This window comes from Salvelinus namaycush, chromosome 31, assembly GCF_016432855.1.
Source record: "Salvelinus namaycush isolate Seneca chromosome 31, SaNama_1.0, whole genome shotgun sequence".
NCBI lineage: Eukaryota > Metazoa > Chordata > Actinopteri > Salmoniformes > Salmonidae > Salvelinus > Salvelinus namaycush.
The window spans coordinates 17210071-17351898 of record NC_052337.1 but is presented as its reverse complement, the minus strand read 5'-3'; the positions used below and the strand labels follow the sequence as shown (position 1 = coordinate 17351898).

The following is a 141828-nucleotide window of genomic DNA, read 5'->3' as shown; positions in this document are numbered from 1 at the left end:
CAGGCGCAATTTAGATTCTGGCCACTAGATGGCAGCAGTGTATGTGCAATGTTTTAGGCTGATCCAATGAACCATTGCATTTCTGTTATAATTTTTGTATCAAGACTGCCCAAATGTGCCTAATTGGTTTATGAATAACTTTCTAAATTCATAACTGTGCACTCCTCAAACAATAGCATGGTATTATTTCACTGTAATATCTACTGTAAATTGGACAGTGCAGTTAGATTAAAAATAATTTAAGCTTTCTGCCAATATCACATATGTCTATGTCCTAGGAAATCTTCTTGTTACTTACAACCTCATGCTAATCGCATTAGCCTACGTTAGCTCAACTGTACCGCGGGGGACCCACCGATCCTGTTAAAGAGGGAGGCTCGCTCGGCTGGTGCTAGCACATGCGCAGATCAAATACACTGCTGGAACGCCGATTAAGGTGTTTATATGTTCTAATAATTAGAAAGATTGCTCAGAAAACCATGTGTTTAATGGATGTATGCTTACTTTGATGTTGCCCGTACACCGATTAAAATGAGCAGAGTTAAGTGGTTACATGACTATTGTATAATCTGCCTACTGCCATAATCAGTTTAATATCAAATTATTAGTGTGCATGTGGTTCTGATGAAAATCTATGTGTAGCTAGATACTTTGTTGACCAGTCAGTATAACTGCAGTATACTGCGTCCAAAAGAACACCGTTTTTGTTACTGCAGTAATTTTGCAGTGTACTGCAATTAGAATGCAGTTCAACTGCAGTTATTCTGCAGTTACTGTGTACAAAATACTATAGTCGACTGCAGTTACTGCACTTTTACTGTAGTTTCAAAACTGCAATTTTTGTAAGGGATTGGCTAGTTCAACAGAGATTTGGGGACACTGGAACGTCACTGAAAGCTTGTCATGCTTGCCTAATCTTATTATGCAGTCAGAGAAACGTCTAGAAAGTGTTCATAATCTGTTTACCTGTTCTCTACAACTGTTGTCAGAGTTTTAGAATTAAGAATTAACAAAGTACCTATTTTGTTTGTAACGTGATTTAAAAAAAAAATGCATCGTTGTACTGAACTCCAGGAAATCGGTAATCACATTTTAAAGTTATTTTTACTTATACCTACTCGTACAAATGCGCATGCGCTCCAGACAATCCACACAAGGTCACTGGCACGTGTGCATGCTGTCATCAAGACCTAATCACGTTACAACAGCCTTTGGAAGAAGACTCTTTATATAAACGACGACAAGTTTACCCTGGCAGAAACAGCTTGAAGTGGTAAAGAACATCTGCATCAAAAATGGCAAGAGGAAGTCGCAGTGCCAGTCGTTCTTCGGCACCAGCCAGGTAATGTGTTTTCAACGATTATGCAACCGAGTCAGATGACGGTTTAATTACAAAGTTACAGCCTCGTTTGCGTAGCATTTTACTGGTTATTGTAGTATATACCTATTGTAATTGGATGACACACAACTGTTTTAGAAATACAGCCTAAATCTACTGCCAAATCACTTTTACACTTCTCCTAATAGCAGAGGTCCTGTCATTTTTCAGTTCTTGACCCCAAGGGCACTGGGTAGGTCAACATTTCCTAGTGAAGTTTGCACAAGCCAAATACCAAGTTATGCCATTCAACTTCAATAAATGTTTCTTATTGTCATTCAGAAGATGTTTTGCCTGTATTCATCCTAGATTATGGTAATCTATTTGGGTTTATATGATTAGAGCTCAGCTGCTTACTAATGTATCAGGTGATGTGCAGGGATGCCTGATGCAACAAAATAACAATTGTAATCAGTGCAAGTGATGTCAGAGCGATGATGTTGCATCAGTCTGACCCCCCTCCCCCTATAGTTATGTAGCTGTTCTGTTTTTAGAGGCCATGTTGGCTTCATTGTGTTTTTAAAAAATATTTCCAGCTCAGCTCCGACCTATCATCCCCCGGCCCCAGTCGCTCCAGCCCCGTCAGCCCTGGCTGTTCCTGCCGCACCCCAAGGACCCGGCCTAATGGCCCAGATGGCCACCACCGCGGCCGGGGTGGCAGTGGGCTCTGCCATGGGCCATGTCATGGGCAGTGCCATCACCGGCGCCTTCAGTGGTGGCAGCCCTGAGACAGCCAGACCCGCCGCCAGCACATACCAGGTGAGCAGGTCAGGGGGCTGTTGAGAAACTGTGAACGGAAATAGGCAGTGTTACAATACTCCTAAATGTCTTTCTATTCTTCAGAAACATTGACAGGGGATAGAACTAGATTAGTTTTCACCGTAGGCTATTGCTTTCACCAAAGCAATGGACTAGAAGGAAGTTTTGGTCTATTCAGGTTGGGACATTGTACTGGTGAGGTCTTCCCAAATTCTTACCTACATTCAATTTGTTTGACAAAAAGGTATGTTGTCTGGAAAGAACAACAGCCAAAAATAAGATGTACCGTTTCTGTCTGTTCTGACAGTACTACATTTGGTGTGGCCGTTGGACAGCAGAGGATGTCTCTAAGAGGCATTACTGACTTTGGCAACCATGGTGATGATAAGCTACTGCCCTAAGTGATTTGACCCTTCAGCTTTCAAATTGTATTTTAAAATTTAACCTAACAGCGTTGTTGGACATTCAGTATTGTGTGGTTGAAGAACTGAAAGAACTCTCTTAAGTGTGCAAAAAACAGATGGAGGGATCTTGGGTATTTAAAAATGTGACGTCGCAGTTTGATATGTTGCAGTTTGGTTTCTTGATAGCATTTCTGAAAATAGAACTAGACCTGTCCTAGAAAGCTGAAGAAAGGAGTTTGGGCTAAGTGAGCTCATGCTAGCTACATTTACATTTCAGTAATTTAGCAGACGCTCTTATCCAGACTGACTTACAGGAGCAATTGGGGTTAAGTGCCTTGCTCAAGGGCACAGACAGATTCACCTATTTGGTTCTGGGATTCGAAGCAGCAACCTTTCAGTTACTGGCCTAATGCTCTTAGCTTCCTGGCTGCCTTCCGCCCAAGAAGAGTCACATTAGACTCCTTGATGTCAGACATTGAGTCTAGACGAAAACAGAGCGTCATCTGGCGCTGACAGTGTTACAATATCTATGCCTACTAGTTGCAAACAATGAAGGATCTATTGTTTAAAGGAAGCATGGGATGTCTTGAAAAGTGACATGACTCCAAAAAGTGGTTGTTGTATTGATTCTATGTTATAGTTTATGAATTTGACTGTGCTAAGTATTAAATCATGTCAACCTGCCCTTGCGGTTTTGGATGCTGAATATCATGTAGGACTAGCCATAGCAAAGGAAGGCTCTAGATACACAAGCAACATTTTTAAGCTAGCTTGTCAATACTGTCCTATGAAATCTATGCAGAATCAGTTTAAAGGTGAACTATGCAGAAATTATTTTACATGAATATAGCTTATATAGCTTATATGAATATAGCTTGGAACCAGTCACTCTTCAGTAAACAAGCACTTTTATAGCTTCAACAGTGTTTAATATGTTAATTCTTCGATCAAACAATTGCACTTCTTCTATATCTGTCACACCCTGGCCTCTGTTATATTGATTTTCTTTATTAGTTTAGTTAGGTCAGGGTGTGACATGGGGGATGTTTGTGTGTTTTTTCTAGTTTAGGGTGTGTGTATTGTTTAGGGGGTTTTGTAGTAGGTATGGGGTAGTGTTCAGTGTAGGTGTTTAGGAAAGTCTATGGTTGCCTGATTTGGTTCTCAATCAGAGACAGCTGTTTATTGTTGTCTCTGATTGGGAGCCATATTTAAGGCAGCCATAGGCTTTAGGTGTTTGTGGGTAATTGTCTATGTCTAACGTTAGTAGCTGTGTGTGCACTTTCGTTTGTAGCTTCACGTTCGTGGTTTATTGTTTTTTTGTATTAGTTTGTATAGTGTTCGTTTTGTCTTCATCTCCAATAAAAGAAGATGTATTCATATCACTCTGCGTTTTGGTCCGATCCATGCTCCTCCTCAGACGAGGAGGAGAACGAACGTGACAGAATTACCCACCAACAAAGGATCAAGCAGCGGTGTAACGGGAGAAAGCAACAGGACCCACCTACACAGGATTTCTGGACATGGGAGGAGATACTGGACGGTAAAGGGCCATGGGCTCAACATGGAGAATATCGCCGCCCTCGTGAAGAGCTGGAGGCAGCTAAAGCCGAGAGGCGGCGGTATGAGGAGGCAGCACGGAAACAGGAGAAGGATCTGGGCTACACTACGTGGGAAGAGATCGACAGATGGGCGATCGACCCTAAGAGAGTGCCGGAGCCCGCCTGGGATTCTCTGGCGCAGTGCGAGGAGGGATACCGGCGAATGGAGGCAGCACGGCGAAACGGTAGGAAGCCCAAGAGACATCCCAAAAAAATTCTTGGGGAGGGGCATTTGGAACAGTCGGCGAAATTGAGGGGTGAGTCTGAGATTGTCGAGGATTTATTGGACAGATTGGAGGAGAGTGAACGAAGGGGAGATTATGAGACATTCGAGGAGTTGTTGACGAAATTGGAGGAGAGTGAAGAGAGAGAGCTGTTGATTTGGCAGAGTATGCATGGCATTCTCCCTGAGGAGCGTGTTAGCTGTCCGATGCCACCTGTGTCAGTTCCTCGTACTCAGCCTGAAACTCGTGTTAAAGTTCCGGAAGATTTGATGCCGGCTATACACACCAGGTCTCCAGTACATCTTTACAACCCGGTGTGTCCTGTTACTGCTCCCCGCACTAGCCTTGAGGTGCGTGTCTCCAGTCCGGTACCACCAGTTCCGGCACCACGCACCAAGCCTCATGTGCGTCTCCAGAGCCCTGTACGCACTGATCCTTCTCCTCGCACTCGCCCTGAGGTGCGTGCCCTCAGCCCGGTACCACCAGTCCCGGTACCACGCACCAGTCCTATAGTGCGCCTCGAGAACTCAGTGTGCCCTGTTCCTGCTCCCCGCACTAGCCTGAAGGTGCGTGTCCTTAGCCCGGTACCTCCAGTTCCGGTACCACGCATCAGGCCTACAGTGCGTCTCAGCCGGCCAGAGTCTGCCGTCTGTCCAGCGGCGCCTGAACTGCCCGTCTGCCCAACGGCACCTGAACTGCCCGTCTGCCCAACGGCGCCTGAACTGCTCGTCTGCCCAACGGCGCCTGAACTGCCCGTCTGCCCAACGCCGTCTGAACTGTCCGTCTGCCAAGCGCCGCATGAACTGCCCGTCTGTACTGAGCCTTCAAAGCCGCCCGTCTGTACTGAGCCTGCAAAGCCGCCCGTCTGCCATGAGCCTTCAGAACCGTCCGCCAGACAGGAGCCGCTAGAGCTTTCCGCCAGACAGGATCGGCCAGAGCCTTCCGCCAGACAGGATCGGCCAGAGCCTTCCGCCAGACAGGATCGGCCAGAGCCTTCCGCCAGACAGGATCGGCCAGAGCCTTCCGCCAGACAGGATCGGCCAGAGCCTTCCGCCAGACAGGATCGGCCAGAGCCTTCCGCCAGACAGGATCGGCCAGAGCCGTCAGCGAGCCAGGATCGGCCAGAGCCGTCAGCCAGCCATGACCGGCCAGAGCCGTCAGCCAGCCATGACCGGCCAGAGCCGTCAGCCAGCCATGACCGGCCAGAGCCGTCAGCCAGCCATGACCGGCCAGAGCCGTCAGCCAGCCATGACCGGCCAGAGCCGTCAGCCAGCCATGACCGGCCAGAGCCGTCAGCCAGCCATGACCGGCCAGAGCCGTCAGCCAGCCATGACCGGCCAGAGCCGCCAGCCAGCCATGACCGGCCAGAGCCGCCAGCCAGCCATGACCGGCCAGAGCCGCCAGCCAGCCATGACCGGCCAGAGCCGCCAGCCAGCCAGGATGAGCCAGCAGTCAGCCAGGATCCGCCAGAGCCAGCAGTCAGCCAGGATCCGCCTGAGCTGCCCTCCAGTCATGAGCTGCCCTCCAGTCATGAGCTGCCCTCCAGTCATGAGCTGCCCTCCAGTCATGAGCTGCCCTCCAGTCATGAGCTGCCCTCCAGTCATGAGCTGCCCCTCAGTCATGAGCTGCCCCTCAGTCCGGAGCTGCCCCTCAGTCCGGAGCTGCCCCTCAGTCCGGAGCTGCCCCTCAGTCCGGAGCTGCCCCTCAGTCCGGAGCTGCCCCTCAGTCCGGAGCTGCCCCTCAGTCCGGAGCTGCCCCTCAGTCAGGCATTAAAATTCATCAGAGAATCCACACAGGAGAGAAACCTTATCTGTGGTCGATGTGGGAAGAGATTCACCTCATCATCTGTAAAACTTAAAATACATCAAAGACATCACACAAGAGAGAAACCATATGGCTGTGCTCAATGTGGAAAGAGTTTTGTTACATCTAGCCATCTGACTGCACACCAGAGAACACACACAGGAGTGCCCCTCAGTCCGGAGCTGCCCCTCAGTCCGGAGCTGCCCCTCAGTCCGGAGCTGCCCCTCAGTCCGGAGCTGCCCCTCAGTCCGGAGCTGCCCCTCAGTCCGGAGCTGCCCCTCAGTCCGGAGCTGCCCCTCCGTCCAGTGGCGCCCTCTGGGATGGTATTCAGTCCGGGACTCGCCGTTCCAAAGGCGCCACCAAAGCTGTTAGTGACTATGGTGGAGGGGGGTCCACGTCCCGCACCCGAGCCGCCACCATAGGAAGGCCCACCCGGACCCTCCCCTTCTGTGTCAGGTTTTGCGGCCGGAGTCCGCACCTTTGAGGGGGGGTACTGTCACACCCTGGCCTCTGTTATATTGATTTTCTTTATTAGTTTAGTTAGGTCAGGGTGTGACATGGGGGATGTTTGTGTGTTTTTTCTAGTTTAGGGTGTGTGTATTGTTTAGGGGGTTTTGTAGTAGGTATGGGGTAGTGTTCAGTGTAGGTGTTTAGGAAAGTCTATGGTTGCCTGATTTGGTTCTCAATCAGAGACAGCTGTTTATTGTTGTCTCTGATTGGGAGCCATATTTAAGGCAGCCATAGGCTTTAGGTGTTTGTGGGTAATTGTCTATGTCTAACGTTAGTAGCTGTGTGTGCACTTTCGTTTGTAGCTTCACGTTCGTGGTTTATTGTTTTTTGTATTAGTTTGTATAGTGTTCGTTTTGTCTTCATCTCCAATAAAAGAAGATGTATTCATATCACTCTGCGTTTTGGTCCGATCCATGCTCCTCCTCAGACGAGGAGGAGAACGAACGTGACAATATCATAGATATAAAGAGCAGGTGGATATCTTGCGTAATGTACATGAGATGGCATGGAGATTTAGATAATGTCTGTCACACTGTAGTCAAATCAGTGCTTGTTAATGGTAATGCAGATGTCTACAGTTGCTTTGACAGGTGACTTATTAAGTGTGTGTCCGTGCCATTACAGGAGGCCCCTCGACCTGCCTCATCCCAGCCGGGCCCATGCATGTTTGAGGTGCGACAGTTCCTGGACTGCGCCACCACTCAGGCTGACCTCAGCTTGTGTGAGGGCTTCAACGAGGCGCTCAAACAGTGCAAGGGCTCACACGGTAAGGCTCTCCTTAATGATTGGTAGCTAGGAATTATGAACACCCAATTGTATCACAGAACACTTGGTTAAACCAATGACTTAGAATAAATAGAACATGCAAGTCTACTCAATTTCTGCTCAAAGGAGTGATCTACAATTCTGTGGTATAACCATAAGATACAGTATTTGACAGATCTAGAAGATCAGAAGTTAAGACTTGTCTTTGCGTATTTTCAACACAAGACATTAGAGGTCGACCGATTAATCGGAATGGCCGATTAATTAGGGCCGATTTCAAGTTTTCATAACAATCGGAAATCGGTATTTGGCCGATTTTTTTTTTTAATTTCTCCCTTTTTCTTTTTACACCTTTATTTATCCTTTATTTAACTAGGCAAGTCAGTTAAGAACACATTCTTATTTTCAATGACGGCCTAGGAACGGTGGGTTAACTGCCTTGTTCAGGGGCAGAATGACAGATTTTTACCTTGTCAGCTCGGGGATTCGATCTTGCAACCTTACAGTTAACTAGTCCAACGCTCTAACCACCTGATTGCATTGCACTCCACGAGGAGACTGCCTGTTATGCGAATGCAGTAAGAAACCAAGGTAAGTTGCTAGCTAGCATTAAACTTATCTTATAAAAAAACAATCAATCAATCATAATCACTAGTTAACTACACATGGTTGATGATATTACTAGTTTATCTAGCGTGTCCTACGTTGCATATAATCGATGCGGTCCATATTCGCGAAAAAGGACTGTCGTTGCTCCAATGTGTACCTAACCATAAACATCAATGCCTTTCTTCAAATCAATACACAAGTATATATTTTTAAACCTGCATATTTAGTTAATATTGCCTGCTAACATGACTCGTTGCGAACTGTGAAGACTATTTCTTCCTAACAAAGCCAGCCAACTTCGCCAAACGGGGGATGATTTAACAAAAGCGCATTTGCAAAAAAAGCACAATCGTTGCACGACTGTACCTAACCATAAACATCAATGCATTTCTTAAAATCAATACACAGAAGTATATATTTTTAAACCTGCATATTTAGCTAAAAGAAATCCAGGTTAGCAGGCAATATTAACCAGGTGAAATTGTGTCACTTTTCTTGCGTTCATTGCACGCAGAGTCAGTGTATATGCAACAGTTTGGGCCGCCTAATTTGCCAGAATTTTACGTAATTATGACATAACATTGAAGGTTGTGCAATGTAACAGGAATATTTAGACTTAGGGATGCCACCCGTTAGATAAAATACGGAACGGTTCCGTATTTCACTGAAAGAATAAACGTCTTGTTTTCGAGATGATCGTTTCCGGATTCGACCATATTAATGACCTAAGGCTCGTATTTCTGTGTGTTATTATGTTATAATTAAGTCTATGATTTGATAGAGCAGTCTGACTGAGCGGTGGTAGGCACCAGCAGACTCGTAAGCAATCATTCAAACAGCACTTTCGTGCGTTTTGCCAGCAGCTCTTCACTGTGCTTCAAGCATTGAGCTGTTTATGACTTCAAGCCTATCAACTCCCTAGATTAGGCTGGTGTAACCGATGTGAAATGGCTAGCTAGTTAGCGGGGTGCTCGCTAATAGCGTTTCAAACGTCACTCGCTCTGAGACTTGGAGTGGTTGTTCCCCTTGCTCTGCATGGGTAACGCTGCTTCGAGGGTGGCTGTCGATGTGTTCCTGGTTCGAGCCCAGGTAGTGGCGAGGAGAGGGATGGAAGCTATACTGTTACACTGGCAATACTAAAGTGCCTATAAGAACATCCAATAGTCAAAGGTATATGAAATACAAATTGTATAGAGAGAAATAGTCCTATAATTCCTATAACAACTACAACCTAAAACTTCTTACCTGGGAATATTGAAGACTCATGTTAAAAGGAACCACCAGTGTTCATATGTTCTCATGTTCTGAGCAAGGAACTTAAACGTTAGCTTTTTTACATGGCACATATTGCACTTTTACTTTCTTCTCCAACACTTTGTTTTTGCATTATTTAAACCAAATTTAACATGTTTGATTATTTATTTGAGGCTAAATTGATTTTATTGATGTATTATATTAAGGTAAGTGTTCATTCAGTATTGTTGTAATTGTCATTATTACAAATTTAAAAAATTAAATAAAATCGGCCGATTAATCGGTATCGGCTTTTTTTTTGTCCTCCAATAATCGGTATCGGCGTTGAAAAATCATAATCGGTTGACCACTGCAAGACATGGATGTGCTTGCTTTGTTCAGTGTCTTGCATGTGCTTGTTTTATTTAATTTTTAAATCAACTTAGTATTTATCATTTTCTGAGCCCTAACTGTTTTGGAATATGATTTGCAGATTGTTATTTTACAAATGAATTGACCTTGTCTTTGGTTGTTTTTCCTTCAGATGTGACATCAATGGTTTGAGCGAGGATGTTGTGAGTCAAAACAAGACACCATGTTTGGATAAATACCTACTGTAGACAGATGAGCCACTCGGTCATGAAATAAACTCTATTCAACTAACTCTCCACTATTACAAGAAAGAAATTATGTTTGTTGACATGTAAGGAAATGTGTGCTGTTTGATTATTTTGGTAATGTATATGATATTGTGAAATAAAGAGCTGCTGTTTACTTTCTGCTGGAGGCCTGTTTAGTCTTTCACTTTTTTAAAGTAAGGATGGAAATTTGTCCTTTGGTCTGGAGTCCAAATTGGAGATTTTTGGTTCCAACCGCCATGTCTTTGTGAGATGCGGTGTGGATGAACGGATGATGTCCGCATGTGTATTTCCCACCGTAAAGCATGGAGGAGGAGGTGTGATGGTGCTTTGCTGGTGACAGTCTGTGAGTTAATTAGAATTCAAGGCACACTTAACCATCATGTCTACCACAGCATTCTGCAGCGATAAACCTTACCATCTACCATACTATCATTTGTTTTTCAACAGGACAATGACCAAACACACCTCCAGGCTGTGTAGTGGATATTTTACTACGAAGGAGAGTGATAGAGTGCTGCATCAGACGACCTGGCCTCCACAATCCCCCGACCTCAACCAAATTGAGATGGTTTGGGATGAGTTGGACCGCAGAGTGAAGGAAAAGCAGCCAACAAGTGCTCAGCATATGTGGGAACTCCTTCAAGACTGTTGGAAAAGTATTCCAGGTGAAGCTGGTTGAGAGAATGCTAAGAGTGTGCAAAGCTGTCATCAAGGCAAAGGGTGGCTATTTGAAGAATCTCAAATATATATTTTGATTTTCTAAACACTTTTTTGGTTACTACATGATTACTACATGATGTGTTATTTCATAGCTTTGATGTCTTCACTATTATTCTACAATGTAGAAAATAGTACAAATAAAGAAAAACCCTTGAATAGGTAGGTAGGTGTTCTAAAACTTTTGACCTGTACTGTATGTGTTATGGCTTTTAACCTCAGCTCTGAATCCACGATATGGCAAATCTAATAGAACTCAAAGGGTTTTCTTTAATGGAAGATTCTCAAATGTCAAACATGTAACGTGTGGTGTACCGCAGGGCAGCTCTCTAGGCCCTCTACTCTTTTCTATTTTTACCAATGACCTGCCTTAAACAAAGCATGCGTGTTCATGTATGCTGATGATTCAACCATATATGCATCAGCAACCACAGCTAATGAAGTCACTGAACCCTTAATAAAAAGTTGAAGTCTGTTTTGGAATGGGTGGCCAGTAATAAACTGGTTCTGAACGTCTCTAAAACTAAGAACATTGTATTTGGTACAAATCATTCCCTAAATTCTAGACCTCAGCTTAATCTGGTAATGAATGGTGTGGCTGTTGAACAAGTTGAGGAGACTAAATTACCTTAGATTGTAAACTGAAATGGTCAAAACATATAGATTCAATGATTGAAAAGATGGGGAGAGGTCTGTCCGTAATAAAGAGATGTCCTGCTTTTTTGACACCACACTTCAAAAAGCATGTTCTGCAGTTTCTAGTTTTGTCTAATCTTGATTATTGTCCAGTCCGGTGGTCCAGTGCTGCAAGGAAAGACCTAGTTAAGCTACAGCTGGCCGAGAACAGAGCGGCACGTCTTGCTCTTCATTCAGAGGGCTGATATAAATCAAATCAAATTTTATTGGTCACATACACATGGTTAGCAGATGTTATTTGCGAGTAGCAAAATGCTTATGGTTCTAGATCCGACAGTGCAGCAGTATCTAACAGGTAATAGCTAACAATTCCACAACAAAATCTAATATCTAACAAATTCCACAACAAAACCTAATACACACAATCTAGTAAAGGAATGGGATGAGAATATATAAGTATAAAATATGGATGAGCAGTTACAGAGCGGCTAAGATGCAATAGATAGTAAAGAATAGATAGTGAAGGATACAGTATACAGTATATACATATGAGATGAGTAATGCGAGATATGTAAACATTCTTAAAGTGGCATTATTAAAGTGACTAGTGTTCCATTTATTAAAGTGGCAGATGATATCAAGTCTATAGGTAGGCAGCCGCCTCTCTGTGCTAGTGGTGGCTGTTTAACAATCTGATGGCCATGAGATGGAAGCTGTTTTTCAATCTCTCTGTCCCAGCTTTGATGCACCTGTACTGACCTCGCCTTCTGGATGGAAGTGGGGTGAACAGGTAGTGGCTCGGGTGGTTATTGTCCTTGATTATCTTTTTTTCCTTCCTGTGACATCGGGTGTTGTAGGTGTCCTGGAGGGCAGGTAGTTTGCCCCCGGTAATGCATTGTGCAGACCGCACCACCCTCTGGAGTGCCCTGCGGTTGTGGGCAGTGCAGTTGCCGTACCAGGCGGTGATACAGCCCGACAGGATGCTCTCAATTGTGCACCTGTAAAAGTTAGTGAGGGTTTTTGGTGACAAGCCACATTTTTTCAGCCTCCTGCGGTGGACCATTTTAGTTTGTCGCTGATATATACACAGAGGAACTTTCCACCTTCTCCACTGCTGTCCCGTCAATGTGGATAGGGGGGTGCTCCCTTTGCTGTTTCCTGAAGTCCATGATCATCTATTTTGTTTTGCTGACATTAAGTGAGAGGTTATTTTCCTGACACAACACTGAGGGCCCTCACCTCCCTGTTCTCGTCATTGTTGGTAATCAAGCCTACCACTGTAGTGTCGTCTGCAAACTTGATGACTGAGTTGGAGGCGTGCATGGCCACGCAGTTGTGGGTGAACAGGGAGTACAGGAGAGGGCTGAGAACGCACCCTTGTGGGGCCCCAGTGTTGAGGATCAGCGGAGTGGAGATGTTGTTACCTACCTTCACCACCTGGGGGCGGCCCGTCAGGAAGTCCAGGACCCAGTTGCACAGGGCAGGGTCGAGACCCAGGGTGGGGTCGTGTCTCAAGCTTAATGATGAGTTTGGAGGGTACTATGGTGTTGAATGCTGAGCTGTAGTCAATGAACAACATTCTTACATAGGTATTCCTCTTGTCCAGATGGGATAGGGCAGCGTGCAGTGTGATGGCAATTGCATTGTCTGTGGACCTATTGGGGCGATAAGCAAATTAGAGTGGGTCTAGGGTGACAGGTAGGGTGGAGGTGATATGAACCTTGACTAGTCTCTCAAAGCACTTCATGATGACAGAAGTGAGTGCTACGGGGCGGTAGTCATTTAGTTCAGTTACCTTCACTTTCTTGGGAACAGGAACAATGGTGGCCATCTTGAAGCATGTGGGGACAGCACACTGGGATAGGAATTGATTGAATATGTCCGTAAACACACCAGCCAGCTGGTCTGCGCATGCTCTTGAGGATGCGTCTAGGGATGCCGTCTGGGCCGGCAGCCTTGCGAGGGTTAACACGTTTAAATGTTTTACGTCGGCCACGGAGAAGGAGAGCCCACAGTCTTTGGTAGCGGGCCGTGTCGGTGGCACTGTATTGTCCTCAAAACACGCAAAGAAGTTGTTTAATTTGTCTGGAAGCAAGACGTTGATGTCCACGACGGGGCTGGTTTTCTTTTTGTAATCCATGATTGTCTGTAGACCCTGCTACATACGTCTCATATTTGAGCCGTTGAATTGCAAATCCACTTTGTCTCTATACTGATGCTTTGCTCCACGGTTTCTGGTTAGGCAAGATTTTAATAGTCACAGTGAGTACAACATCTCCTATACACTTCCTTATAAACTCGCTCACTGAGTCAGCGTATACGTCAATGTTATTGTCTGAGGCTACCCAGAACATATCCCAGTCCATGTAATCAAAGCAATCTTGAAGCCTGGAATCCGATTGGTCAGACCAGCGTTGGATAGACCTAAGCACAGGCGCTTCCTGTTTTAGTTTCTGCCTATAGGAGGGGAGCAACAAGATGGAGTCATGGTCAGATTTGCCAAAAGGAGGGCGGGGGAGGGCCTTGTATGCATTGCGGAAGTTAGAGTAGCAGTGGTCGAGTGTGTTACTCGCTCGTGTACTGCAATCGATATGCCGATAGAATTTAGGTAGCCTTGTTCTCAGATTAGCTGTGTTAAAATCCCCAGCTACAATAAATGCAGCCTTAGGATATATGGTTTCTAGTTTGCATATAGTCCAGTGAAGTTCCTTGATGGCTGTCTTGGTATCCGCTTGCGGGGGGATATACACGGCTGTGACGATAACCGAGGAGAGTTCTCTTGGGAGATAATACGGTCAGCATTTGATTGTGAGGAATTCTAGGTCAGATGAACAAAAGGACTTGAGTTCTTGTATGTTATTACAATTACACCATGAGTTGTTAATCATGAAACGTACACCCCCGCCCTTCTTCTTACCAGAGAGATGTTTGTGCCTGTCGGCGCGATGCATTGAAAATCCTGTTGGCTGTACGGACTCTGGCAGCATGTCCCCGGCTAGCCATGTCTCCGTGAAACAGATTATGTTACAATCCCGGATATCTCTTTGGAAAGCAACTCTTGCCCTAATTTCATTGACTTTGTTAACTAGGGACTGGACATTAGCGAGTAATATACTCGGAGGCCTCACTAGAAGACCGCTCCGGCACCCTCTCCTCTGACGGCGTTGTTTTGGGTCTGCCTCTGGAATCAGTTCAAATGCCCTGGGAGGTGCAGACAAAGGATCCGCTTTGGGAAAGTAGTTTTCCTGGTCGTAGTGCTGGCTGTGCTGGTAAGTTGACATCTCTCTGATATCCAATAGTTCTTCCCGGCTGTATGTATTAACACTTAAGATTTTCTGGGCTAACAGTGTAAGAAATAATACATAAAAAAACAAAATACTGCAGTTTCCTAAGGACTTGAAGCAAAGCTGCCATCTCTATTGGCGCCATCTTGAACTCGCCATCTTGAATACTATGCATGCCAGTCTCTCTTGGCTATGAGTTGAGGTGAGACTGACTGCATCACTTCTTCTTTTCATAAGAAACAATGTGTTGAAAATTCCAAATTGTTTGCATAGTCAACTTACACACAGCTCTGACGAACACTTACCCCACCAGACATGTCTTTTCAGTCCCCAAATCCAGAACAAATTCAAGAAAGCGTACAGTATTATATTGAGCCATTATTGCATGGAAAGCCGTTCCATCTCATATTGCTCAAATAAACAGCATACCTGGTTTGGATAAAGCAACACTTCACGGCACAACCCCTCTCTCCTATTTGACCGAGATAGTTTGTGTGTTTGTATTGATATTGTAATGACCTGACTAGATCATAAAGGAACAATTGTCCAGACAGAGGATTGAGTTTACGAATTGACGGTTTATTAACCCAACTTTACACAGGCTGCTGTTTGGCCGTAGCCTACGCCAAATAAATGAAAGATACCCCACAAGCCAACCGTGACCTCTTGTGAAGGCCAGATGTAAGAGAGAGAACAATGGCTAAACCTGGTCTTAACTTCCAATGCTCCATCCCCCTGCCCAACCCCCCTCCACGCCACTCCGCCAACCACCAGGATGCCCGGCATCAAAACATTCCAGGCATTCCCGTGATTGGCAGATAGCAGGTTGATTGGCATGTCGGACCCCGCGAACACTGGTAAGTACAACACAACCCACTAATAGCCTGCCTAACACATAACACACCGCTGTCTGTGCGGGTCGCTACAATATGTAGGCTACGTGTGTTTAAAGAAAATGTATGTAGTTCTGTCCTTGAGCTGTTCTTGTCTATTAATATCGTGTATTATGTCATGTTTCATGTTTTGTGTGGACTACAGGAAGAGTAGCTGCTGCTTTGGCAACAGCTAATGGGGATCATAATAAAAAAACGAATCTTTGTGTATTTAACCTAACGTAAGGCGTAAAAGTGTATCCTTCCAGAGATCTGTATATAATGACGAGATGCTCAAGGCAGGCGACAAGTATAGGTCCCAAAATAAGCTCATAGAAACGCATTTGGCTTATTTTGGCGAGAGTGAAACCACGGGGGAAATGGCGCAATGGATTGTGGGATTGTAGTTAATTACCACGTTTCTGACCTGAACTAGTTTGAATATGTTTAATGAAAACTACAACTCCCTTCAGACATACATGAGAACACTCCATTTTTCTCCTAGAAGAACTGGTTCGGGTGTTTTCATGTTATCTAGAGCGTTAGTGACTGTATCTGTGCTGCTGGCAACAATTTAATTACGTTTTTTGCCGACCTTTACTGACACAGGTCATATTCAACGTGTGTTGCGCATCTCGTAAATTCAACAGTTATTCTGCACTCTGGCACACTCAGACGAGAGCACTCTGAAATCGGAATAGATAGTCAGAGTGAATTTACGAACGCACCCCCAGAGAAACTGCACGTTGGGCTCACAATTTTTTTTGATGTTTATTAATCGCTCAGCACTATTCTGCACAAATAATATTATATTTGAATAAAGTATTGAATAAAATCAAAGTTTATTTGTCATGTGCACAGGTAAATAGTACAATGTGTAAATAGTACAATGAAAGTATTACTTGCAGCTCTTCCTCAACTGCAGAATGAATGTAAAGTAGCAGAGTCAATCAATAGACAATAAGACAATACAAATAACATTATCACAACAGTTGGTAAAAAAAAGACAAGGTAATAAAACCTATAATAAAAGAACACAATAATTTAAAGATGCACTATGCAGAAATCGCTCCACCACTTTCTGGTTGCAAAAATTATGTTTATGTGACAAAACAAGCAAGTATAGTGTAGAGAGTAATTGTACCATATAAACAACTGTGAATATATATTTTCCATAACCATAAATATTGTGTTTTCAGCTGTTTGAAGCTGGTGTACAAAACCCAAAGTAAAAGAAGCAAAACCGAAACTTAAGCAGAGGAAGCATAGAAATAGAACACAGAACATATCTACTGCTTCTTAAACTTGCATTCAATGAGAATGACATATCTGTAACACACATTTCTATGTAAATTTGGTTGGGTCGCTACATTTTGCAGCTTTAATGTCAAAATTCATAAAGGAGAGCAAATGTCCACAACTGATTAGGATTTCATGCCATGGGTTGCTATCAAATATAACATGAATAATGCATATGAACCTGGTTGGGAACCGACAAATCACAGCTCATGAGGCGTTTCTCTACCGACCAATGCGCAGAAGAGAAGTGCAATCGCTTTCTCGAACTGTGAACACTCGCAGTAAACTGACCCCTCTAGCCACCTCATCTGACAGAACGGCCTCTTTACAAAATCATCATGCCGTTCATTGATTTGGAAAGTAACTTACCTGCTAGTAAGTTTTCTGAGGATTTCTTGAAAAAGCTAGGGTCCAAAACAGCGGCTATTCTAGGCAAACCCGAAGAGGTGAGTAGGTACCTCTGGTTCACCGCGTTACTATATTTAATAACGCTACTTGACTGAAGTTGCCTCACTGTAGCTAAAGAGCAGAGGTTACAAAATATCACCAATACAACATTCTCTATTGAGATTACAGTTCACTGTAGCTTAGCTAGGTTGTGCTCGTGTCTGTATTTATGTTGTATTTTTTTATGTAGAGAATGATGTTGGTGGTGAAACCTGGACTGCCAATGCTCATGGGTGGAACTTGCGCTCCGTGTGTCATACTGTCCGTGTCCGCCATCGGTGTCACTGACACTGCGGAGAAGAACAAGGAACACAGTGCCAATATCTTCCCTTTTCTTATTGGAGAACTTGGTCTTACTGAAGACAGGTTAGTAGCTGATTATGTGTGTAATATGCTACAAATCATTAGTTTTCATATGCAGACGATAAGGAGCTTGCTGTGGATAGAGGACAAAGTCATGTGATACCTCCTCTGATATTGAAAGTGGGAGTGTCCAACTCAACTCAGTTATGGCCAGTTCCTGTATCCTGTAGCCTCTTTAGAGCACAATTCAACATTGACTTCTCTAGCAAGTTTCTTATCTGTTATGCCATGATGTTTCTGGATTCATGGACAGTGCAGATGTTTAGGGCAAGGCTACTAATACAATAAGTTGTTGATTATAGCCTAAGGCTTGTAAGTAAGGTGCTCCACTGCCTTGCAACAGCGTCATTCAAAGGGAATATAAATGTAAAATATGTATTTACTATATACTGGATTTCATTTGATATTGCATGAATATAATATTGTATTTAGTAGATTTTAATGATATAAACATGATTTTTGTCTATGATTTGCATTACATTAATCTAATTATAGGTTAACTTGTATTCTCCAGGATCGTGATCAGGTTCTATGCACTGGAGCCCCATCAGGTTGGAAAGAAAGGTACTGTTATGAGTTACCTGTAGCAGGCACTGTGGACGACAGAGTGACTTCAAGCATCCATTCCACACCAGTTGCCATTGGAGAGGACAAACCCTGTCAGTGGATTTCCACCACTCAATTAGGACATGAGTGCCACATGTCGTCAATAAGACTTGCATTGCATTTTAGGATTATGGAATTTGTCCCTATGAAACTATGTCCTGGAACCAGGACTCATTAATTTATATTAATGTACATGTCTGCCATAGTAAACAAAACCACACATTTGACAAGCTAGATGATAAAATACCCTGATTAGAGGAAATGTAAGTCAATTGACCTGTATTCAATGTTATTACTATGTCATTTCAACTATTCAGTTCATATCACAAGAACATTGGATAATGTGGTTATAGATTTTTTTTCTGCTGTTTTGGTAGTAAGAATAATAATGACTAACATACACTACCGTCACTTAGAAATGTCCTTGTTTTTGAAAGATAAGCATGTTTTCTTTGTCCATTAAAATAACATGAAATTGATCAAAAATACAGAGTTCCTCTGTCCAGTGTCTGTGTTCTTTAAACCATATTTAATTTTTATTGGCCAGTCTGAGATAGGGCTTTTTCTTTGCAACTCTGCCTAGAAGGCCAGCATCCCGGAGTCCCCTCTTCACTGCTGACGTTGAGACTGGTGTTTTGTGGGTGCTATTTAATGAAGCTGCCAGTTGAGGACTTGTGAGGCGTCTGTTTCTCAAACTAGGCACTAATGTACTTGTCCTCTTGCTAAGTTGTGCACCGCGGCCTCCCACTCCTCTTTCTATTCTGGTTAGAGCCAGTTTGCGCTGTTCTGTGAAGGGAGTAGTACACAACGTTGTACGAGATCCTCAGTTTCTTGGCAATTTCTCGCATGGAATTGCCTTCATTTCTCAGAACAAGAATAGACTGACGAGTTTCAGAATAAAATTATTTATTTCTGGCCATTTTGAGCTTGTAATCGAATGCACAAATGCTGATGCTCCAGATACTCAACTAGTCTAGTTTTATTGCTTCTTTAATTAGCACAACAGTTTTCAGCTGTGCTAACATAATTGCAAAAGGGTTTTCTAATGATCAATTAGCCTTTTAAAATGACAAACTTGGATTAGCTAACACAACGTACCATTGTTGCTGATAATGGGCCTCTGTACGCCTATGTAGATATTCCATAAAAAAAGTTTTTTTACATTTTATTTCACCTTTATTTAACCAGGTAGGCCAGTTGAGAATAAGTTCTCATTTACAACTGCGACCTGGACAAGATAAAGCAAAGCAGTGCGACAAAAACAACAACACAGAGTTACACATAAAAAAACGTACAGTCAATAACACAAAAGACAAGAAAAAATGAAAAAAATCTATGTACAGTGTGTGCAAATGTAGGGAGGTAGGCAATAAATAGGCCCTAAAGGTGAAAATAATTACAATTTAGCATTAATAGAGTGATAGATGTGCAGATGATGATGTGCAAGTGGAGATACTGGGGTGCAAAAGAGCAAGAGGGTAAGTAATAATATGGGGATGAGGTAGTTGGGTGTACTATTTACAGATTGGCTGTGTACAGGTACAGTGATCGGTAAGCTGCTCTGACAGCTGATGCTTAAAGTTAGAGAGGGAGAAATAAGTCTCCAGGTTCAGTGATTTTTGCAATTCGTTCCAGTCATTGGCAGCAGAGAACTGGAAGGAAAGGCGGCCAAAGCAAGTGTTGGCTTTGGGGATGTGCCAGTGAAATATACCTGCTGGAGCGCATGCTACGGGTGGGTGTTGCTATGGTGACCAGTGAGCTGAGATAAGGCAGAGCTTTACCTAGCAAAGACTTATAGATGACCTGGAGCCAGTAGGTTTGGCGACGGATATGTAGTGAGGGCCAGCCAACGAGAGCATACAGATGGCACTGTGATAAACTACATCCAATTTGCTGAGTAGAGTGTTGGGGGCTATTTTTTAAATGACACGCCTAAGTCAAGGATCGGTAGGATAGTCAGTTTTACGAGGGTATGTTTGGCGGCATGAGTGAAGGAGGCTTTGTTGCGAAATAGGAAGCAGATTCTAGATTTTATTTTGGATTGGAGATGCTTAATGTGAGTCTGGAAGGAGAGTTTACAGTCTAACCAGACACCTAGGTATTTGTAGTTGTCCACATATTCTAGGTCAGAACCGTCCAGAGTAGTGATGCGGGAGGGTGCGGGCAGCAATCGGTTGAAGAGCATGCACTTCGTTTTACTAGCATTTAAAAGCAGTTGGAGGCCACGAAAGTAGTATTGTATGGCGTTGAAGCTCGTTTGGAGGTTTGTTTACACAGTGTCCAAAGAAGGACCAGATCTTCCATTTCCAGCTACAATAGTAATTTACAACATTAACAATCTCTACACTGTATTTCTGATCAATTTGATGTTATTTTAATGTGCTTTTCTTTCAAAAACAAGGACATTTCTAAGTGACTCCAAACTTTGAACGGTAGTGTAGATAATAGACTAGTATTACCAAGTACTTTCAGTATAAAGAAAGCTAAGTAAATGTCATACTGTATCACAGCTGTGAAACATCATTATATGCATTTATTGAGTGTAGAAGCAGATAAGGACATAACACATTTTATGCTGCATTGGACTAATATGCAGACAGTATTTGTGAAGGGCTTTGCTCAGTGAATTTCCATATACTGTATTCCTTTTGAATTTATTAGGCTCACAAGTATCAAGAAAATGTTGCGAAGGATTTGCTGTAAAATTAGTCATACTTGAAGTAAATATACTTATATTCTCAGTTGAGTGTCCCACATGACACCAAATTATTTGCAGAATTTAATGTCTTGTAGATATTTCTTTACACTCAACAGGAAGAGTGGAAGTGTGTTAAAATTATACAAGATGTGCTTAAAATGTGACATTGAATAGCTAGATATTTAGGAACAGTGCACTGTAAACCAAACCAATGTAAAAAAAAAAAAAAAAAAAAATGCTATCTTTCCATGCAATACAGCCCACAATAGTCCAGTATTAGGCCTAATCTTGTCAAACAGCCATGTACATGTGAAGGCAAAAAAATAAATGCATATTTCGACTGTGGGCTTGCTGTCCATACATTATACAATTTAGTATTTATTATGATCCATAATTAGCCAAGGCAGCAGCTACTCTTCCTGGGGTCCAAACAATATTGTTAGTCTTAAGTTTGCCTTGTAACAACTCCAGCTGGATCAGCTTATTAGTATACAGAATTGTCCTTTTGTTTGAAACAGCAAGGCAAATGAAGATGTTCTTGCTCATTCTTGTTTGGCTTGTGTTGAATTCAGAACAACACCCCTTTAATCTTGCTGTATGCATGACATCTTTCAGGATGTTGTCTGCTTCTCCAGGTCCTCTGACAGGGCCAGGTAGAATCTCCCCTTAGCTTTATCCTTATTCATCAGCTTGGTCAGCAGAGCCACTGAGCCTCTTCTCTCTAGCTGCTCATCGTTAAGGATGTGAAAAGACAACTAGGGATGCATTACTTTCTTAGATTGAGAATTACTGCACAGTGATTACTCCCCATATCCCCATATTAGTCAAAAGATAAGACTGTGTTACATACCTATATGTATTTATTTAACTTCTCAGCGAGACTATTCTGGTTCATCTTCTCCAGGATCTTCAGAGTGATTGTCACAGCACCGTCCAGTCTGTAGCTCTGCACCATCTTATCCACTGTGTCCATCCTGTCTCCATTCTCCAGCCAGCTCTTTGGGATGGGAGGATAGTCATTCAACACACCCTGAGTCAGGAACCACTGAAATCTCTTCAACCCGTCTGAGTCCAGATCCTCCATAATGTTAAGCAGCTGAGCCGAACTGATCACCATGGTTGATCACTACACACACTACTAAGTAGAAATACTGGTCAAACTTTGACTGAAGCACCCTCTAATAATAGTTTTTTGAATACAGAAAAACAATACAACCTTTTAGTGTTTATTGAGACAAAACATTGTACCTATTGTACCTATCCAAAATAAGCTTTTCTCAGTGCCAACGTGTCACGATTGCGACACCCAGGGTTTACTTTCACTTTTGACACCAGGAAATATCTGTATATGAGTACACTCTGGCAGGAAACAACTCGCAAACTCCTTCTTCCTTGGGTGTGTGTGTGAGAGAGAGACAGCGAGAGGCAGGTTTGACAGACTGAGGGTTCTGTAGGACTGCCCTGTTTAGTTGTGAAAATGGTCCTGTTAAAAACATGTAATTTCAGAAATGAAAATGAATATGAAGGACCAATAGACCTACAATAAGTGATTAGAATCAGGACCAGAACATGTGGATTAACATTGTGTTGACCTGTTTGCATCTGTTATAAGTAGGATTTAAACCTGAGAATATTGTGCATACAAGTTTTGCTTTGTTTACAGTATGAATGCAGTATTGAACAGTGCCTTGCACAGATTGAAGAGGAGTGGACTCTCTCCTGTACACTCTTCCACCGATCCTTGGTTAGTATTGAAATGTTCCCATAGTTCCTTCAATTCAATAATGGACACCACTGCTGAAAAATTACTATAAGAACCCATGACTAACCTCACATCATGTGGACCAGGTGATAGGCTACACATCCCATAATGTTGTGTACGAGTAGGACAAGACATGAGTGGCAACCACAGAAGGTAGAGCTGACAACAATTAGAACATTGGTTTACTTTGAGGGCCACCCTGAGTCTGATTTAATATGATGGAACTCTCCCCTACCAACCAGACCTCAACATTGACAGGGTGGCTGGGGGAAGTGGTACAAACTCTATCAGTAAAGAAAAAAACCTATAAAGAATAATACATTAAAAAAACATTGACATCTACAAGACAACGTTGATGATCTGGAATTTTTATATAAACTGAAACAATATTGGGTCTGGGAAACTGATATTGATCAGTTTTGCAGTCCTAGCTTCATCACATAACAATAGTCTGTCATTATCATGTGTGAATGTTGCTGTTTCTTTATAATCTACTGTGAAAGCCACTTGCCACAGCTGACATCCCTATGGGAAAAATAAAGTTATTATATTGTATTATTTTATTTTCTATCAGTTACACTGCATTCTAGAATTATATTCTAGAATTATATTATATTCTCGTGGCTGTACCTAAAAGTGACTTAGTTGACAACAACTGTCTTATCTAGGCTTGTAGTTCCCAACCTTTTTTGCTTACTGTACCACCAACTAAATTTTGCTCTGCCCGGAGTGCCCCTGAAGTATACCCTCGTGGGCATTTTACCAGTAAGCCTATGGTCTCATGAGTCTTCTTAAGTATCCCCTGTGGATAGGCCAAGTACCCCCGGTTGGGAACCACTGATCTAGGCTATTTTCATCCTTAATTGGACCACCTAACTACTGCCATCACCATCATGAGTGCAGCCAGGATAGTCATGGCTAGAACAAATCCAGCTTTGGTAAATTAAGGTCAAAAGGTCATGTGTTTTGCATTTTACCTAACCCTAACACTTTTTCTCACCTTAACCTAATTATCCTAACCTGCTAAGTTAATTATTCTAACCTGCTGCATAAGCCCTTCTAACCATGACCCCAGGAGAGGAGAGAGCAACTCCCAGCCAAAGCAAACTTGTGTAGGCTTGGACGGTTTCTAGGGAACCCGTTGCTATCAACAACGTGGATCATAAAACACCAAGGTCAGTTCTTTGCTCCAATCACAGATCAGCAAAGTTTTGAATCAGCCAATCACCTATCAGAATGCTAGTCTACCGGAAGAATGGTGTTTTGGAGGAAGCTTTGCCTGTTGAATGAAATGCTAGCAAGCTAAGTAAAATATATTTCACAATATACATAATCTACCATTTCGAGGAATATTGTGTTTTCACATGGTGAGTGACTTCTGATGTTAACGCTACAGTAGATACTTCAACTTATTTTTAGCTAATCAATTTGTCCACATCGCAGTCTCTGTCTTAGCAGAAACTCGGTTTAGCCAAATAGCTAGCTAGCTAACGCTACCAGGCCATTTCATGTGGTATCTACTAAATTTCATAAGCTACGTATCTATCTAGCTTGCTAGTATAATGGCTATCTAACTAACTACTTATATTTTGATTGACAGACAATCTCCTACTAAACAAGAATCACATCTGACAGTGAATCAACCCCACCTTGTTTGTTTACACTTGCCCCAATTTCCTTGATGTTTGTGATGTACCCAGGGAAACTATCCCTTATCAAGGCCTGCTTTGCACCATTTACTCTGTTTCAGACAGTGCATATGATTCTGCCTCCCTTTGAAAAAGTCTCCCTTTGACTGGGTTTGTTTGAAGGTGTGGTAGTGCTGGGCCACAATAGAAAGGTTGAGCTGATGAGGGAGTTATTTTGTGGCCTTTGCGTAGTTGACACACAGATTTTTTTACTACAGAAAAAAGCACTGAGAACCCGATCAATCTCACCACCCCTACATGTGCACGTGAATGAGACCACGCCTGTGCATGTGCATGTGAAGAAGAGTAGGAGCCCTGCCAGGACACCACAGGTTGGAAAAACCTTTTCAGGCGAACACATTTGAAAAGTTCATTAGATGTCCTAGTTTCCTATGAATACAGTTCTGATTCAGGGCCTGAGGTGCTGAATTGATACGAAAAGCATGGAGAATATGTTCTACACTGTTTCCAAGGGTCTCTGAATGTATACCCCTTTCTTTTATGCTATTTGATACTGTATGCCATGCACTACATGTAAAGGCATAGTGTCTCCCTTGAGTTTTATGCAGTCTATTTTTTAGGGTAAGACTAAGGGCGATGGAGGGAACCTGCGACCTACTGCAAAGGTCAAGACACGGGTGCCGTGGATACCGCCTGGGAAGGCCTCCATACGGGATGCCTCCTACAAATGGGAGGTCTGACATGCTATTCACTCCTTTTATCTTGTCTGTCTATTTATCTTAATTTCCACAAATACAATGTATCCATACGCCTATTAAAGCAGTATCTTATAAAATAACTAATTTCAAGACTATCCTATCAACCCTTTCAATAATATGTTATAAAATGGATCAAAAGAAGCAATGTTTCCAGAGTCTGTGGTCACTGAATCTATTCATGTCTCAGAGTCTGTGGTCACTGAATCTATTCATGTCTCAGGGGCCGACTCATCGTCTGGAGATCACAACATTACCTCAGCCCGAGATCTCCCACTCTCCGCTGCGATTTGCCGACCTCTCGTCAGAGGAGGAGGAAGTGCTGCATGGACGAATCAACCAGTACGAGAGGAAGATTGACAGCCTGATGACTGAGGTGAGCACGTTCAAAAGTGTGGTCTGTCCCTCCCGTAAAATTCTCCTTAGGACCGGATGCACAAGTTCCCCTAGTTCCCTACGTCTTGATACAACATTTATTTAATCTTGTGTGTGTGTGTGTGTGTGTGTGTGTGTGTGTGTGTGTGTGTGTGTGTGTGTGTGTGTGTGTGTGTGTGTGTGTGTGTGTGTGTGTGTGTGTGTGTGTGTGTGTGTGTATGTGTATAGGTGGAGCTACGAAGGAAGGAGCAGCTGCTGGATCGGCAGTCTGAGAAACTTAGCGCCTCCCAGCGGGTCATTGAGGAGCAGGAGGAGGAGCTGGCCGAGGTGGCCAATGAGCTGGAGGTCACGGAGAGGGAGAACTCCCGCCTGCGCCACTCCATGGAGAAGATGCTGGATGAGAGCGACTGCACCAGCAGGTATGGACCAGACAGATACACTTGAAACCATAGTTTATTTAAATTTACTTTGTTTTCGTGATGTTACAGCTTTAACTTATTTTCTTATTTTTGCCCTGTATTAAAAATGTACTGTATTTTATGGACAGTGTTAGTCAGAAAGTAGAGAGGAAAACAGATAGTGAGTGTCAGACAGAGAGGAAGATGTGATTCAATACCCTGTTGCCGGCAGGTATGAGTTGTCCAGAGTTGTTATGACTGTGATGATGAGCCATGATTCTCAGACGCCTTTAACCCATTAATAGTCCTTGTAATAAAAGAAGGTCTATTTAGTAGTTCTTTATATATAACATCTGATTTATTGTCGGGAGCCAAAAGTTAAGTTATCGAGAGCCACCAGTGAATCGCGAGCCATGCAAAATATCACTGGCCTGTTATAATGTCATACAATGAGCCCCGGTGTCCTGGCTGAAATTCCCCATCTGGCCCTCACACCATCATGGCCACCTAATCATTCACAGCTTTCAATTGGCTCATTCACCCCCCCATCCCCTGTAACTATTTCCCAGGTCATTGCTGGTGGCTCTCAAACAAGCAAAGCGTCAGTATAGAGACAAAGTGGAGTCGCAATTCAACGGCTCAAACACGAGACGTATGTGGCAGGGTCTACAGACAATCACGGATTACAAAAAAAAAAACAGCCCCGTTGCGGACATCAACGTCTTGTTTCCAGACAAATTAAAAAAACTTCTTTGTGCGCTTTGAGGACAATACAGTGCCACAGACGTGGCCTGCTACCAAAGACTGTGGGCTCTCTATCTCTCTATCGTGAAGTGCTTTGAGAGACTAGTCAAGGATCATATCACCTCCACCCTACCTGTCACCCTAGACCCACTCCAATTTGCTTATCGCCCCAATAGGTCCACAGACGATGCAATCGCCATCACACTGCACGCTGCCCTATCCCATCTGGATAAGAGGAATATCTATGTAAGAATTCTGTTCATTGACTACAGCTCAGCATTCAACAGCATAGTTCCCTCCAAACTCATCATTAAGCTTGAGACCCTGGGTTCTCGACCCTGCCCTGTGAAACTGGGTCCTGGACTTCCTGACGGGTTGCCCCCAGGTGGTGAAAGTAGGATCCTCAACACTGGGGCCCCACAAGGGTGCGTTCTCAGCCCCCTCCTGTACTCCTTGTTCACCCACAACTGCGTGGCCATGCACGCCTCCAACTCAATCATCAAATTTGCAGACGACACAACAGTAGTAGGCTTGATTACCAACAACGACGAGACAGCCTACAGGGAGGAGGTGAGGGCCCTCGGAATGTGGTGTCAGGAAAATAATCTCTAACTCAATGTCAGCAAAACAAAAGAGATGATTGCGGACTTCAGGAAACAGCAAAGGGAGCACCTCCCTATCCACATCGGTGGATGTGGACAGCAGTGGAGAAGGTGGAAAGTTTTTTAAGTTCCTCAGTGTACATATCACAGACAAACTGAAATGGTCCACCCACACTTACAGTGTGGAGAAGGAGGTGCAGCAGCGCCTCTTCAACCTCAGGAGGCTGACAAAATGTGGCTTGTCACCAAAAACCCTCACTAACTTTTACAGGTGCACAATTGAGAGCATCCTGTCGGGCTGTATCACCACCTGGTACGGCAACTGCACCGCTCACAACTGCAGGGTTCTCCAGAGGGTGGTGCGGTCTGCACAACGCATCACCGGGGGCAAGCTCCCTGCCCTCCAGGACACCTACAACACCCGATGTCACAGGAAGGAAAAAAAGATAATCAAGGACAATAACCACCCGAGCCACTACCTGTTCACCCCACTTCCATCCAGAAGGCGAGGTCAGTACAGGTGCATCAAAGCTGGGACAGAGAGATTGAAAAACAGCTTCCATCTCAAGGCCAACAGCCACCACTAGCACAGAGAGGCAGCTGCCTACTTACAGACTTGATATCATTGGCCACTTTAATAAATGGAACACTAGTCACTTTAATTATGCCACTTTAAGAATGCTTATATATCTTGCATTATTCATCTCATATGTTGTATACTGTATCCTTCACTATCTATTCTTTACTATCTATTGCATCTTAGCCGCTCTGTCGCTGTTCATCCATATATTTTATACTTATATATTCTCATCCCATTCCTTTACTTGTGTGTATTAGGTTTTGTTGTGGAATTTGTTAGATATTACCTGTTAGATACTGCTGCACTGTCGGATCTAGAAGCATAAGCATTTCGCTACACTCGCAATAACATCTGCTAACCATGTGTATGTGACCAATAAAATTAGATTTGATTTTAAATGATAATGTGTTCTCAGTCAATTTATCTGGTAAAATAAGGGTAAAATAAAATCTGTGTACAAAACATTAAGAACACTTACTCTTTCCATGACAGACTGACGAGGTGAATCCAGGTGAAAGCTATGATCCCTTATTGATGTCAAGGGGAGGAGACAGGTTAAAGAAGGATTTTTAAGCCTTGGGGCAAGACAAAAGTTTTAAGTGACTTTGAACGGGGTATGGTAGTAGGTGCCAGGCGCGGCGGTTTCTGTCAACAACTGCAGCGTTGCTGTGTTTTTTACGCTCAACAGTTTCCCGTGTGCATCAAGAATGGTACACCACCCAAAGGACATCCAGCCAACATGACACAATTGTGGGAAGCATTGGAGTCAACATAGGCCAGCATCGACACCTTGTAGAGTCCAGGCCCTGACGAATTGAGGCTGTTCTGAGGGCAAAACGGGGTGCAACTCAATATTAGGAAGGTGTTCTTAATGTTTTGTACACTTAGTGTATAATTAAGCAATAAAGCCCGTGGGGGTGTGGTAGAACCATTAGCCATATACCACAAACCCCCAAGATGCATTATTGCTATTATAAACTGGTAACCAATGTAATTAGAGCATTAAAAATAAATGTGATATACAGTCTGATATACCACGTCTGTCAGCCAATCAGCATTCAGGGCTCAAACCACCAAGTTTATAATACAACAATCTTTCCTTTCTGTGTCCCATATTCACAATCTGCCATTCCTCTGCCTCTCATACGACGTCTGCCTACACACCTGTCCAGACTAGAGAGGTCTATGGAGTCAATGCAGCTGGAGAAGGACACTCTGCTCAGGAAGTTGATGGAGGCTGAGATAGATGGGACAGAGGCTGCAATACAGGTGTCAGCCCTCAGAGAGACCGTCACTAAGATGAGGAGTGTCAGCACCAGCGTGAGTGACAACAGAGACAGGGTTAGGGGGTTGAGCACAATTTCAATTCAGGAAATGGATTGACATGCCAATTCAGACTATTTGTTATTTTCAGAGGGGATATTAGTTAACTTCCTCAGTTGACTGAATTGAAATGGAATTGACCCCAACCATGCTTAGAAACCAATATAGGTTTTCAAAATGCATATGGTAGGTGCAACCTCAGGATATAATGTAGGTGTTGAAATATGAAATTCTTTCATTTGGTTGGAAAAGAGGATGTCTGGGACTGAGTCTTCCCTCCTGGCGAGTCAGAAGGAGCTGCTGCTCCAGAAACTGGAGACGTTTGAGGCCACCAACCGCACGCTGCGCCACCTACTGAGGGAACAGCACGGACGTGAGGTACCGGTACACGCTTCAGGCCAGTAGAGGGCAGATTGGCCTGCAGTAGAGTAGAACTTACTTTTAGCTATAACATGCCTTGATTTAGGGCCACAACATGATTAGCAAAGATACTTTACTTAGCCTGAACCCTAGCCCTACTTGAACCCCTAAGTTTCAACAAATTCCGGGATGGTGAAAATGCTGACAAGATGAGGAACCAATGACTTTCAGAAGCAGGATGAGGCAGCAAGCCAATTACAACTCACAATCTTATGTTGTGGCCTGAAATAAGGCCCTCTTATAACTGCACTTTTACCTGTTGTGGTGGCTGTTTTTCTTGTTTGTTTTTTGAACAGCTGGAATCCACGAGGATGTCAGAACAGAAAGATGTACTTCTGAAGAGGCTTACAGACACAGAGGCAGAAAACTCGGTGTGTTTCTTTGAATAAGCCACTGTCTGTCAGCAAAATGTTCCTCGTATTATGAATCACCAAAATGGCCTCTTCAAAATGGTTTGTGCTCTTGGGGCAGTTGATGAATAGAAGAAGGTTCTACTGAAGTTAATGTCTGTGTCATTCGTAAAGCATACATTACACTAAAAGCATATTATAAACATGGCATGTCATCACACAGAATATTGTGGTGAAACTGCAAGAGAAAAAGAGGGAGGTGAAGCAACTGACTACGCTTCTGGACACAGAGAAGGTGAAGTACAGAGGCAGTAATGTGTCTCACACACTCGCAGCGTGTTCATCAAATATATCATTATTTGAATGATTATGATAATGTATTTTCTGTCTGTTGATGTTCCAGGAGAATGCTAAGACCACAGGCGAACTGTCTAAAGTGCTGGAGTCTACTCGGGCCCACTTGCAGAGCCAGTTACGCAGCAAAGAGGCTGACAACAACCGCCTTGCTGTGCAAATCAAGGTAGAGTGACATGTTTGTTGCGTGGATTCTGTTTAGTACGCAATTCATCTTGCTCTGGAGCAGCTTCATTTTGCTATATTTACATACTTTGCCTATGCCTTATTGTAAAAGAAAAGTGAAAAGATCAGTCCTACTACAAATAAAATTTCTTCCTGTATGTTTTTTTTCATCCTCTGCTTTTGGATTTGTCAAGAACCTGGAGCGGGCGGCCAGTCAGCAGCAGGGAGAGATGGGTCACCTGCTGGAGCAGTTGCGGGGTCTGAAACTACAGGCGGAGGCCGACAAAGAGGACCTAAAGAGGGCCACACGGGCCCAGAAACACCGGGCTGAACGCAGCGAAGATACCGCCGGGCAGCTCAGCACCCAGCTACTGGATGTGGTAGGTGAAGGGGAGGGGAAGGTGGCCTAACTGTGTCTAATCTTTATAAAAAACTGACCTTGAATCAGTGCTTAGGAACAAGATATCCCACAGAAGAATAGCTTGATGATAAGTCAACCTTTGTTAGTAATGGGCTAGAACAACAGCCAGATGTACCGTGTAGCTCTCCATGGCCCGACTTGAATAATGTTAAAATCTATTGGATGATATTGTTGACTTCACAGGAGAACCAGATGGCAGAGGCCCTATCAGCAGCAGAGAACTGGCGTGGTCGCCACTCCCAGGAAATGAAGGACAAGACTCAGCTAGAGATGGAGGTCTCAGTCCTCAACATGTGAGAGAAAGAGAGAGATGCTTCATTTGATTGACCACTTTCTCTCAGAATAAGAGGGAACACAGAATCAAGCACAATCATGAATATGTCAAATGTAAAATATAGTCAAATCAAAGTCATTGGTCGCGTACACCGTTTAGCAGATCTTATATCGAATGCAGTGAAATGCCTATGTTACTAGCTCCTAACAATGCAGTGAAATGCCTATGTTACTAGCTCCTAACAATGCAGTGAAATGCCTATGTTACTAGCTCCTAACAATGCAGTGAAATGCCTATGTTACTAGCTCCTAACAATGCAGTGGAATGTCAAAGAAGTACACAGATAATCCACAACCAAAAAACAAATCAAGAATTTCTGAACTAATTAATTAAAAACCCAAATAGAACTGTAACAGTAATCCAAATGCAATCTATACATATACAGTATACTGTATACACCAGATGAATTTACACAAGATACATAATATATACAAGAGTATGTGGACATCAGCCACACATGTTACTGACAGGTGTATAAAATCGAGCATACAGCCATTCAATCTCCATACACAAACATTGGCAGTAGAATGGCCCGTACTGAAGAGCTCAGTGACTTTCAATGTGACACCGTCATAGGATGCCACCTTTCCAACAAGTCAGTTTGTAACATTTCTGCCCTGGTAGAGCTGCCCCAGTCAACTGTAAGTGCTGTTATTGTGAATTGGAAATGTCTAGGAGCAACAACGGCTCAGCCGCGAAGTGGTAGGCCACACAAGCTCACAGAACGGGACCACCGAGTGCTGAAAATCATAGCGCTTAAAAATGGTCTGTCCTTGGTTGCACCACTCACTACCAAGTGCCAAATTGCCTCTGGAAGCAACATTGGCACAAGAACTGTTCGTCGGGAGCTTCATGAAATGGGTTTCAATGGCCGAGAAGCCGCACACAAGCCTAAGATCACCATGCCCAATGCCAAGCGTCGGCTGGAGTGGTGTAAAGCTCATTGGACTCTGGAGTAGTGGAAACGCATTCTTTGGAGTGATGAATCACGTTTCACCATCTGGCAGTCCGACGGACGAATCTAGGCGGATGCCAAGAGAACGCTACCTGCCCTAATGCATAGTGCCAACTGTAAAGTTTGGTGGAGGAGGAATAAGGGTCGGGCTGTTTTTCATGGTTCGGGCTAGGCCCCTTAGTTCCAGTGAAGGGAAATCTTAAAGCTACAGCAAATCAAATGTTATTTGTCACATGCGCCGAATACAACAGGTGTAGATCTTACAGTGAAATGCTTACTTACAAGCAGCAGTTTAAGAGTAGCAGCAGTTTAAAAGAGGGGGGGGCAATGCAAATAGTCTGGGTAGCCATTTGATTAGCTGTTCTGGAGTCTTATGACTTGGGGGTAAAAGCTGTTAAGAAGTCTTTTGGACCTAGACTTGGTGCTCCGATACCGCTTGCCGTGTGGTAGCAGAGAGAACTGTCTATGACAAGGATGACAATGCCATTGTAGATGATTCTGTGCTTCCAACTTTGTAGCAACAGTTTGGGGAAGGCCCTTTCCTGTTTCAGGGTGACAATGCCCCTGTGCACAAAGTGAGGTCCGTACAGAAATTATTTGTTGAAATCGGTGTGGAAGAACTTGACTGGCCTGTACAGAGCACAAACCTCAGCCCCATCGAACACCTTTGGGAGGAATTGGAATGTCGACTGCGAGCCAGGCCTAATCGCCCAACATCAGGGCACAACCTCACTAATGCTCTTGTGGCTGAATGGAAGCAAGTCCCTGCAGCAATGTTCCGACATCTAGTGGAAAGCCTTCCCAGAAGAGTGGAGGCTGTTATAGCAGCAAAGGGGGGACCAACTCCATATTAATGCCCATGATTTTGGAATGAGATGTTCGACGAGCAGGTGTCCACATACTTTTGGTCATGTAGTGTAGACTAAGAATGATATGTAAAGCAGTAGATATATTAGAGTGAGCTACATCAAGAATCCAGTATATAAATAAGTATGCTGTGTTTATAAACAGTAACTAAAATGTAATGTACAGTAGTAGAAATATTAGAATGAGCTATGTCAAGAATAATGTCTTTAAATACACAGTACAAACCCCCATGGTCTAACATAAAGCCCAGCTGACATTAAGCCTTCCTAATCCAACTTTTATCATCCTGCTCCACCCTGTGTGTGTGCAGCCGAATGTCAGACCTGACACAGCAGCTCCATGGGAGAGAGGACAAGGGCCGGGCCGAGAGAGAGGGGCTCCTGGACCGCCTGCACAGTCTCACCACAGAGGGCACCCACTGCAGGCTACAGAACCAGAGCCTCAAGGTCAATGACGACAATGGATTAACACCTGAAATGTTTTGCCCAGTTTCCCGGAGACAGATTCATTTTAGTCTGGAAGTTGAACTAGAAATCGCTTTGAATGGATATTTTTCATTGAGCTTTAAAGGGGAATGTAAACACTTTAGGAAGTAAAGCCAAGCAACGTTACAGTTAGCTGACGTTCTAAAGCCTAGTGTTTCCCTTCGCCTTTAATCTGTTTCTGTACCAATCCATTATGTGGTACTTTCTTCTTTTACGAGAATCCCATTTCTACCCGGTACCTAACAAATAGTATGTGTTGGTTCTGGTTTCAGTACATTACAAAGATACAAATGTAATTCATTATCCATAGATTTATCTGACCATATAATAGATTGCTTCATTGCATCATAACACCGACTTGCGGTCAGATTATTCTGGTACACACATGTACACCGTTCTGTACTGCTGGCTGACAGCCATATGTGTGTGTTTCCCTCATTCAGGCCAGGTTATCTGCTGTGGAAGAGAAGCTGGCTCTGTCCCAGTCAGAGGTACAACAAGTCAAAGCCTCTGTGAAGCAATACGAGAGCCTGGTAGACAGCTATAAGACCCAGGTATGTAAACACACACAAGCGCACACACACACAAGTATACGCCCACGTAGTACCCACATACAGTGCCCACAAACATGCAATAATAGACTAAATGAAAGAGAATTAAGCAATAAGGCCCAAGGAGGTGTGGTATATGGCCAATATACCACGGCTAAGGGCTGTTCTTATGCACGACGCAAAGCGGAGTCAGACCGTATACCATGGGTATGACAAAACATTTATTTTTACTGCTCTAATTACAGGGGTAACCAGTTCATAATAGCAGTAAGGCACCTCAGGGGATTTGTAGTATATTACCAATATACCACGGCTATGGGCTGTATCCAGGCACTCTGCTTTGCGTCGTGCTTAAGAACAGCCCTTAGCCATGGTATATTGACCATATACAGTTGAAGTCGGAAGTTTACATACACCATAGCCAAATACATTTAAACTCAGTTTTTCACAATTCCTGACATTTAATCCTAGTAAAAATTCCCTGTCTTAGGTCAGTTAGGATCATCACTTTATTTTAAGAATGTGAAATGTCAGAATAATAGTAGAGAGAATGATTTATTTCAGCTTTTATTTCTTTCATCACATTCACAGTGGGTCAGAAGTTTACATACACTCAATTTAGTATTTGGTAGCATTGCCTTTAAATTGTTTAACTTGGGTCAAACATTTCGGGTGGCCTTCCACAAGCTTCCCACAATAAGTTGGGTGAATTTTAGCCCATTCCTCCTGACAGAGCTGGTGTAACTGAGTCAGGTTTGTAGGCCTCCTTGCTCGCACACGCTTTTTCAGTTCTGCCCACAAATTTTCTATAGGATTGAGGTCAGGGCTTTGTGATGGCCACTCCAAAACCTTGACTTTGTTGTCCTTAAGCCATTTTGCCACAACTTTGGAAGTATGCTTGGGGTCATTGTCCATTTGGAAGACCCATTTGCGACCAAGCTTTAACTTCCTGACTGATGTCTTGAGATGTTGCTTCAATATATCCACATAATTTTCCTCCCTCATGATGCCATCTATTATGTGAAGTGCACCAGTCCCTCCTGCAGCAAAGCATCCCCACAACATGATGCTGCTACCCACGTGCTTCATGGTTGGAAGGGTGTTCTTCGGCTTGCAAGCCTCCCCCTTTTTCCTCCAAACATAACGATGGTCATTATGGCCAAACAGTTCTATTTTTGTTTCATCAGACCAGAGGACATTTTTCCAAAAAGTATGATTTTTGTCACCATGTGCAGTTGCAAACCATAGTCTGGCTTTTTTATGGCGGTTTTGGAGCAGTGGCTTGCTGAGCGGCCTTTCAGGTTATGTCGATATAGGACTCGTTTTACTGTGGATATAGATACTTTTGTACCAGTTTCCTCCAGCATCTTCACAAGGTCCTTTGCTGTTGTTCTGGGATTGATTTGCACTTTTCGCACCAAAGTACGTTCATCTCTAGGAGACAGAACGCGTCTCCTTCCTGAGCGGTATGACGGCTGCGTGGTCCCATGCTGTTCATACTTGCGTACTATCGTTTGTACAGATGAACGTGGTACCTTCAGGCGTTTGGAAATTGCTCCCAAGGATGAACCAGACTTGTGGAGGTCTACAATTTTTCTTCTGAGGTCTTGACTGATTTATTTTTATTTTCCCATGATGTCAAGCAAAGAGGCACTGAGTTTGAAGGTAGGCCATGAAATACATCCACAGGTACACCTCCAATTGACTAAAATGATGTCAATTAGCCTTTCAGAAGCGTCTAAAGCCATGACATCATTTTCTGGAATTTTCCAAGCTGTTTAAAGGCACAGTCAACTTAGTGTATGTAAACTTCTGACCCACTGGAATTGTGATACAGTGAATTATAAGTGATGTAATCTGTCTGTAAACAATTGTTGGAAAAATTACTTGTGTCATGCACAAAGTAGATTACCTAACCGACTTGCCAAAACTATAGTTTGTTAACAAGAAATTTGTGGTGGTTGAAAAACGAGTTTTAATGACTCCAACCTAAGTGTATGTAAACTTCAACTGTACCACACCCCCCTTGTGCCTTATTGCTTAAATAAATGACTATGTGTGTGCGTGCACTGTTCCTGCGTGCCCTATGTGTGTTAGTGCGTCTGTGTAATGCTACCCATTGCCCATCACTCAGGTGGTGAAGACGCAGGCGGAGGCGGACGAGTACTGTGCCAGGCTGGGACAAACGGAATGCGAGGCACGGGAGGTCCGGGACCAGATGGAGAGGGAGTTAGAGGTGGTGCGTAGGGAGCTACTGGGCCGGCTGACAGAGCTGGAGCCTCTTCCTGAGGCACTGCGGCGCTCCGATGTCCTACTGGAGGAAGCTCAGGACAGGGAACACGCCCAGGAGAGACACAGCACCGAGCTGACCACTGCCCTGGCCGACCTGCACATGAAGGTGTGTGTGTGTGGGGGGGTGAAAGTGTGTGTATGGGAGGTGGGAAGTGTGTGTGTGGGTGTGTGTGCCACCTTGGCTGACCTGAGCATGGTGTGTGCGCTGTACACAAAACTTAATGGTATGCTTCCAGACTGTGGCTTTATTGGTGTTATTAATGGTTTATTAATGGGTGGTGTGTGTGTGTGGGTCTCTCTCTCTCTAGGTGGAGCAACAAGGCACCCAGGTGGAGCTGGTGAGAGTGAAGAACTCGGTCCTGTTGGAGGAGAACAAACAGCTGCAACACCGTGTGGAGAGTCTGGAGAGGTCAGACAGTTACGGCCATTCCAGAGCCTGACACATGTATTGACCCGCATGAATATCATTACACACTGAACAGTACGAGTCTGTATGTGTGTACAGTGTGCATGTTCCTGTGTGTTTTGGTAATATGATAACTAATATCAGGGGTGCAACTTTTGCTGGGGACGGGGGGACATGCATTTCTGTGCCCCCCCCCAGTTTTATCATTGGAATGTGATACAAAACGAGGCAACTGTGTGCTTTAGGACCATGCGGACGCCTCCGAGCAGTCGGGTAGGCTGTTTGGAGTGTTTATCCAACTAAATAAATAAAATAATATAATAATAATCATTTTAAAAGTATGTCCCCCCCACCAAAGTTGCGCCCCTGACTACTACATTTGAAGTCAAAGTTTACATACACTTAGGTTGGAGTCATTAAAACTCATTTCTCAACCACTCCACAATTTTCTTGTTAACAAACTATAGTTTTAGCAAGTCGGTTAGGACATTTTTCCAACAATTGTTTACAGACAGATTATTTCACTTATAATTCACTGTATCACAATTCCAGTGGGTCAGAAGTTTAAATACACTAAGTTAACTGTGCCTTTAAAAAGCTTGGAAATTCCAGAAAATGATGTCATGGCTTTAGAAGCTTCTGATAAATTATGTCAATTAGCCTTTGTCAATTGAAGGTGTACCTGTGGATGTATTTCAAGGCCTACCTTCAAACTCAGTGCCTCTTTCCTTGACATCATGGGAAAATCAAAAGAAATCAGCCAAGACCTCAGAAGAAAAATTGTAGACCTACACAAGTCTGGTTCATCCTTGGGAGCAATTTCCAAACGCCTGAAGATACCACGTTCATCTGTACAAACAATAGTATGCAAGTATAAACAGCATGGGACCACGCAGCCGTCATACCGCTCAGGAAGGAGACGCGTTCTGTCTCCTAGAGATGAACGTACTTTGGTGTGAAAAGTGCAAATCAATCCCAGAACAACAGCTAAGGACCTTGTGAAGATGCTGGAGGGAACAGGTACAAAATAATCTATATCCACAGTAAACGAGTCCTATATCGACATAACCTGAAAGGCCGCTCAGCAAGGAAGAAGCCACTGCTCCAAAACCGCCATAAAAAAGCTAGACGGCGGTTTGCTACTGGGAACAAAGATTGTACTTTTTGGAGAAATGCCCTCTGGTCTGATGAAACAAAAATAGAACTGTTTGGCCATAATGACCATTGTTGTGTTTGGAGGAAAAAGGGGGAGGCTTGCAAGCCGAAGAACACCATCCCAACTGTGAAGCACGGGTGTGGCAGCATCATGTTGTTGGGGGGGCTTTGCTGTATGAGGGACTGGTGCACTTCATATAATAGATGGCATCATGAGGAAGGAATATTATGTGGATATATTGAAGCAACATCTCACGACATCAGTCAGGAAGTTAAAGCTTGGTCGCAAATGGGTCTTCCAAATGGACAATGACCTCAAGCATACTTCCAAATGTGTGGCAAAATGGCTTAAGGACAACAAAGTCAAGGTTTTGGAGTGGCCATCACAAAGCCCTGACCTCAATCCTATAGAACATTTGTGGGCAGAACTGAAAAAGCGTGTGTGAGCAAGGAGGCCTACAAACCTGACTCAGTTACACCAGCTCTGTCAAGAGGAATGGGCTAAAATTCACCCAACTTATTGTGGGAAGCTTGTGGAAGGCTACCCAAAATGTTTGACCCAAGTTAAACAATTTAAAGGTAATGCTACCAAATACTAAATTAAGTGTATGTAAACTTCTGACCCACTGGGAATGTGATGAAAGAAATAAAAGCTGAAATAAATCATTCTCTCTACTATTATTCTGACATTTCACATTCTTAAAATAAAGTGGTGATCCTAACTGACTTAAGACAGGGAATTTTTACTAGGATTAAATGTCAGGAATTGTGAAAAACTGAGTTTAAATGTATTTGTCTATGGTGTATGTACACTTCCGACTTCAACTGTATATCCAAAGTGACATACAGTACAGTGAGTTCATACATTGTTAGTGTGTGACCCCGGCGGATACATGTGACCCCCCCTCTGTGTGTGTTTATGTATACCGTGTGATGTATGTGTGAGCATACCTGGGTCTTACAGCCCTCCCCTCTATCTCTCTCTTTAACCCCCCTGTCCCTCCCTCCTTCCCACCCTGTCTCTCCCTTACAGGAAGTTGGAGGAGGCCACCAGTCAAAACAGGGACCTGGCGGGGGTGATCGCCAAGCGGGAGGAGACCATCCACAGCAACCATCTCTGTCTGGAGGAGAAGTCCCGTGAGTGCACCCACCTGACCCGCCAGCTGGAGGAGGCTTTAGAAGACGCCCGACTACAGGTCTGTCTGGGGCTCCTGGCTGCCTGGGGACAGGGGAGGCTGGGAAGCAGTCATTTTCAGACAACAAAAATCTCACCACGACATCAGCTAAAATACTCTGACAATAGTTTTCTTCCCTGAGGATGTTTTATCTTTGTTGTAACAAGGTGAGAAGTCCGTTGCTCTGTCTGATGGAGTATCTCTGTCCTGGTGTATAGGTGTCCAACACCCGGGAGCGTGCGTCCACCAAAGAGCGCTCCACCCAGTCCAAGGTGGTGGACCTACAGACACAGTTGAGCAGGACCGCCACAGAACTCACCACCCTACGCCGTAGCAAAGAGGAGGTGTGGGGGAGTGTTTTAAGAAATGCACATCTCTCGTGTAAAACTCTGATTATAATCTATGATAGTCTCTAAACCTATTGTGGTCAACGACATTGAATCACGACAATACTCACCTTACACACACACAATCAGAGATAATTTCATAACTGTGTGTGTGCTCCCCTTCAGGTGGAGCGGCGTTACCAGTCGCGTCTGCAGGATGTGAAGGATCGTCTGGAGCAGTCAGACAGCATCAACAGGAGTCTGCAGAACTACGTCCAGTTCCTCAAAGCATCCTATGCCAACGTGTTCGGCGACTTAGCCCTCACCAGCTCTCTGCGGGCCCCCTCTCCTATCTGAGGGAACCATCCCCAAAGATTCTCTCAGAACACACACACAGACACACACACCTGTCTCATCTGAGGGTACTCTGTCCAAACACACACTTATTTATCCAGGTCCATTTTCAGAGGGCTCTTTTCATCTATATGAAATATGTGGATTTTGAGTGTGTATATGTTACAATTATACAATATCAATATGGCTATAATATATCAATTTTTTCAAGAAAGGAAAGTGCTGTTTGCAGACATTAATAGTTTACACAGTCTTCACTTCCAGCTTGGACAAGTACACCCAAACACGCTTCAGGCCAGCTAAAACAGAAAAGGAATCATCTGAGGGACTTGGAAATCCCAAAAAAACACTCCTTACCCCAGGACACTTTAACTAGTGACTATCAGGGAGAATATAGAAAAAGGAGCATTCTGTTTCTGGGTAAATCTGATAGATTTATTGACGGGACAAAAGAACAATAGGCTTACGTTTAGGCATGAATCACCTTCATCAGAGCCTGAATCCCGGAAAGTCAGTAGTTGAATAATATATGCCATTTAGCAGTCGCTTTTATCCAAAGCGACTTATGCGTGCATACATTTGGGTGGCCCCGGGAATCAAATCCACAACCCTGGCACTGCTGACACCAATCTCAACCAACTGAAGTGTGCTGGGATAAGGAATGTTTGGTGGATTTACTTCCTGCTTGTCTACAGTAATTGTTACAGTTGTCCTATAGTTGTTGATGTCCTACTAAGTCCATTATGTTTTAACCTCTACGGTTTATGATATCTCAGCAAACTGTATCATTCTGTGCTGTACCCTACTGTACAACACTATATAGCTAGCCACCCACCTAACAAATGTACTGTACCAAACCATAGCTGTCCAGCTACCCTGTCGCGTAGCTGTCATATACAGCCTCCGTCTATTTATCATCTTATCATGTTACAGAATTGTTCCATTGGTGCTATGATTGATTAGCCTGGTCCCAGATCTTTTTGTGCTATCATGTTAAGTCCTTGTTATGTTTGGCGTGACAAGGAGCGGCATGTTGGCACAAACAGAATGGTACCCAGGCTAATGATTGGTGCTATCTGCTAACCAAGGCCATATCAATGAAACTAATGATTTAGTTTGGGTTGTTTTTACTGTTTATTTGGGTCAGTAGGAGTTGATGTGCTCTTGGCGATAATTGTAATAGTTGTACTTCTACTTTAATTATGAAATAGAATATATATATTTTTCATACTTTAATAAAATTATTTTATATACCTTGAAAGTGTTGAGTTACAATAAAGCAATTTATAAGGTTATCTTTTTTTCCTTCTGGTAATAGCCTACACTCCTTTAGTGTCAATGGTTTATGTTACATACACACAATTAGAAATTATTTAAAAAAATTCTCATCCACTTTAATATAGGTAAAATGGAAAATAAATATATACAATGTATACATTTTTATTAAAATATTGTACAGAAAAGCTAAGATGATTATGGTATTCAAAGGAATTATGCATGGCATTTGTTATGCGCGAATGCATGGAATTGATTGTATATTTTCATTCTTTCATCTAACTCTCTCATGAGAGAAGCCTGTCATAAGGCTATTGACTTGCTGTCAACTGCAAATCATCTTGCATCAAATAACTACCCATTTCTCGCCACTTGGGTAAGTGACAAATAACTTTATCAAATAACTACCAATTTCTCACAAACATCACATCCTCTGGTTCCAGAACCCAAGGTTCACAAAACATTTGGTTATGGGTTGCTGAGATTACCTAACTCGATATCTCTTAGGTAGGCCTCATGCACAGCTCTGACTTGTGCCTTCATCAGGATGTGCCTTCTCTCCAAAATCCTCCCTTTAGCTTTAGCTTCTCTGGCTCTGGTCCTGAGCTCATCACGTTGCTGGATTATCAGTGCGAATTGTCTTCGAAAGGTGTTTTTCAGTGCTTGCCGGGATCTCATCACCCCCCGTAGGCGTATGCTGATTGAGGTGAGAGGTTGGCCACAAGAAGAACAGAGAGTGTCACCATGGCCTCTCATAGCACTGTTCTGAGATCCACGAACAGTTCTTATCGGAATAGGCATTTGATACTGTCTAGCCTGTTCACGCAGTTCCTGGAAGAGATCAAAATAAAGCTAAAAGTTCTACATCTAATTTCAACACAAATAATTGACACAAATTTGGCCCTCGTTGTGTTTAAGGAATGGTCACCCCATTTGTCTTTAGCTTTCAGTATCTGCACAAAAATACAGCCCTACCTACACATCCTAATCAAGCCAGAAAAGTAGACCTACCTGTATTTGTCTGCTGGCTCGCACTAAGTTGTTTGAGATCTGACCAGATCGTAAAGGGATTTGACCTGGTTGTAAAGCACTGACCTGTGCCCTCAACACAATGGCCTTTCTCTCAAACATCCTCACTTTGGCTTTGGCTTCTCTGTCTCTCCTCTGGTACTCGTCACGTTGCTGGATTGTTATCACTAACTGTCTTCGGAGTCTGTTTTTAAGTTCATCTCGTGAACTCATTTCGGCCATTAGGTGAATGGTGGTGGCGATGGGAGATCCTTCACAAGAACAGAGAGCAATCGTGGGACTTCTCATAGCATTGTTGTTCTCAGATTCATGAAGATTTCTTCTTGGACTAGGCAGGTTAGGCATTTCCTGGAAAACATCAAAACAAAGACAAATTCAGATAAATCTAAACCAAATTCGAACACAAATAATTGTGGAGTGTTTTTTAACACACGGACACACTTTAATTCTGATTGAAAAGATAATAGGTTATAACTGTGTATCTGGTGCTAACACTTAGGCCTAGTAGTCTTTTGATTGTCCTTTCCAGCATGGTTTGAGCAACTATGGTAGAAGGATATCTAGGCCAGCCCCGTACTTCTTGGGTTAGCTTGGCTCTATAGCATGAATCTGTAGTGAAGTAATATTTTAAATACATTTATATTGTTATCCTCTCATGGGGCCTGTGATTATGCAATTATTATGAACAAAGAGAGGGAGAGAGTTCATGGGCTGAAAGGCCATGCCCCAAGAGTCCACGGGGTGTTTAGACAGTGTAGGTATCTCACCACAGCAGGTCAGGAACAAAAGAGAATGACACAATGAGTCTAAGACCCTTTTATAAACATTTGAGTTGTTTGTATTCGAAATCTGAGTTGACCAATAGAATAATGTAAAAGTTAACTTCCAATCACACCATCAGACCTATAGGCTTTTATCACAACTGCTTCCCAGAGGTGTGACAGAATGGGGGTTGTGGATAGCATTTGCATAGAGTGTTGATAAAAATGAGGTCGGGTGTTGGGCCTGCCTACAAATCAGGCAATAGTATGTTCCACAAGGCATGGTCACACCAGAGAGTATTAGCACACAAATCAGCGAAAATAAAGCCAAAATAGGCTTACCTGTAATTGTTGGACATAACAATTGGTTGGGATGACACCAGGTTGCAAACTGTATCCTGAGTCAACTGCATCAAAGCTGTTGAGCAAATTATGAGTTTTATTACTGTATCACCTTTCAGTCAGCGGCAAATATGCTTAAATAGAACAATTTGGTATGGCAACATCCCCTCAGCAAAGGACTAATTCATGTAAGTGTCAGCAGGATAATAGTAAAGAAATATGGTACTTACAAGTGGAATGCTATGCCTCTGCCATTGTCCCTTGCTGCCAAATTCTCACTGGACAATGCGAAGTCCTCAGAAGTTGACATCCTCCTGGTTTGGTCTGTGTCTGTCACTGCAATGAATGTGAAGATTGCAAGGGTTGATTGCTGGTTTATATGGGGTTCTGGATCTAGAGTAGCGGGTGTCTTTCTATTGGTTGTTTCAGTCCTCTTTGTCATTCTATCTTGATGGGGCTGTCTAATGTAAACAGAGCCTGCAATTGAAAGTTGTGACAACATGGTTCATTGCATGCATGTCTGCTGAGGAGGGTGATACTTCAAGACAGAGAGCCATCTGGGAAACATGTTATATTATAATATAAATTATATGTTATTTGCTACAAGTAAGTTGTGTTTGTGTGCCTAGTTAAATAAAGGTTAAACAAAAAATGGATAAACAAATAAAATTATGTTGTGAGTGTGCCGGCTTCCCAACCCAGCCGAGTGAGTCATAGTACTACTGTAGGCTTAGCACTAGTTATACTACTGCAATTATAAAGTCATAATGAATTGAATCCTTAACCCAATGCCACCAATAATAGGTTGGTTGTGTCAGGTACTTTGGGAAAACATTTTACATGACATTTTAGTCATTTAGCAGACGCTCTTATCCAGAGTGACTTACAGAGAAGAGCTTTAACACCTATAGGGTAGAGAGGGCCAAGAGACCTGAGGTGGCAGAACGGAGTGCTCGGGTTGGGGTGTAGGGTTTGAGCATAGCTTGAAGGTAGGGAGGGGCAGTTCCTCTTGCTGTTCCGTAGGTAAGCACCATGGTGTTGTGGTGGATGCGAGTTTCAACTGGAAGCCAGTGGAGTGTGTGGAGGAGTGGGGTGACATGAGAGAACATGGGAAGGTTGAAAACCAGGCGGGCTGCTGCATTCTGGATAAGTTGCAGGGGTTTGATGGCACAAGCTGGGAGCCCAGCCAACAGTGAGTTGCAGTAGTCCAGACGGGAGAAGACAAGTGCCTGGATTAGGACTTGCGCCACTTCCTGTGTTAGGTAAGGTCGTACTCTACGGATGTTGTGAGCATGAACCTGCAGGAGCAGGCCAGTGCTTTGATGTTTGCAGAGAACAACAGAGTGTTGTCCAGGGTCACTCCAAGGTTATTTGCACTCTGGGAGGGTGACACTGTGGAGTTGTCAACTGTGATGGTCTTTGAGCGGGCAGGCCTTCCCCAGGAGGAAGAGCAGTTCCGTCTTGTTTAGGTTGAGCTTGAGATGGAGGGCTGACATCCAAGTTGAGATATCTGCCAGGCACGCAGAGATGCGTGTCGCCACCTGGGTGTCAGAAGGGGGGAAGGAGAAAATAAGCTGAGTGTCATCCGCATAGAAATGATAGGAGAGACCATGTGTATGGATATGACAGAGCCAAGTGACTTGGTGTATAGAAAGAAGAGGAGAGGGCCTAGAACCGAGCCCTGGGGGACACCAGTAGTAAGAGTACCTGGTGCAGACAGAGATCCTCAAGGAGCGGCCTGCCAAGTAGGATGCAATCCAAGAGTGTGCAGAGCCTGAGAAGCCCAGCCCTGGGAGGGTGAAGAGGAGGATCTGATGGTTCACAGTGTCGAAGTCAGCAAATAGATCTAGGATGAGAATAGAGGAGAGAGAGTCAGCTTTGGCAATGGGGAGAGCCTCCGTGGCACAGAGAAGAGCGGTCTCGGTTGAGTGATCCGTCTTGAAGCCTGACTGGTTAGGGTCAAGAAGATTGTTCTGAGAGAGATAAAGAGATAGTTGATCAGAGACAGCACGCTCAAGTGTTTTGACAGAAAAGAAAGATGGTATATAGGTCTATAGTTTTTGACATCAGATGAGTCGAGTGTTGGTTTCTTGAGAAGGGGAGCAACTCAGGCCATTTTGAAGTCAGAGGGGACGCAGCCAGTGGTCAGGGATGAGTTGATGAGGGATTTGATGAATGAGAGAAGATCTCCAGAGATGGTCTGGAGAAGGGAGGAGGGGATGGGGTCAAGCGGGCAGGTTGTCGGGCAGCCAGACCTCACTAGTCGCAGGATGTCATCTGGAGAGAGAGGGAAGAAAGAGGTCAAGGTGTAAGGTAGTTCTGTGTGAGTGAGACCAGTGGACTCAATGGGCTGAGTGAATGAGTAGCCGATGTCAAGTGGTTGACAAAGTCGTCTGCAGAGAGGGAGGGGGTGGAGGCTTAAGGAGGGATGAGAAGGTGGAAAAAAGTTTCCTTGGGTTAGAGGCAGAAGCTTGAAATTTAGACTGATAGAAAGTGGCTTTGGCAGCAGATACAGAGGAAGAGGAGGTGAAAGGATGATAGGTCCTCCAGGAAAGTTTAGGTTTCCTCAATTTTCGCTCAGCTGCCCACAGCCCTGTTTTGTAAGCTCACAATGATTCACTCAGGAGGGGAGGGCCGAACACATGGCAGCCATGCATTCCCCTCAAGTGTTAAGCATACATTCTTGAAATATTACAACCGAGTTTAAAATCAAGTACATTGTGTCAGTCAGATTGGTTTGTATGCTAACACAAAACAAACTATGTATCAATATTACATTCCATGTTAATTTAAAATAATAGGAAACATGTTGGTAATTTGATACAGGGGTATAACAAAACATGTTTTATTTCTATGAATAAGATAACAATCATAAGGTGATACGATAGTATATACAATACAAACCATACTCATTTTTATATATTTGTATAGAACCACCATGTATTCTGTGACACACGTCCAAATGGCCTGCGTCCTGCACGAGTACACACCCAGTCTACTTCTACACATGTGAAACAGTCACTAAATGAATGTGATATGATATAGTTTCATTATCACTGGAAAATAATGATAATTTAAGTCACATTTATTACAAATGAATTACATGAGCATGCAAAACTATGGTATGATGATGTTCGGTATTTTCCGGTAGTCATCGTCACACATTCGGTGCTGCGGTGTATGATGTCACTAGCGACATCCCAAACAGCTCGCTCTACAGCCCAGAACAGCTCGACGCCGTCGACAGCTATTTTATTCCGGGAGGTTTCCACACATTTTTGATCCGGTTCTAGAAAGCTACCCAAGCTAACTGCAAAGTAGAGGTAAGAGTGCACGTGGTGGGTTTCAATAAAAACGGCTTTGGCGTTTACTAACTAGCCTATTCATAGAGCAATTTACCATCCTGCTTTTTCTAGTAACGTTAGGTTGTGTGGGATAGCATTTTTGTCACTCACACAACTAGCCTCACCCTATATACATCAGTGGCCTCACCATCCCCCTGCTAACTAAGTTAGCTAGCTACATGCATCTGGGAGATGCAAGCCCGACAGCAAAACCACGGAGTTTCTAAACGTACTATACAATATTTGACATAACTGTCAGGGCACCGCCATCTCCTCCCTGGTAAAAAAAACAAGCTTAATTTATAACTTGTTGAAACAGACTTGTATAACCTTATGGAGGAGACTAGCTTTATTAGCTAGCTGAACCAGAAGCCATCACTGGCTTGCTAGCAAGTTAGCTAAGCTTCCTTGCGTTGACTTTGACAGAGCGAGCCCACACAACGTCGCGACCCATTCTACAGCAAAATTTGCAGCTTATAAATGTTTATAAATCAAATACCCATTTATACATATGGTATGTAATTGTATATAACCTTAGTGTATATATACATTATTTAATCAATTGTTATTTATTGTCTGTTGTCGACGGAAGACATATTTGTGTCGGCTATAGGCGAAGGACCCGCCCATCATCAATGCCACACAGTTGGAATGCTATTGAATATAATGGCATCATCTGCTGGTCTAGCCAGCCAAAGCGTTTGTAAATAGCAGCAATACTGCGTAGTGGCAAATATTTGCATACTTCTAAAATACGGCTTTAAGAACATCCTAAACTAATATTTATCATGGTAAGCAGAAAGCACACTTAGCAGCGCAGTTGACAGGTATTTCTCAGCTGGCTGTTCATTGTTTTAGTAATTCAGACATTGGATGGTGTCGATGGCCTTTGTCGATTTGTCTTTCACCGTGCTTTCAATGCATTTTGATGGTTTTCACATTGGGTGGTGGTATTACTAGCCTTTGTATACCTAATCCTTTCTGATTATAATTGTCTTGGTGGTGTGGTAAACTTCTTGCACTAAATTTAGTTTTAACTCACCCACTCAGGCTCCTGAGTGGTGCAGCGGTCTAAGGCACTGCATCTCAGTGCTATAGGTGTCACTACAGACCCTGGTTCGATTCCAGGCAGTATCACAACCGGCCGTGATTGGGAGTCCCTTAGGGCGGCCCCCATTTGGCCCAGCGTCGTTAGGGTTTGGCTGGGGTAGGCCGTCATTGTGAATAAGAATTTGTTCTTAACTAACTTGCCTAGTTAAATAAAGGTCGAAACATTAAAAACAATTATAATAACAAAATTCATAAAAATCCTAATAAATGTAAAGTTATCATAATGAAAATATTTGTATTTTCCAACACACACTCAGATGAACAGCTGCTGTTGTCAGCAGTTCACCTTCTTTAAAAGTTTGTCAAGGGCCCTAAGGCGATGTAGATGTGAACGAACATGCCATGCCAATAAAAATCAAATAAAACATAGATATGTGTTGAAGTCACAGGGAGAGGATTTGCACAGCTGGGTGGGTGATGACCTCTGAGAATTTGGACCACGCTGTGCCTCGCTTGCGTCATTGCTTTTGACTGTTCTAATGGGTGGTGGCCAATTGTGGACATGACATAAGCCTTTTCCATCCTCAGTGAGAAATCCATGGGGAAAGTAACAACTACGTCCTCAAAGATTAGCATGCAAGGCTTGTGATCTGTGCTTGCTGTTTTAGTTTTTACTTCTCCTGTGAGCTAGTAAGACCAATGTCTCCATGACATTGCAAAGACGAGAAGGCCTGTCATTTTTCTAGTTGATGGCCTCATTCAGTGCTAATTTATTAATAGAATTTCAGGTCTATTCTCCGAGCTGCAGCCTGAGTGAAGAAATAATTTCTGCGTTACGGATGAGCCTGTTCAGTTGTCTCCTCTCTATCCTCATAGTGTCTGGTATTTTTTGCACCAATGTCAGAATTTAGTTTTCCAGTCATCACTCCAGACTAAAGACGGTATGTTCAAAACTCGGGCCTGGTTGCATTGTGGCCCCTAACTCCTTCCAATAGTCCCTCGCCCTACTATGCACAGATCTGAATCGATTGGATGGGGGAAGGAAGCTCCACTTAGCATTTCGGAGAGTTAGGTGGAGCAATCATAATTCTGCTGCTGTCTGTCCCTATCCCTTCGATGAGGTAATCACTGGAAATATATAGAATGGAAGGGGCCAGGCAGGAACCAAAATGAACTTATTTCATTAGCTTCTTGTGTAGTCAAGGGAGTTCATCCACCGAGCTCAGAAATGGGTATATTTTATAAGCTCTTCGACCCACCACCACCCACTTCCCTTCATAGGTGATGCACATTGTGTTTCTATTGAAGGGTGACAGAATGGGTGTGGCTCAACAACAACCTGCTCAAACCATTAGACACACACTACTTTGAAACACTAAAATGTACCCTTAGCAGGTCTGTGTTTTGCATTCTTGATGTGTGTTTTGCATTCTTGATGGGATCAAGAACACGGTTGAGGTCATCAACTGTCACCAGAGTGAAGGAGACACATGACCAAGGACAAATTCACATGAAAAACATTTAATCAGCGTTCCTCACTAAAATAAAAATATGTGTCGTATGGATTTCATTTTAAAGTCTGAACCTCGTATAGGCCTAACCTTAAACATATTAACAGTGGACTGATTTAGCTTCCAGTTCCCGGCATATTCAGTCGTTTTTTTCTATGTTTGTCTTGTTTAACATGGTCAGCTATATGGTTTCCGGCTGGCTGACAGATAATCACATTTGAACAGAGAATGTGTTGACAGTGAAGTAGCCTAATTTAAAGCATCCCTACCCATTTAGTCACTCCCTGTCTGAAATGGTCGAGGACAGATGCCACTCTTATTCAGTTATACTGTCCGTATATGTTCTGTTCAGTGTGTCAGTTTTATGTAAAGGGCCCTACGTAAACAGAGCGACGGATATGGTCCGTTCCAAAATTTGAGCCGCACCAAAGTATATGGGTGATTCTCACGAAACTTACAGAAAATAATTTATCTTGGATCACTAACATAAGGATCTTCATTCATCCATTTCATAATTGTTATGTTTATTGATCAGATATGCATTTTACCACAATTTTCACAACTACAACGACAGTTTTTGAAGTCCAAAAAGGTAATAAACAAAGATATTTCAAAAGTGTTTTTTTAATTTTTTTTATTTATTTTATTTTATACATTGCTCACCTATTGAAAAGGCTGGACTTAAACAACACTGAAAACAAATATATTTCAAATTAAATTATTATAATGTATTTCGCAACACAATCTTTTGTGAAACTTGTTTTTTGTCATAACTTGTGTATACATGTTATTTGTTATTTGTATGTACACATCCAATACATGGCCAATTACATTCCAAAATCATGGGATTAATATGGAGTTGGTCCCCCCCTTTGCTGCTCTTCTGGGAAGGCTTTCCACTAGATGTTGGAACATTGCTGCAGGGATTTGCTTCCATTCAGCCACGAGCATTAGTGAGGTCGGGCACTGATGTTGGGCGATTAGGCCTGGCTCGCAGTAAGCGTTCCAATTCATCCCAAAGGTGTTCGATGGGGTTGAGGTCAGGGCTCTGTGCAGGTGTAACGGATGTGAAATGGCTAGCTAGTTAGCGGGTACGCGCTAATAGCGTTTCAATCGGTTACGTCACTTGCTCTGAGTCTTGAAGTAGGGTTTCCCCTTGCTCTGCAAGGGCCGCGGCTTTTGTGGAGCGATGGGTAACGATGCTTCGTGGGCGACCGTTGTTGATGTGTGCAGAGGGTCCCTGGTTCGCGCCCGTGTCGGGGCGAGGGGACGGTCTAAAGTTATACTGTTACACAGGACAGTCAAGTTCTTCCACACCGATTTCAATAAACAATTTCTGTATGGACCTCGCTTTGTGCATGGGGGCATTGTCATGCTGAAACAGCAAAGGGCCTTCCCCAAACTGTTGCCACAAAGTTGGAAGCACAGAATCGTCTAGAATGTAATTGTATACTGTAGCGTTAAGATTTCCCTTCACTGAACTAAGGGCCCAGCCCAAACCATGAAAAACAGCCCCAGGCCATAATTCCTCCTTCACCAAACTTTACAGGTGGCACTATCCATTGGGACAGGTAGTGTTCTCCTGGCATCCGCCAAACCCAGATTTGTCTGTCGGACTGCCAGATATTGAAGCATTTTTCATCACTCCAGAGAATGCGTTTCCACTGCTCCAGAGTCCAAAGGCGGCGAGCTTTACTCCACTCCAGCCAACGCTTGACATTGCGCATGGGGATCTTTGACTTGTGTGCGGCTGCTCGGCCATGGAAACCCATTTCATGAAGCTCCTAACGAACAGTTATTGTGCTGACGTTGCTTCCAGTGTCAGTTTGGAACTTGGTAGTGAGTGTTGCAATCGAGGACAGACTATTTTTTACAAGCTTCAGCACTCTGCGGTCCAGTTTTATGAGCTTGTGTGGCCTACCGCTTCGCGGCCCAAGCCGTTGTTGCTTCTTAACCTTTCCACTTCACAATAACAGCCCTTACAGTTGACCAGGGCAGGCATTTTTACGAAATGACTTGTTGGAAAGATGGCATGCTCGATTTTATACACCTGTCAGCAACATGTGTGGCTGAAATAGCCAAATCCACTCATTTGAAGGGGAGTCCACATACTTTTGTATGTATAAAGAACAAGGGGCACACTATCAGATTAAGCCCAGATTGCCAAAGTAAACATTTTATTTTTCCAAAATGTTTCGGAGAGGAGAATGCATGTTTCGGTAATGAGTGTTAGCAAGTTTGCCATTGGAAAACTGTACTGAGCTCTATTTGAGATTTAGTAACCCAATACATCAAACTGTGTCATTTGTTAATCCCAAATGACTTGCATAATACAAAAATTACTGATCTTAATGTAGTTGATAAAAATGCCCCTTATTTTAGCATAAGTACTGTAATTACGTGCATGTATTTTCAGAAGTCAAAGTGGACTTAAGCATAGAAAAAGTAATTTCTCCAAGGTCTTTACAGGTAATATTGGTGTATTAGGGATCCTATGGGCAAATGGCATCTAAATATGTGGGATCTGGACTAGAGGTAGACCGATTAATCAGAATGGGCGATTTAATTAGGGCCGATTTCAAGTTTTCATAACAATCGGTAATCAGCATTTTTGGACACCAATCATGGCCGATTACATTGCACTCCACGAGGAGACTGCGTGGCAGGCTTGACTACCTGTTATGCGAGTGCAGCAAGGAGCCAAGGTAAGGTGCAAGCTAGCATTAAACGTATCTTATAAAAAACCATCTTAACAAAATCACTAGTTAACTACACATGGTTGATGATATTACTAGTTTATCTAGCTTGTCCTGCGTTGCATACAATCGATGCGTTGCCTGTTAATTTATCATTGAATCATAGCCTACTTCGACAAACGGGTGATTTAACAAGCGCATTCGCGAAAAAAGCACTGTCTTTGCACCAATGTGTACCTAACCATGAACATCAATGCCTTTCTTAAAATCAATACACATGTATATATTTTTAAACCTGCATATTTAGTTAATATTGCCTGTTAACATGAATTTATTTTAACTAGGGAAATTGTGACACTTCTCTTGCGTTCTGTGCAACAGAGTCAGGGTATATGCAGCAGTTTGGGCCGCCTGGCTCGTTGCGAACTGTGTGAACACTATTTATTCCTAACAAAGACAGCCAACTTCGCCAAACGGGGAATGATTTAACAAAAGCGCATTTGTGAAAAAAAGCACAATTGTTGCACGAATGTACCTAACCATAAACATCAATGCCTTTCTTAAAATCAATACACAGAAGTATATTTTATTAAACCTGCATATTTAGTTAAAAGAAATCCAGGTTAGCAGGCAATATTAAACTAGGGAAATTGTGTCACTTCTCTTGCGTTCATTGCACGCAGAATCAGGGTATATGCAACAGTTTGGGCCGCCTGGCTCGTTGCAAACTAATTTGACAGAATTTTACGTAATTATGACATAACATTGAAGGTTGTGCAATGTAACAGGAATATTTAGAATTATGGATGCCACCCGTTAGATAAAATACGGAACAGTTCCGTATTTCACTGAAAGAATAAACTTTTTGTTTTCGAAATGATAGTTTCCGGATTTGACCATATTAATGACCTAAGGCTCCTATTTCTGTGTGTTTTTATGTTATAATTAAGTCTATGATTTGATAGAGCAGTCTGACTGAGCGGTGGTAGGCAGCAGCAGGCTCGTAAGCATTCATTCAAACAGCACTTTCGTGTGTTTGCCAGCAGCTCTACACTGTGCTACAAGCATTGAGCTGTTTATGACTTCAGGCCTATCAACTCCCGAGATTAGGCTGGTGTAACCGATGTGAAATGGCTAGCTAGTTAGCGGTGTGCGCGCTAATAGCGTTTCAATCGGTGACGTTACTCTCTCTGAGACCTTGAAGTAGTTGTTCCCCTTGCTCTGCAAGGGCCGCGGGTTTTGTGGAGCGATGGGTAACGATGCTTCGAGGGTGGCTGTTGTCGACGTGTTCCTGGTTCGAACCCAGGTAGGGGCGAGGAGAGGGACGGAAGCTATACTGTTACACTGGCAATACTAAAGTGCCTATAAGAACATCCAATAGTCAAAGGTATATGAAATACAAATGGTATAGAGAGAGAGAGTCCTATAATAACGACAACCTAAAACTTCTTACCTGGGAATATTGAAGACTCATGTTAAAAGGAACCACTAGCTTTCATATGTTCTCATGTTCTGAGCAAGGAACTTAAACGTTAGCTTTTTTACATGGCACAGATTACATTTTTACTTTCTTATCCAACACTTTGTTTTTGCATTATTTAAACCAAATTGAACATGTTTGATTATTTATTTGAGGCTAAATTTGATTTTATTTATGTATTATATTAAGTTAAACTAAAAGTGTTCATTCAGTATTGTTGTAATTGTCATTATTACAAATAAATCAATTTTTAAAATCGGTCGATTAATCTGTATCAGCTTTTTTTGGTCCTCCAATAATCGGTATCGGCGTTGAAAAATCATAATTGGTCGACCTCTAATCTGGACCAACAACTGGCTTGGGATATCAAACAACAGTATAGGTAAGTGCTAAAACAGGTGAATGTGTCAAATAGGGATATCCTCCTTTAAGTGGTGGGGTTGCTCTTTTCTGAAACAAAAACTCCAGTTTGTGTCTTTAAGTAAATAAAATGGGGTTTATACACTCATATTTCTTGACAACTCCTACTTAATCAAATAACTAATATTTTACAAAACATCTATACAATAGATGTAAGCAGTGGTACTGGTAAATCATTAAAGTTACCAGCATAGGACACCTGGTGACTATACATTAGAACTAGCTCATTATTATTACTGAAATTAAGGTTATAATTACCGAAACAGACCTTAAAGTTATTTGGTAATGAGAAATGTTTGTTAGTGAGGCCCTTGGCTCAATCTGCAAGTAATAGGAGACAGCCATTATGAGTCAGCAAACCATTGACCACATCACTAAAGCCCATTCATGCCTCCATGTTGGTAAGGTAATGGTTCTCGAGGTTTTCCCAATTTGACCTTTTTAGTCATTTCGGTAATGAGAAAGTCAAGTGTCATAAAGGGTGTGTTTGAAAACAAGATATACTTGAAGAAATTAAATTAACTTGTGCTTATCTAAGCACTACTCCTCTAGATGATGCATCATGGGTGAATACCATTTTATTAAAAAAAAAAATATATTGCAGTTTTTACAGCAACTTAGTGTTACGGTAATGAGAAACATGTCCTCAGACACTGTTTTTACATAATCAATATTATATTTGAATGTTAACTTCAACTAGTTTACAATTTTAATGATTTATGCACAACCTACAGCAAAATATTTTGTTTTATTCAAATAAGATACATTTATCTGATGTAAAATAGTATAAAATGACCCAAGAATCTAATCTGGTCTCATTTCGGTAATGAGAATTTGGGGTTAAAATGTCTAATTCAGGCAAATGTAAAATGTATTTCAAATAAGACACTGTGCCATTAAACTAGGCATCTTCATTTTCAGAATGACAGTTGATTCTTGCAGATAGATGCATCATGGTTTTCAAACTCAATTTGCTACTGCCATGGTTAACTGGTTTCATGAGTATCTCGCACGTAGAACTACGTAGAAAACAATGATGCGTTTGCATAAAGTGTGTAGCAGCTTAATGCCATAGGAACTAGGCTAAGGAGCCTCTTATCTGGATGTCATGCGAATGCTGTTACCCTGACCTTAGTGATCTATCAGGTTGCTGGCTGGCTGTCCTAACTCACCTCATACTTTGGGCATGCACACTTGACACAAAGCAAATAACAAACACTTTTGTAATGCTGCAACTGAATGAATATTCTTATTGCAACTGTATTTATCAATGTCAACAAGTCATGTTTGTTAAAAGCAATAGTTTGAATTCTCTTTTTGAATGGTTGGAAATAACCCATTGCTCTGACATGAAACTGTTGTGCATGTTGTTGCCTTTAGCCTGCGCAGGCACCTGTCATCATGTCTCAGTTTATTAAACCAAAACTGAAGGTAACTTGTGTCACCACTGTGTGTTAGTTTGCATGTTGTGTGCGTTGCTGCTATCGGAAGGGTGTTCATCGAATGCATGGACATTTCTGGAATGCTGAGAGCAGCCAGGGAGAATGTTTGAGAGCAGGCCATGATGCTGCTGTTTTGCTGAATAGAGGAAGAGGGAGGGAAAGAGGCAGAGAGACGCAAAGGGCTGGGCGTTATCTTGGCCTGCTCCCCTCACGGCCTAGCCACTGCAGGGGCGATGCGTCTATCTGAGCTGCAGCGAGAGAACGAGTGAGAGAGAGAATAAGAGAGGCGTTCAGTTTCTCATTCTTCCTTTATCAGTTGAGCCTTTCATCTGGAGCCTAGACCGAAGTGACTGCTGCTGGCTTCATGGCCACCACCTCTCCTCAGGTACTGATTGCAGAGACAGTGTCGGAAAGAACAGGGCTCTGGATAAACAGCCCAGAATATCTTGCTTTTCTCTTGATACACAACCAAAGTTGGTTTTACAGGTTAATGGTTAGCCCATGTCCCTTAATTTTTGAGAATTTAAGTTGTGAGTAAATGTTTATGGGTAACTGTGTTAGTCTAACTCTGGTCAGTTGATTTGGTTTTAGTTTATTTTTATGGTAATTTGTCACTGAATTCAGGCCTGCGTTTTCTGCATGCATTGTATGTTTGTGTAAGCAAATGTTTTTTGTCTTGACAGGACTTGGTTAATTTGGTAATTTGATTGGTTTTAACTGAATTCCATGGTAATTGAATCACTGAATTCAGGCCTACATGTAGGCTACTGCATGCGTTGTCAGTGGATTTGTGTGGAGTCGTGTGCGTGAAACTGAAGGTTTGTTGATTTTAACTGAGCTGGATTAAATTAATGTCACTGACCATTATTTATGGAAAAAAATACATGCAAGGGAATCATGTTTGCATTTGGCATGGTAAACCTCCCCAGATGTCAAATCTCTTGACATTGGCATTTCACTGTGTTGTTGACTGGGCGGCAGCCATTTTGATTTAATCCAGACGTGATTGTTTGGGTGATGTTCCAGAGAAGATTTGGGATTTGTATGACAGATTGAATCTTTTTTTATGTGAAAACGTATGAAAATAAGAGTAACAATGAAGCTGAATTCAATCTTTTGTCATGTAGCCTAATCACACTCTTGTACATATTGTTTTTAATTCACAAACCAACCATCCACTGTTAACTTCTTCAGCTGCACTCAAATCTCCCCTGGGCATGCTACCGATCAGCTAGGAGTGGAGTGGGCTGTAAGGGGGGGGGGTCAAGGTTCACTCTGAGGGAAGGGAACTGAAGCTACGCCTCTTCTCTTTGCACATGTATTTGGCATGTACTAAGTCTTCTGGGATCACCCTGCCGTTTCCTGTAAATTCCTCCGGTCTGCATTCGCCCAGTATGGCGTCATATAACTCCTCGCTAACTGATGTTACCATGGGAACCGTGAGGGGGCTGACTATGGCTGCGTTTACACAGGCAGCCCAATTCTGATCTTTTGTTCACTTACTGGTCTTTTGACCAATCAGATCAGCTCTGAAAAGATCAGATGTGTAAAGATCTGATATGATTGGTCAAAAGATCAATTATCTGTTTCCCACTGTCTCACCCTTTGGGAGTGATGATGGGCCTTCTCCTCAGTATAATAATTTTTTGTGCTCCATCAAAACTAATGCATTTGTTTATGCCAGGAAGCGAGCGAAGACTTTGGTGCACTCAAATTAAATATCCAGCTACGAAGAGTAGCCTAGGCCTAATGCGTAGGCAATAATTCTAATGAAGCAAATCGATACCCCTCCCCTCTCCACCAACCCGTCTACCCACCCACCTTGTGTCGCATTCTCTCTCCGCAGAGCAATATCTCTGGATACTTGTGCAGCGATGGGAGCCACACAGGGATCTATAAATATCTCTGGCCTCCTCGAATGGAATCTGTGGCACGTCTTTATGAGAATGACCTGATTTTAAAATGGGGAGAGTGGGAATAGATGCACTTATGGTTTTCATCCTTTACTTCTAATCATGGACTGATTCAGAACTGGGACACCAGGTGAGTGCAACTACCAGGTAGAAACAAAAACCAGAAGTGTTTTGGCCCTCCAGGACCGGAATTGGAACAGCCCTGTTAATATGCCTTCATGACAATGGCTAACTGTCTGAAAAGGTACTGTCACTACTGTGTGGTGATTACAAGTGGTTATTTCAGTGACAAAGACCTATTGCAGATAATGACGTGATGATATTTGCGTTCAAGTTGTTGTCTCATCAGGAATACCAAATTAATATTCAGTTAGAATATTGCTGATTCACTAAATTCCGTTAATATATTGAAAATGTGAAATAGTTTGACATGACAGTTTGAGGTAAACACCCAAGTTGAATGCACCTTTGCTAAATGACTGAAGGGGAGAACAGAGGAAGGGAAGAATCTTTTAGAGAACCTTGAAACAGCCACATTTACATAACACTTCAAGTGTGCCGGTCCCGTGCATGAGTACTGACATAACGTCTTTCTTTCTCTAAAGATGTCTTATGTAGTTGGTACTGAAGTGGCAATTTAGCCTAGTTTCCTGCGTCCGTATTTAACCCAACCACTTTCCGGGTATCTAGGCCTATAGTTAGTGTTTTTTTTCTGCATAGAAAAGTATTTGGGAAAATAGTTTTAGGGATGAAAAAAAAAAAATACGTTTTTTAACTAAACGACTAAAACCAAATATAGTATGTAGGAATGATAATGGCACTTAAAAAATAATAATTTTGAGAACTAGCAATCACCAAAATAAATGCTAGATTGTCAGGGAGAATAAAACATTCCCCAAATTATGCATTCAGGAGTATTTTTGTCATTGCATGAGGCCCCCATTTGATTTTATGTTTAAGTCACTCAGATGGCATAAGCCATGGCAAAATGTGTAGAATTGCAGATTTTCTCTTAGCTCCATTGTAAAATGTGTAGATTTGTAGGAAACTAGCATAAATGTTTTAGCTAAGCCTAAAAGATTTCCGATATTTCGCGCGGCAGGTAGCCTAGTGGTTAGAGCGTTGGACTTGTAACCGAAAGGTTGCAAGATCGAATCTCCGAGCTGACAAGGTAAAAATCTGTCGTTCTGCCCCTGAACAAGGCAGTTAACCCACTGTTCCTAGGCCGTCATTGAAAATAAGAATTAACTGACTTGCCTAGTTAAAAAGGTAAAATTATTATTTAAAAAATAAAAAGATTTCTGGTTGTTGACTGTACCATTGGCCACACCCATGGCCACCCACCCGTCACCCCCACCACCTAAGTGCTATTTTGAACCAGAAAAAACCCCAGCAAGACCGTCCTTCATGTGGTCTCGCCACAACAACAGGATGTGGGTCCACCATCTCAATCCACAACCTTTGTCTCTGTACAGTTGATAAGCAGGCCTAACCACTGTTAGGTATAAGTCCTAACCACCGTAGAGTTATTTAATTGCTGCTTGCTTACACGGTTGAGAAACCAGGTAGTTGGACTTTGACTATCCTATGTAATGCGGATGGAATTTGTGCATGGTGCTTCTGTCTCCTCCTCTTAGCACTAAAAATGAATGAGCCTGTTGGCGAGAGATCAAGGGTTACATAGACGGTGAGCCTCGAGGAAGCATTCATCTCTGCTGTTTAGTAGTAGTATGTGGGGGTGTGTGAGGTAGTTAGTGGATAAGTGGACGAGGGAGTGAAGGAGGGAAATAGTGTTAGAGAGAGGGGGCAGGAGATGGAGGAAATTGGTGTTATCTACCACTCACAGCGTCAGTCAAGCACTATCTCCTATTGCAGCTGCACTGTGCTAGGGGGTCTTCCGCGGGTCGAAGATACAACATGTGCTATGACGTGGCCACTTCCTTCCCCAAATGTATTGTCGTCTGATAAATGCTACAGATTTGTTTTTCTGTAACGTAACCGTTTACACTGCCTTCAGAAAGTATTCCCACCCTTTGACTTTTTCCACATTTTGTTGTGTTACAGCCTGAATTTGAAATAGATTATTTGAGATTTTCTTTGTCACTGGCCTACACACAATACTCCATAATGTCAAAGTGGAATTATGTTTTTCAAAAATTGTACAAGTTAAATACAAATTTAAAGCTGAAATGTCAATAAATATTCAATTTCTTTGTTATGACAAGCCTAAATAAGTTCAGGAGCAAAACATTGTCACATAAGTTGCATGGACTCACTCTGTGTGCAATAATAGTGTTTAACATGATTTTCTAACGGCTACCTAATTTCTGTACCCCACACATACAATTATATGTAAGGTCCCTGCAAATAGTCTGGGTAGCCATTTGATTAGAGGCGTCCTTCCTAACACGGAGACGATGGAAACCGCTCAGGGATTTTACCACGAGGCCAATGGTGACTTTAAAACAGTTACAGAGTTGAATGGCTGTGAAAGGAGAAAACTGAGGATTCACCAACACCATTGTAGTTATTACTTCACAATACTAACCTAAATGAGAGTGAAAAGAATGAAGCCTATTCAGAATAAAAATATTCCAAAACATGCATCCTGTTTGCAACAAGGCACTAAAGTAATACTGCAAAAAATGTGGCAAAGTAATTCACTTTTTGTCCTGAATACAAAGTTATATTTGGGGCAAATCCAATACACCACATTACTGATTACTACTCTCCATATTTTCAAGCATAGGGGTGGCTGTATCATGTTATGGGTATGCTTGTAATCGTTAAGGAGTTTTTCAGGATTAAAAAGAAACGGAATGGAGCTATGCACAGGCATATCCTAGAGGAAAACCTGGTCCAGTCTGCTTTCCACCAGACACTGGGAGATGAATTCACCTTTCAGCAGGACAATAACCTAAAACACAAGGCCAAATCTACACTGGAGTTGCTTACCGGCCTGATTGGCCGAGTTACACTTTTGACTTAAATCTGCTTGATGGCACGACTTAAATTGTTTTCTAGCAATTTGACAGAGCTTGAAGAATTTTTAAAAGAATGGGCAAGTATTGTACAATCCAGGTGTGTAACACACTTAGAGACTTACCCAGAAAAATTCAGAGCTATATTCGCTGCCAAAGGTGATTCTAACATGTATTGACTCAGGTGTGTGAATATTTTCGTATTTCATTTTCAACACATTTGCAAACATTTCAAAAAACATGTTTTCACTCTATCTTTATGGAGTATCATATGTAGATGGGTGAGGAAAGATATATATTTAATCCATTTTGAATTCAGGCTGTTTATCAACAAATGTGGAATAAGTCAAGGGGTATACATGCTTTCGGAAGGCAGTGGGCTTGACACCTGGACTCTCCACACATTCAGTTGTCTCTAAACCACATGCCAACAGGGCAAACTCTTTACAAGGTCCGATGACTTCAAGTTCACACTGAAGTAACGATATCTCACACGGCTGTAAAATTTGCAGCATCACTCCAACAACGACTTTGGCACATTGTGTCTCAGAGCAGCAGTGTCTCCCAGGAGAGGGTGGTGTCCTGAAGACACATGACCCAAAGGCTGTTTACTCATTGGTCCAGAGAGCTGTCCCTCAAACAGGCTAGTCAGAGTAGTGTGTGCCTTCATCCCCACAGGCAGATGTCAGAGCAGAACGGGGTTGCGGTCAGCTAAATCCTGGGATGATTTAAGCCCTTAGTGTATTAGGATTGGTGTAAGGGGACGGGGGAGGGGAAATTGTCTAGTACAGAAAATGGGCCAGTGTAGAAGCTACTAATTGTTTAAATGCTTTTTCATGATCTTGTCAGTTATTTCTGGCGTATCTCTTTCTTTTTATAGATTGATTTGTTTGATGGCAGAGTGGCCATATACTCATACAGTACATTTGGATAGTATATTGAAATTGAGCTCCAGTGCTTCCTGTTTTCAATGATCTTTGAGATGTTTCTACAACTTGATTGGAGTCCACCTGTGGTAAATTCAGTTGATTGGACATGATTTGGAAAGGCACACATCTGTCTATGTAAGGTCTCACAGTTGACAGTGCATGTCAGAGCAAAAACCAAGCCATGAGGTCGAAGGAATTGTCCGTAGAGCTCCGAGACAAGATTGTGTCGACGCACCGATCTGGGGAAGGGTACCTGCAGCAATGAAGGTCCCCAAGAACACAACAGCCTCCGTCATTCTTAAATGGAAGAAGTTTGGAACCACCAAGAGTCTACCTAGAGCTGGCTGCCCGGCTAAACTGAGCAATAGGGGGAGAAGGCATTTGGTCAGGGAGATGACCAAGAACCCAATGGTCACTCTGACAGAGCTCCAGAGTTCCTCTGTGGAGATGGGAGAACTTTTCTAGAAGGACAATCATCTCTGCAGCACTCCACCAATCAGGCCTTTATGATAGTGTTCAGACGGAAGCCACTCCTCAGTAAAGGCACATGGCAGCCTGCTTAGATTTTGCCAAAAGGCACCTAAAGGACTCTCAGGCCTCTAGAAACAAGATTCTCTGGTCTGATGAATCCAAGATTGAACTCTGGCCTGAATGCCGAGTGTCATGTCTGGAGGAAACCTGGCACCATCCCGACGGTGAAGCATGGTGGTGGCGGCATCATGCTGTGGGGATGTTTTTCATTGGCAGGGACTGGGAGACTAGTCAGGAATGAAGGAAACATGAACGGAGCAAAGTACAGAAAGATCCTTGAGGAAAACCTGCTCCAGAGCGCTCAGGACTGGGGAGACTTCCAACAGGACAACGACCCTAAGCACACAGCCAAGACAACGCAGGAGTGGCTTTGGGACAGAGAAGAATGGGAGAAACTCCCCAAATACAGGTGTGCCAAGCTTGTTGCGTCATACCCAAGGCTGTAAACACGGCCACAAAGGTGCTTCAACAAAGTACTGAGTAGAGGGCCTGAATACTTATGTAAATGTGATATTTCAGTTAATAAAAAATATAAAAAATGTTTTTTTTCTTCTAAAAAGCAGTTTTTGCCTTTTCATTATGGGGTATTGTGTGTAGATTGATGAGGGGGAAAAACAATTTCATCCATGTTAGAATAAGGCTGTAATATAACAAAATGTGGAACAAGTCAAGGGGTCTGAATACTTTCCGAATGCACTGTATATGAGCTATATAGAACAATCTGCACTTTGACTGGACTCATGGCTCCTCAGTTTTTTCTCTTTCTGGTGCCATCTCTTCAGTGGGTTATGGTTATGGTGTAGTTCAGTGGTTCCCAAACTCTTTCATTTACTGTACCTCCAACTGAATTTTGCTCTGAATTACCCCTTCATGTATATCTTCTCAAGTACACCCTGTGGAAAGGCCAAGTACCCCCTGGTTGGAAGCCACTGGTGTAGGAAGATGTTTGGGGAAGAATTGAACCAGGCAACAAACTGGTCTGTTGATTGTTGAGGAGACCCAGCCAGCCCAGCGGCCCCTCTGTGGACCAGACCAAGCAGTGTCTCCTGGATCTGCTGAATGTCACCACACTGCTGACACCACTAATCCTACTGTCAGAGATGGACTATTTCACTCTCTCTCTCCCTCTGTCCATCTCTCTCCACCCCTCTCTCGCTGTCTGAATGGGAGCTGCGCTGGCTGTGTTTTAACAGTGGGCCTCTTTCATGAGGTCTAGTACTACCACCACCCCCACCCCCCGGGGCAGACTGTTGGACTGTCAGCAATTTTATTTTATTTCTATATGGTCCTCTTTGCTCATGGGGTTCACTGTCCTTGGGTTGGCCGGGTAAATCAATGTTCAGTCCCTCCTTACTGAAATAAATTACTCAGTTAAGCACACTGGATTCTGTTCATAGTCGCCATATCACATTTTGATCTTATCCATGTCTATTGTGAGACACCTTGTCTGCACCTTTCTTTCTGGAAGAATGGTTAGTCCATTTATTTCTGTCAAGAAGGTTATGATTGTATGAAGGGTATGAGATGGTTTATTGGAACTGGATGACAACCATGCACAAACAGTCCTGACCTGAGATGAAGGATGCTGTGTGTTTTCTCCCCCTGGTGTTCAGCTGGACTGGCCTCTCTCCACCAGGGTCTGGCGGGTGTATCAGAGGTCACAGGGACCTGATAGGCCACAGTTTAGGTCACACCACCCTGAGAAAAGACTCCAGATGTAGGCCTAAGCATTGGGAAAGACCAGCCACGGACAATTTATCAATCCCCCCCACAATGGTTGGCAGGTAGGCTGAGACTACACCCATGTGCTAAAATCCTACAATCTCACGGAAGCCATTTGGAGGCTGCCTTACATTTTGTTGTGTATTCATCAATGATTGAAAAAGACAAACTTGCCATCTTAAATGCACTTTATGCTGCTACAGTTCACTGTCACATCAGCTTCAAAGTTGCCATGTTGAATGTTGGTAATTCAATTTATGGTCTAGGAGCCTAGATTCTCTCGCCCTCCCAGGCCCCCTGCCACTCCAGAAATGACACCAAATGTTTAGCTCACATTCCTCGTTGTCCAGAGAGACTAGTAGTATATGAAAGGAAGCACCCTGGGTATGCCTGCCTGGCAGAGACTGCGTTAGTCACTACCAGGGTGTGGTCCTCTGACAGCCCCACTATCCAGGCTGGGGACTAGAATACAGGGTGGGTGACTGTGATCCTGTCTGGTTACCTCGCCCTACTCTTCCCTCTCCCTACTGGCCTCCACTCCCCCAGTGTATGGTGGAATGGTATATAGGCTGGGTGAAGAGGGGGGCTTAGGGCCAGTGCGTGTTAGGAGGGCTGACAGCAGCAGTCCAATTGTGAAGTGAGGTCTGGTTACTGTTTGTTCAGAGCTGTGTGGAATTTCCGCCTCCACTCCCTTTTTTCATTCTCGCGTTCTCAGCTGCTGCTGGCCCCACGGCGAGTCAGCTGGACTGGAGAGGAGCTGGCTACTTATTTCACTGGGGAGTTTTTGTCCTTTTCATAGCAATAGTCAGCCTTGTCTCGTTGTATTCTATAAAGTTGTGTGTCTTCCGTGACTTTTCCTCTAAAAAACGTTTTTTGCGTGGTGAGTAGAGATCCATGAAGAGCTGCACTGTGTTCAAATGTCCCCAGGGAAAGAGAACGTGGAAAAGAAAGAATGGCACTTCGTGACATTCTGGAAGTTCTCCACAGCTATTCAGTTTCTGAGAGCTTTTGTGTTTTAAAGGCCTAAAGAAGCAGAGATTAGAGAAATTGGATGACGGCCAAGTAGAAATGTTTGATGCGATGCTAGCGTTGCCATAGCAGGCTCAGTTGGACCGTTATTTCTATACTATTCAAAGGGATGGACAAATGGTAGCAGCCATCTTGTTCATACACATACATTTGTCAAGATGGCTGACGGCATTCTAATCCACTCATCTCAATTGTAGTAACTATTAATGCTAACAACTAGAAAGCAGAATCGTTTTGTTGTAAGTGGTAAGAAGTGTTAATGATTACCTCCCCCATTGTATTTCTCTTGTCAGAGAATGGATACCAGTGGGGTGAAAGTGCTGGAGTCTGCTGATGACATCCAGGAGCGCCGGCAGCAGGTGTTGGACCGCTACCGGCGCTTCAAGGAGCTTTCGGGTGTGCGACGGCAGAAGCTGGAGGACTCGTACCGCTTCCAGTTCTTCCGCCGCGATGCTGACGAGCTGGAGAAGTGGATCCAGGAGAAGCTGCAGATCGCCTCTGATGAGAACTACAAGGACCCTACCAACCTCCAGGTCAGTCTGCCTTGTCCATATGTCTGTCAGCATCCGGAATAACAGTACCTACCTATCGCACATCATGGGTTTTAGTGCACAAGGATGCATTTCAACAGCTCCAGGTAGATTTAGGATCAGCCTGTCCAGTTGTCATTTTAGTCTATTGGAATTTGGGTTGTGTTGTACTGTAACCTGGGCTTTGACAAAATGAATGGTAACATCCTGATTCCATTTTATTGTCACCTTTATTACAGTATGCACAAGCCACTTTTTGTGAATTGACTGACTTGTAGCATTTCCAGTGGCCATTCAAAATGAAACCGCAAGGGCATAAAACTCACAGAATGATCAGTACATCATGATCCGTGACCCTTCGCCAGGTATGTCTCTCCTTTCCACTGTAGTCTTTGCCATGCTAACATGCCTCCTCTCCCCCCACAGGGCAAGCTCCAGAAACATCAGGCCTTCGAGGCGGAGGTGCAGGCCAACGCTGGAGCCATCATTAAGCTAGACGAGACTGGCAACCTTATGATCTCCGAAGGCCACTTTGCCTCCGAAACCATCCGCGTAAGAGACAAAGACACACACCCACACAGTCCGCTGAGCTATGTGCCTGACCAAGATAGATCTACACAATCCACCCTTTTTAACCCCGATCATGTCTGGTTCAGTCCTTCACGCCCTACCGGACTTCCCAGAGACCCATAGTTTCAAGTTTCAATATGGCTGACTATATAAAAGTAGGTGCTTGGGTGATGTGGACCTCCTGGCTCTTGTGTTTCTCTCTCTTTTAGGTTCCACTCCCTTTTAATTCTTTCAGATCCATTCTGTTTGCTGTGTGGTTATGACCTATATAATAAGACTATGAGAAGTGCATGATGTGTGTGTGCCTATTTTCTATTGATATGCACTTATCTTGGTCTCCAACTACAGCGTCAGCAAGTACTGGACTCAAAGTACTGGAACCATAACCTGTGTCTCAGATTAGGAGTGCTGATTTGGGATCAGTTTTAACTTTTGGATCTTAATGGACAAGATCACATGGATGAGGGGAGCTGGTCCTAGGTCACCACACCTACTCTGAGATACTTTGTGAATATGGGCCCTAATTTCTCTTTTTAGATCGTAATGAATAACGTTGTATGGACCGAGGGGACCTGATCCCAGATCAGCACTCCAACTCTGAGAGACTGAATATGGGCCCTGGTCTTGAATCAGTTTCCATCACCCTGTGTAAATTGTCTCCCTTTCTGCTTTTAGACTCGTCTGGAGGAGCTTCACCGTCTTTGGGACCTGCTGCTGCAGAAGACCAAGGAGAAGGGTGTCCGTCTGCTGCAGGCCCAGAAGCTGGTGCAGTACCTGCGCGAGTGTGAGGATGCCCTGGACTGGATCAGTGACAAGGTCAGTGTCTCAACCTGAAGTCACACACATCCTCTATATCTACTGGAGGCCATGGCCTAAAGCATGTCTATGGAACTCTAATAGACAACATGACCTTACCCTAAATCATATCCAACAGGAGACCATTGCCATAGGACCTTATTGACAACCTATCCTAACATTAGCCTCCCTAAACCATGTCTGCAGGGCCCTACTATATAACCGATTCTAAATCTTACCAAAACCTGTGTCTAACAGGAGGCCATGGCCACCTCGGAGGAGCTGGGCCAGGACCTGGAGCACGTAGAGGTGCTCCAGAAGAAGTTTGAGGAGTTCCAGACGGACCTGGCAGCCCACGAGGAGCGTGTGAACGAGGTGAACCAGCTGGCGGGCAAGTTGAGCCAGGAGTCCCACCCCGAGGCGGAGCTCATCGTTCGCAAGCAGGAGGAGGTGAACGCCGCCTGGCAGAGGCTCAAGGGCCTGGCGCAGCAGAGGCAGGGCAGGCTGTTCGGAGCCGCCGAGGTACAGAGATTTAACAGGTATGCCCAGCACAGGCTGGGGGTGTGTTTTCTTTTGGAGTGTGTGTGATGGGGAAGCCACAAGACAACTGAGAGGATCAAGACATTTAGATTTTCTGTTCCGACTGAGAGTGTTATGTGGCCTGCAGGGATGTGGACGAGACCATTAGCTGGATCAAGGAGAAGGAGCAGCTCATGGCATCCGATGACTTTGGCCGGGACCTGGCCAGCGTTCAGGCTCTGCTGCGCAAGCATGAGGGCCTGGAGAGAGACCTGGCTGCCCTCGAGGACAAGGTCAACACTCTGGGCGGAGAGGCTGAACGTCTGCAGCAGACCCACCCCCAGAACGCCTCCCAGATCCACCTGAAGAGGGATGAGCTCATCACCAACTGGGAGCAGATCCGCACGCTGGCCGCCGAGCGCCACGCTCGCCTCAACGACTCCTACAGGTGGGTACCGGTAAAACCCTGGCCGCCCTAACAGCGAACACACTAACTTTACTGGGTCAGTACCGTATTGTTACTATGTCAGTACTGTAACTTTGCAGTGTCCCTACTGTAACCTTACTTGGTCAGTACTGTAACTTTGCAGTGTCACTACTGTAACTTTACTGGGTTGGTACTGTAACACCACTGCGCTCAACACACAGCGACTACCCAATAGCATGGTCAAACAAAACATGTATCAGCCATTTGAGCCCAGTTTAGTTGAAAGTATGCAGAACCCTATCTTCTGACTGACTGTCTGTATGTGTTTTGCAGGCTGCAGCGCTACACTTCAGACTTCCGTGACCTGACCAGCTGGGTGACGGAGATGAAGGCCCTGATCAACGCTGATGAGCTGGCCAACGACGTGGCTGGAGCTGAGGCTCTCCTCGACCGCCACCAGGAACACAAGGTACAGGAAAACTGATCCTAATAATAATTTTAATATAATTGCAGTTGTTAAGTACTATATATTTTCTCAGATCTTCAATCAGTGATGCTAGTTTTTCCTGCAATGTTGCTGACGTTTACTGTGTGTGTGTGGTCCTTAGGGTGAGATTGACGCCCATGAGGACAGCTTCAAAGCCACGGACGAGGCCGGCCAGGCTCTGCTCAACACTGGACACTACGCCTCAGAGGAGGTCAAGGAGAAGGTATGGCTATCTGTCTCTTTATCCTTGGTTTGGAATTCAAGCTTTTACATGGACCTGTGGACAGATTAATTGAACCCCATCCGTGTGTGTGTGTGTGTGTGTGTGTGTGTAGCTGAGTGTACTGACTGAGGAGAAGGAGTCTCTGCTGGAGCTGTGGGAGGTGCGCAGGCAGCAGTACGAGCAGTGCATGGACCTGCAGCTCTTCTACAGGGACACGGAGCAGGTCGACAACTGGATGAGCAAGCAAGAGGTATCGCCATCCACACACAATAACATGCTCACTTAATTACACTTAAATTATTATTCTCCAAAAATGTTTGGGTGTGAAGTAATTCTTGTGTTCTTGCAGGCGTTCCTTCTGAACGAGGATCTTGGTGACTCTCTGGACAGCGTGGAGGCCCTGCTGAAGAAACACGAGGACTTTGAGAAGTCCCTCAGCGCCCAGGAGGAGAAGATCACTGTGAGTACATAACAGTAACCTCTAGGATCAACTTTTCCTCCTCAAATGTTACGCCTAATCTCTAACCTCTCTCCAGGCCCTGGATGAATTTGCCACCAAACTGATCCAGAACAACCACTACGCCAAGGAGGATGTTGCCACTCGTAGAGATGCTGTAAGTAGAATACGATGATCAGGACCGGAATGTGTCCTATGTTTGTAGCACTTTGCTAAATGACTAAAATGTCAAATAGAGAGTACAGACTCTCTTATCCAGAGCAATTAGGGTTAAGTGCCTTGCTCAAGTGCACATCGACAGATTTTTCACCTAGTCGGCTTGGGGATTCGAACCAGCAACCTTACGGTTACTGGCTCAACACTCTGAATCACTAGGCTACCTGATGCCCTATATCTGCTTATACCATATCCTGGGTGTTGTGTATAAAATCTCACCCACCCTTCAGCTGCTGAGCCGCCGTAACGCCCTGCATGAGCGTGCCCAGTCCCGCCGCGCCGCCCTGGAGGACTCCTTCCACTTGCAGCAGTTCTCCCGCGACTCGGACGAGCTCAAGAGCTGGATCAATGAGAAGATGAAGACGGCCACCGACGAAGCCTACAAGGTATCAATGTTTCTCAGTTAGCTACTTTAGCTAGCTATTTTATAGTGATGTACTTTAGCTAGTTAGTTATCTACTTTATAGTGGTATACTTTAGCTAGTTAGCTACTTAGTACTTTATAATGGGGTTTCAATACTCAACGTGGCTTTCTCCTAGACTGCAGTGTGATCCTATTAGGCTGCAATACCACTGTGAACCACACAGTTCCTTATTCCCAGTAATATGGCCTAATACTTATAACAACCCCTTCCTTTCACTATCTCTCTGCTCTTTCTGTTCTCCCCAGGATCCGTCCAACTTGCAGGGCAAGGTCCAGAAGCACCAGGCCTTCGAGGCGGAGCTGTCAGCCAACCAGAGCCGCATCGACGCGCTGCAGAAGTCTGGACAGGAGCTCCTGGACGGAAAGCACTACGCCGCCGACGAAGTGTCGGTCCGCATGGACGAGGTCAGCTCCCAGTGGAAGAAGCTGCTGGAGGCCACTGAGCTCAAAGGTGAGATGAGTGTGAGTGAGGCTGTTATTATTATGGCGACCACCATTTTGAGTTTGCCTCCAGTGGAGGAAATATAAAATGGCGGCGACGCTAGTTACTCTGTAGAGGAGCGCTGCAAAAAAGGCGCATTTATGTTTTAAGCTAGTTTTTAGTCACTACACTAGGTTTCATTTAAGAGCCCCAAGATCTGAAACCAAACCTACAAATTTAGAACTGCCCTTCCTTCAATACCTACATCCAACTTAATTTAATCCACCCTTAAACCTCTCCTCACCACCCTCTCCTCTCTCCCCTCCCCCCAGGCATCAAGCTGCGTGAGGCTAACCAGCAGCAGCAGTTCAACAGGAATGTGGAGGACATTGAGCTGTGGCTTTACGAGGTGGAGGGCCACCTGGCCTCCGATGACTACGGCAAGGACCTGACCAGCGTCCAGAACCTGCAGAAGAAACATGCCCTGCTGGAGGCCGATGTGGCCGCACACCAGGTAATGATTTACTGTCATTTATAAACTGGGTGGTTCGAGCCCTGAATGCTGATTGGCTGACAGCCGTGGTATATCAGACCGTATACCACAAGTATGACAAAACATTTTATTTTACGTTGGTAACCAGTTTATAATAGCAATAAGGCACCTCGGGGTTTGTGGTATATGGCCAATATACCACGGCTAAGGACTGTGTCCAGGCACTCCGCAATGCGTCTTGCATAAAAACAGCCCTTAGCCGTGGTATATTGGCCATATACCACACAGCCTCGTGCCTTATTGCTTAAATCACCGCCGGGTAACTGACTGACTGCCATCACTAGATGTTTTCAGAACCAAAAAGTAAACTACTAACAGACACTGTTGCATTTACCTCTGGGAGCAGCTAGTGCGTTTCTACTCTAATTATAAGAATCCCGTCCATGCCTTGTAGTTCCTAGAAAAAGCTGGACTGTGCTGATCTATAGGTTTTTGATTGACTGGCAAATATATACTCTGTGATTTTATTTATGGGAGTTGCCACTCCAAGTACTTCATAGCCCAGTTGCAGAGACATTATTATGGTCTACAATATTCAGGCATTCAAATATTTGTGTCGACTACTGTCTGTCAGTGCACAAGGTAAGTCTTGCTGACTGACTTACTGCCAACACTTAACTGACCGACTCTCTCTCCCCTCTCTAGGACCGCATTGACGGCATCACCATCCAGGCGCGTCAGTTCCAGGAGGCGGGCCACTTTGACGCTGACAACATCAAGCGCAAGCAGGAGGCGCTGATGGCGCGCTACGACGCCCTTCGCGACCCTATGGCTGCCCGCAAGCAGAAGCTATCGGACTCGCTGCGGCTGCAGCAGCTCTTCAGAGATGTGGAGGACGAGGAGACCTGGATCCGGGAGAAGGAGCCCATCGCCGCCTCCACCAACCGGGGCAAAGACTTGATTGGCGTTCAGAACTTGCTGAAGAAGCACCAGGCCCTGCAAGCGGAGATCGCCGGCCACGAACCCCGCATCAAGGCTGTCACCCAGAAGGGAGAGGCCATGGTGGAGGAAGGTAAGCCGGCTCTTACTAACATGCATACTGCCACCTTTTTCAACTGTTCACCTGTTGACTATCTAGCAGGTTGGGTCAATTCCATTTAAATTCAACACATTGACTCTAGTAATCGCGCTGCTAAAACACGATCACTGCTACTCGCCCTTCCAGGATGGCTACAAGGCCCTCCCCCGCCCTCCCTTCAGCAAATCAGATCACGACTCCATTTTGCTCCTCCCTTCCTATAGGCAGAAACTCAAACACGAAGTACCCGTGCTAAGGTCTATTCAATGCTGGTCTGTCCAATCGGAATCCATGCTTCAAGATTGTTTTGATCACGCGGACTGGGATATGTTCCGGGTAGCCTCCGAGAATAACATTGATATATACACAGACATGGTGACTGAGTTCTTCAGGAAGTGTATAGGCAATGTTGTTCTGACTGTGACTATTAAAACCTACTCAAACCAGAAACCGTGGATACACGGCAGCATTCGCATTCGCGCAAAACTGAAAGCGTGAACCACTGGGAATCTGGTCGAATACAAACAGTGTAGTTATTTCCTCCGTAAGGCAATCAAACAGGCAAAACGTCAGTACAGAGACAAAGTGGAGTCGCAATTCAACGGCTCCGACACAAGATGTATGTTGCAGGGTCTACAGACGGTCACGGATTACAAATGAAAAACAGCCCACGTCCCGGACATGATGTCTTGCTCCCAGACAAGCTAAACACCTTCGCCCGCTTTGAGGATAACACAGTGCCACCAACGCGGCCTGCTATCAAGGAATGTGGGCTCTCGTTCTCCGTGGCCGACGTGAGTGAGACATTTAAGCGTGTTAACCCTCACAAGGCTGCCGGCCCAGACGGCATCCCAAGCCGCGTCCTCAGAGCATGCGCAGACCAGCAGGTTGGAGTGTTTACGGACATATTCAATCTCTCCCTATCTGTCGGCTGTCGCCACTTGCTTCAAGAAATCCACCATTGTTCCTGTACCCAAGAAAGCAAAGGTAACTGAACTCAATGACTATCGCCCTGTAGCACTCGCTTCTGTCATCATGAAGTGCTTTGAGAGGCTAGTTAAGGATCAAATCACCTTTACCTTACCTGACACCCTACCCACTTAAATTTGCATACCGCCCCAATAGATCCATAGACGATGCAATCGCCTTCGCATTGCACACTGTCCTATCCCATCTGGACAAGAGGAATACCTATGCATTGACTATAGCTCAGCCTTTAACACCATAGTACCCTCCAAGCTCATCATTAAGCTTGGGACCCTGGGTCTGAACCCCTCCCTGTGCAACTGGGTCCTGGACTTCTGACGGGCAGCCCCCCAGGGGGTGAAGGTAGGAAACAACACCTCCACTTTGTTGATCCTCAACACTGGGGCCCCACAAGGGTGTGTGATCAGCCCCCTCCTGTACTCCCTGTTCACCCTTGACTGAGTGGCCACGCACGCCTCCAACTCAATCATCAAGTTTGCAGATAACACAACAATAGTAGACCTGATTACCAATGTTAGCAACTGATGTTATTCTTCAATAACACAAACTCCAAAGCAAATCATGGGGAGAAAAATAGGTTTATTCAGAGAGGACAAATCAAGATGTTATGCTGGGAGGTAGATGTTCAGTCTCCCGTCCTCAGCTTTTCCCCACTGAACAAAGGAACAGGATGCCATTTATAACTCCCCCCACCCTAGCTTGGGGTTGACCATCAGAAGTTCTTGCAATACAACTTGGCCAATGGCCAAATAACAAGTATCCTGCCCCCGACTCAATATACATACCAATGAAAACGTGGCACAGGTAGCACACGTCGCTCTGAGTTCAGGAGTGACATTCCACAGATTCTGAACAGATGTTGAATTGAACTCCTATTTACAATTCCCTAATGACCATTAATACTCTAGTTTTTAGTCCTCTCACCCTCTGCGTTGTGTATTTATCTTCGACATATTCCTACACCAACAATGACAAGACAGCCCACAGGAAGGAGGTGAGTGTCCTGGCAGAGTGGTGCCAGGAAAATAACATCTCCCTCAACGTCAAAAAAACAAAGGAGCTGATCGTGGACTTCAGGAAACAGCAGAGGGAGCACGCCCCTATCCACATTGACGGGACCGCACTGGAGAAGATGGAAAGCTTCAAGTTCCTCGGCATACACATCAATAACAATCTGAAATTTTCCACCCACACAGACAGTATGGTGAAGAAGGCGCAACAGAGCCTCTTCAACCTCAGGGGGCTGAAGAAATTCAGCTTGACCCCTAAGACCCTCAAACCTTTACAGATGCTCAGTTGAGAGCATCCTGTCATCCTTATAGACGGTAGGCAATTAAGGTCACAGTTATAAAAACGTAGGACACTAAAGAGGCCTTTCTAATGACTCTGGAAAACACCAAAAGAATGATGCCCAGGGTCCCTGCTCATCTGCGTGAACGTGCCTTAGGCATGCTGCAAGGGAGCATGAGGACTGCAGATGTGGCCAGGGCAATAAATTGCAATATCCGTACTGTGAGACGCCTAAGACAGCGCTACAGGGAGACAGGACGGACAGCTGATCGTCCTTGCAGTGGCAGACTACGTGTGACAACACCTGCACAGGATCGGTACATCTGAACATCACACTTGCGGGACTGGTACAGGATGGCAACAACAACTGCCCGAGTTACACCAAGAACACAATCCCTCCATCAGTGCTCAGACTGTCCGCAATAGGCTGAGAGAGGCTGGACTGAGGGCTTGTAGGCCTGTTGTAAGGCAGGTCCTCACCAGACATCACCGGCAACAATGTCGCCTATGGGCACAAACCCACCGTTGCTGGACCAGACAGGACTGGCAAAAAGTGCTCTTCACTGACGAGTCGCGTTTTTGTCTCACCAGGGGGTGATGGTCTGATTCGCGTTTATCGTCAAAGGAATGAGCGTTACACCGAGGCTTGTACTCTGAAGCGGAATCGATTTGGAGGTGGAGGGTCCGTCATGGTCTGGGGCGGTGTGTCACAGCATCATCGTACTGAGCTCGTTGTCATTGCAGGCATTCTCAATGCTGTGCATTACAGGGTAGACATCCTCCTCTCTCACGTGGTACCCTTCCTGAAGGCTCATCTTGACATGACCCTCCAGCATGACAATGCCATACTGCTCGTTCTGTGCGTGATTTCCTGCAAGACAGGAATGTCAGTGTTCTGCCATGGCCAGCGAAGAGCCTGAATCTCAATCCAATTGAGCACGTCTGGGACCTGTTGGATCGGAGGGTGAGGGCTAGGGCCATTCCCCCCAGAAATGTCTGGGAACTTGCAGGTGCCTAGGTGGAAGAGTGGGGTAACATCTCACAGCAAATCTGGTGCAGTCCATGAGGAGGAGATGCACTGCAGTACTTAATGCAGCTGGTGGCCACATCAGATACTGACTGTTACTTTTGATTTTGCCCCCCCCTCCCCTTTGTTCAGGGACACATTATTCCATTTCTGTTAGTCACATGTCTGTGGAACTTGTTCAGTTTATGTCTGTTGTTGAATCTTGTTATGTTCATACAAATATTTACATGTTAAATTTGCTGAAAATAAACGCAGTTGACAGTGAGAGGACGTTTCCTTTTTTGTTGAGTTTATATACTGTATTATTGTCATTGCCACTCCGACATTGCTCGTCCTAATATTTATATTTTTCTTAATTCCATTCTTTAACTTTTAGATTTGTGTGTATTGTTGTGAATTGTTATATACTACTGCTCTGTTGGATCTAGGAACACAAGCATTTCGCTACACCCACAATAACATCTGCTAAATATGTGTTTATGACCAATACAATTTGTTTTGATTTGAATTTAAATTAACTTCCTGAATTGGCTGAACTGAAATGGAATTGTCCCAACCACGCTCTCCAGGTCGTTATTGTAAAATATATTTTTCTCAATGATTTTCCCTCCAATAAATAAACTATCCCCCTCTCCCCGTGGTCCCCACTAGGTCACTTTGCCGGAGAGGAGGTGAAGGTGAAGCTGGAGGAGCTGAACGGCCGCTGGGACACCCTGAAGGGCAAGGCCGGGCAGCGCAGGCAGGACCTGGAGGATTCGCTGCAGGCCCAGCAGTACTTTGCCGACGCCAACGAGGCAGAGTCCTGGATGAGGGAGAAGGAGCCCATTGTGAGCAGCCCCGACTACGGCAAGGACGAGGACTCTGCTGAGGTAAGAGAGGCGGAGAGGGACATTTGACTATCTAGGCGGGTAAATGAAGGAGGTGAATTAATTAATGAATACTTTATTGTTTGAGGATAGGTTTGGATGTAGAAGGTTGTAGGATGTAAAGTGGAGATGACACTCACCCCTGTCTGCTCTTCCCCAGGCCCTGCTGAAGAAGCACGAAGCCCTGATGTCTGACCTGAGTGCCTATGGAAGCAGCATCCAGGCTCTGAAGGAGCAGGCCCAAACCTGTAGGGTAAGTCTGGAACCCACATTGTATCTTTAGCATTATTGTAAAATGGATATGAACCATTTGACAGCTTATGAATGCTTTATCTAGCTAGTTCACATTCTTTGGATAATACAACTTTCTCATCCATGCAAACATCTGAGAACCAGAGGTCCAACAAATCAATAATTTCTTTACTACTCCCGGTCTATCATATACACAACCTGATATGTTTATGTTGCCATCTTCTAGATTACACCTATAATCCTTATTTTTCATCTCACCTGCAGCAACAAGTGGCTCCCACCGATGATGAGACGGGTAAAGAGCTGGTGCTGGCCCTCTATGACTACCAGGAGAAGAGCCCCCGCGAGGTCACCATGAAGAAGGGAGACATCCTCACCCTGCTCAACAGCACTAACAAGGTACACACACACAACCACACAGCGTCTTAGCGAGATGAACAAAAGCCTTGTACCGGAAACAACTACTAGGGCATACCCATGACTAGGCACTTGATGTAGAACGGAAAGAATTGGAAGGATATAGGCAATATAGTATGGGACATATCTCTTAATATTTTATGGGGGATAAAAAGAGCACGTCTTCTCCTGTGGTCCTTTCTCCTGACCTCCCCTCTCTCCCCTGCTGTAGGACTGGTGGAAGGTGGAGGTGAACGACCGCCAGGGTTTTGTTCCGGCAGCCTACGTCAAGAAGCTGGATCCCACCCAGTCCTCTTCCAGAGAGAACCTGCTGGATGAGCAGGGCAGCATCGGCCTGCGCCAGGATCAGATTGAGAACCAGTAAGGGACTACTTCTATTCCCTCCACCTAAGCCAGTTCCAAAATACCCTATCCCCAGTACTTCTCTTCAGTACACTCCTGCATCTCTGTATAGTTATTTACCACTTTTACCCCTTTAACTTAGGACATGTTGTCCCTAATGGGTTAATTAACTGTGTATTCTGTTTCCTGACTTGAAGAAATGTCCATGTGAGCTCAACCCAATAACATTTACCTCTTTGATGCCCCAGTCTTGCTCCCCTTTTCTGTCTCTCTCTCCCTTTTCTGTCTCTCTCTCCCTTTTCTGTCTCTCTCTCCCTTTTCTGTCTCTCCCTTTTCTGTCTCGCGCTCCCTTTTCTGTCTCGCTCTCTCTTCAAATTCTTTTTGTATCCCTTTCTATTCCTTAGTGAAACAGCCCAGAGAGTCACACTTTTTTCTCTCTCTCTATCACTAACGGCCTTTTGCCTTTTTCTCCATCTATCTCTGTTTCTTTCTCTAACCACTAACGCCTGCCTGCCTGCACATGTCATGTCTGGACTGAGCAGGCCGTTGGCCAAGGAGGCGTGCAGTGTGTCTGTACGCATGAAGCAGGTGGAAGAACTGTGAGTAGGACCAGTGTCCCCATAGGTGTCGTGTTTGCGAAGCCACCACGCATCGCCACAGGCAAAGCCATTTGCCATTCCTGCCACTCCCTCAATTAATACCATGTCAATCAATACCCATGTCGATGTCGTGGTCCTTGTGACTGTGATTCCAGTGTGCATGCTCTCTCTCTCTCTCTCTCTTATATCCATCACTCATCTTCTATTCAACATGTCTTCTATTCAACAGAAGGATAGAAGCTTCATCTGTCTTTCTCACTCCTTTTTTCTCCCAGCTTGCCTGTGGGTGTCATGAGCTCTCACTTGCGTTCTGTTTTTCCATGAGAGCGTATAGACGTGTTTTTAACTCTGCATCATAGACAGCCATGTTACAAACCTGACTGATTATGTCATTCCGATGGCATCTTATGAAATTGTGAGCAAAGTAAGGGGGAATCACCTCATCCACCACCAATGTGTAGCAACCACCTGAGGGATGCCATGGCAGCCAATTTGTGCTGCGCCAGAAAGCTCACCACACATCAGTTATCACAGTGGAGAGGTGTGCACTTTAGGGCTGACCCTGCAGGTCTACCGGTATTTAAAGATTTGCTCAATTATTAATCCAAATTGAAATATAATTTTGGCAACAACCCTAGTGCTCTCAGTTCTCCCTGTAAATCATCATGTATTGACACTTCTGCGTTATTTCCACTACCCAGTCTCCCCCCACAGGGAATTCTGAAAGCCTTTATCCTGTATTTTTAGGTACGGAACTCTCCAGGAGCTGGGCGAGAAGCGCAAGGACATGCTGGAGAAGAGCTGCAAGAAGTTCATGCTGTTCCGCGAAGCCAACGAACTACAGCAGTGGATTAACGAGAAGGAGGGAGCCCTCACCAATGAGGAGGTGGGCTCCGACCTGGAGCAGGTGGAGGTGCTGCAGAAGAAGTTTGACGACTTCCAGAAGGTATGCCGCACACAACATGGCCGCCAGGAGTAGGAGAAGGACACTAGATTACTTACTGGACTAAGAAGCATTTAAAAATCATGTTCAAGTACAGGAGCAATGTGTGCATTATACTTACTCAGTTCTTCTAATCTATGCTGTCCCATCTCACCCAGTACATTGGTGAATACTGGTATGAGTTTTGTGTTGACTGTCTTGTCTTCTGTCTGTTTGACTACCAGGACCTGAAGGCCAATGAGTCTCGTCTGAGGGACATCAACAAGGTGGCGTCTGAGCTGGAGTCTGAGGGCCTGATGGCCGAGGAGGCAACCATGGTCCAAGCTCAGGTAGGATGGTGTAGCCAACCACTGCGGAGATATTAAATACTTTTCATATTAGAGGTCAATGATAAAAGCATATGGAGTGAATGTTATGAGGATTTGTAAAAATAATTTGGTACATTATTTGAAACAAATCAAATGTATTAACTTCAGCTCACGGCAACATTTCTCTCGTCTTCTCTCTCTTTCTCTCCTCTCTCTAGGAACAAGTGATGCTGGGATCTGCTCCTGGCCAGGTAAGACAATTTCACAGTTGCAATACATTATACTGGTAAGGAAAGTTAATGCAATCAAAATGTATAGATGTGCCATCAACGTCAACCCAAATTCCGCTCTTTGTTCCAACAGGATGAGGCTGATAACAAGAATGCCTCTCCATGGAAGGTAAGACGCTCGTCTTCTGACAACATGACCAATCAACATGATTTCATGTGCTTCCAAACAAAACATTTTGTGTCCCAACCTTATTTTAATGTTTTAGTCCATAACAGACATCAACTGCTAAGATTGGACAGCATGCAGCAGCCTGTCAATCTGGACTTGTCATATGAACCTGAGCATGATTGAACTGTATTGTGGATTTTGACACAGTGGGAGTCAAAACTATTTGAATGGACCTAAATCATGGCCACTAACTCAGCCTTGTTCATAGGAGCTTACATCAGTTAATGTAAGATGTATTTGTTAACACAAACAAGAGACAAAAGAATGGAAGACCTGGCAGTGGTACTCGCCATTCTATCTACAAGTTTACTTAAACAATAAGGCCTGAGGGGGTGTGGTGTATGGCTGTTCTTACGTAAGACGCAACACGGAGTGCCTGGATACAGCCCGTTGTTTATTGGCCATATACCACAAACCCCTGAGGTGCCTTATTGCTATTATAAACTGGTTACCAATGTATTTTTACTGCTCTAATTACATGTTTTGTCATACACGTGGTCTACAGTCTGATATACCACGGCTGTCAGCCAATCAGCATTCAGGGCTCGAACCACCCAGTTCATAAAAGACAGAGTAGCTGTACTCCACTGTTAAGTAGCTACTCTGTTTACTTACTAGCTGTTTACTCATTAGGGTAAACATTATTCCTCAAAATCAGGTCATTTTTAAATGTAAAGCAGCCTGAAAAGACCAAAGCAGACATGTTGACTCACCCATATAAATAGAATTAGAACAGTATTTATTATATGGCTCTCTATGGACACACCCTGCACATAAATGTCCATATTACCCAGTGCACTGTATGTGTAGCAGTCCACGTTGGGGTTCAGTTTCCACTTTAGGCGTCAGTTTCCACTTTAGGGGTCAGTGTCCACTTTAGGGGTCAGTGTCCACTTCAGGTTCTGCTGGTCTTCTATTGCCATGGTGATGGTGCCGGTTGTCTCTTGGGCAACCGTGTAAAGACATGGGCAGCTTTTACCTCCCTGCTGCGCTTACATGGTGACTGGTGTGGTGTTTTCTGTTATTGTCCAAATCCTCCTTCCCTCCTCCCCCCTTTTCCTCTCCTCCCTCCTTTCTGATCTGGTTTTTTCATCTTTGATTGTAGAATGTACGCTTGGCTGTTCAAACGACGGCTAACTTTAATACTATCAAGGTAAGATTTTTAAAGACCACTCCATCTGTCCCGCCCCTGATCCCACCCCCTCCTCCGCCCTTGCATTATGTCCTCCTGGCTCGTCTCATACCTGCATCGTGTTTATTCGGGAGACTAAACCCTTCCATCAACAGTCTCATTGTGGTCTTGCCGTGCGTTCGTTGTCGTCCTGTAGTTCCATTGTCTTGCACATCGTCCTGGTCTGGTCTCCGTGTCCACACTCCTTTTTGTTCTAATCATGTGACCGATGTCATTGAATGGCCTTGTCCCTCGTTCCGGTTTTCATTTGTCTCATCCCCCTCTTCTTTAACCATTGTTATTTGTTTTCAGAAGGAAGGATGGCTGTTACAAAAAGGCATTGAAATATGCCTCAACACCATCTTTGTAATCCTAGCATTTTGTTGTCATTTGTTTCTCCATTTTGTGTGTTCTCATCACCATGCATCCCTCTCCCTGTCTGACTTACCTTCTTCCTCGTCACCAACCCCTCATCTGTGTTCAACACCCTCCTTTTACGTCAGTCTCTCTGTCAAACACGCAGAGCACAAACTGAATCTTTGAGCACTTTCACTGATTCACGATTGATATTCACCACTGATATCAGTTTAAGTCAAGATTACCAGGATTGGGCTCCATTCTAACTGTCAATGCAAACGAGTTCATATTCAACTAATAAATGAAATATATATATTTTTCATTTATTGAGTTCAAATGGAATTAATCCTAACCTGGAGGATATACAACCAATAGTCTAAATATCATAAAATCCTGAAAAATAAGTAACTTATCAATACATTAAAACATTCCCTCAATTTGAATCAGCTAAATTGGAGCACTGGGTTCCAGAAACCTGGGTAGAGGCCTCATGGGAGTGATTGACTCCTGGCGAAGCTCCATTTAGCTCTGTGATTGGGTGATACATTTCCGGGGGTGTGTTTGTAGGAGCTGAACAACCGCTGGAGATCCCTGCAGCAGCTGGCCGAGGAGAGGAGCAACATGCTGGGCAGTGCCCACGAAGTGCAGAGGTTCCACAGGTACACACACAAACACAGTTGAGAGCAAGAAACAGTGGGTGGATTTCAATATTACAACGCACATGAAACAAAATGGCTGGTGTTGAGTCAAAATTGAAATGGCTGCTTTTTGTTGTCCTCAGGGATGCGGATGAGACCAAGGAGTGGATCGAGGAGAAGAACCAAGCGCTGAACACAGACAACTATGGCCACGACCTGGCCAGCGTTCAGGCCCTTCAGCGCAAACACGAGGGCTTTGAGAGAGACCTGGCCGCCCTGGGAGATAAGGTGAGAGGGAACACAGTCGGTCTCTCAAACACACACACACAGTCACACACTTTCGTTGCTCTGCTGTTTAGAGACGATACTGACCCTTTTCCTTCCGGTTCCAGGTGAACTCCCTGGGGGAGACAGCGGAGCGTCTGATCCAGTCCCACCCGGAGGCGGTGGACGACATCCAGGAGAAGTGCACAGAGCTCAATACGGCCTGGAGCAGCCTGGTGGGGCGCGCCGACCAGCGAAAGGATAAGCTAGGCAACTCCCACGACCTGCAGCGCTTCCTCTCCGACTTCAGGGACCTCATGTCCTGGATCAACGGCATCCGAGGCCTGGTGTCCTCAGAAGAGCTGGCCAAGGACGTGACCGGGGCTGAGGCCCTGCTAGAGAGACACCAGGTACTGCCTCTACACACACTGCACTGGTACTGTCCATCCACTGTCTCCTTATGGACACCAGATAAGTCTGATCTCACATATCAACATACACAAAGTTCTCGTCCATCAAATACACCTTCTTACCCTCCCCGTATTCTCTCCAGGAGCACCGTACTGAGATCGACGCCCGTGCGGGCACCTTCCAGGCCTTTGAGCAGTTTGGCCAGCAGCTGTTGGCGCGCGGCCACTACGCCAGCCCTGAGATCCAGCAGAAGCTGGAGGCCTTGGACCACGAGAGGGCAGACCTGGAGAAGGCCTGGGTGCAGAGACGAATGATGCTCGACCAGTGCCTGGAGCTCCAGGTATAAACGCAGGCACACACTATCTTAGAAACCCCCTCTTAGAAACCCCCTCTTAGAAACCTCCTCTTGCTGATCTTTGCTTCTGGCACATTTAAGAGTACCAGACGAATCCTTCCAAAACCAAACGTCTTGTCTCAGTGGCTTTTGGCCATTTGAACTCAAGGACATGTTTCTGTGTCCCCATAAGTGTATGTTCCGTTGCACCAGATCTGACACCTTTTGAACAAGGCCTAATCTATTGTGTGTGTCTACCAACCCACAGAAAAAAAGTTCGTTTTTTTTTTTTTTTTTTTTTACCACACTCAACAGGTCATGACAACAATTACTAGCCTCTATACAACATCCACTGCCAGTGAATAACCTCTCTCTTTTCCCCTCTCTCTCTGCTCTCCTCCCTCAGCTGTTCAACCGTGACTGTGAACAGGCTGAGAACTGGATGGCGGCTCGCGAGGCCTTCCTGGCCAGCGACGACAAGGGTGACTCCCTGGACAGCGTGGAGGCTCTCATCAAGAAACACGAGGACTTTGACAAGGCCATCAACGTGCAGGAGGAGAAGATCGCTGCTCTGCAGTCCTTTGCAGACCAGCTGGTTGGCGCGGATCATTATGCCAAACCAGAGATATTCAACCGTCGCAATGAAGTCCTGGACAGGTCAGTCTTTCTCTTTTTGATGACCGTGTGTGTGACTTTGTGGGCATCTTTGTGTGTAACTGTCTGCCTGTTCGTTGTTGCTCCAGTCTTAAGTGTTTGTCCTCCCGGCCTGTAGGTGGCGCCGTCTGAAGGCTCAGATGATTGAGAAGCGCTCCAAGCTGGGCGAGTCCCAGACGCTGCAGCAGTTCAGCCGCGACGTGGACGAGATAGAGGCCTGGATCAGCGAGAAGCTGCAGACAGCTACAGATGAGTCCTATAAGGACCCCACCAACATCCAGGTACAGGATTGGCTAGCAGCAACTCAGGGCTCCACCCTTAAAGGTTTGAGCATGCTGCCACATAGAGGGCACAAATGCCAAAAAAGGCAATGATAAGCATGGGCAGCTCCATGGAAGACTTTTACCATGGGAAGTACGCCCTCTAACCATCTCAATGGGCTGCCCCTATCCACATATTTAAGGTCAGTTTACCCTACTGCCCCATACCCATTAGTAGGATAACACATATCTGACCCACTGGCAGTGGTTAGGGTTAATTTTTACCTAGCCTGTCAAGACTTTCTTGTCGGATGAAACACTTTGACCTGTTCAATAGATCACGATCAAATGACTTAATTCATTGTATTTTTGTTTCAATAGATGGTTAACCAATTTTGTGTGAGGGTTTGTTAATATACGTTGAATGACATCTAACTTGCCAGTGATTTTAATACTGCAGTTTAATGTCTTGTTGCTCCTTGTTAACAATGACTACTACTTCTACTCCTGTGACTACTGAACCAACCCCATGTGTTGTGTCTATATGGGACTGAATCTCTCCTCTGTTTTATTGTCTTGTTTATAGCTGTCGAAGCTGCTGGTAAGTTGAATAGTGTCAGCTAAACTAACATCCAAAGTAGGTTTCCTGTTATATGTCCACGTCTGTGCCTTGTTTGATGTAGAACGCCATCCCATCTGTCTATTTTCCGTGTTCCTCTGCACTCGCGAGTGCCTGCTTCTTTTTTGTATGGGTTTCATTCATGTGTTCATCCCCCCCCCCCCATCTTCTGCCATCAACGCACATGTTTGTACATGACTGTAGTTCTGTTATCATTTTAGCAAATGTCACTTTGTGTAGTTGCTGGTCGTGGCTTCCATATTTTGTGGTTTTCTTTCTTTTTTTGCTTGTTTGAGGTATGGTCATCTTCAAACACGCTCCACATATTGTTGCTTTTGTTTAAATATTCCTATAAATCTTGAAATGTCTAAACATGTTCTGATCTTAATATAACAGAAACTTGATATATAATTTCATAAAACATTTAGTGTAAAATAAACAATGGATTCCATCTATCAAAACTGCAATGTAAATTTGAATTTAGCAAATCTGTAGTGTATCAAATACATTGACCTGAGAGGGAGAGAGAGGAGACCTCCAGCTTAGAATTGTTGTGCCTTGCCTTATTGTAGCTAATGTAGAGACAATCATAGAGATATGTATGCTAGCAGCAGCCATGGTTGTGAACAAAAACCATACTTTAGCCGTAAAATAAGTATTGCCAAAGATCTATCAAACATCAAGGATAGCTCAGACAAGGACTGTTGCGGTGACCGTATTACCGCCACACCGGCGGTCAAATTCCACATGACCGTTTAGTCACAGTAATAAGGCTTCTCCAACCTCTGATTCTGCTGATGGTCATTAGTAGCCTACCAAACTTGCTAACTGCCTGGTACTCAGCACTCTATTGTCCCTCTAATCACTCTGACATCAATGTTAAATGTTAAATGTTAAATCAAATGTTATCAAATCTAATCAAACACTTTGAGCTCATGTTGTGTAACATTTCTATAGGCTATGCAATTGCGTGAGAAAACAGTCTATTAAAAAAAGGAGGATCCCATCAGCTTTCTATAGGCTAGGCCTACCATATTTATTTCTCAACTTTCCTAATATTAAGCACATTGCTTATATTTACAACAGGAGTATAGCCTACCTGTCTGGCATGAAAATAAACCACAGGGAAAAGTGTCCTCCATTTGCTATTTAAGTGCATAGATGACATGTCTTTTTCCCGCTGCCCTGTTTCCATACAGGTGCACGATAATGGGCCAATGTCTCATATATTATTTACTATATGTAAAGACAAGATTAAATCAAGAAAAAGCTAATATTGTCACCAATCAGACAATCACTTGTTAATTATATATTATCACTTGTGAATGATGCCCAGCGTAAGAAACAATGCCTTTTTCTAATCATAGTCGTACACCTCATGTAGCCTAGCCCATAGGCCTATATGTTTTAATAAGGTTTGTATCACAACTAAAGTGGCCAAATAACTTCTTTAAAATTAAGCACATTAATCCGCTTTACAAGGGGTGTAGAGCCTAACTGGCATACATAAGCAGCGCGGGAGTTTCAAGTTTGGGGGAAATAATTTTCACCATTAAAATGCACCTTTTATAATAAAAGCATTACATGCATAATTGCATTTGCGGTCACTTTTGATAATGGTGTTTTCCATTAATGGAACATTCACGCTTATAGCCTACTACGAGGTGCGCATTGCAGGGCTCATGCCTTTCAAGCAACTTTTTTCAAATCATCATTAGAGTCGCCTTACAATCGCCTTACAATGTATTAAAAATCAAAACATATAGCCCAACGTTTGTAGAACAACTAAAGTTACATTAATAACTCTAAATTAAGCATATAGGAGTACCTATTTCTTTGTTAACCTCTCAACACAGAATAGCCTCATATATGCGCACTCCCTCAAATCGTTTGAAGAAAATATTTATATTTTATTCAGCATTGTTCAATTGTATTCTTCATACTATTAAATAATGCCATGCAATTCTAAGTTAATCTTGTCTGCTAAATGAACTAGTATAGCCCGCAGCCATTTGGCATAGACACATCAGGTTCTAACATAAGGACAACTCAGAGTATGCTATTCTTTTATTCTGACAGACCACATTTTCTTCATATCATGCTTCTTTAGACCTGTCTAAAATAAATAATGGATTTATTGTGAAGGTATAGGCTATATTACATGGATTTTTTTTTACTTTTTAAAAATGGCTTGTAGGCTATGTGTGGAAGCCAGGAGATGCTAAATGTGTTTAATTAACAAAGGTCAATTACCGTGAGACCGACCAGTTATTTGCTTGACAATCACCGGCTGACAATTCCGTGATCGCCACAGCCCTAGCTCAGACACCTCGCATAAGGTGTTTATTGTTTGCTCTCTCTCGGTGTGTAAAAACATTGTGGAACGAGTTTTGAAAAGACCCTGACCTCTTCTAGGTACTCTTGAAAAGTAAAATTTGTCGTGGGTCTGTTCCAACTCCATTTTGTGTTTGTCACCTTGGTGTGTCTTGTCTTGTAGAAGTCAGTCCGACACATTGTCTGTCCTCATTTGGTGGTGTCTGAATTTCACATTTGTGACATCATCTTTTTTTATGACCTCACCTTCTGTGTGGATTTTGTCATGCAGTCATCTCCTGGATGTAGACTTAATGTATTTATGTGTGTATATATCCATCAACAATAGCACCAAGTTAGGAGACATTTACTCTCCAAACACAAACATGCATGAAAAATGACTGCCACTTATAAAAGTGCCATTCTAATATATATACCTGTACTCAGCCTCCTTATTTTCAAATTGTACATCAACCCTTACCAACACATTATTTCTAAGTAGCCTACCGGATTGTGTTTTCACACAATCTAAGGGAGATGTCACCCATCCACCACCAACCCACTGCCTCCCATAGTTCTCACTCCTGCTCTCTCTCCCCTTCCCCTGCCTGAGCTCAGAGTAAGCACCAGAAGCACCAGGCCTTCGAGGCGGAGTTGCATGCCAACGCAGACCGCATCCGTGGGGTTATCGACACTGGCAACGCCCTCATCCATAGAGGGGCCTGCTCCGGCAGTGAGGATGCGGTTCAGGTACACACACTCTGTCTTTAATCATACTTGTTATTATACATACACTTCATACTTGTTGCTATACATACACATTATACTTGTTACAATACATACACAAAAAATATTTACATACAGTTGAAGTCGGAAGTTTACATACACTTAGGTTGGAGTCATTAAAACTCATTTTTCAACCACTCCACAAATTTCTTGTTAACAAACTATAGTTTTGGCAAGTCGGTTAGGACACCTGTGTGCATGACACAAGTCAGTTTCCCAACAATTGTTTACAGACAGATTATTTCACTATCACAATTCCAGTGGGTCAGAAGTTTACATACACTAAGTTGACTGTGCCTTTAAACAGCTTGGAAAATTCCAGAAAATGATGTCATGGCTTTAGAAGCTTCTGATAGGCTAATTGACATCATTTTAGTCAATTGTAGGTGTACCTGTGGATGTAGTTCAAGGCCCACTTTCAAACTCAGTGCCTCTTTGCTTGACATCATGGGAAAATAAAAAGAAATCAGTCAAGACCTCAGAAGAAAAGTTGTAGACCTCCACAAGTCTGGTTCATCCTTGGGAGCAATTTCCAAACGCCTGAAGGTACCACGTTCATCTGTACAAACAATAATACGCAAGTATAAACAGCATGGGACCACGCAGCCGTCATACCGCTCAGGAAGGAGACGCATTGTGTCTCCTAGAGATGAACGTACTTTGGTGCGAAAAGTGCAAATCAATTCCAGAACAACGGCAAAGGACCTTGTGAAGATGCTGGAGGAAACAGGTACAAATGTATCCATATCCACAGTAAAATGAGTCTTACTACGACAACCTGAGAAGCCACTCAGCAAGGAAGAAGCCACTGCTCCAAAACCGCCATAAAAAAGCCAGACTACGGTTTGCAACTGCACATGGGGACAAAGATCGTACTTTTTGGAGAAATGTCCTCTGGTCTGATGAAACAAAAATAGAACTGTTTGGCCATAATGACCATCATTATGTTTGGAGGAAAAAGGGTGAGGCTTGCAAGCCGAAGAACACCATCCCATGAAGCACGGGGGTGGCAGCATCATGTTGTGAGGGTGCTTTTCTGCAGGAGGGACTGGTGCACTTCACAAAATAGATGGCATCATGAGGGAGGAAAATTATGTGGATATATTGAAGCAACATCTCAAGACATCAGTCAGGAAGTTAAAGCTTGGTCGCAAATGGGTCTTCCAAATGGACAATGACCCCAAGCATACTTCCAAAGTTGTGGCAAAATGGCTTAAGGACAACAAAGTCAAGGTTTTGGAGTGGCCATCACAAAGCCCTGACCTCAATCCTATAGAAAATTTGTGGGCAGAACTGAAAAAGCGTGTGCGAGCAAGGAGGCCTACAAACCTGACTCAGTTACACCAGCTCTGTCAGGAGGAATGGGCTAAAATTCACCCAACTTATTGTGGGAAGCTTGTGGAAGGCCACCCGAAACGTTTGACCCAAGTTAAACAATTTAAAGGCAATGCTACCAAATACGAATTGAGAGTATGTAAACTTCCCACTGGGAATGTGATGAAAGAAATAAAAGCTGAAATAAATCATTCTCTCTACTATTATTCTGACATTTCACATTCTTAAAATAGTGGTGATCCTAACTGACCTAAAACAGAGAATCTTAACTAGGATTAAATGTCAGTAATTGTGAAAAACTGAGTTTAAATGTGCTTCTACAATGCCACTTCAAGGATGAAAGCCTTTGAGAAAAATATGGTGATAACATTGCAGACAGAATGTTAACTGTTCCTATGGCATTCAAGCTACGTGAACCGATTCTTGCCTCATTTAACATCTATTGTTCTAAAGCTGGGTATCTAACCTGGGTGTGTGTTTCACCAGTCGCGTCTGGGTGCTCTGGACGAGCAGTGGCAGTTCCTGGTGAACAAGTCGGCAGAGAAGAGCCAGAAGCTGAAAGAAGCCAACAAGCAGCAGAACTTCAACACTGGCATCAAGGACTTTGACTTCTGGCTCTCTGAGGTAAAATAATGAAAGATGTCAATATGAGACTACTTTCACTTAAGTTCAAATCTCCATCCACCACACAATTCTCAAAGTTAAAGATGCTAATATTGTGTATTCTGTACTGAAAACCTTGATGTTCAATAGGATTTATCTGAGACCTGCACAGATTAAGTACTGGACAGACACCCAAAAAAGCAACATCACCTCTGGATCTGAGATTGTGTCAGGCTATTTAGTTTTCTTATTTAAATGGATTTGACTTGTTAATAACCCATTAGCCTACCTGTGCTGTAGGAAAACAAAAACAAAAGACGAGGCTGAGATTAGATTTGGAAAAAATAATTGTTGTTTTCTCTGTGTAGGTCGAGGCCCTTCTTGCCTCTGAGGATTATGGCAAAGACCTTGCCTCAGTCAACAACCTGCTGAAGAAACACCAGCTTCTGGAAGCCGACATCTCTGCTCATGAGGTAATGTATTCAACGTCCCCGTATCTCTGTCAAACCGGGATTGATGCTGGGCTCAGCTGGGGGCCTTGATGTACTAAAGGATCTGTCAGATTACACACCTATATATGCTGACTGGCTGAAAGGTGACGCTGCCTCGTACTGAAAGCTTTCGATGGCAACCAAACCAAGTGTCCTCTGTTGAACAACTTCCAAGTTTATGAAGCATGTTTTTGTACAAAGCCATCCACTGAGTTCAGTCTAGTGCTTTGAACATCTTTCTGTCCGTCCACAGGATCGTCTGAAGGACCTGAACGGCCAGGCTGACAGCCTGACGGCCAGCACGGCCTTCGACCCCACCCAAGTTAAGGACAAGCGCGACGCCGTCAATGGACGCTTCGCCAAGATCAAGAGCATGGCCACTGGCCGCCGTGCAAAGCTCAACGAGTCTCACCGCCTGCACCAGTTCTTCAGGGACCTGGACGACGAGGAGTCTTGGATCAAGTAAGAACGCACCCTGGAGTTGTGGAGGAATGGATGCAAGTCAACGTCTGAGGGTTTTTCAATGTTGAGACATTGTGATTACTAACACTCTCTCTTTCACTCTCTGTTCTCTATCCAGAGAAAAGAAATTGCTAGTGAGTTCGGAGGACTATGGACGTGATTTGACAGGAGTGCAGAATCTGAGGAAGAAACACAAGAGGCTGGAGGCTGAGTTGGGGGCCCATGAGCCGGCCATCCAGTCTGTGCAGGACACAGGGAAGAAGCTGTCTGATGACAACACCATCGGCCAGGATGAGATTGAGCAGAGGCTGGCCCAGTTTGAGGAGCACTGGATGGAGCTGAAGGACCTGGCTGCAGCCAGGTTAGACTTGGAACACAGACACGCGTATACATTCTGACACACACACACACACACACATATTCCCAGGCCTGCTTTGCAATGAAACGCCATTATCATCTTAAACATTTAATGATGTTGAGTGTTAATCTGTGTGTGTGATCAGGGGACAGAGGCTGGAGGAGTCGCTGGAGTACCAGCAGTTTGTTGCGAATGTTGAAGAGGAGGAAGCCTGGATTAACGAGAAGCTGAACCTGGTGGGAAGTGAAGACTACGGGGATACCCTGGCTGCTGTGCAGGGCCTGTTGAAGAAGCATGAGGCGTTTGAGACTGACTTCTCCGTGCACAGGGACAGAGTGAATGACGTGTGTTCCAACGGAGACGAGCTCATTAAGAAGGTAAACACTGACAATACTGTTGTCGTATAGAAAATGATAAAATATCAAATGAATAGCCTTTCCGTCTCTTCATACGGTACCAGCTGAATTAGTGTTTAAGCAATAGTTCACACACAAAAAATACTAACTTTTACAATGATTTTCCACTTACCTTGGCTGTTGTCAATTCACCCATACAGTTAAATGCATATTTTGCTTGTGTCCATCCCTCCATTAGAACAACCACCACGTGGACAGCATCTCAGCCAAGATGGCGTCCCTGCGGGGCAAGGTGTCTGAGCTGGAGAGGGCCGCTGCAATGAGAAAAGCGAAGCTGGATGAGAACTCTGCTTTCTTGCAGTTCAACTGGAAGGCTGACGTGGTGGAGTCCTGGATCGGTACGGTTTGAGACCTGAGAAGGGGGAAGGTTTAGGGGATGAGGCTTCAACATTCTTTGGTGTTGCAATATGATTTTTGCGTGTGTTCCCAGAAAGATGAGAGCATTGTTTAATTTTTAAGTGTAGCACTGAATTTATACTATCTGGTTGTTTGTTCAGGCGAGAAGGAGAACAGCCTGAAGACTGATGACTACGGACGAGATCTCTCATCTGTGCAGACCTTGCTCACTAAGCAGGTACTGTGTAGCAATATGTAGCTCCCAAATGAGTGATGCTACGGCAGCCATTTTGTGCAAGAAAGCTAGACACGTTCTCCTATGCCTCATGTTCCCCCTTCGGGTCCACAGGAGACGTTTGACGCAGGGCTGCAGGCCTTCCAGCAGGAGGGTATCACCAACATCACGGCCCTTAAGGACCAGCTGCTGGCGGCCAAGCACGTCCAGTCCAAGGCCATCGAGGCGCGCCACGCTGCCCTCATGAAGCGCTGGAACCAGCTTCTCGACAACTCACAGGCCCGCAAGAAGAAACTGCTGGAGGCCCAGGAGCACTTCAGGAAGGTATGTAAAGACTATGATGACGGATAATTGTCATTTAGCTTACGATGAGGATATCATGACTACTATTCATAGATATCATCGTTGTTAATGTTCATATTTTGAACAGGAATATCAGACTATCCTTCACCTACGAAGTCAAAAACCTTAGTGGATGTGGACCTCTTACCTCCATCGATTCCATCTTGCTTCTGTCTCCAGGTGGAAGACCTGTTCCTGACCTTTGCCAAGAAGGCGTCGGCCTTCAACAGCTGGTTTGAGAACGCTGAGGAGGACTTGACAGATCCGGTGCGCTGCAACTCGCTGGAGGAGATCCGGGCGCTGCGCGACGCCCACGAGGCCTTCCGCTCATCGCTGAGCTCGGCGCAGGCCGACTTCAACCAGCTGGCCGAGCTGGACCGGCAGATCAAGAGCTACCAGGTGGTGTCCAACCCCTACACCTGGTTCACTATGGAGGCCCTGGAAGAGACCTGGAGGAACCTGCAGAAGATCATCAAGGTTAGAAGGGAGAAGAGGGGGGAGGTAGCATGGTCCCAGATTTGTTTGTGCTGTATCACCAACCAATTGGCATGACAACGACCATATGAATTGGCTATACAGCACTAACGTATCTGAGGAGCAGGCTTGGTGAGGAGGACATGCACATCTCATGTTGTCCTATTCCCCACTGTAATGCTCTACTTATGTCCAGAACCAATGAGGGCCTCTGGGGGCCGATGTCTTGATCTGCATCATGTCTGGGAAGCACTTCATCCATCTCCATCCCTCTCTGTCTGTATAGGAACGAGAGCTGGAGCTGCAGAAGGAGCAGAGGAGGCAGGAGGAGAATGACAAGCTGCGGCAGGAGTTTGCGCAGCACGCCAATGCATTCCACCAGTGGCTGCAGGAGACCAGGTAGGGCCTGGATCTGTTGTGCTAGGAAGACAGTGCACTCACAGAACTCCATTTATCAACATTCCTTTTGGCAATTTAATAGATAGGAATCTAATACTATTTCTAGGAATAGAATGGGGACGTTTCCAAGGCCTTGTGGCTGTTTAAAGAATGTAGTTTAAGTTCATTGAATAACGTCACCTGCATGAATAGCATTGAGATGTCTTTAAATGTTGCATGCATCATTCTTTAGATTCTCTTACAACAATGAGAAATCAATGGAGCTACCTGGAATTTAAAAGTGCCTGCTGCTCAGAAATCTGCCTCCTGTCTCTCTCTGCCACAATGTTCTCAGCCATAGAGAACAGGAAGCTGCTATTCATCGGAGCGCAACGTGAAATGTTGCAGATAAATGTTTGTTATATGAAACTGACATGATTCTTTACAGTTTCTCTATTCTACACCTTGCATTTATATCTGCAATGCTCTGAATGTTGCTCCTCACTGAATTGGCCCCAGGCAACGCATGCTTAGTGTATCATATGTTCTGTAGATTTTGGGAGGTGGGTGGGGGACCACTGATACAACTTTTACACAACCGCACAAGTGGTCTGTGAACGTTTAGAAATAAAAACGGGATCATACTGCAGATGCTCCTGTGCTCCCACTATTTCTGTGTCTGTATATGTTTGTTTAGGGGAGGATGATGGAGTGACCATTTTGTCCCTGCCTAGTGTTTCTAACTGTTGTCTCTTTCTCTCCCTTTTCCCGTCCCACCCCCCCACCCTTTCCTCTCCCTCTCTCTTGCTGCTACCTCGCTGATGCTTGGATAACTTTGCTAATCAGGACATATCTTCTGGATGGGTTAATATCACATTTTACTATCTCTCAGTTGGGGCTGGGACGATACTAGTATCGCAATACTCATTAGTATCATGGCAAGGGAAGAAAACACGAAGCGGATTTAATTTTAGGAAAACATCCCTAATGTTGGAAACAAGTATCATTGTTTGTTATTCAGAGTCACATTTATTTATTTTCCAAGATATAGCACACATTTTACATACAGCAGGTTATGGGACCAAAGAGTTTAGTCTGCTTCGTCTTTTCTTTATTTTCATTGAAATTTTGTGATACTGCCCTACTGTGTTTGTGTGTCTGACTGTGTGAATGGGGTCAAATCAATGAGGGTTGATTGGAGTGACATTGTTTTGGACCAAAGAGGTTTGTTGTCAGGTTGGTGGCAAGATGTTGCATGATATATGTTGGTTAACATAGAACCACCAGGTAGGTAGGTATCTGTCAAGTAAAGGTAAAACTGGACCAGGTATCACTATGTTCAAGGGAATCCAAGTTGTATTGTGTATTATTACTGAGTTTCTGTAAGCTCCCCCCCCCCCCCCCCCCCTTTGACAGTTTTTGTTGTATAATTTCCCTTTTGTCTGTCTCTAATTTCCCTCTTTCTGTTGGTATTTACTTTATTTTCATCCTTCCCTCCTTTTCTAAATAGCATAGCTTATCGACGGGTTGTCCGTGTCATTCAATATGAAGTCGGTGATGATCTTTCCGGAAGGTCTTTTCCTTTTTCTCATGGTTTTCCATTCCATATATCCCTCACTCGCCTTTCCTTCACCCTTCATTACTTCCATCACGCCCTCTGGGTTGACTGTTTTCATACACTTCTAAAAGCCACCATTTGAGATCGGTTTGCTCAGTTACATCTCTACTAACGTCACCCCAATGTAGCTTCCTGAAACTAAGATCAACCTCATGATTGGTCTGGATACTCTTTTTGAGTCTGGCAACATTGAGCACTGTTTTAAAGGAGTGAAAAGTCTTCACTTTCATCTTTTGGGGATATTTCTTTCACCAAATTTAGGGGTGGACACTGCAAAATGTGTTGAAATATCTATATTTTTTGGTTGAAACTAATTCACAACTGATTCGGGGTTAAATGCAGTTTCCTGCCCTGTACACAGTAGCCCTAACCTTGCATGGTATAGGTTACCATGGCTATGAGTTGACTTCTTTGGCATGCATTGGGAGGGAGGGAGGGGGGGGGGGGGGGGGGGTTGCTCTGAACATTTTGAGTGATGTAAAGTTTTTTTTGTGTGTGTTTGTACTTCTGTTTCCCCTTTTTTAATTCACCAAATGTTCTCTGAAATTTTCCCAAAAATATTGAGGTTTCAGAAAAATCTTTACTTTGCTTCTTTACAAAAATCATTGGTTGGTTTCAATTAGTACATTTCAAGATTTGTTTAGAATCTCTTGACACACCTCTAGTGTATTCAAATATATGAAATGGATCTTATCAAAATGAGAATGAATTTCAAGGTAGGAATGGGGTTGGATCTAAGGGTTCCTACAAGTAAATGGGTGTGGGTGCAGACTCTGAGACTGTGTGCTGGTGTGACTGACTGTATCACCTGATCTTGATGGCTGTGGCATGTTGTCTATCCCAATATTTGATCATCCTGTCAAGGTCCTCTCCCCTGACACTTGTGTGTATGCATCTAGGTCCTGCATGGTAGAAGAGTCCGGAACCTTGGAATCACAACTTGAGGCAACCAAGGTAAGAAAGAATCCCTCATCATTTATGCTATAGACCAGGGTTTCACAACCCTCTCCTCAGGCCCCACCTGTTGTTTTGCATTTTTGTTTTAAGCCTAAACTAGCACAACTGATTGAGTTAGTCAAAGGCTTAGTGATTAGTTGACTAATACAATCAGGTGTGCCAGTTTAGGGTTAAAATAAACATTTGAAACGTATGGGGGGCCATCTTGGCTATTTCAAATCAAATAAAAATGTATTTGTCACATGCAACGAATACAACGGGTGTAAACTTTACGGTGAAATGGTTTCTTTACGAGCCCTTCCAAATAATGCAGAATTTAAAATAATATCAGGAGGAATAAAATACACAGGTCAGTATTCACAAGGCCGCAGAGCCAGACGGATTACCAGGATGTGTACTCCGAGCATGCGCTGACCAACTGGCAAATGTCTTCACTAACATTTTCAACCTCTCCCTGGCCGAGTCTGTAATGCCAACATGTTTCAAGCAGACCACCATAGTCCCTGTGCCCAAGAACACTAAGGTAACCTGCCTAAATGACTACCGACCCGTAGCACGTCTGTAGCCATGAAATGCTTTGAAAGGCTGGTCATGGCTCACATCAACACCATTATCCCAGAAACCCTAGACCCACTCCAATTTGTATACCGCACCAATAGATCCACAGATGATGCAATCTCTATTGCACTCCACACTGCTCTTTCACACCTGGACAAAAGGAACACCTACATGAGAATGCGGTTCATTGACTACAGCTCAGCGTTCAACACCATAGTGCCTTCAAAGCTCATCATTAAGCTAAGGACCCTGGGACTAAATACCTCCCTCTGCAACTGGATCCTGGACTTTCTGACGGGCTGCCCCCAGGTGGTAAGGGTAGGTAACAACACATCCACCACACTGATCCTCAACACAGGGGCCCCTCGGGTGCGTGCTCAGCCCCCTCCTGTACTCCCTGTTCACTCTTGACTGCACGGCCAGGCACAACTCCAACAAGTTTGCTGATGACACAACAGTGGTAGGCCTGATCAGACAATGATGAGACAGCCTATAGGGAGGTCGTCAGAGACCTGACCGTGTGGTGCAAGGACAACAACCTCCCTCAACGTGATCAAGACAAAAGAGATGATTGTGGACTACAGGAAAAGGAGGACCGAGCATGACCCCATTCTCATCAACGGGGCTGTAGTGGAGCAGGTTGAGAGCTTCAAGTTCCTTGGCGTCCACATCAACAAACTAACATGGTCCAAGCACACCAAGACAGTCATGAAGAGGGCACAACAAAACCTATTCCCCCTCAGGAGACTGGAAAGATTTGGCATGAGTCCTCAAAAGGTTCTACAGCTGCACCATCGAGAGCATCCTGACTGGTTGCATCACTGCCTGGTATGGCAACTGCTCGGCCTCTGACCGCAAGTCACTACAGAGGGTAGTGCGTACGGCCCAGTACATCACCGGAGCCAAGCTTTCTGCCATCCAGGACCTATATACCAGGCGGTGTCAGAGAAAGGCCCTAAAAATGGTCAAATACTCCAGCCACCCTAGTCATAGACTGTTCTCTCTGCTACCACACGGCAAGCAGTACCAGAGCGTCAAGTCTAGGTCCAATAGGCTCCTATAGCTTCTACCCCCAAGCCATAAGACTCCCGAACAGCTAATCAAATGGCTACACAGACTATTTGCATTGCCCCCCCACGACACTGCTGCTACTCTGTTATCTATGCATAGTCACTTTAATAACTCTACCTAAATGTACATATTACCTCGACACCGGTGCCCCCGCACATTGACATTGACTCTGTACCGCTCCCCCTGTATATAGCCCCGCTATTGTTATTTACTGCTGCTCTTTAATTATTTGTTATTCTTATTTCTTTTTTTTAGGTATTTTCTTAACTGCATTGTTGGTTAAGGGCTTGTAAGCAAGCATTTCACTCTAAGGTCTACACCTGTTGTATTCGGCGCATGTGACATAACATTTGATTTGATATACACAGCAAGTACCAATTATATTTCAGCTGTATTGACTACTTTTGTAATTGCATACCCTCACCCTTCTGTGTGCCACTCTGTCTGTAGCGCAAGCACCAGGAGATCCGGGCAATGCGTAGCCAGCTGAAGAAGATTGAGGACCTTGGCGCGGCCATGGAGGAGGCTCTGATCCTGGACAACAAGTACACAGAACACAGCACGGTGGGCCTGGCCCAGCAGTGGGACCAGCTAGACCAACTGGGCATGAGGATGCAGCACAACCTGGAGCAGCAGATCCAGGCCAGGTCAGAGAGACACACACACATACAGTACCTCACAAGCAGTGAACATATTTCCTAATCTTGTCAAATCTCTCTTCCACCATAGGAACACCACTGGAGTGACAGAGGATGCCCTGAAGGAGTTCAGCATGATGTTCAAGTGAGTGGCGGCCATTTTATTTTAACACGATGTTCAAGTGAGTGGCGGCCATTTTAACACGATGTTCAAGTGAGTGGCGGCCATTTTAACACGATGTTCAAGTGAGTGGCGGCCATTTTAACACGGTGTTCACGTGAGTGGTGGCCATTTTAACACGATGTTCAAGTGCGTGGCGGCCATTTTAACACGGTGTTCAAGTGAGTGGTGGCCATTTTAACACGGTGTTCAAGTGAGTGGCGGCCATTTTAACGATGTTCAAGTGAGCGGCGGCCATTTTAACACGGTGTTCAAGTGAGTGGTGGCCATTTTCACCATACCTTCTAGTCATACCAAGTAGTTGCTTAAAGTAAAGAAACTCCCAATAATCTCAACCATGTTATCTTTGCTCCCAGGCACTTTGACAAAGAGAAGTCTGGCCGTCTGAACCACCAGGAGTTCAAGTCGTGTCTGCGCTCGCTGGGTTACGACCTGCCCATGGTGGAGGAGGGAGAGCCAGACCCAGAGTTTGAGTCCATCCTCGACACGGTCGACCCCAACAGGTCAGCAACCCCAGCTCTTCTCACTCATCTCTACTTGGGGTTTTCGATCAGTAGTTTGAGCAAAGCCAACATTCACAAGAATGTGATTTTATTCAGAATGGGTGTGTCTTGTTGCCTCATTTTCTATTCTTGGGTTTTTTGCTTTATGGGTAGCTGATTTAATTGTGTATTTTCCAGGGATGGCAACGTGTCCTTGCAGGAGTACATGGCCTTCATGATCAGCCGCGAGACAGAGAACGTCAAGTCCAGCGAGGAGATTGAGAGCGCCTTCCGAGCCCTCAGCGTCGATGCGAAGCCCTACGTTACCAAGGAGGAGCTCTACCAGGTACTTAGTCCGGTCTTACCTCCATCACTTTCTGGCTCTGTCACAGTGCTTATAGAAATGAGTATTAAATAGGACCAGCATTTGAGTATGAGCTTCAGCCATAAGTTGCGCATTTATAAATGTCTCTTAAATAACTTAACAAAACTTAAAAGTTTAAAAATCCTCATACCTGACCATCTCTTCTCCTCTTCATTCAGAATCTGTCCAAGGAACAGGCAGACTACTGCATCTCGCACATGAAGCCCTACCTAGACAGCAAGGGCCGGGAAATGCCCTCGGCCTTCGACTTTGTCGAATTCACCCGCTCGCTTTTCGTCAACTGATCCAGTGACCAATCGGGATGCGTTTGTCACGCACACATACAAAAACACGGCTGAAACTGCATGATTCTGACACTAGAATACTCCATAGCTATATATATATCTCACTCTTTGTGCTTCACTGTCAATAGCCTAGTGGATCTGTTTGCATTTGAATGTTTTAGTGCTTTCGCTGGATTTAAGAACCTATAGATATGGTATGCTGTAACATCACAATAAGGACTGCGGTGTGGTTTAATAAACGCTACTGGTTAGAACTGGAAATGTGTTCTCTGTGCCTTTATTACATGTTTTCAGTACAAAAAAAATTATTAGTCTTAATAACCAGTTCAGTAATATTTGATGTTTCACCATCACAAAAGATAACAAATCCATCTAAAATAATATGGCACAAAAACCCACGTTCTTCTACCTATATACATCCACAGATGTGCCAGCAACCTTGCACGGAGACGACCCTGTTATTCTGTAATTTCATTGGCCCTCTCCTTCCTGCCTCGACTCACTCTGCCACCTCATTAGCTAGTTGCTCCAGCTTGGCAGTCTCTCGGGGCCCCTGTTCCGTCAGCTCCGTGCTTAGGTGCCAGATGTTGACGGAGCCGTCGGCGTTGCCCACCGCTAGGAGGTCTTTCCGTCTGGGGTTGAACTCCAGGCAGTAGACTGGTTGGCCACCCGTCAGCTGGTCTAGGGTGGCTGCTGGTCTCAGGGACTTCCTGCCCAGATCAAATATCTGCACCAGACCTGGGAAGAGAGAAGGTTATGGGATTTTAAACTTGGCTGTTTAGTGAAAAACTAAAAGGTTAATTGATGAACTGGTGTGTTAACTTTACATCAAGATGTGCCATTGTTTTTAGCGGTTAGGGATTGTTTCGGAATTATCATAAGTCTGAATGGGGGGCGCCCTTAATGATTTTCAATATATTAACTGTGGCTCAAGTCACACCATTTATAGCGAAGTTCTGTGAACCAATTGAGAATGAGCTGAAATAGAGCATACCTTGTCCTGTGGCTGCAGCAAAGAGGAGGGGCCTTGTTGGTGACCAGCGTACCCCGAACACATACGAGTCGGACACCCGCAGCGAGAGCAGCGGATCGGGCTGCAGCAGAGAGTGAAGATGGGCCAGGCCGTCGGTCCCCACACTGACAAACAGGTTCCTTAGACATGAAATGGGAGACAACTAGATCATAACTTTGATTCATTGACAGAATATGTTACTATAAAGCATTTTACAGCTGTAGAGTTAAAAACTTATTACGAGATGCGAGTTAGCTACACGCTTCCAAATGTACTATAGGAACAGGGCAAACTGTTTAACAAACAACAGGTAAACATGAATAGTACTGGTTCATTCCTGGGTTTTGGCATCAAAACACAGTATAATGACAAATTCAGAGTTCCGAGTAAAGAAATGTTCAATTCTCTTATTTTTGTAAATCTTAAACCATAGTCTCAAGCATTCAGTCTGGTTAATTTCTCACTAAAACCACCTTCAGGCCTGACCTGAACCATGGGGAAAATCTCATTTGCACTCCTTGTGTCATCTCCTTCTCAAAACCCATTGGAGGTCAGAGGGGAGGGACCTATGGCTTTCTCATCCAAAGGGATGTGAGAAGTATGCAATTGATCTTCTCACCTGTGGAAAGGGGAGCAGTGCAAGGAGTGGACAGGGCCTCCTCGGGGGCTGAAGGAGAACTGGGCTGGGGCACGCAGAGTCACACTCTCTCCATCGGGAGGTGCCGCCGCCAGCGTCTGGGCTGAGAAAGAGCACTTAAGGACCAGGCCGCTTTCGGAGCCCACCAGGAATGTGTCCAAGTCCCAGGGGGACAGGGCCAGGGAGGTGACCCCCACATTGCTGCTCCCTCTGTTCTGTAGCAGGCAGGCAGGTACCATTACAAGAACAACATCAGAAGGAGAGTAATTTTTGAAGGTTTAAGAAAATGTCTATAGATAAATGTCTGTTTCAGACAATTTTGTAAACAACACAATCATATTTCATCTATTAAATCACATTTTCACGGTCTGTAAATCACCACGTTGGCCCCTGTATCCCGAGTCTCACCTTGCTCAGTGCACTGTTGTGAGGCACCTGCTGTCTGATGAGGGCAAAGCCGGCACTGAGCACCAGCCTCCCCTCGTCTGAGTCCACTGTCCACAGCAGCACCCTGCCCCCAGAACCAGCACTCAGCACCACCATCTCCCCTCGCCTTGGTCCAGGGACCCAGGCTACCTGAAAACACACTTGTTCAGACCTATGTCCTGTTTATTACGACTTGCAACTGAAAATGTGTGTTTCTTATTGGACAAGTCCAGGTTGTCCTTCAGTTTCAATCCCCTGTCAGGTACCTAATGAACACAACCCTGCTATCAAAAATCTTACTGTCGTCATCCCATAAAGACTCTCACCACTATGTGATATTCATGTGGTTTATTAGTAATATACAAGGGACCTACAGTACATAGGGACTGTGTACAAATTACACCATGAGAATAACCAATACTAGGTAAAGCATTTACCATCAGTTAACATGTGTCCTCCTGAATAAAGGTGTATTTTAGTGCCATAGGAGACAGCATGTGGTATCTATACCTGGTAGACTGGCTCCCGGTGAGTGTCGGTCGACATTCCTGTTTGCGCCAAAATTAGGTCCTGTGTCCTGTTTGTGTCCCAGACCACTACCTCTCCACTGTAAAGACCCCCTTGTGGCGTTGGGTAGATGGTGAGAGAAGTAAGGAGTGAGCTACACAGGACCGTTGTATTTATGTACTAAGATCAGTTGGTGATCAAACCACTGGCAGAAGCAATATGGAAGTGCATACCAGCTATGAGAGAGGGTTGAGAGGGGTGGAAGGACAGAGACATGACTGGCCTGGCCACATCTATGACCATGTCTGGTCGCTTGGGGTTCAGGCCTCTGCGGTCCAGGTTCCAAGTGCACACACAGGACTTCTCTGTGCTCCAGTCTCCGTCATCAACACTGAGACAGATAGATCACTGTTCACCTCAAGTTCTGGCTACAAAACTACGATGTTGGCAAACATGATGGCAAATGAATGTGAAGTTTGAACATACCGACCGAAGGCGCAGGCGATTACTGAACCTGTGCAACTCCAGGATATGCTGGTAACTTGAAGACCCTTCTCCTGGGCACTGGGGTGCTGGAGACAATGTATGCATGAAACCTATACATAAACACATTTTAGAATTGACAATTCAACAGGGGGAAATGCACAAAAAAAATTGTCCAATATCAAATCAAATTTGTCATATGCGCCGAATAGAACAGGTGTAGACCTTACCATGAAATGCTTACTTACAAGCAGTTAACCAACAATGCAGTTTTAATAAAGAGTTAAGATAATATTTACTAAATAAAATAGTTTTTTTTAAATTTATTTTTACATGGAAGTAATGCACACTGAGATATTGCACATTTTGTTAGTGTGTTACTTATACTATTCTCACCGTCTCGTTCTGATCCTCCCAAATCACGTCGAACCCATCAAACGCATGACTCTTGGCGTTGCTGCCCAACTCCTTGACAACCATGTCCTCCACTCGATGCAGGAAGTCCCTCAGCCCGGGAGACTCTGGTCGGAGCTCACCTTTAAGGGGGAGTTGGTATATGAGGTGGTCTTGTGGATCCGTCTGGGTGCCATTATCTGCATTAAGCAGGGGCTGTATTTCAGCCTCAGCTGTGTGTACGGGCCGGGTTTGACAACCTCTCTGAAAAACCAACAGACATAGCCTGCTAGGATTATATTAGGCCTATATAAAATGTTAAAACATGCCCATAACTGGCTTGATGATTGTCAATTAGAAATTTTGCATTGCAAAAATGATGTTTCTGACTGCAGTTGACCCAAGTGAGTCAGTAATTCCACCAACTGTTGATGAGAAACCCATTTTTGTGTACCATGTCATTATTCAACTACCTACTAATATGTTCAGAAATGTGTTGGGCTTCACAACAACGCTGAAAATGACACGTTGGACAATGCACGTGGTCAGCCCACAACCAACACTGATCAGGATGTGCCGACTGTTGCTCCAGACCATCATCGCTAACTAGCTAACTATTTTGGCTAGCTAAAAGAAGGCATTGATTCTCAGATTCAGGAGCTTCAGCAATATTAGACACTGGTAGTATTCATGTGTCTGATCTTTTCAGGGTCTATAGCCTTGTCATATATGGCCAGGTAAGTAAACGTACACGAAATAGTTAGCTAAACAAAAAATCAGATAGCATGCCATAGCAAAACTCTGATGCTAGCTAACTAGGTTGTCAACAGAACATACCGATTCCTGTGCAAACTGTTGCGATTTCCTCCACAGCGACTCAACGCCCAAGGCATCCAAAGTTTCATCAGTGAACATGATTACTGTGCCTCATAGACGTACCTGTGTAGCTAGTAGCACATTAATAATATCCCCGTACGGCTTTACACTTCAGTGAACTTAATTGTATCTATTCAACACAAACAGCCATGTTTAGAGATGGATTTACTTCCGTTTATCGCTGCTTCCTTGGAAACACTTCGACGATGGAACCAATCCGTTTTTTTTCTAAGCACCATGCGCATTCCCCTCTCATTGGTCCGGCGTCGTCATTTTGGCCGTTGGAATACTTTTACAATGCACCCTTCCTTCTTCCCTCGAAGTAATCGGTGATTTGATTGGTGAAAGCAATAACTTGTTTGGTATTACAAATGGGTGACAAGGAGTGCCACGCAGGCTAGGTCTGACCTGGTGCAAGAATTTCGACAGGGGCACACTGTCTGGGACAGTTTATATTATTTATTTCTCAAGCATTTGTGGTAGAATTCTTGCCTGCCAAGCAGGGGAAGGGCATGTTTTATTTTAAGTATTTGGAATATACAGAATGCATTTCTGAGTAGACAGTCAGTGGTTCCATTAAATATGAATGACCCATCCATCAGTCAATCATAGATTTATAAAAAAAAGACTTGATTTAACAGTTATGGTGATCAACTGACTGGCTGTTGTGACTACAGAACAAGAATGGATGACCTTGAAAATCTGATGATCAGTAGAAGGCTCTCCAGACAGTAACAATTATTTCCCCATCAGCCTGAATTAGATATTTTACCCCCACAACACACATTGTGTCAAAACAATTCAGAAACTACCCCAAACACTTGTGTATACATTTATTGTAACAAAGCAACTGGTACACTTAAATGTTAATGTGAACAGTTTTCCAGTGGAAAAGGTGGAGATCACTAGTATATCCTATGAGATTCTATCTATAGGGTCTCTACCTTTTTTCCCTTAACCTGTTAATTAGCCAAGCTCAAAATTACAAGAGGACATTGTTTGGGTTTTGTTTTTATTAAAAATGTAATTTTCAAACCTCATGGGTGTCTGTAAAACATTACAATGAAAAGTCAATCAACATAAACCCAAATGTTGAGGTGTCAAATGCCCACTTACCCCACCAAACCCCATTTAACTGTCTACAATAATAACCGTGTCATATCAAGATATCAACCCCAAAACATTTACAAATCGCTGACAGGAACAAGCCGGTGCTTTCCGTTAGTACAATGCATGACGAAGAAAATGTGTCAAACCCCAGAAGACCCCCCCCCCCAAACTCTGCATTAAAGAAAATTTATAAAATAAAACGTGGCCAGGGATGCTAAGTTATCACCGCACAATTGCTTATCTTTATTCAACTCACAAGTTAACAGAAAACTTAATTATCATACATATAAATTGCTATTCGACTTTATTTTAGTCTAAGATGACGTGCAGAATGCTTGTACTTTTATTGGTCTTCATGGACATGTGTAGCAGTTTTATGACACGCGAGACGGCAGAGTTTTCTGATCTGGGAATTTACTCGTCTTCAGACATGGTATGGACAGGCGGAAGCTTGTGGAACAGGAGACAGAGCACAAAATAATACAAAAATAAAATGAAAACAAAGCTTCTTGCTCCCAAGCGTTGAAGGATGATTAGAAGGAAAGAATGGGCAAAGGTATAGGTTGGAATATGTCCTTTTCTGCCTTAATCATCCTCGCCGTCATCCTGTAGAAAAGAGATACACATTAAACCCCATGCCTGTAAAGACAAACATTTCAGACAAGTGGCAGTCTCCAACAATTTTTTTATAACGTAGACAATATTGTCCAAACAAGACCGGAGTGAATGAACTCCACCATACCTCTCCATCTTCTCCTTCCTCGTCGTCATCTTCCTCTCCTTCCTCATCTCCTTCCTCATCGATGTCCTCCAAGCCCTCTTCCTCATCGTCCTCACCTTCCCCTTCCTCATCATCCATGTCAGGGACCTTGTCGAGTTGAAATGTTATATGAATACGAGTTCCCAAACACAAATCTTATTGCCAGCATGAGACGATTTACATTCCAGAATCTAGGCATCCAGTTGAGATGTCTAGGTGGCTGGATATGGTTTAGTCATGTTCCGTAGAACCCTATGGTTATACAACACACTTCTGAAAGTGTCCCCAGAACACCCTTTAGAAAAATCTTGCAGATTTCACCTTTTACAGAGCCACTTTGGTCTAACCCTACGGCCGCAATGCCAAGATATTTTGGATAATTGTAAGAAACATACAGAATACTCTACCAGAGTAAGACTAGGCTGACACCAATTCAAAAATGTTTAGCACACCATGGGCAGTCAACAAAGAACTATGGACAATAGCATGGAATCATACCAGGTAATACTGCAATGGGTTTGGCCAGATGTCATCCTTAACGACCTCTCCTAGTTCGTCTGCCCCTGCGTCGGAGTGATCTGTGAACCAGGTGAAGAAGCTCTCTGGTTCTTCGTGTTGCCTTTTCTTACCAGCTTTGTTCGGCGTTTGGCCGGCACGCTTCGTCAAGTCCTGTGAGAGGGGACAAATTAATAAAAACACAAAAACAGCATGCATTTTGCTTTTCTCCAGCATGACGCCACAAGACAGGACTTGAAATATAATTTTAAAAAACTACATATAAGACACACTGTAAAAATTGAGATGTGTAAACATACCTTTCCAGTCTTCCATTTGATTTCAGTTGACTTCGAAGATGGGTCCCCACTTTCATTCAAGTGAAACTCTTTGGAGAGGATTTTGTTCTCAAAGTACGGGTTCTCATCGAAGTACTGAAATAACAATCTGGTTAATTTACACACCATTATGTTTGAAATGCACAATCAAAAAAAGATGTAAATACTTACAAAATCTATTCTGTAACCCGACTTGATGTCCTCAAACTCAGTCACCTCCACTCTGGTAAGGTAATGAAGTGCCTCCTCATCTTCCTCACCAAGAAGGGCTGAAACTGAGAACAAGAACACATTTACATAGAAAGTTTGTGACCGAACAGTTTGTATATCAACCCCTTAAATCAGACTGATGGAAACATTTGTCATGTGCAGAATCCCACCATGTACAATAAGTATACAATTCCTCAAGAAAAGAACACGAACTAGTAAAATAAGAGCATAATATCTGAACTTACCTTGTGGGTGGTTGACGAATGTAGTGACCCAGAAGTTGGGGATTTTAGCTATGAGGTCTGACCGCTTCTGGAAGAATGGCTGGCGTAACTTATTGTACTTCTGCTCTACTTTTAAAATCTCCTCACTGGCCTGTTCATTCAATCTACAGGGAAGAGAATTGTGCAACACAATTTGATGAGATTGATAAGGTAAAAGGTCAGTCTTATTAACCACAAAAGTTTCAGGATAATTGGCTCACCTGTCAATTTCATTTTGTACTTCGTCAATGTGTTCAATAGCTTCTTGTTGCTCTTTTTCTGAAAGAGATTAAATTTGTGTTAATTTTCTTGAAATAAATTAATGAAATTGGATGGGCATGTACATGTAGAACATCTTGATGGTACAAATAAAGACATGGTAAAGAACCAACCAACGTAAACAACGTATAGTACATAAAGACTTGCGCATTGGGTACCCAAGCTAAGCATTCCACCATCTTTTGTAGTAACGATTAGCTCTCAAGCTATGAAGTAGCTCTCTAGCTAAACTAGCCAAAGTACTCTGATGCAGCTTCCTGCTGTTTCTCAAGGCCGCGTGGTTTGAATGAAGTGGCCGCCGCACGCTGGGGACTGGTTTCGCCCCTCAGACAGCCGGTCGGCATTATAGCCGACTATTAGTATCTTACTAGTGCAATATTTTTGCAGTAATCTATAAATCTGTGTCGACCCTAGTGCTGCATTTTGTTCGTTTACAATGGCAAGTAAGTACTTCTACGCGTGGGTGCAAACCGCGATGGCGGAGCAACAATGAATGTTGGGCCTCACGCAAACAAATGTTAGCTTGCTAGCCAACTTAGCTACCGCATTTGTTAGTCTACTAACTAGCTGGCCATTTCGCAAACAACGTTAGTTAACAAAACATGTGTAAGGTACTTAACCTTCAGAAGTTACTTTAATTTGGAAGTACACGCGAATTACTCCCAAACCTGCGTGGCACAATGAGCTTGTGCAAGGCACAACATGGCCTCCTCCAACGACGTTGTAGCATAGTTGGCTAGCCAGTTAGCTAGCAAGTTCTGTTCTCACTACTAGTCCTGCGCGAGCCATCACATTTCACCGTTCGCTAAAGCCTCCATCAAATAAGTACATCGTTTCGTACCAACTAAAGAGTGGTCGCTTAACCAAAAGTATACGCCATGGTAACAGTTTTGCAATATAAAAACTATAAATTGCGTTGTATAGGAGGCCGCCATTTCTTACCGGAGGTCTCGTCCGCTCCATCATGATTAGAGTTTTCCTTCCTAACGACTTTCGCCGACGAGGCTGCCATGATTTTCGAACACCGTAGATGTTTGCGTCAGAATATTTATTCCCTGTTGTTTAGACTTCTCCTCGGGGAAGAGAAAGGTGAAGTTCCACCTTGAATGGTGGAGAGTGCAAATAAAGCGTGTCGTGAACGAGAGGCTTTGCTCATGCACACACACTCTCCTCTTCTCGCGCTCGCCAGAACGCGCATCCCCCACACAAACTCCTCCCCCAACAGAACGGTTTCGCCGTGTTGAAATCGAATACTTTAAAAATACACCCTTCCTTCTTCCCTTGGCGCGATCAAACGATTTCCACTCAAAGTAGTGTTTATATCTCTCCGGGGCTGCAGTTGGATACTGTAGTCATTGTACAGTGTTTGTAATATGGCAAGCCAACCACTGTTAGAAAACCGGATCTAAAACTAAAATGTTTCTTCATATTTTGATGAATGCGCAGCTGTGTGGTTTTGCTTTGTCCAGCCACAGGCAGGCAGCAACTCAAATTTAATCACAAGACAGCCTTTGTGTATTTTGCTCTTTCCTCCTGAGTCCTGCACAAGTCACGAGTTCCTGACGAAGGGAGTAACAAACCGAAGATAGACCAAATCAAACTAACCTTTACCACTGCTGTGTAACATGGTATATAGGTGAACGTGTTTCTTCTGAATATTAGGTCGTGAAAATGCTTTCATTTGAGGAAATAAAATCTTCTTTAGATCATGCAGGACAGTCTCACGTCCTGCAATTTTGGTCTGAACTTTCTGGGGATGACAAAAGCACTTTTCTGGTTGAGTTGTCTCAGTTGGACTTAAATGAATTGCGCGAGCACTGTGAACGGGCGGCGGAGTCTGCTAAAACTGATCATTCCGCAACAGCCGCGGACCAGCAAATTGAGCCAGTATCTTCAGAATTCATCGGGAGCATTCGGAAGAGTGATCACACAGCCTTAACTGTCTGGGAAAATGAAGGTAGGCTACTGTATTCTTGATACGAGAAAAGTAAACCCTCAACTAGCTAATTTGAAGTGAAATCAGCAATTGCCAATAACGAAGTAATCCCCGCCTCGGGATGGTGCTGGAGAAAATGTAACCTCTTACATTCATAGACAGCGATATGGGATGCAAGGATTGACCATCCACGATATAAAAAGTATAGTTTTAAGCATGTTTTAAATCTATACAGTGTTTTTTTTTAATGTATTTATTTTTTATACAATGTTTAGAAACATTACTCCATTACTGAACATTGGAGTAGGTATCCAAGCGTTTAAAGAGAGTTGGGCCAGTAACCGAAAGGTTGCCGGTTCGATTCCTCTTGCGGAATAGGTGCAACATCTGTTGATGTGCCCTTGAGCATGGCACGTAATCCTAATTGCGCCTGTAATTTGCTCTGGATAAGAACGTCTGCTAAATGACTACGGTAAAATGTAAAATTTGTGAAACAAGTGTATATTTGTGGGGCTCTGATGCGGTACGACAGTTGAACTAATCTTATCAAATCTAATTTATTTGTCACATGCGCCAAATACAACAGGTAGACCTTACCGTGAAATGCTTATGTACGAGCCCTTAACCAACAATGCAGTTCAAGAAATAGATTTTAAGAAAATATTTACTAAATAAACTTAAGTAAAAAATAAACACAATAAAATAACAATAGCAAGTCTATATATTGGTGACTGGAGTCGTTGACAATTTTTTGGGCCTTCCTCTGACACCGCCTAGTATATAGGTCCTGGATGGCAGGAAGCTTGGCCTCAGTGATGTACTGGGCCGTATGCACTACCCTCTGTAGCGCCTTACGGTTGATGCCGAGCAGTTGCCATACAAGGCAGTGATACAACCGGTCAGGATGCTCTCGATGGTGCAGCTGTATAACCTTTTGAAGGATCTGGGGACCCATGCCAAATCTTTTCACTCTCCTGAGGGGGAAAAGGTGTTGTCGTGCCCTCTTCACAACTGTCTTGGTGTGTTTGGACCATGATAGTTTGTTGATGATGTGGACACCAATGAACTTTAAACTTTTGACCCGCTCCACTAAAGCCCCGTTGGTGTGAATGGGGGTGTGTTTGGTCCTCCTTTTCCTGTAGTCCACGATCAGCTCCTTTGTCTTGCTCACGTTGAGGGAGAGTTTGTTGTCCTGGCACCACACTGCCAGGTCTCTGGCCTCCCCTATAGGCTGTCTCATCATTGTCGGTGATCAGGCCTACCTACCACTGTTGTCAGCAAACTTAATGATGGTGTTGGAGTCGTGCTTGGCCATGCAGTCATGGGTGAACAGGGATTACAGGAGGGGACTAAGCATGCACCCCTGAGGCATTTCTAAGTTATATTCTTCAAGAATCAATGGGTAATGTTAATTATAAATCCCAACATTTATTTAGCAATTGCAGATTGCCCCTTTTTAAATATTTTTTTTAAAATAATTGAGTGACTCAATTTTGCTACACTTGGAATTGTCACGACTCGTGTAAAATTTGAGAAGTATCTAATGCTCCTGTAACCAAATTTCAACATATTTTTTAGAATATGCCTTTATTTTCTGCAAAATCCCACATCCCACTAAAAGTTACAAACTTACATATGCGAGATCAGGATGGTTCGTACGAGACTACAAAGAGGGGTGGGCTATCATCTGATCATAGCGAATGTAGATTATGTAAATCAGATAGCTAGTTAGCTACACTGTTGAAACAATTCCAACTAGTCTTTACTTGTGATTGGAGTTCATTCTGCTGCTGACATCTGCCTCTTAGGCTTACTAACAAACAGTCGAATTGAAGCCTTCCCTTGCAACTCAAAAGGAAGCCACTTCTACACTACCGTTCAGAGCTGGTTGCTTCCCACTGGGCACAGACGTCAATTCAACATCTATTCGACGTTGATTCAACGTCGTTGAATTGAAATGGCGTGGAAACAACGTTTATTCAACCAGTGTGTGCCCAGTAGCTTCTGCCTGCAGGAGGAGTGTAGGTGCCAGCGCTCATGGGGTCAGTGAAGTGGGGGAGGGGGAAATTAGCTAGTTTGATGGGAAATTAATTTAAATAACAAGAGAGAAAACAATGAAAAAATGTAATGATTAAAAAAAACTCTCTCTCATAGGAGGGCAAAAGGGCAGGTGCTCAGGCACCCTTAGACCTCTATCTGTGCATGTGCCTGGGTCCCACTGTCATTTGAATGTATGGCAATTACACTTACATTTTGATCAAGCATAGGTCAGGGATTCCCAAAATGTGTATTTTTTTGTTGTAATGGTAAATGAGGACTGTCAGGCCACTGTAGTGCACCAACATAGTAGCTTACTCTATAAAACCACAGCAAATGCAAATGTTGATACGAACACCTGTTTGGTGAATGTCAGTGTCAACCTTGTTTCTTTGGTTTGTCTGTGCTTTGTCATGGTGCTGTAATGATTGTTTTCTTTCCTCTGGTATTGTCCTTTTACAGGGTTTTTGCAAATTTCCCAGAACAGAGTGGCTGTGCTGCTGTTGGCTGGTGGCCAGGGGACCCGTCTTGGGGTTCCATACCCCAAAGGGATGTACAATGTGGGTCTCCCGAGCAGCAAAACTCTGTATCAAATTCAGGCAGAGCGCATCTGCAAAATACAGGAGCTGACGAATGCAAAGCATGGATCAAAGTGCACAGTACCATGGTGAGATCTCATGGCCGTCAATTGACTGCTCTCATTTTATGAGCTGGCACAATTTCAATATGTGCAGAATCAGAATCAGAAACACATGATCAAAATAAAAAACAGTGCTCTTAAACTGCAGATCACACAATATTATATTTGCAAACTTCAAAGTTCTCAATTTGACTGAGCGTTCCTGCTCTCTGACATTGGTTTTCCTCTATGTGCTCTATGCTACTGTTCTGCCATCATCAGGTACATCATGACCAGTGAGTTTACCCTGGATCCTACCAAGAAGTTCTTCCAGGAGAATAAGTACTTTGGTCTGGATCCCTCTGACGTGGTCATGTTTGAGCAAAGGATGATCCCTGCTGTGACCTTTGATGGAAAGGTCATCCTACAGGACAAAGGGAAGATAGCTATGGCCCCAGGTAAGAAAATGGCATGGTGTGTGTTGGCAGATTAAAGTGAAGTTTTTGTTAAAGTAGGAATATGTAACTTTTTGGGCAACCCGACCAAATTCATATAGAAATGTGTTACAGATCTGTCATTCTCGTTGAAAGCAAGTCTAAGAAGCAGTAGGCTATTTCGATGCTTCTCGTTCTAAATTTTTCGTTTTTCATCTTTTACTTTCAGTTTTGTACACCAGTTTCAAACAGCTGAAAATACAATATTTTTGGTTATGGAAAACATTTCACGGTAGTTTAGATGGTATAATGAGTCTCTACTCCCCTCAAACTCAACTCTGGACCTCAAAGCCAGTTCCACTGCATTTTTTCATTGTTCCCATTTAATCAGCGACTGCTTTAGACTTGGGACACCAGGTGTGTGCAATTAATTATTAGGTAGAGCAGAAAACCAGCATGCTCCGGACCTCGTAGGGTAAGAATACTCCTGCTTTACACAATGACTGCTTGTTTTGTCACATAAACTGAAATTAGGCTAACTATTAGAATTTTAACAATCAGGAAATGGCATATTCTCATTCACCCCTTTAGATTTGTGTGTATTAGGTAGTTGTTGGGGAATTGTTAGATTACTTGTTAGATATTACTGCACTGTTGGAACTAGAAGCACAAGCATTTCGCTACACCCGCAATAACATCTGCTAACCATGTGTATGTGACCAATACAATTTGATTTGATTTCTGCATATTGCATCTTTAATGCAATTTAGTTGATAGGGGCAGTGCATATGAATCCATGATTCTCTTTTCCGTCTCTCTAACCTTTTAGATGGAAACGGTGGCCTGTACCGAGCTCTGGTGGATAACAAGGTACTTGAGAACATGGAAAAGAGGGGTGTGGAGTACCTCCACGTCTACTGTGTAGACAACATCCTGGTCAAAATGGCCGACCCCATCTTCATTGGTTTCTGCGTGAGCAAAGGAGCAGACTGCGGTGCCAAGGTAAACGAAAGGGAATCATCACACCCACAGTGTAATCATGCGGGCATGTTTTCCTGATCCACACTTATTAGGTTGTATACTTGTTATAACTTGGTCACATGCATGTTATTTATATGCACATTTGGTTCTACGTTCTTAAGATTTCAAATGTTATGATAGTTGACATGACTATTTCCAGGTAGTTGAGAAGGCGTACCCAGCGGAGCCAGTGGGCGTGGTGTGCAAGGTGAAGGGGGTGTACCAGGTGGTGGAGTACAGCGAGCTCCGCCCAGAGACGGCCGAGCAGCGAGACCCAGGAGGAGAGCTGGTGTACAGCGCAGGAAACATCTGCAACCACTTCTTCACACGGCCCTTCCTCAACGAAGTGGCACAGTGAGTGAGATAAAGAGATGTATACTGTAATGGGGCAAAAATAAAACCACTATGTACAAGTCATGTGCACAACACTTCAGTAAGAAGAAGAAGAAAAAAATGAAAACAATTCTTACTGAAAGTAATGGTTGAATAAATTAAATTAACATTAATTTCTGGAATGCAATGAGTTGAAATTACATGGACCCCACTCCTGCACAATTTTGCACACTGTCACTGTCTTGTCATATTGTATTGCTGATACAACTGTCTGGGCAAAACCAACTTGTGATATAACAGTTTGTAATGTCTTCCATTCGTCCACCTATCTCCTCAGGAAGTTTCAGGGCCAGCTGAAGCAGCACGTGGCACTTAAGAAAGTCCCTTTTGTGGACAGAGAAGGAAACCTGGTGAAACCCACCAAGCCCAATGGGATCAAAATGGAGAAGTTTGTTTTTGATGTCTTTCAGTTTTCAAGGTGAAATTCAAATTTTGTGACTGATTTGCATTACACAATTTTCCTACAGTTTCCAATATTTTAATGATATTCTAGACAATTTTACTAACGTTACATAGTAACCATAAATTGACTGCTTATTTTACCAAAATTATTGCTTGTTTAAACATAATGTAATATTAATGCATGTAAAATATAATGTAAACGGAACACAGTAAAATATTTTGCTACTGAATGACATTCTCCAGCACACCAAATATGAGACATTTTCCTCCTGACATTGGCAGGAAATTTGTGGCATTTGAGGTTCTGAGAGAGGAAGAATTCTCGCCATTGAAAAATGCTGATGGGGCACCTCTGGACACTCCTACCACAGCCAGACAATCCTTACTGGCACAGCACTACCGCTGGGCGGTGGCTGCAGGAGCCAGCTTCCTGGATGCCCAAGGGAAATCCCTACCTCCTAGACCCAGGTGGGAGTGAGCGCTACTCTACATAAAATATGTGTGTGTGCACTTATCTCACCAATAAATCACAGTTGGGATTATATAAATTGCAGACATCTTGGGGCCTCCCGGGTGGCGCAGTGGTCTAGGGCACTGCATCGCAGCGCTAGCTGCGCCACCAGAGTCTCTGGGTTCGCGCCCAGGCTCTGTCGCAGCCGGCCGCGACCGGGAGCCGGCCTCGTCGTCCGGGTTAGGGAGGGTTTGGCCGGTAGGGATATCCTTGTCTCATCGCGCTCCAGCGACTCCTGTGGTGGCCCGGGCGCAGTGCGCGCTAACCGAGGGGGCCAGGTGCACGGTGTTTCCTCCGACACATTGGTGCGGCTGGCTTCCGGGTTGGAGGCGCGCTGTGTTAAGAAGCAGTGCGGCTTGGTTGGGTTGTGCTTCGGAGGATGCATGGCTTTCGACCTTCGTCTCTCCCGAGCCCGTACGGGAGTTGTAGCGATGAGACAAGATAGTAATTACTAGCGATTGGATACCACGAAAATTGGGGAGAAAAGGGGGTAAAAAAAAGAATTGCAGACATCTTTTATTTTTTCCTATATGTTGTTCTGTCCAGCACCTGAAACATTGGGATAATGATCTATTTCCCTTTTCACATTCTTGTTAGGGTGACACGGGATGAAGACCCACCAGCTGTCTGTGAGATCTCCCCGCTGGTGTCTTTCTTCGGAGAGGTGAGGCCACAACAACAGTTCCTACGTGATGTCACTTCCTGCCCTTATTTCCTCCTATTGGAGTCTCCTAACAATATGACCATTACTATTTAATCTGCAGGGTCCAGTGTTGAGTTTCTCTGTAAGGTTACACTAGACTGAGCAGTTACTTCACCACTCTAATATTGTTAATGTGCACTCATGGCAAATTAGGAAAGTGGTCTGTTTTATTCGTGTCCTCAAGAACATGATATCTACTGGCACTTTCCCATGAGAGTGGGGGGGGGGGGTGTATTTTTTACTCTAAAGGCACACTTTCAAATAAATCGACTTGGACCAATTTTTTTTAGCTAAGTGCGTGGCTCTCAAGTTAAAAAAAAAATCGCTTATACGAGGGAAATGTCGGCTTGAAGTATGGGAGGAGTTAGTGTGAATAGATAATGCAAATCATTACAAGGACACCTATCGCATTATGGCCCCCTCTCACAGACTCCAGTCAGTCTAAACTGCTCAGTCAAGTATGGCAGACTCATCCATATATTTATATGTATATATTCTTATTCCATTCCTTTACTTAGATTTGTGTGTATTAAGTAGTTGTTGTGGAATTATTAGATTACATGTTAGATATTGCTGCAGTGTCGGAACTAGAAGCACAAGCATTTCGCTACACTCGCAGTAACATCTGCTAACCATGTGTATGTGACCAATAACATTTGATTTGACTAAAGCTGCTCTCTCCATATCTGCTCTCTTCATGCCTGTCTCCCCCAGGGTTTGGAGCAGCTGCTGGGACAGAAGGTCCTGACGACTCCCTTCCTTCTGGATGAGAACAGGGCAAAAGAACTCCTCCAGGCCCAGTAGCTAGCTCTACAGTACACTGTTCCCATCAGATGGGTTTACCTCTTGAGCAGTTGAGCCTGTTGATATGAGATGCTCATTCCTTGGCTGAATTTCAAAATGGAGCCCTTTGTTGCCCCTAATGGCATGTTTCTCATAACCAGGGTTGGGTAGGTTACTTTAAGTGTAATCCGTTATTAGTTACCTGTCCAAAATTGTAATCATTGACAACTTTTGGATTACCCTAAATCAGTACTGTAATCTGATTACTTTGTTACTTTTAGATTACTTTCCCCTTAAGAGACATTAGAAGAAGACACAAAGGATACATCAAATGCATTTGGTGTGCCGTTATAGTGGTCTCTGACTTGTGGTCAGACTCGCTCAGGTGGAACAAACTTTAACTTGCGCCTTTTTCAATGCTTAATTGAATGTAATTGAGAAACCGAAAGCTGTCAATGTATCCTAATGTATCCTTTCTGAATTTAAAAGTAATCATCTAGTTTTTCAAAAGTATCTGTAATCTGATAACAATGTTTTAGCTGGTAATGTAACTGATTAGTTGTTTTTTTGGTAATCAGATTAACTGATTACATGTATCAGTTACTCCACAACCATGCTCATAACTATCTGGTCCTTTCAGATTTTCATGAAGTGTTGAGGAAAGGGGACTAAGGGTCTGTTTGGAATTCAGCACCAGAACACAAAGATGCATTGGCAATTGCAAGGGAATTTTTGTATCCACATTTTTTTCATCCTAACATGCTCATTACAATGTTGTCCCATAATCTTCCATGATCTATTGCTTAAAAGGAAACAAATTATTCTAGCACTTTAAGACACATTGTGTTTATCTTCTGATTATACACATTTCAGTTAATTTGATGGACTTTATTTAAACGGGATACACATTTCAGTATGCATTTGGAAAAGTGAAATGGTCTAAAAGTTATTGATAAAGCAAAACTCAAGTACTGTAATCATGATACCTTAATACCAAGGAACTAATCTAAAACATCTGATTATATTTTTACTTTATGATACACTTTGAGGAAATGAATTGACCTTTTTTACCCATTTTGTATAATGTGTCAAATGTTAATGATCAAAGCAACTGTGGAAATTATAAAGCTTTTCTATACCCCAGCCTTTCTGTATGAAACTCATCTTTTCTTTTATACATTTTTCTTTACCTCCTCTTTGGTTATTGGCCAAATTGTAAAAAATTAATGAAAACCAAAAGAAATTGGTCTTAATTTAAGGATAGATATTAAGTTAGCGTCATAGTTAAGGATCGGGTCAAGATTAGGTTTAAAATAAAATTTTAAGAACATAAATTGTAGAACGCGGCACTGTTTATGACCTTATGGCTGTGGTAACTAGTGACAACCCTCCCTTTTGGATCATCATAATTCAGTCGAAAATTAGTCAATATTGCCATCTAATGGTAACATAACGCTTAACATGATTCAGTTTCCATCCAGTACAGTACACAGATTTTTAGTTTGTTGCTACGTTCATATGCTACTCGGAAATAACAACTGACTGAACAAGTCAGGGTAGAAGTTGTTTCCCCATATTCCAACTCGTAATTCTGTTTTTGAGGGTCATAAATGAACTGTTTTGGCGTCGGAAAATCTTTATATGGCCCGTTGTTAGATAGCACTTGAATACCAAACAAATTTCCCAGTCTGCGTTCTGGAATTCCAAGAGGAGGACATTAATTCAGCAAAAATCTATGTACACGATGATGTCATATAATGTACCACGTGGATGCAACTGACCAATAGAACTAACATATCCGTAGGAACGACAGCAACCCAGACAGTAGTATTGCAGCCCTCCAGAGATGCTTTCGATCATATTTATCAGGTTGTATGCATCTAAGCAGAAAGCTTGGTATGTTAATTTGGGGATTTAGTAGACCTTACCGTGAACTGCTTACTTACAAGCCCTTAACCAACAATGCAGTTTTAAGAAAAATAAGACTTAAGATTTATTTTTTACTAAATGAACTAAAATAAAAATTAAGAGTGACAATAAAATAACAGTAAGGAGGCTATATACAGGGGGTACCGAGTCAATGTGCGGGGGTACAGGTTAGTCGAAGATAATTGAGGTAATATGTACATGTAGGTATGGGGTAAAGTGACTATGCATAGATAATGGATAATAAACAGCGAGTAGCAGCTGTATAAAAAATAGGGGTAAGTCAATGGAGATATTCCGGGAAGCCATTTGATTAGCTGTTCAGTAGACTTATGGCTTGGGGGTAGAAGCTGTTCAGAAGCCTTTTGGACCTAGACTTGGTGCTCTTGTACCGCTTGCCATGCGGTAGCAGAGAGAACAGTCTGACTAGGGTGGCTGGAGTCTTTGGCAATTTTTAGGGACTTCCTCTGACACCACCTGGTATAAAGGTCCGGTATGGCAGGAAGCTTGGCCCCAGTGATGTACTGGGCCGTACGCACTACCCTCTGTAGTGCCTTGCGGTCAGAGGCTGAGCAGTTGCCATTCCATGCGGTGATGCAACCGGTCAGGATGCTCTCGATGGTGCAGCTGTTTAACTTTTTGAGGATCTGGGGACCCATGCCAAATCTTTTCATTCTCCTTTGGGGGAATAGGTGTTGTCGTGCCTTCTTCACGACTGTCTTGGTGTATTTGGACCATGATAGTTTGGTGATGTGGACGCCAAGGAACTTGAAGCTCTCAACCTGCTCCACTACAGCCTAGTCGATGAGAATGGGGGCGTGCTCGGCCCTCCTTTTCCTATAGTCCACAATCATCTCCTTTGTCTTGATCACGTTGATGGAGAGGTTGTTGTCTTCGCACCACACTTCCAGTTCTCTGAACTCTTTCCTATAGGCTGTCTATCATTGTCAATGATCAGGCCTTCCACCATTGTGTCATCACCAAACTTAATGATGGTGTTGGAGTCGTGCTTGGCCACGTAGTAATGGGTGAACAGGGAGTACAGGAGGGGACTAAGCATGTACCCCTGAGGGGCCCCTGTGTTGAGGATCAGCGTGGCGGAGGTGATGTTGCCTACCCTTATCACCTGGGGGCGGCCCGTCAGGAAGTCCAGGATCCAGTTGCAGAGGGAGGTATTTAGTCCCAGGGTCCTTAGCTTAGTGATGAGCTTTGAAGGCACTATGGTGTTGAATGCTGAGCTGTAGTCAATGAACCACATTCTCACGTAGGTGTTCCTTTTGTCCAGGTGGGAAAGGGCAGTCTTGAGTGCAATAGAGATTGCGTCATCTGTGGATCTGTTGGGGCGGTATGCAAATTGGAGTGGGTCTAGGGTTTCTGGGATAATGGTGTTGATGTGAGCCATGACCAGCCTTTCAAAGCACTTCATGGCTACAGATGTGAGTGCTACGGGTTGGTTGTCATTTAGGAAGGTTACCTTAGTGTTATTGGGCACAGGGACTATGGTGGTTTGCTTGAAACATGTAGGTATTACAGACTCGGCCAGGAACAGGTTGAAAATGTCAGTGAAGGCACTTGCCAGTTTTTCAGCGCAAGCTCAGAGTACACGTCCTGGCAATCTGTGCGGCCTTATGAATGTTGACCTGTTTAAAGGTCTTACTCACATTGGCTACGGCGAGCGTGATCACACAGTCGTCCGGAACAGCTGGTGTGCTCATGCATGCTTCAGTGTTGTTTGCCTTGAAGCGCGCATATAAGTCATTTACCTAGTCTGGTAGGCTTGTGTCACTGGGCAACTTGCGGCTAGGCTTCCCTTTGTAGTCTGTAATAGTTTGCAAGCCCTGCCACATCGACGAGCGTCAGAGCCGGTGTAGTAGGTTTCAGTCTTAGTCCTGTATTTACGCTTGAAAGCGTAAGCTCTACCCTTTAGCTCAGTGCGGATGTTGCCTGTAATCCATGACTTCTGGTTGGGGTATATACGTACGGTCACAACGTCACCGATGCACTTATTGATGAAGCTGGTGACTGATGTGGTATACTCCTCAATGCCATCGGATGAGTCCCGGAACATACTCCAGTCTGTGCTAGGAAAACAGTCCTGTAGCTTAGCATCTGCGTCATCTGACCACTTCCGTATTGAGCGAGTCACTGGTACTTCCTGCTTTAGTTTTCGCTTGTAAGCATGAATCAGATTTGCCAAATGGAGGGAGAGGAAGAGCTTTGTACACACCTCTGTGTGTGGAGTAAAGGTGGTCTAGAGTTTTTTTCCCTCTTGTTGCACATGTAACATGCTGCTAGAAATTAGGTAAAACGGATTTAAGTTTCCCTGCATTAAAGTCCCCAGCCACTAGGAGCGCCGCCTCAATGAGCATTCGCTTGTTTGCTTATGGCTTTATATAGCTCGTTGAGTGCGGTCTCAGTGCCAGCATCGGTTTGTGGTGGTAAATAGATGGCTACAAAAAATATAGCTAAACTCTCTTGGTAAATAGTGTGGTCTACATCTTATCATGAAATACTCTACCTCAGGTAAGCAAAACCTTGAGACTTCCTTAATATTTGATTATGCGCACCAGTTGTTATTGACAAATAGACACAGACCGCCACGTGTAGCTGCACGTTGAAAAATGTTAGGATTTCAAAAATGTCATTTTCCAAAATGGTAGATTATGTTCACCAAAATTCAGAAATTACATTATGCTATAGAGACCTGTGATTATTCACTATACTATTTATGCTATAGAGACCTGTGATTATTGTTTTTATTTTATTTATCCTTTACTTAAACTAGGCAAGTCAGTAAGAACAAATTCTTATTTGCAATGACGACCTACCCCGGCTAAACCCGGACAACGCTGGGCCAATTGTGCAGTGCCCTATGGGACTGGTTGTGATACAGCCTGGAATCGAACCAGGGCCTGTAGTGACACCTCTAGCACTGAAATGCAGTGCCTTAGACCGCTGCACCACTCGGGAGCTGTTAAGGGTTCATACCCCCTTTTCCATTACTTTAAACCAAATGTTCATTACTATTATTATAGCCTACATGAAAAAGTAAGCATTATTGTAACTGGAAGGCTGCTGTGTCTGATCCCATGTAGGCCTACCATCTCCTGCCATTGTGCTCTTGATCAATGCACTTAACCCTCCACAAAGTAAAACTGCACTGTTAGTTACATGTCAACATGTGGTCAACCCTCATCTGGAGAACTCCTGGTTGTGCAGGCTTGGCTTTTGATCCGGCCCTGAAACATCCAAGTCTGCCTATCAAGGTCCTGTTGAGCAGCTGATGTTTAGGCTACAATTTGGTTGGACCAGGGCTTGAACAAAACCCTGCACACCCAGTAGCTATCCTGGAGGATGGTTGCGCCCTTGATATAAAATATTTCAACATTACTTTTGTCTTTATAAAATGATTCCCTCATTCAATTAATTTGTATTTATTTACCTTTATTTAACTAGGCAAGTCAGTTAAAAACTTCTTAGGGCTGCAATCCCATTAACGGGATCGATATGACAACAGCCAGTGAAAGTGCAGGGAGCCAAATTCAAACAGAAATCTCATAATTAAAATTCCTCAAGCATACAAGTATTTCACACCATTTTAAAGATACACTTCTTGTTAATCCCACCACATTGTCCGATTTCAAAAAGGCTTTACAGCGAAAGCACCACAAACGATTATGTTAGGTCACCGCCAAATCACAGAAAAACACAGCCATTTTTCCAGCCAAAGACAGGAGTCACAAAAAGCAGAAATAGAGATAAAATGAATCACTAACCTTTGATGATCTTCATCAGACGACACTCATAGGACTTCATGTTACACAATACATATATGTTTTGTTTGATAAAGTTCATATTTATATCCAAAAACCTCAGTTTACATTGGCGCCATGTTCAGAAATGCCTCCAAAATATCCGGAGAAATTGCAGAGAGCCACATCAAATAACAGAAATACTCATCATAAACTTTGATGAAAGATACATGTTTTACATAGAATTAAAGATAAACTTGTTCTTAATGCAACCGCTGTGTCAGATTTCAAAAAAGCTTTACGGCAAAAGCACAATACTCAATAATCTGAGAACAGCGTTCAGCCACAAAAGCAAGCCATACAGTTACCCGCCAAATTGTGGAGTCATCAAAAGTCAGAAATAGCATTATAAATCTTCACTTACCTTTGCTGATCTTCGTCGGAATGCACTCCCAGGACTCCCACTTCCAGAAGAAATGTTTGTTTTGTTCGGTAATGTCCATAATTTATGTCCAAATAGCTACTTTTGTTAGCGCGTTTGGTTAACAAATCCAAAGTCACGAAGCGCGTTCACTAAAAGCAGACGAAATGTCAAAAAGTTCTGTAACAGTCAGTAGAAACATGTCAAACAATGTATTGAATCAATCTTTATGATGTTTTTAACATAAATCTTCAATAATGTTCCAACCAGAGAATTCCTTTGTCTTCAGAAGTGCGATGGAACAGAGCTCGCTCTCACATGAACGCGCATGGTCAGCACATGTTCAGGTCATGATAGACCTTACTCAATCCCCTCTCCTTCGGCCCCACTTCACAGTAAAGCATCAGACAAGGTTCTAAAGACTGTTGACATCTAGTGGAAGCCGTAGGGAGTGCAAAATGACCCATATCCCACTGTGTATTCGATAGGCGATGTGTTGAAAACCTACAAACCTCAGATTTCCCACTTCCTGGTTGGATTTTTTTCTCAGGTTTTTGCCTGCCACATGAGTTCTGTTATACTCACAGACATCATTCAAACAGTTTTAGAAACTTCAGAGTGTTTTCTATCCAATACTAATAATAATATGCATATATTAGCAACTGGGACTGAGGAGCAGGCAGTTTACTCTGGGCACCTTTTCATCCAAGCTACTCATTACTGCCCCTGCAGCCATAAGAAGTTTTAAGAACAAATTCTTATTTTCAATGACAGCCTAGGAACAGGGATCAAATGGAACAAATGGATAAGGTAGGCTACTTCAAAGCAACGTATCTAAATAGACAAAGTAATTGCCCCATTACACTCAATAACTGGTTGTGCCACCTTTAGCTGCAATGACTTCAACCAAACGCTTCCTGTAGTTGTTGATCAGTCTCTCACGTCACTGTGGAGGAATTTTGTCCCACTCTTCCATGCAGAACTACTTTATCTCAGCGACATTTGTAGGTTTTCATGCATGAACTGCTCGTTTCAAGTCCTGCCACAACATCTCAATTGGGATTAGGTCTGGACTTTGACTAGGCCATTCCAAAACTTTAAATGTGTTGCTTTTTAGCCATTTTCATGTAGACTTGATTGTGTGTTTTGGATCACAATCTTGCTGCATGACCCACCTGCGCTTTCAGGTTAAGCTCACAGATGGATGGCCTGATATTCTCCTGTAGAATTCTCTGATACAGAGGATAATTCATGGTAACCTTCTATTAAGGCAAGTCGTCCAGGTCCTGAGGCAGCAAAGCATCCCCAAACCATCACACGACCACCACCATGCTTGACTGTTGGTATAAGGTTCTTACTGTGGATTGCAGTGGTTGGTTTTCGCCAGGCGTAATGGGACCCTCTTCATACAAAAATGTATACCTTTGACTCATCTGTCCATAGAACATTCTTCCAAGAGTCTTTATGATCATCCAGGTGTTTTTTGGCAAAACTTCAGTAAATGTTTTGCACGAGATGTGTCCCATTATGTCTGACGAGATGAGTCGTCAGATCCTGTTACATACATGGTTGTGGTGACCCACAGGGTATGCAGTGCAGGGTTTTCGTCCAGCCCATATGCTTTTGTGCTGGGCTGGAACAAAAACATCACCATTTGGATTGTACGAATACAACCGTATGCCACAGGGGTTATGTAATAGTCCTGCAACCTTTATGAGGATGATGCTAAACATCTTTGGGGATCAGAACTTTCTTAGCCTGCTGTGTTATCTTGACGATGTCTTGGTCTATGCGCCCACTGAAGATCTGTCTATACAGCACCTGGAAATGGATTTTGAGCGTCTCAAGGCTCAACCTGAAGTTGGCACCAAAAAAGTGTCATTTTATGCAGAGATCTGTGAAGTTTCTGGGGCATATCATTAGTGCGGATGTTGTAGCTACAGACCCTGAGAAGGTGAGGGCCAATACAAGAGTAACAGAAGCTGATCTGATGGAAGATGGCACTGACATTCCATCTCAGAAGACATTGAGGTCATTCCTTGGGATGGTGGTGTATTACCAACAGTTCATTTAAGGTGGCTCGGCCATCGCAAAGCCTCTCTTTGGATTGACAACTAGACACAAGCCCTCCATGCTGGAAAAAGAAGCGACGTTCACCTGTCAGGAAGTTGATGGCTGCCGACTGGACAACAGAATGCAGACAGGCCTTATTCCAGCTAAAACAAGCCTTATTGGACCAGGTTTTGTTGGCCCACCCCAACTTCAACAAACCCTTTCTACTCTTGGTGGACACGTCCAGCAACAGCTTAGGTGCTATGCTGTCCCAAGTACAGGAACGGGGAGCTACTGCCAGACCTATAGCCTTTACGAGCAAGTTCCTCAGTTATGCGAACTCGAGGTATCCTGCGCACAGGCTCAAGTTCTTTGCCATGAAATGGGCTATCTGTGACAAGTTCCACCACTGGTTACGGGGGCAGCAGTTCAAAGTATGGACGAATAATAATCCCTTGACATACATCCTGACCAAAGCAAAGCTCGATGCTTGTGAACAGAGATGGGTCGCCAAGCTGGCACCGTACGAGTTTGACATCAAGTACATCCCTGGGCCAATTTTTTTTGTTGCAGATGCTTTGAGCAGAGCTTCATACGACCCAGTGCACTCCATCGCCTGACAAGGGTCCCGTACGAGACTTTACTAGCTGAAGCTAACGCTGTGCGCACAGACAGAGTGCAAGATGTGTTTTGCTGGTCCAACCACCCTTTTGACAAAGCCTCTGACTCCAACGAGGTGGTCATTAGCTGCCAGGCTACTGTTGACCTCCCACCTGGTGCTTTATCAAGACATGAAGTTGCAGCTGTTCTTCATTAACACAGGTGCTGCGTGGGTGATGTGGGCTCACTTGCACTGCTGTTGCCACAGCTTCCGCAGGCTGTTATGCTATCAGAGCAGACCGATGTCGATGTTCTACCACACGACCTACTGATGAGTAAGCAGGGCCAACAGAGAACAGTCTACCTGACAAGACAGAGGTTCTGGAGAGCATAATATCAACTGAGCCTCTTGAACTAGTGTGCATAGACTTTTGATCTGCAGGACTGTTGAGTGTTGCAGGTGTTCAGAAGTCTCACACCACGCCGTACCATCCGATAGGGAATGGGTCCTACAAAAGGATGAACAGGACGTTGGGAAACATGATCCGGGCCCTGCCAACGAGAGCAAATCACAGATGGCCTCAGGCGCTGAAGTCCCTCATGTTTGCGTACAATTGTACAATCCACAAGACAACAGAATTTGCCCCTTTCCTGCTAATGTTTGGGAGGACGCCAAGACTGCCTGTTGACATAGTCTTTGGCTCTGTCATAGAGAACCCAGAAGTTGTCGATTATGACCAGTTTGTTCAGTCCTTGAGGAGAGATCTGAAAGAAGCAATGAATACAGCACAGGCATCTGCAGCGAAGCAGTTGAAGAGGCATGTTTACCTGTATGTCACAAGAGTCAGAGGAGCACCATTGGAGATTGGTGATCAAGTGTTGCTGGCAAACAAGGGGGATCACGGAAAGCGTAAGCTCGCTGACCGTTGGGAGGATACTGTCTACCTTGTCACTGGATTGAATGCTGACAGTCACACTTTTAAGATTCAGAACAGCTCCACCGGACAGGAGAAGACAGTACATCCCAACCTGATAATGCCAGTCAACTTTCTTCCTCTTCCCCATGCTGCCGTTGATGATGGAACAGACATATCTGGATTAACCGAGTCTGAGGACATGAATGACGGCCTTGTGGTCTCAGCTGCCATGGACACTGCAGTGGATGATGATGATGGTGCTGAGTACAGAACAAAAGTGTGGGTGTTGGAGTTGCCTTCAGAAGGAACGGTGACACAAGCCTGGAGGGTGATGTGTGATCCTTGGTTGCTCAGGATATTCCACCTTTTGGATTCTGTGGAAGATGTACTGCAGCTGGAAGGTCTGCCTCGAGCAAAGAGTCTTCAAGAATCTGACCAAGACCGTAACAGTGTAGTGAGTGAGCTAATTGACCAGTCTGCTTACAATATCCGCACTGACCTACCAAACTCGGACCATTCCTTACCTGATCAGTTACGCACTGACTGTGTTGACAGACCCACTTGACACAACACTGTCACTCCTTATGCAGTTGAAGGTACTCTTGGTCGTATTAGGTCAAGGGCAGGAAGATTATTTAAACCAGTGTCAAGACTGATTATGAATCAGCAGAAAGTTAGCTCTTGAAGGTTAATATGTGAATAGAGGGTCAATGGTATTGACATCTTTTATTTGTTTTGTTTTTACATCATTGTGACCATGATTAGAGGTTGCAGGATGGTAATGTGACGGATATGATAAAGTCTCTTATGGTGGTTTATTTTATTACTTGGATGTTTTAAAGTTGCTGAGTGTACTTAACATGTAACAGGCATGTTTACCTATGAGGGCTAAGGGGATTGATCAACAACTTTTCACCCTAATTCTCGTGGAGAATAGTCTAATGACTGGAATATTTAGTGACTGTTTTAAAGCAGGGTCTGCATCCACAGCTTTACCTTTTAGTTTTCTCTTTTGGGTAGTCTAAAAATATATATACTTTTTTCTCTGGATTATTTAGTATATATGTTGTGTGTCTCTGTACCTGGTATGTTTGCACAGTGCAGTTTTGTATTTGTGGAATTCAGTAGGGGAGAGTGTAACAGGGTTATATTGGTGAGTCCCCTTGCCACTTTATTGTTAAGCCAATCGGTTTTTGGTTTGAGTTTCGTCTTGCCTTCACCTACTCAACATGGCTTCTTATTGGCTGGTTTGCGTGGCTTGCTTATGAGGGAGGATGTTTCAGTTAAAATCGTCCCAGTGAACAAGCATCAAACCAGCGTGCGTGAGTGCAGCGTTGGATGCTGAGCCGTGCATTGCACGACATGCAATTTTGTGCCGTTTCCATCAGAATAAATCTCCCTGACTGGTGCTACAAGTTGGAGTTCGTGTTGATGATTGTACACAACGCAAGAGTACTGTTACACTCCTACATCTACCTGGTCTCCCTCAACACCACCACCTGGGAGTTCATGTCGCGCCTCCGCATCTCCTACCTCAAGCACTGCGGCGCCGTCGAGAACCCGTTTGACCGCGGTGTGCTTCGCAACCTCTGGGGCTTCTTCGGCGCTGTAGTGTGGGAGCAGGTGTACTTCCGGGTGGGCAGTGACCCCATCTGATGACTTAATGCTAACTCACCATCCACTCAAGGCCTTCATTCCTTCCCTAGAAATCAGCCTTTCCTCCAATTGTGTTTACATCCTCCATTCTAGAAGTATCTTTACCATCAAACTCGTATGAATAGAAATGAGGTCTCCATTTAAGTCAGTGATGGCATAATGGGTGGACTGGCAATCATTTTGAGTATACCCATGTAAATAAAAGCAGGAAAAGTAGGCCTACCCTTCAATCTGTGCTTTGATTTGTTGAGTCAACTCAACTGACATTACAAAAAATACATTCCTTAGATGCGGTAAAGAGGTCAATTGAACTCAAACACAATGGAATTGCCATGGAAACACATGGGGGAAAGATCCCAAATCTCCTCATTGCCTCCCAGCAAAATGTGCCTACATTCAGGCTATTGTTTATGTGTATTTCACACTACGTTGAGGTAAAAACCTTGTATGGATGTCAACCCCAACACATGCTCATGTCATCCTCACCAATCAACTGCATTACAGTTAAAAACCACTGACTACCACCATTGATTTTTGTATGCTAACCAGTTTATACAAATGAGAGTTAGCATTTAGCAGTCACTTCTTCTAAACCTGAAAAGGGGCAACTTATAAATGTTATGCAGCAAAAACAGCCAAATACAGCTGAAGTCAGAAGTTTACATACGCCTTAGCCAAATACATTTAAACTCCGTTTTTCACAATTCCTGACATTTAATCCTAGTAAAAATTCCCTGTCTTGGGTCAGTTAGGATCACCACTTTATTTTAAAAATGTGAAATGTCAGAACAATAGTAGAGAATTCCTTATTCCAGCTTTTATTTCTTTCATCACATTCCCAGTGGGTCAGACGTTTACATACACTCAATTAGTATTTGGTAGCATTGCCTTTACATTGTTTAACTTGGGTCAAACGTTTCGGGTAGCCTTCCATAAGCTTCCCACAATAAGTTGGGTGAATTTTGGCCCATTCCTCCTGACAGAGCTGGTGTAACTGAGTCAGGTTTGTAGGCCTACTTGCTCACACATGCTTTTTCAGTTCTGCCCACACATTTTCTTTGGGATTGAGGTCAGGGCCAGTCCAATACCTTGACTTTGTTGTCCTTAATCCATTTTGCCACAACTTGGAAGTATGCTTGGGGTCATTGTCCATTTGGAAGACCCATTTGCGACCAAGCTTTAACTTCCTGACTGTCTTGAGATGTTGCTTCAATATATCCACATAATTTTCCTCCCTCATGATGTCTTCTATTTTGTGAAGTGCACCAGTCCCTCCTGCAGCAAAGCACCCTCACAACATAATGCTGCCACACCCGTGCTTCACAGTTGGGATGGTGTTCTTAGGCTTGCAAGCCTCCCCCTTTTCCTCCAAACATAACGATGGTCATTATGTCCAAACAGTTCTATTTTTGTTTCATCAGACCAGAGGCCATTTCTCCAAAAAGTACGATCTTTGTCCCCATGTGCAGTTGCAAACCGTAGTCTGGCTTTTTTATGGCGGTTTTGGAGCAGTGGCTTCTTCCTTGCTGAGCGGCCTTTCAGGTTATGTCGATATAGGACTCGTTTTATTGTGGATATAGATACTTTTGTACCCGTTTCCTCCAGCATCTTCACAAGGTCTTTTGATGTTGTTCTGGGATTGATTTGCTCTTTTCGCACCAAAGTACGTTCATCTCTAGGAGACACAACACGACTCCTTCCTAAGCGGTGTGATGGCTGCGTGGTCCCATGGTGTTTATACTTGCATACTATTGTTTGTACAGATGAACGTGGCACCTTCAGGCATTTGGAAATTGCTCCCAAGGATGAACCAGACTTGTGGTCTACAATTTCTTTTCTGAGGTCTTGGCTGCTTTCTTTTGATTTCCCCATGATGTCAAGCAAAGAGGCACTGGGTTTGAAGGTAGGCCTTGAAATACATCCACAGGTACACCTCCAATTGACTAAAATGATGTCAATTAGCCTATCAGAAGCTTCTAAAGCCATGACATCATTTTCTGGAATTCTCCAAGCTGTTTAAAGGCACAGTCAACTTAGTGTATGTATACTTCTGACCCACTGGAATTGTGATGCAGTGAATTATAAGTGAAATAATCTGTCTGTAAACAATTGTTGGAAAAATTACTTGTGTCATGCACAAAGTAGATGTCCTATCCGACTTGCCAAAACTATAGTTTGTTAACAAGAAATTTGTGGTGGTTGAAAAACAAGTTTTAATGACTCCAACCTAAGTGTATGTAAACTTCCGACTTCACTGTATATCCACATCGGACTTAAGTAATCACATTGGGGGCCTTTTACAATACATAAATCATGAAGGATTTGACAAATAATCACTTTGTTCGTTTTGTTGAACGTGCGCTAATCTTCTCAACGGAACGGTCTGCGTTCCATTGACCCCTTTACTGCATCTATTGCATGAGCCACATCAGTTAGGATGATTTGAATGAACATTCTACATTAGAATGGCAATCCAACATCAGTTGATAGAATAACTTCCATGATATTTTGGAATGTTCTATCACAATACTAGGCAGCCATAGCCATGAGTTTACCAGTCAAATTGCCAGGGTTAAAACTTCCAAGCCCGTTCTATTCATTATATTTCTATAATCTTTAGATGAGACAGACGTCCAAATGAACTATGACCAAACTCTTTGGAACCAGGATTGCAAGAAATTCTAGTTCAGTATGTAAGTGGATTTCAATGGAATTGACCTCAATCCTGGTATTTGTGTCAGTTGACAAAAGAACAAAGGTCAGAGACAGGAAAAGTTTTACTGAAACATAGGTCAGAAATTCTCTCTGCGTTAGAAAGGTAATTGCTGTGAATAGTAGTAAGATCCTTAGTCTTGGTATGTTGATTTTCCAACTCTACTACCCCACTGGGCACAGACATCAACTGAATGTCTATTCCATGTTAGTTCAATGTACAGTTGAAGTCGGACGTTTACATACACCTTATCCAAATACATTTAAACTCAGTTTTTCACAATCTGACATTTAATCCTAGTAAAAATTCCCTGTCTTGGGTCAGTTAGGATCGCCACTTTATTTTAAGAATGTGAAATGTCAGAATAATTGTAGAGAGAATGATTTATTTCATCTTTTATTTCTTTCATCACATTCCCAGTGGGTCAGAATTTGACATACAATACACTCAATTAGTATTTGGTAGCATTGTCTTTAAATTGTTTAACTTGGGTCAAACAACTTCCACAAGAAGTTGAGTGAATTTTGTCCCATTCCTCCTGACAGAGCTGGTGTAACTGAGTCAGGTTTGTAGGCCTCCTTGCTCGCACACGCCTTTTTCAGTTCTGCCCACACATTTTCTATAGGATTGAGGTCAGGGCTTTGTGATGGCCACTCCAATACCTTGACTTTGTTGTCCTTAAGCCATTTTGCCACAACTTGGAAGTATGCTTGGGGTCATTGTCCATTTGGAAGACCCATTTGCAACCAAGCTTTAACTTCCTGACTGATGTCTTGAGATGTTGCTTCAATATATGAAAATTAAAATTACGTGAAAACGTTGATTCAACCACTGTGCCCAGTGGGACACTCCCACCTACTCCAATGTCCTCTTCAGTCCAAATAATAACTTATAAGACTGAAGAGTTAAAAAATTTAGGAATTTGAGCTAAGTGACAGAACACTTGTGTGAGGAAACACATTTACAGAATAGATCACACCATTCCTTGGCTGCATTTAGACAGCCTGCCCAATTCTGGTATTTTTCTTTACACTAATTGGTCTTTGACCAACCACCACAGATCTGATTGGTCAAAATATCAATTAGTGAAAAAATATCTCAGAATTGGGCTGCCTGTGTAAATGAAGCCCTTGACAGTTATGGTAACAGATACATGAAAATCACTTATGGCTTGTTGCACAATTCCCTGAGTTTACTAAGTTATACACCAACTGTTATTTACAGTATAAAGGTACTTTCATATACTCGTGATAGAAAACTGTCTATTTTTTAGAGCATTATTTAATTATTTGTTGGTGTCCTTTCACCAATATCAACTCCGCATGGACAGAGCCTCTGTTGATTGACTAAGGGCTGTACTCAATCCGTTTCGCGGAAATTCAGCTTTACAGCGCAATTGAAATTTAAAGGCAATGTTCCTGCGTTGTCGGCTCAAATCGGAAATGTACCTTTACAGCGCGCAATCTGTAAAAACAGATTTGCGTCGAGTTCCCCATCTTATGTGCAATAGGAGAGCATTGAAAAACAGAAATAAGCAATAATGGTAATATGGACTAATTTTTTTAGTATTGGAAAATCATTCTGGCTCTTCCAGTAGAATTTGAAGATGAGTGATGTGATTTTATATACACTTATGTTTGGTCTTGAGTGCTGATTTCAGTGCGAACTGTATCTGAACAAAATGTATGCATTTAAAAAAAAAAAAAAATTTTTTTTAAATGCAGTACTCCTATGAATAAATTGAATTACAATGGTTTATTTCTGAAAAATGCTTCAAGAGTCCAGTAGATATATTTATTAATTGAAATTTCCTTCATGCATTGTAAAGAAAAACATACTTGTTTTATCTCTAGACACAGTATTTTTTTCATTGTAATTCACAGCATATATATTTTAGTAATAAAGCATGTATATTCATATGAAATACAATATATAAATGGCAACATACTTATTACTGGAATGGAATGAAAATGACTCCCTAGGAATACTTCAACTATAATCCTTCCAAAAAGTTTACTTACAATGACTATTTTTTTTTTTTTTTTTTTTTTTTTTTAGAAAGATACTTCAGGATGTCAGTTCAACATGACATTCAATGGCCTAAACCAGCCCAAGATGGGCCCATGGAATAGGTTGATTAAAGTAGCACAATACACTTTTTAAACAGCTTCAGGGACCGTTTCCTCCATTAAGATAACATACACTAGCCTAGGAATGAATGGCGATTCAGTTTGGATTCCCAGGCTAAACATACAAACATCAGTCGCTACAATCAGTGTTAGATCCAAAACAGCAGTGGGTTTACAATAAATATATTTTTCTATCTTCATTTACAGCAAAGATTCTTACGATTGGAGTGTAGTGTTAGGAGGTGCTGGTCATGCATAACCTTCTAATTAGAACCAATTTAAAAACTCATTATTGCACTGGTGCAATGTTTGAACAAAGTACTCTTGTTTAGTTTCACAAATGAATACAAAAGTGCAACAAAATGGCCTATTGATTATTGTTGATATAGCACCAAAACAGTGGCATGTCAAGTATTGATTTGGCAATGTCAAACCTAGTTGATATACTATCAATATGGAGTGGGAACCTCTTAAAGGAAAAAAGAAGAAAGACAAGTACAGTTGTAATAAAAGTCAATGTTGAACAGCAACACAGAGACACTGACATACCAATCCAGATTTGAACAAGGCAGGCCAAGCTCCCAGTTCTGATTGGCTGTAGAGGTACAGGTGGAGTTCATCACCCACAGAGCATATGAACAGTTATGGTCCTGAAGATAAGATGGCTACCCAAGAGGACATCACGGTAGCCTGTGTCGTCAGTACTCATTCAGCCACAGGTAGCCGTTTGACACAATGAAGTAAAGGCACCATCTTCAGTGGAGCAGCAACCGTTTTGGCTTTCAGTCCTGTCTGTACATCTGTCAGTGTATGCTTAAAAGGTCAGTGCAGAGAGGAAAAGTCAAAAATCAGCAAAGATCTCCTGTTGGTCTGCAGTGAGAAAGTAGGGTGTCTGTGGGGGGGTGAGTACTGGCTTGAGCTTTGTGAACTCCTCGTCAAAGTTACTGACGTCCCCCGGCGTCTTGATGCGCGGGAAGAACGGAGGAACCACTTTTTTGTGAAGCAAGGCTGCCCAGTCCACTCCCTGGGAACATTATACATCAAATGTACTATACCAAAATCTTGGTGATGCTCAACTGAAATTAAATGACACAAAAGCCCCAAATTAAGCTAGTTTTTACCTGGAAGAACCTGTGTTTCTTGACCTCGTTGGCATCCGGCTCTCCTGATCCCAACCTTCTCTCAGGGTTCTTTTGTAGTAGCTGCAGCACAATAGGAAAGCCTGGCTCAGTCTATGCCCCCCCACTATGCATCTTTGTATGTTTTTTCCCACTCGTAGTTTTCATTTTGTGTACTTGCAATGCAGTTTGTTGTTGATTCAGACAACGTAATATTATGATAATTTTTTTTATATAAAAAGAGGTAACCTGTATCCAGACCTGTACAAGGCAGTATACTGAGTGATGGCCCACATACCTTCTGGGTGATGGAGACAGACTCTGGAGAGAGGAACCTGGGGTAGCGCACCTCATCATTCACTATGCTGTCAAACACCTCCTCCTCATCGTCACCAGGGAAGGGAGACTGCCACAGAGTCGAGAGACGAGAGAGAGAGCAACAAAAGCCCAACCAACCTCACTCTTTAGCATCCGAAAACATCTTAATTCTAGCAAGACCAATCATCAGAATAATACTTAATGGGATCCCAATATGATTGGACATTGTGAGCCAACTGACCAGAAACATCCTTTAGGTTTCTCTATTCATTTCTCTGGACCAAACACGTAAATTCAACCAAGACCTCAAAATACTTTCTAGATTCACCATAGGAGTGGACCTGTGAGCCAATTGACCAGAAAGATCCTCTAGGTTCCATTATTCATCTCTATTTTACTGACCTCTCCCACCAGCATCTCGTAGATGAGGACACCCAGGCCCCACCAGTCCACACAGCGGGTATAGTTGTTGTCTGTCAGCACCTCAGGGGCTAGGAACTCTGGCGTGCCGCAGAACGTGGAGGTGCGGTCTCCATGACCCATACCTGCACACACGACAGGGAAAGATAACTTTAACAGGATTGGAGGGGTGTGCATCAAGACAGCAAGCTTGACGCTGTTGTCCCACTTTTAATAGTGAGGCGTTGCTTAGCCCAGGGCTAAAAGCAAATGACTGAACTAAAGTGCAACCTAAACCTAATAACACTGACTGTTCATTTGATAAACCAAGTGAGTGGGTGGGACAGTGGTTCTCAATGGGAATGCCATAATGTACTGTACGTACCTTCCTTGCACAATCCAAAGTCTGCTATCCTCACATAGCCATCTGCGTCCATCAACAGGTTGTCTAGCTTCAGATCCCTGAAAGAGAAGAGAGAGATCAGTAACAGGTCGTTTAGCTTCAGACCCCAGAGAGAGAAGAGAGAGATTAGTAACAGGTCGTTTAGCTTCAGACCCCGGAGAGAGAAGAGAGAGATTAGTAACAGGTCGTTTAGCTTCAGACCCCAGAGAGAGAAGAGAGAGATCAGTAACAGGTCGTTTAGCTTCAGACCCCAGAGAGAGAAGAGAGAGATCAGTAACAGGTCGTTTAGCTTCAGACCCCAGAGAGAGAAGAGAGATCAGTAACAGGTCGTTTAGCTTCAGATCCCAGAGAGAGAAGAGAGAGATCAGTAACAGGTCGTTTAGCTTCAGATCCCAGAGAGAGAAGAGAGAGATTAGTAACAGGTCGTTTAGCTTCAGACCCCAGAGAGAGAAGAGAGAGATCAGTAACAGGTCGTTTAGCTTCAGACCCCAGAGAGAGAAGAGAGAGATCAGTAACAGGTCGTTTAGCTTCAGACCCCAGAGAGAGAAGAGAGATCAGTAACAGGTCGTTTAGCTTCAGATCCCAGAGAGAGAAGAGAGAGATCAGTAACAGGTCGTTTAGCTTCAGACCCCAGAGAGAGAAGAGAGATCAGTAACAGGTCGTTTAGCTTCAGATCCCAGAGAGAGAAGAGAGAGATCAGTAACAGGTCGTTTAGCTTCAGATCCCAGAGAGAGAAGAGAGAGATCAGTAACAGGTCGTTTAGCTTCAGACCCCAGAGAGAGAAGAGAGAGATCAGTAACAGGTCGTTTAGCTTCAGATCCCAGAGAGAGAAGAGAGAGATCAGTAACAGGTCGTTTAGCTTCAGACCCCAGAGAGAGAAGAGAGAGATTAGTAACAGGTCGTTTAGCTTCAGATCCCGGAGAGAGAAGAGAGAGATCAGTAACAGGTCGTTTAGCTTCAGACCCCAGAGAGAGAAGAGAGATCAGTAACAGGTCGTCTAGCTTCAGATCCCGGAGAGAGAAGAGAGATCAGTAACAGGTCGTTTAGCTTCAGATCCCAGAGAGAGAAGAGAGAGATCAGTAACAGGTCGTTTAGCTTCAGATCCCAGAGAGAGAAGAGAGAGATCAGTAACAGGTCGTTTAGCTTCAGATCCCGGAGAGAGAAGAGAGAGATCAGTAACAGGTCGTTTAGCTTCAGATCCCAGAGAGAGAAGAGAGAGATCAGTAACAGGTCGTTTAGCTTCAGATCCCGGAGAGAGAAGAGAGAGATCAGTAACAGGTCGTTTAGCTTCAGATCCCAGAGAGAGAAGAGAGAGATCAGTAACAGGTCGTTTAGCTTCAGATCCCAGAGAGAGAAGAGAGAGATCAGTAACAGGTCGTTTAGCTTCAGATCCCAGAGAGAGAAGAGAGAGATCAGTAACAGGTCGTTTAGCTTCAGATCCCAGAGAGAGAAGAGAGAGATCAGTAACAGGTCGTTTAGCTTCAGACCCCAGAGAGAGAAGAGAGATCAGTAACAGGTCGTTTAGCTTCAGATCCCAGAGAGAGAAGAGAGAGATCAGTAACAGGTCGTTTAGCTTCAGACCCCAGAGAGAGAAGAGAGATCAGTAACAGGTCGTTTAGCTTCAGATCCCAGAGAGAGAAGAGAGATCAGTAACAGGTCGTTTAGCTTCAGATCCCAGAGAGAGAAGAGAGAGATCAGTAACAGGTCGTTTAGCTTCAGATCCCGGAGAGAGAAGAGAGAGATCAGTAACAGGTCGTTTAGCTTCAGACCCCAGAGAGAGAAGAGAGAGATCAGTAACAGGTCATTTAGCTTCAGATCCCAGAGAGAGAAGAGAGAGATCAGTAACAGGTCGTTTAGCTTCAGACCCCAGAGAGAGAAGAGAGAGATCAGTAACAGGTCGTTTAGCTTCAGACCCCAGAGAGAGAAGAGAGAGATCAGTAACAGGTCGTCTAGCTTCAGATCCCGGAGAGAGAGGTGAGAAACATGACAGGATGAAATGGGACAAGAATCAACTGAACCTGTATATAGCTTACTTACTTTCTTTCTTGTGTTATTATTTCTAGTGTGTTTTTGTTGTACTTGACTTAATGTTTTATAGTACTATTGATAACTGCATTGTCGGGAAAGAATGACCCACAGGTAGCTTCTTTGGTGTGTGAAGGCGGAGGGCTGGAAAGCAGTGCTGAGAGAACTTACTCACCGGTAAACTATCTTGTTCTGGTGCAGAAACTCTAGTCCCAGCAGCACGCAGGAGGCATAGAACCTAAATAAGGCACACATATAATGGTGAGTTTAGATACATCAACTCTAAAGCTCGTACTCATTACTGTACCCTTTTGTATGAGAATTAGACTAGCCTGAATTATCTATTTGTAGTCACCGGTAGGTACAGTTGAAGTCGGAAATTTACATACACTTAGGTTGGCGTCATTAAAACTAGTTTTTCAACCACTCCACAAATTTCTTGTTAACAAACTATAGTTTTGGCAAGTCGGTTAGGACATCTACTTTGTTCATGACACAAGTAATTTTTCCAACAATTGTTTACAGACAGATTATTTCACTTATAATTCACTGTATCATAATTCCAGTGAGTCAGAAGATTACATACACTAAGTTGACTGTGCCTTTAAACAGCTTGGAGAATTCCAGAAAATTATATCATGGCTTTAGAAGCTTCTGATAGGCTAATTGACATCATTTGAGTCAATTGGAGGTGTACCTGTGGATGTATTTCAAGGCCTACCTTCAAACTCAGTGCCTCTTTGCTTGACATCATGGGGAAATCAAAAGAAATCAGCCAAGACCTCAGAAAAAAAAAAATTGTAGACCTCCACAAGTCTGTTTCATCCTTCGGAGCAATTTCCAAACGCCTGAAGGTACCACGTTCATCTGTACAAACAATAGTACGCAAGTAGAAACACCATGGGACCACACAGCCGTCATACCGCTCAGGAAGGAGACGCGTTCTGTCTCCTAGAGATGAACGTACTTTGGTGCGAAAAGTGCGTATCAATCCCAGAACAGCAAAGGACCCTGTGAAGATACTGGAGGAAACAGGTACAAAAGTATCTATATGCACAGTAAAACGAGTCCTATATCGACATAACCTGAAAGGCCGCTCAGCAAGGAAGAAGCCAATGCTCAAAAACCGCCATAAAAAAAGCCAGACTACGGTTTGCAACTGCACATGGGGACGAAGATCGTAAGCCCTGACCTCAATCCCATAGAAAATGTGTGGGCAGAACTGAAAAAGCGTGTGCGAGCAAGGAGGCCTACAAACCTGACTCAGTTACACCAGCTCTGTCAGAAGGAATGGGACAAATTTCACCCAACTTATTGTGGGGAGCTTGTGGTAGGCTACCCAAAACGTTTGACCCAAGTTAAACAATTTAAAGGCAATGCTACCAAATACTAATTGAGTGCATGTAAACTTCTGACCCACTAGAAATGTGATGAAAGAAATAAAAGCTGAAATAAATTATTCTCTCTACTATTATTCTGACATTTCACATTCTTAAAATAAAAAGTGGTGATCCTAACTGACCTAAGACAGGGAATTTTTACTAGGATAAAATGTCAGGAATTGTGAAAAACAGTTTAAAAGTATTTGGCTAAGGTGTATGTAAACTTTCGACTTCAACTGTACATGTTCCTGTAGCAAATGTATACAACCCTTGCATATTTTGTTGCCTTACAGCCTGGAATTGCAATGCTTCACACTCGGGTCGCTGTCATAATGGGGCCTGTGTGTGTGTTGCGTAAGGCTTACTGAGCCTGTCTCTCAGTGAAGATGCTGGTGTGTATGTGGGTCATGAGGTCTCCCCCGGGGGAGTACTCCATCACAAAGCACACGTGGTCCGCCGTCTGGAAACAGCCGTGCAGATTCACCAGGAAGGGATGGTGGGAGGAGTTGATCGTCTCGAAGATCCTCTTCTCACACATTAGACTAAAATCACAGACATGTGCACACGAAAGAACAAGCACAAAAAAAAAATATATATATAATAATAATAGTATATTTTAGGTGGAACGCAACTGCTAGTCTTTCTGATCCGGTTCCCTCAACCTGTGGTATGTCTGAATCCACTCACTGTGCTCTCTCACCTGTCCACTTCATCACGCGTCACGACGTCCCCTTTCTTCAAGGCTTTGATGGCATACAGTTTGCCTGACCTCTTGAACTCTGCCAGCAAGACCTTGGGGCAGTGGGGAGGAGGGAAGGATTTAGGTGCAACACATAGTGAGAAGGTTGTGAACACCGAACAGAAGAAAACAGGGAAGAACTACTTGGACTTTTTGTTTTTCTTTGCAAAACATTTTAATGAATACAACTCAGTGTAACTAAATAAAAGGTTCCATTCTTTAGGAATGAGGGCCTTGGGTTGTGAGTGTGACAGTACCTTTCCAAAGTGTCCACGCCCCAGAACCGAGATGCAGTTGAAATCTTCCATTTGCATCCCACCATTCACTTTCCTCCTGAACACAGAACAAACAAGGAGAGAACGTGAAAGAGGAGGAGGGAGGGGGGTTAGATAACTAGGTAACAAACATCACTTCCAGTCCTGACAGGGCTTAAACAATAAGTAGTGGATTTGGGTTACTGCTGTGTGTGTGTAGGTGGTGGTTATACTGAATGAGAGAGACATACTTAGGAGTGGGCTCAGATACAGTCTTTGGCATTGGCCTGTTATCCTCTGTTGAATGACCTTTGGAGGACTAAGGGAAGGGAGAACAAAAATAACCTGAAGACGGAGATATTTGATACTCCAAAAAAAACATGAAAGTGGACGAGCCCCTAAATGCTGTAGAACTGCAACGTCACTGTGAAAGTGAGACCATGGAAACAGAATGTCTAGAACACAATCCTATTCATATGAGTGAAACTGAGCGGAGACTTTTGTAGTACTCATGAAACATAAAATATTTTTTACAACTATTATATTAATATATTAACGCAATCTTAAATAAAAATAAAAAGTTGTTTTTCCTGTTAGTCTCCTACCTGAGAGAGAGTGGTTTGCCACATGGATTCTGATGCGAGAGTTTTCCCCACATTGTTCTGCAGGGACTTGGTGGGGCGTTCCTCACTGAAGTCCAATTTCACCACAGCAGAATCTCTACAATGACAGAACTAGCCTTCAGAAAACATTTCCATTACTGTAATCAATACCAGTGTCAGAGTTTTATTGTCTCATGCACAAGTATAGTGAAATGCTTGACTTTCAAGCTGATCTAGGATCAGGCCCTCCCTGTCCATACTCCGGTCATTATGATCTTAAAGACAAAAGTGATCCTATACCAGCCCTCCTACTCTGAGACTATTTGTGAATGTGGGCCACAAAATCAATGTTACAGTTGGTCTTTCTTAAAAAGGGCGCCTGGGTGCACCCTCCAACTTACCTTAGCGGAGGGGGCCTGGGTGCACCCTCCAACTTACCTTAGCGGAGGGGGCCTGGGTGCACCCTCCAACTTACCTTAGCGGAGGGGGCCTGGGTGCACCCTCCAACTTACCTTAGCGGAGGGGGCCTAGGTGCACCCTCCAACTTACCTTAGAGGGGGGGTGGACTTGGCCATCTTCTCCATGGAGGGGGGCGAGGTGATGGCCGTGTCGGAGCCCACCAGTGGGGGGCTCATGGCCTGCAAGGAACCATTGCAGGGAGGCAGAACGCTCATCATCAGACGCCCCCACGTGGCAAAGTTCATGTTCATCTGGGCCGCCCGCAGGAAATTCTTCCCTGAGAAAACAGGATGTGATGTCAGAAGTAATTTACGGGGGGGGGGCATGTATGCACATATGACTGGATAAAAACGTCTGCTAAATGGCATACATATTATTATATATAGCCAAAAGCTACGCTTATTGAGGTGTGTTGAAGCCAGGTTGTGGTACAGGGTAAAGGCAGCTAAAGACAGTTTGATCGGTTTCCAATGTCATGATATACTGAAAAATATCAGGAACATATACCTTTTTCTTTAGGGAATATGCGCTTCTGTCTCTGAAGTTTAGGATGCCACTCAATGACAGGGTTGATGAACGTCACCTACAATAAACAGTAAAACATAATCGTTAACTGAGGTTGTAGCATCAAATAGAAAGTGCAGTGGTCAATGTTGTGGTCAGGTAACAATCTAGAAGAGATGGTATTGATTTAATATCAAACAGAACGCATATGGTGATTGTAACAATTATGACAAAGTCTAATGGCGATTGTGATATAAATAGGTGATTTAGACATTATGACCATTAGGGATTGTCACATGGTGATTGTAACATATATAAATTGTGACATAATGTCTAATAGTGATTGTGACAATTTCTAATGGCGATTGTGAAATATTAGTGATTGTGACATTAGTAACATACACTCAGTGGTCAGTTTATTAGGTACACCACCCCGTTCACAAAAATGGTTTGCTCCTACAGACAGAGTCAAGTGGCCATGGCTTGCTATATAAAGCAGGCAGACAGGCATCGAGGCATTCTGTTACTCTTCGACTGAACGTTAGAATGGGCAAAACGAGGGACCTAAGCGTCTTTGAACGTGGTATGATCGTCGGTGCCTGGCACGCCGGTAGCAGTTTACAGAGAATGGTGCGACAAACAAAAAACATCCAGTCAGCGGCAGTCCTGTTGGCGAAAACAGTTAGTTGATGAGAGGTCGAAATGTGCACGCTAACAGGCGGGCCACAAACCGGCAAATAACAGCTGAGCACAACAGTGGTGTGAGGAAAGGCATCTCGGAAAGCACAACTCGTCGGTCCTTGTCACAGATGGGCTATTGCAGCAGACGACCACACCGGGTTCCACTCCTATCGGCTAAAAACAAGAAGAAGCGGCTCCATTTACATAAGTATTCAGACCCTTTACTCAGTACTTTGTTGAAGCACCTTCGGCAGCGATTACATCCTCGAGTCTTCTTGGGTATGACGCTACACGCTTGGTACACCTGTATTTGGGAAGTTTCTCCCATTCTTCTCTGCAGTTCTTCTCAAGCTCTGTCAGATTGGATGAGGATCGTCACTGCACAGCTATTTTCAGGTCTCTCCAGAGTTGTTCGATCGGGTTCAAGTCCGGGCTCTGGCTGGGCCACTCAAGGACATTAAGAGACTTGTTCTGAAGCCACTCCTGCATCATCTTGGCTGTGTTCTTAGGGTTGTTGTTCTGTTGGAAGGTGAACCTTCCTGAGTGCTCTGGAGCAGGTTTTCAATCAAGGATCTCTGTACTTTGCTCCGTTCATCTTTCCCTTGATCCTGACTAGTCTCCCAGTCTCTGCCGCTGAAAAACATCCCCACAGCATGATGCTGCTACCACCATGCTTCACTATAGAGATGGTATTGGCCAGGTGATGAGTGGTGCCTGGTTTCATCCTTATTTCTCATGGTCAGAGTCCTTTAGGTGCCTTTTGGCAAACTCCAAGTGGGTTTGCCTTTTACTGAGGAGTGGCTTCCGTCTGGCCACTCTACCATAAAGGCCTGATTGGTGGAGCGCTGCAGAGATGGGAGAACCTTCCAGAATGACAACCATGTCCACAGAGGAACTCTGGAGCTCTGTCAGAGTGACCATGGGGTTCTTGGTTGCCTCCCTGATCAAGGCCCTTCTCCCCCGATTGCTCAGTTTCACCAGGCAGCCAGCTGGTTCCAAACTTCTTCCATTTAAGAATGATGGAGGAACCTTCAATGCTGCAGACATTTTTTTGGTACCCTTCCCCAGATCTGTGCCTTGACACAGTCCTGTCTCAGAGCTCTACGGACAATTCCTTTGACCTCATGGCTTGGTTTTTGCTCTGACATGCACTGTCAACTGTGGGACCTTATATAGACAGGTGTGTGCCTTTCCAAATCCATTGAACTTGACTCCAATCAAGTTGTAGAAACATCTCAAGGATGATCAATGGAAACAGGATGCACCTGAGCTTAATTTGAAGTCTCATAGCAAAGGGTCTGAATGCTTATGTAAATAAGGTATTTGTTTATAATAAATTTGCGAAAATATCTAAAAACTTGCTTTGTCATTATGGGGTATTGTGTTGATTGATGAGGAAAAATATAAATTAATCCAAATGTGGAAAAAAGTCAAGGGTTCTGAATACTTTCCAAATGCACTGTAATGTCTAATGGTGAATATAATAGTGATCAATCAAATGTATTTCTGAAGCCCTTTTTACATCAGCAGATGTCACAAAGTGCTATACAGAAACCCAGCCTAAAACCCCAAACAGCAAGCAATGCAGATGTAGAAGCACGGTGCCTACGGAAAAACTCCCTAGAAAAGGCAGGAACTTAGGAAGAAACCTAGAGAGGAACCAGGGTCTAAGGGGTGGCCAGTCCTCTTCTGGCTGTGCCGGGTGGAGATTATAAGAGTACATGGCCATTAAGGCCAGAGATCGTGACATATTACTGATTGTGGCATATTTAATATTGACTGTGACAATGTCTTATTGTGATCGTGAAATAAGGGTGCTAGTTACCTCAGCGAATAGCATGCCCTGGGGCTCCAGGTAAAGACACATGCCGTGGCGCTGGTTGTCCAGGAAGTCCTCTAGACGTAGGAACTTGACCCCACACAGAGCCCTCCAGTCCCGCCAGTACACCCCAATCTCCAGCTCCCTGGACTGGAAACAGACTTTTAGTTAGTAATTTTTAGGGAAAGAAATGCAAATAAATTTGCAGGGAAAAGGGAAAATGTTTCCAGACTACAACACCTTATCTTCCACTTAATCTTGTTTATCTTTAAAAACGCTCCAGCCTGAGGCTTTCCGCAGCACAATCCAAAATACCAGTACAGCGCCACTCAGATGTGCCATTTTAAGACTCATAGTGGTCATCTATGAACATTTGAACATCTTGGCCATGTTCTGTTATAATCTCCACCCGGCACAGCCAGAAGAGGACTGGCCACCCCTCATAGCCTGGTTCCTCTCTAGGTTTCTTCCTAGGTTCTGGCCTTTCTAGGGTGTTTTTCCTAGCCCCTGTGCTTCTATACCTGCATTGCTTGCTGTTTGGGGTTTTAGGCTGGGTTTCTGTACAGCACTTTGTGACATCAGCTGATGTAAGAAGGGCTTTATAAATACATTTGATTGATTGAGAGGATGGGAACAAAGTAGTGTGTGCCCTTGAGCTAGGAGCTGAAAGTAGTCTTAGAGCTCAACCATTG

At 43.8% G+C, this 141828-nt stretch overlaps 8 protein-coding genes across 14 annotated transcripts in view; 5 read left to right on the top strand and 3 right to left on the bottom strand.

Annotated features, from left to right (window-relative positions):
* The first annotated feature begins 1131 nt into the window (after positions 1-1131).
* Positions 1132-10405, top strand: LOC120025888 (coiled-coil-helix-coiled-coil-helix domain-containing protein 10, mitochondrial-like). Of its 2 annotated transcripts, none has more exons than XM_038970602.1 (4): positions 1132-1342; positions 1915-2137; positions 7301-7442; positions 10372-10405. In XM_038970602.1, the coding sequence occupies exons 1-4, from the start codon at positions 1296-1298 to the stop codon at positions 10377-10379; spliced, it is 420 nt and encodes a 139-aa protein (XP_038826530.1). In that variant the 5' UTR covers positions 1132-1295; the 3' UTR covers positions 10380-10405. The 2 variants fall into 2 exon arrangements, with proteins under 2 accessions (XP_038826530.1, XP_038826529.1); XM_038970601.1 differs by lacking the exon at positions 10372-10405 and adding an exon at positions 9828-10064 and having other exon boundaries at positions 1133-1342.
* Positions 10406-16985: 6580 nt separating this feature from the next.
* Positions 16986-18640, top strand: ddt (D-dopachrome tautomerase). The gene is made up of 3 exons (XM_038971148.1): positions 16986-17178; positions 17370-17545; positions 18057-18640. Exons 1-3 carry the CDS (start codon positions 17071-17073, stop codon positions 18127-18129), a joined length of 357 nt encoding a protein of 118 aa, XP_038827076.1. The 5' UTR covers positions 16986-17070; the 3' UTR covers positions 18130-18640.
* A 5228-nt stretch (positions 18641-23868) lies between these two features.
* On the top strand, positions 23869-40899 carry LOC120026407 (outer dense fiber protein 2-like). Its single transcript, XM_038971267.1, has 19 exons — positions 23869-23975; positions 24515-24628; positions 24878-24991; positions 25236-25388; positions 25616-25806; positions 28884-29031; positions 29287-29412; positions 29751-29825; positions 30028-30099; positions 30208-30324; positions 30518-30703; positions 30928-31037; positions 33211-33346; positions 33829-33939; positions 36071-36334; positions 36537-36637; positions 38823-38985; positions 39183-39308; positions 39477-40899. The coding sequence occupies exons 1-19, from the start codon at positions 23973-23975 to the stop codon at positions 39645-39647; spliced, it is 2481 nt and encodes an 826-aa protein (XP_038827195.1). The 5' UTR covers positions 23869-23972; the 3' UTR covers positions 39648-40899.
* Positions 40900-46264: 5365 nt separating this feature from the next.
* sptan1 (spectrin alpha, non-erythrocytic 1) lies at positions 46265-97901 on the top strand. 5 transcript variants are annotated; one of them, XM_038970744.1, is made up of 49 exons: positions 46265-46374; positions 64393-64632; positions 65056-65181; positions 65875-66015; positions 66253-66533; positions 66662-66961; positions 67274-67409; positions 67549-67650; positions 67763-67900; positions 68000-68110; positions 68187-68264; positions 68554-68709; positions 68994-69198; positions 69501-69682; positions 70367-70733; positions 74695-74912; positions 75070-75162; positions 75426-75560; positions 75790-75938; positions 77267-77465; positions 77687-77791; positions 77989-78021; positions 78134-78169; positions 79335-79382; positions 80325-80416; positions 80539-80683; positions 80788-81069; positions 81213-81410; positions 81811-82061; positions 82177-82339; positions 82905-82919; positions 85869-86000; positions 87858-87995; positions 88343-88447; positions 88719-88927; positions 89046-89288; positions 89431-89662; positions 89880-90039; positions 90199-90275; positions 90387-90596; positions 90795-91091; positions 91375-91487; positions 92313-92330; positions 93984-94038; positions 96121-96317; positions 96400-96453; positions 96846-96992; positions 97170-97317; positions 97515-97901. In XM_038970744.1, exons 2-49 carry the CDS (start codon positions 64396-64398, stop codon positions 97638-97640), a joined length of 7383 nt encoding a protein of 2460 aa, XP_038826672.1. In that variant the 5' UTR covers positions 46265-46374; positions 64393-64395; the 3' UTR covers positions 97641-97901. The 5 variants fall into 5 exon arrangements, with proteins under 5 accessions (XP_038826672.1, XP_038826669.1, XP_038826673.1 ...); XM_038970741.1 differs by lacking the exon at positions 46265-46374 and adding an exon at positions 55290-55379; XM_038970745.1 differs by lacking the exons at positions 46265-46374; positions 79335-79382 and adding an exon at positions 55290-55379.
* A 2-nt stretch (positions 97902-97903) lies between these two features.
* Positions 97904-102164, bottom strand: dync2i2 (dynein 2 intermediate chain 2). The gene is made up of 9 exons (XM_038970746.1): positions 101936-102164; positions 101102-101362; positions 100709-100818; positions 100456-100613; positions 100226-100335; positions 99698-99865; positions 99272-99504; positions 98635-98792; positions 97904-98378 (listed from the first exon to the last, which is right to left on the bottom strand). Exons 1-9 carry the CDS (start codon positions 102011-102013, stop codon positions 98140-98142), a joined length of 1515 nt encoding a protein of 504 aa, XP_038826674.1. The 5' UTR covers positions 102014-102164; the 3' UTR covers positions 97904-98139.
* A 628-nt stretch (positions 102165-102792) lies between these two features.
* Positions 102793-106615, bottom strand: LOC120025808 (protein SET-like). The gene is made up of 8 exons (XM_038970487.1): positions 106372-106615; positions 105372-105429; positions 105133-105275; positions 104849-104952; positions 104660-104773; positions 104343-104513; positions 103827-103952; positions 102793-103690 (listed from the first exon to the last, which is right to left on the bottom strand). The coding sequence occupies exons 1-8, from the start codon at positions 106439-106441 to the stop codon at positions 103670-103672; spliced, it is 807 nt and encodes a 268-aa protein (XP_038826415.1). The 5' UTR covers positions 106442-106615; the 3' UTR covers positions 102793-103669.
* Positions 105698-115410, top strand: uap1l1 (UDP-N-acetylglucosamine pyrophosphorylase 1, like 1). Of its 2 annotated transcripts, none has more exons than XM_038970486.1 (9): positions 105698-105872; positions 109865-110069; positions 110304-110479; positions 111285-111457; positions 111636-111829; positions 112146-112286; positions 112553-112738; positions 113379-113445; positions 114199-115410. In XM_038970486.1, the coding sequence occupies exons 1-9, from the start codon at positions 105866-105868 to the stop codon at positions 114286-114288; spliced, it is 1239 nt and encodes a 412-aa protein (XP_038826414.1). In that variant the 5' UTR covers positions 105698-105865; the 3' UTR covers positions 114289-115410. The 2 variants fall into 2 exon arrangements, with proteins under 2 accessions (XP_038826414.1, XP_038826413.1); XM_038970485.1 differs by lacking the exon at positions 105698-105872 and adding an exon at positions 106685-107386.
* A 14674-nt stretch (positions 115411-130084) lies between these two features.
* The window catches only part of pkn3 (protein kinase N3), a 28443-nt gene continuing 16699 nt past the window's right edge, over positions 130085-141828 (bottom strand). Inside the window, exons 9-22 of the mRNA XM_038971172.1 lie at positions 141143-141286; positions 138640-138715; positions 138223-138409; positions 137677-137791; positions 137323-137390; positions 137075-137150; positions 136779-136870; positions 136444-136620; positions 134872-134934; positions 132654-132730; positions 132272-132414; positions 131850-131957; positions 131555-131635; positions 130085-131457 (exon numbers count right to left, since the gene is read on the bottom strand). Of these exons, the coding sequence (XP_038827100.1) occupies positions 131275-131457; positions 131555-131635; positions 131850-131957; positions 132272-132414; positions 132654-132730; positions 134872-134934; positions 136444-136620; positions 136779-136870; positions 137075-137150; positions 137323-137390; positions 137677-137791; positions 138223-138409; positions 138640-138715; positions 141143-141286 (1590 nt within the window). The 3' untranslated portion in view covers positions 130085-131274. The remainder of the gene's footprint in view (positions 131458-131554; positions 131636-131849; positions 131958-132271; positions 132415-132653; positions 132731-134871; positions 134935-136443; positions 136621-136778; positions 136871-137074; positions 137151-137322; positions 137391-137676; positions 137792-138222; positions 138410-138639; positions 138716-141142; positions 141287-141828) is intronic.

Excerpts from the sequence above, each read along its gene's own strand:
- dync2i2 (XM_038970746.1), bottom strand. The coding sequence starts at position 102,013 with ATGTTCACTGATGAAACTTTGGATGCCTTGGGCGTTGAGTCGCTGTGG. Across the intron at positions 101,363-101,935 it reads AACAGTTTGCACAGGAATCG|AGAGGTTGTCAAACCCGGCC; the intron begins GTATGTTCTGTT and ends TTGGTTTTTCAG. Across the intron at positions 99,505-99,697 it reads ACAACAGTGCACTGAGCAAG|AACAGAGGGAGCAGCAATGT; the intron begins GTGAGACTCGGG and ends TGCCTGCTACAG.
- LOC120025808 (XM_038970487.1), bottom strand. The coding sequence starts at position 106,441 with ATGGCAGCCTCGTCGGCGAAAGTCGTTAGGAAGGAAAACTCTAATCAT. Across the intron at positions 104,514-104,659 it reads TCAAATGGAAGACTGGAAAG|GACTTGACGAAGCGTGCCGG; the intron begins GTATGTTTACAC and ends CCCCTCTCACAG. Across the intron at positions 103,953-104,342 it reads ACCCATTGCAGTATTACCTG|GTCCCTGACATGGATGATGA; the intron begins GTATGATTCCAT and ends CAACTCGACAAG.
- LOC120026407 (XM_038971267.1), top strand. Across the intron at positions 33,347-33,828 it reads TACAGAACCAGAGCCTCAAG|GCCAGGTTATCTGCTGTGGA; the intron begins GTCAATGACGAC and ends TCCCTCATTCAG. Across the intron at positions 36,638-38,822 it reads CGTGTGGAGAGTCTGGAGAG|GAAGTTGGAGGAGGCCACCA; the intron begins GTCAGACAGTTA and ends TCTCCCTTACAG.
- LOC120025888 (XM_038970601.1), top strand. The coding sequence starts at position 1,296 with ATGGCAAGAGGAAGTCGCAGTGCCAGTCGTTCTTCGGCACCAGCCAG. Across the intron at positions 1,343-1,914 it reads CGTTCTTCGGCACCAGCCAG|CTCAGCTCCGACCTATCATC; the intron begins GTAATGTGTTTT and ends AAATATTTCCAG. Across the intron at positions 2,138-7,300 it reads CCGCCGCCAGCACATACCAG|GAGGCCCCTCGACCTGCCTC; the intron begins GTGAGCAGGTCA and ends GTGCCATTACAG.
- sptan1 (XM_038970741.1), top strand. The coding sequence starts at position 55,359 with ATGGCCACCACCTCTCCTCAG. Across the intron at positions 67,651-67,762 it reads CAGAGGAGGTCAAGGAGAAG|CTGAGTGTACTGACTGAGGA; the intron begins GTATGGCTATCT and ends GTGTGTGTGTAG. Across the intron at positions 77,792-77,988 it reads CAACCATGGTCCAAGCTCAG|GAACAAGTGATGCTGGGATC; the intron begins GTAGGATGGTGT and ends TCCTCTCTCTAG.
- uap1l1 (XM_038970485.1), top strand. The coding sequence starts at position 107,101 with ATGCTTTCATTTGAGGAAATAAAATCTTCTTTAGATCATGCAGGACAG. Across the intron at positions 107,387-109,864 it reads AACTGTCTGGGAAAATGAAG|GGTTTTTGCAAATTTCCCAG; the intron begins GTAGGCTACTGT and ends GTCCTTTTACAG. Across the intron at positions 110,480-111,284 it reads GAAGATAGCTATGGCCCCAG|ATGGAAACGGTGGCCTGTAC; the intron begins GTAAGAAAATGG and ends CTAACCTTTTAG.
- ddt (XM_038971148.1), top strand. The coding sequence starts at position 17,071 with ATGCCGTTCATTGATTTGGAAAGTAACTTACCTGCTAGTAAGTTTTCT. Across the intron at positions 17,179-17,369 it reads TTCTAGGCAAACCCGAAGAG|AGAATGATGTTGGTGGTGAA; the intron begins GTGAGTAGGTAC and ends TTTTTTATGTAG. Across the intron at positions 17,546-18,056 it reads CTTGGTCTTACTGAAGACAG|GATCGTGATCAGGTTCTATG; the intron begins GTTAGTAGCTGA and ends TGTATTCTCCAG.